This window comes from Panthera tigris, chromosome D3 (assembly GCF_018350195.1).
Source record: "Panthera tigris isolate Pti1 chromosome D3, P.tigris_Pti1_mat1.1, whole genome shotgun sequence".
In the NCBI taxonomy this organism is placed as follows: domain Eukaryota; kingdom Metazoa; phylum Chordata; class Mammalia; order Carnivora; family Felidae; genus Panthera; species Panthera tigris.
The window spans coordinates 45,391,515-45,513,410 of NC_056671.1; the positions used below are offsets into that span (position 1 = coordinate 45,391,515).

The window sequence follows — 121,896 nt, forward strand, 5'->3', positions numbered from 1 at the left end:
TATCCTTGGGGATTATTTAACTCTGACTTCTCTTTTCTCCGTCTGTAAGTTAGGAAGTAATACCATTCTCTCAGTTGTTGGGAGAATTAAATGAGATATTGTACGTAAAACACCTAGCATAGTCCCTAGAACACAGCAGATGCAACAAATGTCAATACCCTTCCTACCTCTTTAATAAAATATATAATAAATTTCAACAAACAGCTTATGTAAAAGAAGTGAAAGCTTAGCTTGGAATATACAATTTATTTTTGTCAGAGACACAAAAACTAAATTAGCAACTGTGGAAAGTGTCAGGGAGGAAGACCTTCCTCTGCCCTATGCTCCTTCTAGCTGGACTTAGAATCAATTGACATAAGACAGATCAACAGGAGAAAGTAAAATTTAATAGGCATTTGAGAAATCCACACAGACTTGAAGTTCTGAGGGAAATTAGTCAACAAAAAGCTTATAAGAGCAACAAGATGAGTAGGGTTTGAGGATACAAAGGGGAGGAAGGCCAAAAACAAGAAGTTAAGGAGCTGTTTAGAAAAATAAAGGTTGCCTTATTATGTAGATAGGTCCCTTAGGTAAAGGAGAGTCTCAGTTAAGAGATCAAAAGTTGCATGCTCTACGGACTGAGCCAGCTAGGCAGCCCTAAAATTTCAAATTTTGATCATCTATACCAAAGGAAGGAACTGTGGCAGGGATAGTACAAACTATACCTTACTTGTGCCTCATATCTAGGTTTTTCAAAGACATTTCATATCTATTTATATCTATTATTTTATATCACATCAAATTAGTTGGTCAAAGATTTCTATATGCTCTAGGACTGTGTTGTTTCTATACCAATTAAATTATTTCTTCAGGGCTATAGAATATGTTTGTTCTTCCAAAAGAGTCTCTTCCAAATTGAATTTATTGTAAGTCAATATTAAATTACATTTCATTCTCTTGATAGTAAATAATGATACAGAGATTGAGTGCAAAATGTGTTGGGTATAAGATATAAGAAGGAATAGGATTTAACATTTTCTAAAAGTAATATTAAATTAATGACAAATTGATTAGAAGGTGAAGCCAATGAGCAAAGTTCACACATGAGATATTTCTGAAGTCAATATCATGGGTCAGAAGGGAGTTCAGAATAGTGTGACAAAACATTGTAAGAGCTGGCCTAACTAAAGTTGGGTGGATTGACACATATTCCAGTGTGTAAATAAAGAGCAGGAAATAGGTTATGACTTGATCTTAGAACCAACAAATAGATCCACTTATAACACAAACTGATCTTAGTAAGCTCTTACAATCAATTTTAATTTCCTGAAAGATGTTTAATTGCTATACAAATAAGCTTTAATAAGCTGTACATAATTTGAATTTATATCCATGGTAAATGATTTTTTTCTCTTAAAATGAAAAGCTTGTATGTAGATGGTATACCTAAAGACAAAAATATCACTTCACCAATTTAACCCACTAAGTATATAATATTCTTATTAAAACTATTTTATTAGATTTAAAAAATTAGCTTTATTTGACTACTCATTAAATTATTGTTTAATTTGCATATTTATTTTCATGTACTGAGAGTGGACTGTAAACAACTGAAAAGAAGGCAGGGAGTACTATAAATCTAAAATATATTTTAGGGGCACCTGGGTGGCTCAGCCGGTTGAGCACTGGATTCTTGATCTTAGGTCAGGTCATGATCTCATGGTTCATGGGACTGAGACCCTCATCAGACTGCACTGACAGCGGGGAGCCTGCTTGGGATTCTCTCTCTCCCTCTCTATATGCCCCTCCCTCACATGCATACACACTTTTTCTCTCTCAAAATAAATACAGGTGATCTATATGGGATCGCCTGGCTGATTCATTTGGTAGAGCATGCAACTCTTGATCTTGGGGTCATGAGTTCAAGCCCCACAATGGACATAGAGCTTACTTAAAAACAAAAAAAAGAATTATTTTGTGGGGGGCACCTGGGTATCTCAGTCAGTTAAGTGTCCAACTTCAGCTCAGGTCATGATCTTGCAGCTTGTGGGTTTGAGCTCCACATCAGGCTCTGGACTGACAACTCAGAGCCAGGAGCCTGCTTCAGATTCTGTGTCTCCCTCTCTCTCTGCCCCTACCCTGCTCACATCCTGTCTCCTCTCTCAAAATAAAAAAAATTAAAAAATTAAATTAAAAAAATTTCTGTATAAAATAGCCAATTTGGATAAATTAGCACTAACAACCAAACTTGCTATACATCAAAGACTAACTGGGAAACAGAAAATGTTATAGCCCATCGTTAAAGACATACAGGCTTCTGCACTGACAGCATGGAGCCTGCTTTGGATTCTCTCTCTCTCTCTCTCTCTCTCTCTCTCTCTCTCTCTCTCTTTTGCCCTCCCCTGCTTGTGTGCGCATCCTTGCTCGCTCTCTCTCTCTCTCTCTCTCTCTCTTTCTCTCTCTCTCTCAAAATAAACAAATAAACTTAAAACAAAAAGACATACAGCCTTAAAAGTAATCAGAAAACTACTGCCTTAGAAATTCTGTATTACTGACAAAGTGAAAATATAACTTGCGTGGCAAATTTTTAGTTTCAAAGTTCTATCTTAAGCCTATTCTCCCGAAGGTGCTTTGCTAAATCATTACTACAATGATTTAGATTAGGATTAAGAAACACTTCCCTCTTGAAACATTAAGATATTTGATGTAATCAGTAATTTTATGTAGCTCACAGTATATTAATGAACAAGGAACAGTATTATAGAATTCTGTGATAAAGTTCTTTATAAAAAATTTACATTTAACATATACAGGTCTAAATTTGGAGGGTAGGGTCTCCTCACTGAAAGTAGATGGTAGAATCAGTCACATTTCTAAAAATATTAGTATCATAACCAATTTTCAATATGTGATAATTACCGAATGGTAAATACCATCTACATAGCATTTTAGAGAGTGGTTAAATTCTTTTCTAGTCACTTTCCAAGGAATTGTTTGACAAAATTTAAAACAAACATATGTTGCTCAGGAATAAGTATATGATTTTTTAACAATAATATCAGACTAACCACTGGAACCTGGCCACAGGCCACTGGAACCTGGCTACAGGCCATTTAGCAACAAAGGTTGTTTAGTCCATTCCAGCGCAATATCAGCCTCTTTTCCCACAGCTTGACTTGTTAAGATGTGAGCGTTTATACTTTGAAATGAGTGACATGTTGTTCTAGTTCCACCAGTAAGTGTAAATTAAACACATCTAGCATAAAGGAAATTCTCAGCAGTTCATTGGTACCATAACAAACCACATGTTTGTACTAATGTTAAAGCCAATCAAGTAATATCAAGTCAAATTTTTACAGAGGACCCTGAAATTAAAATTAGGTTCTTTTTAATCTGACTGCCCAGTGTGTAGTTTATTAGCTCAGTTTATTAGAACATGTGATTAATGATATCATGATACTAATTCAGTCCCTGTGGAGTAAATTGCTTTTCATTTATTTCTTGGTCACAGATTATCCTCAGCAGTATTATTACTGTAATAATGTATCAATGCTTCTCAAAGTGTAGTCTGTAGACCATCTGACTCACCTGGAGGATGCCTATTAAAAATGCAGATTGCTAAACTCCATTCTAGACATATCACATTAGAATCTCTAGTGGGTAGATCCCATGAATCTACATATTTACTGATTTTCCAGATTATTCTAACGTCCAATAAAGTTTGAAAAGTGGCAAGAAAATATTCTCTTGCCTATAATAGACTGAGCAAGGCTGTATAATTTCCTTTAAATCAAATCGTTATTACTATCAGAAAAATAGCCTTGACTGTACAAGTTCCACCAGTCTTGGGTCAATATTAACATCCTCTCAAATTACTACATACAATTAATCTGACTGTCCCATCCACACATGCAAACTTTCAAAAGTTAATTTTTTTTAAGTTTTTTAATGTTTATTTATTTTTGAGAGAGACAGATGCAAACTTTCAAAAGTTAATTTTTTTTTAAGTTTTTTAATGTTTATTTAAATTTTTTTTTTTTTAACGTTTATTTATTTTTGAGACAGAGAGAGACAGAGCATGAACGGGGGCGGGTCAGAGAGAGGGAGACACAGAATCTGAAACAGGCTCCAGGCTCTGAGCTGTCAGCACAGAGCCCGACGCGGGGCTCGAACTCACGGACCGCGAGATCATGACCTGAGCCGAAGTCGGCCGCTTAACCGACTGAGCCACCCAGGCGCCCCTAATGTTTATTTATTTTTGAGAGAGACAGAGACAGATGCGAGTGGGTTAGGGACAAAGAGCGAAGGAGACACAGAATCCGAAGCAGGCTCCAGGCTCCGAGCTGTCAGCACAGAGGCCGACGCAGGGCTCGAACTTACGGACCATGAGATCATGACCCGAGCCGAAGTTGGACACTCAACCGACTGAGCCACCCAGGCGCCCCAATTTTTTTTTTTTTAAGTAGTCTCTACACCCAACACGGGGCTTGAACTCACAACCCTGAGATCGAGAGTAACATGTTTTACTGACTCAGCCAGGCAGGCACCCTGGAAATGGAAATCATATGTTTAACCTTTATCTCTTAGTTTGGGTTCTCCATGGAAAACAGAGCCTGAATCTTCCAGATTATGTGCAAATTGTCTATGTGAGAAGCCATCCCAGGGAATAAGAACTGGGGATTAGAAGAAAATGGGGAGAGAGCATCTTAGAGTGCTTCCTTCAGTACAGGCAAAATGGGACTCAATCCCAGTCCCTTGTTAGGAGCCATGAAGTCTTAGAAGACTGGAGAGAAGCATTTATCCTGCCAGAAGACTGGAGAGAAGCATCTATCCACCAGTTCTGATTTAGGTTAGTTACGGGTTGCCTCATAGGTTGTTAATTTCTTCACACTTTCATTTCAGGCTATGCTTCTATTTCCGAAGGCTTCAGAGAAGCCCCCCAAGCAGAAAGTCAGGTGAAGGGCTGTCAGGTTTCACCTTTATGAATCTGATTGCCATTGGAATGTTATTGGACTGGCTAAAGCAAGCAGGGTCCAAGAGGAGTCCGGCACATCACTATTAGAGGACAAATATGACCAAACTGATTTTTCCTTAATTTACCAATACAATTTTAACTAATATACTATGCAAGTAAAATAGATTTGCTGAAAAATGAGTATAGCAATTTCAAATGGCAAGTGAGGAACTTTAGCCCATTTTTGTCTGATGTATTTGATCCATTCCCACAAAACCTGAGATACATTGAAACTTGATCTTTTGTGAGAAAGGTATTTTCTAATAAACTACATTTCATTTCCTGAATTTGGCCGCCAATTTTTAAAGGGCCAAACAGCACCAAATGAACAATTAATAGGTACTCTGTAAATACTTTTACGTCCAGTATTGATCCAAAGGCTTTATCATTTAGTTTACATTGGTAAAATTATAGTAAAAACAGATTGACTACATTGGACTCTCAAGTAACACTTCTCATTACAGTGAAACACAGAAGTTTGAATAGTACAAGTTTGTGTTGGACTATGTCCAAGAGGGTCTGGTTACAAGAACTAATTCATTATAACCTTTATGTGATCCTGGAGCATGGGTCTGAAGAATACATTAGAGGAAAGCTGTAGTCAAGTAGATTAAAAACAGGAAACTGAAGTAGCCAGTTATGTGCTTTAATTGTGTAAATATATTAATTGTTGCATAATTATAAAAACTTAGTTTAGTGAAAATGAGGAAGAAATAGGTTTAAATTAAAAATAAATCTGATTAAAAACATATCATCTTTTCATTTAGCTTCAATTATGTTCAAATGGAGTGTCTGAGTTTTTAAAAATAACTCTCTTAGATTGTGGTTAAATTAGCTAATGAATTGATATGGGTAAAATACAGAAATTAGACTGAAGGGAATAGAAATAAAAGTGAGGACACACACTACTGAACAAAGGCCATTAAGAAGAAATAACTATTGTCAGAAGGAGTTGTCAAATACACTCAGATCTTCACTAAATTAGCTCAGATCACAATCAACTTGATACCAACTCCCCCTTTCTTGCACCTGAAGTTCAGTAGATCATAAATTTCTATTAAGTAAATAATTTCTTACAACCACAAATTTCTGAAATACATGAATAAATTAGTTTCTCCTTTCTATACGATTTTGCAGTTGGGCTAGATGATTTTTAAAGTCCCTTGGAATATAATGGAAATAACAACAATATAATAACTCTACCTGACTTATTTAAACTTAATTATGTGAATCAAATAAGATATGTGAAAGCACTTCAGTTGTAATATAATCCTTTCTATAATTATAAATCTGTCACAATTTGCATAGCAATTCAACAGTTTCACTACAATTACATAACTCAGCAATTGAAGAGATCTCTCTGATTAGCCGTAGTTCTTAAATCTATCTAGTACTAACAACAGTTTCTTACACTGTTTGGATACATTTATAATCATTTAATCCTGTTAACAATCCTGTATGTAAAATACCCAAGGTATATATTATCTTCGGATCGCTGATAAACAACTGAGGCACGGAGATGTTAAATTACTTGCTCAGTAGGATTATTAAAAATTAGAATTCATTCAACAAATTAGGTGGAGCTGCTGCTCATTTCCCACTGTCAACCTATACAAATACATTACTATATACTTACAGTTTCCAGAATTCACAATGATTTCCCATAGCAGAAACTTTGCACATGCCTTCGGCCTAGAAAGCCTTCTACCACTCTGCTCCCAATAGGCAAGTTGCTTCAAACTTCTAGAAGTCTTCCTTAAGAAATTACAGATATATTATTTCATTCCTATAATAATCCCTTCGGACACAGGTAAGTATGAGTATTCTCATTTTTTGGTTGGGGAAGTAAGACTAGTCTAGGCAACATGCAGATTATCAGAGATAGGGCTAGAGTTTAAATCTTAACTCCTAGGTCCTATCTCTAGCTCAGGACTTGCATAGTCCCATAGGCCAGGAATATGGCTATAAGTCGTCATTGATTATAGAACCTGGTGAGTTTTTTGGAGCATTTTCTGCTCTGCTCCCTTTGGAGATAATAACATAATTCAAGGTCCTTCAATCTATTTAGCTTTAAGCTTACTACATGGGAGAATCTAAAACTCAGGGCTGGGAAAGCTAAGAATGAACACTTGCTAACTCCATTAGAAGTCAATTTATATTCACCTCTCAAATGTCCACTATTTTTAAAAACTGTTTATTCATTTTTGAGAATGAGATAGCGTGCAAGTAGGGAGGGGCAGAGAGAGAGAGAGGGAGAAAGAGAATCCCAAGCAGGCTCCGTGCTTGTCAGCATAGAGCCCAATGCAAAGCTTGAATCCACGAACCATGAGATCATGACCTGAGCCAAAATCAAGAGCCAGACATTTAACTGACTGAGCCACTAAGGTGCCCCTCAAATGTTCACTATTATAAGCCATGTAAAGGAACATGTATGCCATGATTTCTAGTAAGTACAATTATTAATGCAAAAAAGTCTAAAAAATGAACTGAGATTGGTCCATATAATAGGTGCTTCACTCCAACTCTGACTGAGAGAGCCCAATTTATTTTCCTTTTCTAAATTATGAGACTCAAATTGCTATCATATTTTAAAGCCCTTTCAGTAACCTTGTAAAAGTTTTCTGAAATAAACAGAAAAATGTACTGGGACTGCAAATTAGCCTTTAGGTAATAATTATCAAAATTCAGAAACTTTATTTGGTTATTTTCTCAAAAGTAGTTTCTAAATTAAAAAAAATAGAAAAGCACAGAATAAACTTTAAATAGATTTTATTATTCAAAAATAGCATGGTGTGGCCCCTGGGCAGCTCAGTCATTTAAGTGTTCAACTCTTGATTTCAGTTTACATCATGATCTCATGGTCATGAGATCGAGCCCTGCTTTGGGCACTGCACAGTGTGGAGCCTCCTTGGGGTTCTGTCTCTCTGCCCCCATCCCACTCATTCTCTCTCTCTCAAAATAAATAAATATTTTATTTATTTTTTTATAAGAAGTTTTCTTTTTTTTTTAAATATGTATTTATTTTTGAGAGAGAGAGACAGAGAGTGAGCAGGGGAAGGGCAGAGAGACAGGGAGACACAGAATCCAAAGCAGGCTCCAGGCTCCAAGCTGTCAGCACAGAGCCTGACATGGGGCTTGAACTCATGAACTGCAAGATTATGACCTGAGCTGAAGTTGCATGCTTAACCAACTGAGCCACCCAGATGCCCATAAATAAATACTTAAAAAAAATAATTCAGTTAGGTCTGTACATAGTTGCAAAGGAAATATTCTTGACTATAAAGGGTAATTTAAATTTTCCCTTTTTCTTTTTTTTTCTTTCTTTTTTAAAAATTTTTTGAGAGACCACCCATGAGTATGAGCTGGGAAGGCACAGAAAGAGAGGGAGGGAGAGAGAATCTTAAGCAGGCTCCTCACTCAGCTTGAAGCCTGAGGTGGGGCTTGATTCCAGGACCCTGGGATCATGACCTGAGCTGAAATCAAGAGTAGGATGCTTAATGAAGAATAGGATGCTTAACCAGGCACTCCTAAGTCTTCCCTTTTTTTATTAGTTTATATTTCAAATACCTTAAAGCTCTGACCATATGATTTATCACCCAACCCAGGACATTTTTGAGAGTAGACAGGAGCCTTGTTAGTAATTAAACCAGAACAATAGACATTAACCAGAACTATTGCTGGTAAGCCTAGGGATATGGTCACTTTAGATAAGAAGCACATTAGATTTGTCTTAGTATCTTAAATAATCCTCAAAAAGAGTCACCAAAGGTGTGAGGTAAATTCAAACATAATTTAATTTCACTAAACGTTTCTAATACTTCTGATTATAAGAAGTAAAATTGAAAAAGTATTGGCTAAAACTGAAGGTCTCCTTTAAGAACTAAATTCTGAATGTAAAACATTTTTGGAAAGGTAACTATCAAAGCTTCCTTAACCTCAGACTGACATATGGATTAGGAAAAGCGAAAAGCCGATATTTTAAACAGTCTATTTTTCTCATAGAATAGAAAAAATTGGGGCAAAAAAGGTCTGCCATTGTGTTTGAAGACATGTAATTTGTGAGGCATGAGTGCATTAAAGATCACAACTATTTGTCAGTATTGAATAAATTCATCAAAAATGGAAAAAATACCATGTAAGAGGTGAATCATTAAATTTTTTAAGTGGACAAAGCAATGAATATTAAACATGTTTGCTCCTGTGAGCCTATTAAAGAATGCTTTAACTAATAGAGTCCAACTGCCAGGGACTTATTCCTACAGTTACCCCTTTATATTTTTTTAAAATTTTTAATTAATTATTTACTTATTTCAAGAGGGGGGAGGGGGGCAGAGGAAGAGAGAGAGAGAATCTTTTTTTTAAATTCATTTATTTATTTTCAGAGAGAGAGGGAGAGACAGTGTACAGGAGGGCAGAGAGAAAGGGAGAGAGAATTCCAAGCAGGCTCTGCACTGTCAGTGCACAGTCCAGGGTGGGACTCAAACTCACAAACCATGAGATCATGACCTGAGCTGAAACTAAGAGTCAGACACTCAACCAACGGAGCCACCCAGGCACCCAAGAAAGAAAGAGAAAGAGAGAGAGAAAGAGAGAGAGAGAGAGAGAGAAAGAGAAAGAAAATCTTAAGCAGGCTCCATGCTCAGCACAGAACCTGACCCGTATCTGCATCCCATGATATGATCCTGGGATCACAACCTGAGCCAAAAGCAAGAGTTGGGGGGCTTAGTAGGTTGGGCATCTGACTTCAGCTTAGGTCATGATCTCACAGCTTGCGAGCTCGAGCCCCACGTCAGACTCTGTGCTGAGAGCTCAGAGCCTGGAACCTACTTCCGATTCTGTGTCTCCCTCTCTCTCTCTCTCTCTCTCTCAAAAATAAGTAATAAAACATTTAAAAAATTAAAAAAAAAAAAGATTTGGACACTCAATTGACTGAGCCACCCTGGCACCCCCATAATATTTTCCATTTACATTACTGTAAATAAATACTGTTCCCACAGCTTCCATCATGGTAGCATTATACATATGTATACAGAATACAAGTATAAAACTGTATTTACTGGATAAAAAGGTATATATTAGTTTCACAAGATTCTCAAAATAAAATCTACTTTTCTATTCTACTTTCTTAGTGATCAATCTTAAATTCTTTTATCATCTCCACAGCAGATAAATGTCAGTGTTAAGAGACAAGACCTAAGGGCTAAATAACAAAATTCCTGGGCTCTATAAACCCATATGCATAGGTATGAAATACTGCCAAGCAGCCACTGTATTATAAAATGGCTGACCTGTAAGAAAAAGAAACTCCTTTCCATTCATAATGAATGATTTTGCAGTAATAGATAGATCATTAACATTCTTGATCAGCCTGGCATTATTTAAACTAGGCAACTAAGCAAGTATACGGTTTATCATATAGTGTATCGGAATCTTTATTAAGTATAAAGGGTTCCTAAATTGGGCAAATTATATATCTAATAAAACTTTGCCCATTACTGATGTGAAATGAAGTAGCTAAGTGAATATTTAAGAACACAAATATTTTATAAACTATCAACTAGTTTATAAAAAGAAATGAAGAAGGTATATATAGCCATAGTAAAAGTCAAAATAAAGTTTCTTATATCTAAGTTAGAAGTTGGCCAGACTACATAAGGCTAATTTTTCTAATTGGAAAGCAATGTATAATTTTTAATGTTTGTTATAAGCACATTAATAACCACTTAAGACTGTTAAAATAAAAACTGTAATATTGACATCTTCTGAGAGGGTTAGATATATCTTTTAAAACAATTATAAAACTGTTCAACCCAACTGGAATCTTGCCACCCTCAATTCAAATCATAAACAAAACATTTTGTCACTTAGGGCAAGATCATCAACTGACATAAACTCTTATCCCTAAACAACACTTAGTAATTACTGTAAACAACTTAACAATTAAATCAAGTGTTCAAATTGACACAAATGCTGACAGTGAACATAATTTTCTTTTGTCTCAAAAGTTCCTTTCCCACTTCTCTCTCAAACAGCCTTTTGTCTTGTTTCTAATAATTCTAAATAGTTCTTACTAATTCTAAACAGTTTTAAAATAATTCTGGCTGTAGGTAGACAGCTCACCCTAGTTTATTAAGTATTGTGTGTCCATATTAGAGATGCTGACAGTATTATGTAAATAATCATAATGGGTTTAATCACGTTTAAATTTTTTGCTTGGGGATATAGGCCCTCAATGTTGGGTCGGGGGAGGGGAATGGGGTGATGTGGGGAGTGGGAAAGAGATGAGAAATGCCCAGCACAAACAGCAGAAATAGCCTAAGACTAGGAATCAGTTATCTGTGCCTTAGTCCTTGCTCCAGCCTGGTTCTTCAGGTAAACCATGTAACCTCACTTGTTCATTATACATCTAGGCCTGTGCTGTCCAATATAGTAGCCACTAGCCACATGTGGTTTTGAGCACTGAAATGCAGCTATCCAAATCCAGTTGTGCTATAAAGTCTCATTAATAAATTTTTGTATTGATCATATTTAAGCAATGGAGAGCCACTTAAGGATTTTAAGCAAGGAAATGCCAGGATCAGAAATAATGGTTTAGATCTCTGGCAGCTGTGTGGACACTGTATTAAGGTGAGGAAGACTGGAAGCAAGGAGACTGTACAGTCTAGGTAAGAAATAACACAGCCTAAACAAGGGTAAAAGGGAATGGAAAGGAAAGCACTAATTCAAAACTATTATTTAGGAATAACACCAATGTAATATTGTGATTCACTTGTCCTGACTCCATGGAAAAGGGTTTGATTTTATTCTAAGGTGATGGGAAGACCCTGGAATGTTTTTAGCAGGACAGCATTTTGTTCTGATTAAATCCGTTATCTGTTTAAAGGACTACTCTGAGTGCTGTACACCACAGTAAGGGGGAAACAGAAGTAGAAAGATAGTTGATCTAAAAAAAAAAAAGGAGTCCATTGCTGCAGAAGAGGTTTAAGATGCTGATGACTCCACCCCAAGGTGGATGCAGAAGAGGTGGGGAGAAGCAAGTGGATTTGAGTTACTTTGTGACTGCAAAACGGTATTGCCTAATTCACAGGGTTGAGAAAGGAAAAGTGAAGTTCAAGGAGACCACACCTTTTGACCCCAATTGTTCTGATTAACCTGGAGACTAGGGTGTCTGCTGAGAGTGAGAATACTGTACAGAGGCTTGAGGAAAATAGTGAAGGTTTGGAAGACAGCAAAGGAAACAAGAGCAGCTGAACAAAGTCTGTTTTAAGAATTAATGCCCTATATGAGGTTTGAAACCACATAATTTTAGTGATATCAGTGTAACCTGTTGTGTGATTTTTCCTTTGCAACCCTCAGCCATTCAACTATAGGAGTTAAGCAGACTGTAGTACCAACAAAAGGTTTCAGGTTTAAAATGATTTGAGTTAGATGATTTTAAAATCTACATATTTCCAAAATTCTACAGTTCTAAGAATCCTAGAGTTTTTATTGCTACCACACATTTTTTTTTCTTATTGTTGTTAAATGTACAGATGTACATATTATAAAATTTACCATTTGAATCATTTCATCACACAATTTTTAAATCGAGCATCCTAATCAGGGGCCTCCAAGGGATTATAGGTGTGCTAGGACATTAAAATCCCAGCCCTCAAGGGAGCATCACTGGCCCTGGTGGCTGAAGTTCCAACTTCTGCTGCCTCTGGATGGAAGCAGCCTCATCTTTTTATCACAATATGTAATACAATTATTGCTTTTCTAAGCATTAAAAATGTTTGGGAACCACTGTTCAAAGCCATAAAGTTTTCCCACATATCTTTAGAACCTCATAATTTATTCCACCACGTGGGGTTTAAAGCTCCTATTGGGAGAGACTATGAGTATGCCCACTATTTCCACTGTTAAAGTGATCGCCATAAAATCTCACATGGATAATCTAAGAATTTTGAATGGATTCAAAGATTTTCTCTACTTACATAAAAAATAGTTAATCCCTTAAACTTTATTCGTTTATCCACACAGTACTGACTTTATGGCAGGTACTGGGTTAGTTTCTGGAGGTAACAAGGTGAACAAGACATGGTTTTGACCTCAAGAAATTTAGTCTAGTGGGAAAAGAAAATTATTCAAATATTTAAAACTGTAATAAGTGTAAGATGGGAACATACACAGTACTATAAGAGGATTTAATAGAAAAGACTATTAAAACAAGATAAAACGATTAGTAAATAGCTAGGCAAAGGGCAGGGGTAGGTTTGGTTGATAATTCCAGAGGCAACAGCACGCAAAGACCTAGGAGACACTAAAAGGTCAAGGCCAGATGGCAGAAAATGATTGGAAATGAACCTGCAGAGGTAGTAGAGGCAGTTCAAAGTGGCTTTCTTCGAGGAGTAACAGTAGGCCACTGAACGGTTTAAGCAGCCATTTTCAGATTTATTTTTCAGGAAGATCATAGTAGCTACAATGTAAAGAAGTAGTCTCAAAGTGGGTAAAATTTAAGGTGGGAGGAGGAAAACATAGATTTCTATTTTTTTCTCACCCTTTTAAAAAATGTCTTTAAAAATATGTTTGATAGTCATAAGATAACTCAGAAGTACCAATAAGGGCTAGCTTTTTCCCAAGTACATACTGTGTCTATGAACACTGTACTAAGCAATTTACATGTACTAATTCATTTACTCTTCATAATCCTATATGGTTGGTACTATTATTATCCTCGGTTTACAGGTAAGAAAAATGAGACAGAGGTTAAGAAATCCATCCAAGGTCACTTGGTAAGGAAGTATTACAGCAGTATTCGAACCCAGAAGTCTGTCTCCAGAGGCTGTGACTTACCCATTAGACTATTACCATTTTTCAGCAATACATATATACAATTTATCTTTTTTTAAAAAAGTAAGCTCTACACCCAGCATGGGGCTTCAACTCACACCTTGAGATCAAGAGTCGCTTGCTCTACGACTGAGCTAGCCAGGTGCCCCTATTTTTTTGTTGTTGTTCTTTTACATGCATGCAATTTAAAATTTAAATATATACATGAATTGAGAACAGATACTCTTTTTTTTTTTTTTCCTGAACACCAGTGAAGAGAAAGGTTTAGATGGGGTTGTTGGTTGGATGGATATGGAAAGCAGACTAGCAGACTAGGTTAAGACACAATGGTATTTTTGGAATATTGTGGAAGTGATGAAAAGAAGGGGATTGATTTGGGATATATTTGGTAAGTAAAACTGACAGAATTTGGTGGTAGTTTGGATAAGCGGGTTAAAGGGGGGAAAGGTGTCAAGGATGATTATTTGGATTCTGACTTATATAAATGCATTGGGTAGTGAAGCCATTGGCAGAGGCCAGAGGAACAAGTTACATCATTTTGTTCTGATGGTTTTTCTTCAGACCACAAGTACACTATTCTTTCAGTGTACGGTTAAATGACAAACTGACTACAGGTTCTTCCCATTTATAACAAAACTTTCCATTATAAACATTTATACAAACAACTATGCCTCCTGTGTTGTATTAGAAATGGCAGTCAATTTTTCACCCATTTTCTTTAAAAGTGTTATGAAGTCTTGTAAACTTTGGAAGCAAATGATAGTTACTCTGACAGGGTAATGAAGATTTAGCAACCCTCTTCCCTAAAAACACCAACGTTCCTATAGCATTGCTCCAATGGTACAGAAACATCCTATTGGGTGAAATCCCAAGGAGTAAGCTCTGATATTCATCCCTTAACATGAGGAGTGAGTGGGAAAAATTAACTTTATAGCTTGTATTTATGATTTCCTAAACACTACTTAAGTTTTAAAGTTTATAATACTATACTTTATCTCCCTCCCAGGTCTCATAAGTATTAAAGAACAGTATTGGACTGGTTTAAAAGATACTGTGATTGTAGCCTATTGTTTATTTTCAACTTCATTTGTAGGACTGCTAATGCTAAAATGCTTCTTTTAGAAATCAAGTAGGAAAACAGACTAACAGGTTGACCATTACAAACACACAGCCACAGAAAGTGTTGATTAAAAAAAAAATTAAATTACCTAACAGCTTGTTGTCCCAACAAATAATGCTGGGCACTTCTCATTCCGTCTCATTTCAGGGTCCTCAGGAACTTTCCACTTACACATCGCTTTGCTCAATGGCCTCACCACCCAGTCCTGTCAGGTCACATCACTAATCTGCAGGTAATAGATAGCTACAAGGCAGAACGCTACCTTAGACTGATCCGTGTCCATTCCTTTATCAGTTAGTGTTAACTGTCCCTGTGGTAGTGGCCACTTACACAGGCTTTCCTGAAATATGCTAACGTCAGACACACTGGTAACACCACGGGCTTGAATTTCCCAGACGGAAATGCCTGAGTTTTCTCCAGCGCATCTCAAAAACGCTGTGGCGGCCGCCAGCTCCCGGAGCCGCCCCGTACACAGCAGGGGCTGGCGCTCGACTCTCCAGTCACCACGCTTAATTTTGGAACACACGGGCCACCCAGCTCTTCCGCCAGAGGCGAGCGGTGCACCGCCTAGCTCGGCGGCCGGAGGAGGGGCGTGACGTGAAGGGAACTCCTCCGTGACGTCGAGCGGGCTCCGATGGGGGCGGGCCCGGGCGCCTACAAGCCCGGCCGGCGGCCCTCGGGCCCTTCCCCACCCCCGGAAAGCGCGGGCCGCCCTGAGGGGCCGGCTTTCCCAGAGGGGGGTTGGCGGATTAGTGAGGGAAAGAGAAGAAAAGCGAGTGGCCATTCCTTCACAGCCCCGGAGTCGTGTCTGCTTCCGTGCTGGGGCTTTCGAGAACCTTGAGGAAGACTTGTAAGCCGTGAATAAAAAGGTATCTCCTTCCCCAGACCCGGAGTGCTGGGTCTTAGCGGCTACTTCCGGTCAGGAGCTACCGGCCGAACGTAGGCGTTTGGCCCCTGGGGTGGGGGTGGCGGTACGGCTTCGGGGCTGCCTGAGGAAGGAGGCTGGAGCCCGGATAAACTCCGCTGGAGGTGGGCGGGAAAGGAGGACGAGCCCGCGCTCCCTGCGGTTCTTTGGTCTCCCGCGCTGGCTGAGGATTCGCTTACTCACTACGAGCCCGCCCCCGCGCATGCGCCGCCCGCGGGGGGTGGGGTGGGGTGCGCGGTGCTCGCTTCCCGCGTCAGTCGCGCTGCGGGTTTTTGGAGCGTTTGGGTGGCCGCGGTGCGGAGGTAGAGGTTGGTGGCTACGGGTGCTGGGATGGGCATGGGAGCCTCTGGACCTCTGCTTTGCCCGTAAGAGGACCTGTCCAGTCCCTATGCGTTTGTCTCGGGCACCTGTGTGACTCCAGGCGCGGCTCTTGCCCTACCCGTGTGAGAATACGTGCGGTGGGTGCTACTGGAAAGAGTTTACTGAGCACCTTCACTGTGGTTGGTGGTTTACAGTGCTACAGGATGCATAGAAATGTATTCAATTATTACAGACTTTTGAGCCCGGAATGCACTTTGAGGCACAAGGTGCACATTTCTGCGAAATTAAGGCGCATCCTCGTGTAACCATAACGGTTCAAACCAAAAGAAATTCTGACAAAAGTGCTGGCCGTGCAGGATAGGTTTGAGATGGTTTTTCGAGCCAGAATTTTTAAGTTCAGTGTGGGTAAACTTTTTATGTGGTGAAAAAACGCTTTTTTTTTTTTTTTTGCTACCTCTCAGGGTACGTTAAAGAATGCTTACTTTATTTACACTGTTTTAAGCAATTGAATACTATGCAATTTTAAAATATTCATTGAAGTCATTAAAATTTTGTTTTAAACTATTACTTAATAGAACTAATTACTGTTGGGGAGGGGCTCCTTTATTTTATAAAATATTTATTTATTTTTGGGAGAGCACAAGCGGGGATGGGGGCGGTCAGAGAGAGGGGGCAGAGGATGGGAAGCTGCTCTTGGCTGACAACAGTGAGCTCAGTGCTGGGCTTGAATTCGTAAACCATACATGTGATCATGACCTGAGCCGAAGTCTGACCCTCAGTTGACTGAGACACCCAGGTGCCCCATCTTAGGCTACTGGAAAGTATTTTGCAGTTGATTAACATCACTAGAGTATGAGGGCCACCCCCACCCCCATTTAGCTGTGTTGGACCTAACAGAATGACCTTGGGAAAGTCACTTTATTTCTTAAACCTGTTTTTCCAACTCTAAAGTGATAGTAGTAACAGTAGCTGTTTTATAGAGTTCTCAAGATTAAGTTTAAAAATGACTATAAAGCAGCACGGTATCTGGCATATAGTAAACAAATGGTGGCTTTTACTGACAGTAGTGTAAGCCTATTTATCTTTTAAGGTTAAGAAATAGAATTCAGGTCTCTTTGGAAATGAAGCTGTGTTAATTCACCCAATCCCTCTTTTAAAAACTCTGTTGTGGAAATAATATACACAAGAGAGAGAGACCCATCCATTACAGTTTCAATAACTGTGAAAGCAGGCCTACTGGTTTCATCTCCCTACCCGGCATTCATGTTTTGTTTTAGCTGGAGCATTTGAAAGCAAATCCAGAACAGGTGAGTGTTTACCTGTAAACGTATCAGTATATATCTCTTTAACAGCTAAGGACTTTTTTTTAAATATGAGCGAATTATACCCAAGACAATTAAAAATAATGCGCTAATATTATCTAAAATCCAGTACATGTTCAGTTTTCACTGTCTCAACAAAGCCTAATCACAGTTGTTTTTTGTTTTTAAATTAAGTAGGCTTCATGCCAAACGTGGGTCTTGAACTCATGACCCTGAGATCAATAGCTCTACACAGTGAACCAGCTGGGTGCCCCCAATCACAACGTTTATAAAACTTAAGAGTGTATTTTTCCAGTCTTCTCCTTTAGAAGTGTCATTGCTTATTTTAGTTTCTTCATTAGAGACCTTGAGAAATGATTAGTAAGAAACACTTAAATCAGTTTGAGCATGGTAAGTCATTGGCTAAGGAGCCATATGTGAGGTTTAGTAAACTTACTAATCGTTTTATTTTTTTAGTGGTAGCTAGTTAATGGTTTCAACTTAAGGACACATTAAAATATTTATGAAGCCACTTGAACTTCTCAGTATCCTGTTGCTTCCTTCAGGGGCTACACAAGTAATTATCATTCACCTCTACCCTAAGAGGGACACAAAATAGCCTTACCCTTTTTGTCTTGTTACTAGACGTTTCTGTATTCATAGTTCTTTGCTGTGCCTGTATCTTGCTCACTGATTTCTCTTGTAATAAGAAAGGTATTCAGATGTTCGTGTGTATTAATCACAAACATCTTTCTTGCTCTTTTATAAGGCATGTGCTTCTATGTATATGTAGATGTATATATGTGAATACTGTTTAAGTCAAGGATATTCAGAATGTTTTCCAGTTATTGGTTCAGTATATTGTTGCACTTCATATCAACTGAAAAGTTTAACAAAAAATAAATTCTTTTTAGAACGTTGAATTATTCAATGCTGATCATGAATGACTATAAACCTCTCAATATCAGAAACATCTCAATTTGAGTAATTATTCCTTTCTAGGAGGAATAAGAGAAAGTTTGCCTTAAAATTTAGCTTAACTAAAGACCAAATAACTGAAATCAGGGTTCTCAGCATAATTGTCTTTACTTCCCATTCCCCAGATTCTCAAAATGATTGAGTGTAGGTAAATAAGGAAAACTTGAGAATAGCTGGCTAAGCTTGAAGATATTCTAACTTAAAATTACATACAGATAAATGTAAAATTCATTTGTGTTGCAATCTGTTGTTTCAGGTATTTCAACTGCCCAAGACAACTTCATACCTATATAATGTAACAGAAAAAGTCAGAAAACATTAGGCAAATAGAAGTGTGGAGCATATTAAGAAAGATGAACATCTCTGGAAGCAATTGTGGAAGCCCTAGTTCTATAGATATATCTAATGACTTCAAGGAACTTTGGACAAAACTAAAAGAGTATCATGATAAAGAAGTACAAGGTAAGAGTCTTTTTTTTTTTTAATAGTACACCAGTATTCTATTGAGACTAAATAGTTATAACTTTGTGTGACAGTTCAGAGATCTCATTTTTAAGGGACCTAATAAAGGTAATTTTTTGTGAGTCATTTATGATTGAGTTGTTGCTCTATAACTATAGACACCTACTATGGGATGTAGTTTTTGCACATCTTATAGTTATTTACTATGGTAATATGTGTGGTGTGGTGGAAACGGCATAGAAATTGTTGATTGAAGACCTGGATGTGAATTCCGAATTCATTTATCTACTTGATCTGTGATCTCAGCCGAGATATATAATCTCTAAACTTACTTTTTTTTCCTATAAAATTATGTGCAGGATTCTTTACAGCCATTAAAATACTAAAGTTATTCTTCAAGCTTTTGGGAATCTATTTGCTACCAAGCACTGAGATATGAAAGTGAATGGCAGTTTGCTTTCAAAGAGCCTGGAGTCTAATAGAGATAGAGCCATGTAAACAGATAATTACAGTATAATGAAATAAATGCTAAAAGGTTTATGTGAAGTGCAATGAGTGTGAGAAGAATTGAGCAATTGTGGTTGAGATGAATATATAATTATTATTTGTGATTGTGTTAAAACGTACTCCAGATAAAAGAATTTTCTCTTAAAGGTAGACTCAATGTTTGGTATTAACATCTGTCTAATTCTGTTACTTTAACATAATACGTTTTTCCCATGGGCGGAAATTGCTTGGTATTATGTTTGTTTCTTGCTGCAACCATAGGTTTAATACTATAGTGCTTGACAGCCTTCACATTACACTGGAATGCCATTAAAATATGATCCACCTAATCTTACTTACATTTTCAGAGAAAAAAATATTTCATCTGAAAGAAAATATGAAGAATAAAAAAAAAAACCCCAAACCTCTAAATTAGACTATATTCTCTATCTTTTGAATGTCTAGATCAATCAAAAACTTTTCAGGTATTCTCTTTATATTTTAACCAAATCAGATTGGTTCAAAAGAATGCATCATTCATCAGAGATGAGCACTAATGGATCCTGGGGTCATGAGTGTTCCTAATGCTGAGAATGTTTTTTTTTTTTTGTCCATGTGTTGCTTTTTTGTACTTAGTTATAATTACCTTTGCCCCAGTTTTCTGGAATGGGCAGACAAAGACTGTATATGGTCAATTTGAGAAAATATATAAATGGCAGTCAAATTTGTTTCTTCCTGTTGGGTAAAACCAAAGCAATAAATGACAATTTTCTCATTAAAAAAAAAAAAAAAAACAAAAAAAAACAACCATGATCCACCTAGTATGTGGGTCTGTTAGAACTTTTCTGTGGTAAATGTAGTTCTTGGCAGAACCTCATGATAATGGACTCATCATGAATTAATGAAGCATGGACCCCAGAAGTATTCTTGCATACCCCAGTGTACTGGCAGACTCTTGTTCAAGAAAAGTTTTGGGGTACACTTACCATATGCCATACCTTATGAATAAGAATGAGTCATATATAGTTATCTGGGAACATAAAGGAAGAACCGGGTGTGTGTGTGCGCGTGCCCTTGAGAGAGATTGATTGATTGATTGATTGATTTACTGTCAAATCAGGCTTTACCATTGAAATGAGTCTAATTAGCCAGACGAAGATTGTAGGAGGGGAACGTTTTAAGAGAATAGCTTAAGCACAAGTTTGGCAGTAACAGCTTGATTTTAATCAAAGAACTGTACATAAGTTGGTATAGCTCACAGAGAAAATGAGGTAAGTGATGGGAATTTATTGGTCAGGTGGAAAGAGGATGATGCTAGAAAGGTAGATAGGTTCAAATTATGTAAAACATTATGTACTATGCTAAAGAGATTGTTACCATGCTTTATCTTTAGGATTAAGTCTAAAATTTTCATTTTCAGTGCTTACTTCTATTACTTGTATAGGTAGTGCTGTGTTGAGAAAGAGGCTATGTGATGTACTTGTTAGTTAAATCTGAGTTCTGGATCTAGGCTGCCAATATTTGAAAGCCATCTCACCCTTGAAGGTGGTGACCTTGTGCAAGCTATTTAACTTTATGGTGCACCAGATTCCTTATCTATAAAATAAAGATACTAATAATAGTTACTTCACATTATATTAAATATTTTAATATATGTAAAACATTTTGAAGAGTTTATGGCACATAGTAAGCAATATATGTACTAGCTATATGTGTTTAGATATTAGAATGCTGTCCTTTCTGAAGCAGCACCGTTATAATTATCTGTGCCCGGTGTGGACTATCCCAGCCAGATACAGTGAGATACTATAAAAAAGTTATAACAGCGATTTCACATACTGATTACTTTTACGTTCCTCTTTATGATTTTTGAAACTGTTTCTAGAAAGAAACAGAAAAAGAATGGCCAAAAAAATAAACATGAGAAAATTTAAATGGTTAAGAAATCTTGGAAAATTCTTACTTTTATCTCTTCTTGGCGAGGGGGAGAAGTGGGGATACTTACTTTTTAAAAATTTCCATGAAATATACATAAAATTTTTCATCTTAACTGTTTTTAAGTGTACACTTCAGTGGCATTAAATACATTCATGATGTTGTGCGACTATCACCACCATCCATCTCCAGAGCTCTTCATCTTGTAAAACTGAAATTTTATACCTATTAAACAATAACTCCCCATTTATCCCTGCCTCCAGCCCCTGGCAGCCACTATTCCACTTTCTATCTCTGTGATTGTGACCATTCTAAATATCTCATAACAGTCTTTTTGTGACTGGCTCATTTCACTTAGCATAAGGTCTTCAAGTTTCATCCATATTGTAGCATATTACAGAATTTTTTCTCTTTTAAGGTATATACAATATTCCATTGTATATACCACATTTTGCTTATCCATTCATTCATCCATTGTTGGACATTTGAGTTGCTTACATCTTTTGGCTGTTGAGAATAATGCTGCTCTGAACAGGAGTGTACAAGTAATCTTTAAGACCCTACTTTCAACTCCTTTGGAAGTGTATCTAGAAGTGGGATTGCTGAATTATATGATAATTATATTTTTAATTTTTTGAGGAATTACCATACTCTTTTCCATTTTTACATTCCCACCAGCAATGCACAAGTGTTAAGTTTCTCCACATTCTTACCAACACTTGGTATCTTCTGTTTTCTTTTTTTTCCTTTTGATAGTCGTAGCCATCCTAGTGGATGTAAGGTGATACTGTGATTTTGATTTGCATTTACCTAAAGATTAGTGATGTTGAACATTTTTTCATGTACTTACTGGCCATTTGTGTATCATTGGAGAAATGTTTATTCAAGTCCTTTGTCTATTTTTTTTTTAACGTTTATTATTGAGAGACACAGAGTGTGAGCAGGGGAGGGGCAGAAAGAGGAGGGGGAGACACAGAATCTGAAGCAGGCTCCAGGTTCTGAGCTGTCAGCACAGAGCCTGACGTGGGGCTTGAACTCACAAACCGCAAGATCATGACCTGAGCTGAAGTTGGATGCTTGACCACCTGAGCCACCCAGGCGCCCCTCCTTTGTCCAATTTTTAATCAGCTTTGGTTTTTTCTTGTTGAGTTGTAGAAGTTCTTTATATATTCTGGATATTACTCTTTTATCAGATACATAATTTGCAAATATTTTCTCCCATTCTCTGGGTTGCTTTTTCATTCTGTTCATTGACATACAGAAGTTTTAAATTTTGATATAATCCACTTTATATTTTTCTTTTGTTGCCTGTGCTTTTGGTGTCTTACCTGAGAAATCATTGCCAGATCTAATATTATTTAGCTTTTACCCTGTTTTATAGTTTTAGCTCTTATGTTTGGATCATTCATCCACTTTGAGTTACATTTTGTATATGATACAAGGGCCAAATTTCATTCTTTTGTGTGTGGATATCTAATATTCCCAGCACCATTTGTTGAAAAGACTGTTTCCCCATAGAGTTTCTGGGCACCATTGCCAAAAACCATTTGATTGTATATACAAATATGAGTATACTTCTGGACTTCCTCTTCTGTTGGTCTACACATCTGTCTGTCAGTACTATACTGTTTTGGTTATTGTAACTTTTAGTAAGTTTTGAAATCAGGAAGTGGGATCTCTAGTTTTGTTCTTCTTCAGGTTTGTTTTGTCTATGTGGAGTCCCATGAGATTCCATATGAATTTAGGACAGCTTTTTCTATTTCTGCAAAAATCATCATTGGACTTTTGATACAGATTGCATTCAATCTGTAGATTTCTTTGAGTAGTATTGACATCTTAACCATGTTAAGCTTTCCAGTCCACGAATATACCAAGTCTTTCTATTTATTTATGTAGTTTTTAATTTCTTTAAGGAATGAATACTTGGTAATTTTCAGTGTACAAATCCTTCATCTCTTTGGGTAAGCTTATTCCTAAGTATTCTTTTTCTTTTTTTTTTAAACGTTTATTCATTTTTGAGAGACAGAGACGGAGTGCAAGCAGGGTTGGGGCAGAGAGAGAGGGAGACACAGAATTTGAAGCAGGCTCCAGGCTCTGAGCTGGCAGTACAGAGCCCTATGCGGGGCTCCAACCCACAAACCATGAGATCATGACCTGAGCCGAAGTCGAACACTTAATCGACTGAGCCACCCAGGTGCCCCCTAAGTATTCTTTTTGATGCTATAAATAGAATTGTTTTCATTTCCTTTTTTTTTTCTTGAGGTTTATTTTTTTTTTTTAGTAATCTATACACCCAGTGTCAGCTTGAACTCAAGACCCTGACATCAAGAGTTGCATGCTCTTCCGACTGAGCCAGCCAGGCATCCCTCATTTCCTTTTCTGATTATTTGTTGTTAGCGTGCAGAAACAAAATTGGTTTCTGTGTATTGATTTTGTATCCTGCAACTTTCCTAGAAGTCTTTACTTATTGTGGGTTGTTTTTTTTTTTTTTTTTTTTTAATTTTTGAGACAGAGAGAGACAGAGCATGAATGGGGGAGAGTCAGAGAGAGAGGGAGACACAGAATCAGAAGCACGTTCCAGGCTCTGAGTTGTCAGCACAGAGCCCGACGCAGGGCTCGAACTCACGGGCCGTGAGATCATGACCTGAGCCGAAGTCGGACGCTTAACCGACTGAGCCACCCAGGTGCCCCTAATTGTGGTTTTTTAAAATTCCTAGCTGAAGTAAACATTAGAAACTCTTTACTTTTTTTCATTATGAAAAGTTGGAGTTCAGCTACCTCTACTATACGTGCATCCTTTATGCTCTGTTGTGCTCATTCGTTGACCAATCATTCTGTTTCATGTTTTCATTAAAGCCCTCTTTCAGCGTATAGGATTGCTGATGTAATTGAGGTACAGTTGTGTTCATTTAGAAATCAAGGTATCTATTATTGTTTAATCTATTTTTTTAACTTAAGCTTTTTTCTAAATTGTCAAAACACAAAGTAAAAAAAAGTTTCCCACCCCCCCAACACAAACTGGTAACCACTTTTATAATCTTTTGTGTTTATATTCAGTGTTCATTTCTAATTTAAAGTTTAAGTGTTTTTTTTCATTTTTTTTTTTAAGAATTATTACATATATACAAAAGTAAAGAAAATCATAAAATGAACTCCTATATAGTCATCACTCAGCTTGAACTATCATCAATAAATGGCCAGTCTTATTTTACTTGTATTCCATGTACTTCTCTATCCCTCTTTCACTCAGTTATTTTGGAGTCTCTGACATAATTTATCTATAAATATTTAGTATGTGTTTGTAGTAGGCTTTTTAACTAGAAAGAACCATTATCACGCTAACAAAACAAATAATTAACATCTAGTACCTATTAGATGATAGTGTTCAATTTTCCGCAATTGTCAAAAATATCTTTATAGTTCAAATGTGTATCTAAAAGACATCTCTGTGATGTGTGATTACTATGTTAATTTTTTCAATGTAATTTTTGTATTTTTCTTATGAAATTAAGTATCTTTGCTAATGTTTAAGAGTGATTTATATTTTTTATGAACTGTTACATACTTTATTGCTTCCTTTCTTTTCTTTTCTTTTCTTTTCTTTTCTTTTCTTTTCTTTTCTTTTCTTTTTTAAGTTTATTTATTTTGAGAGAGAATGAGCAGGGAGGGACAGAAAGTGAGGGGAGAGAGAGAATCCCAAGCAGGCTCCACACTGTCAACGTGGAACCTGACACCGGGCTTGAACTCACAAACACTGAGTTCGTGACCAGAGCTGAAGTCAAGAGTCAGATGCTCAACTGATTGAAACACCCAGGTGCCCCATTGTTGCTTATTTTCTAGGATTGTTGGCCTTTCTCCTCTAAATTTCTAGGACCTGTTTAGTTCAAATATTTGAAAAATTGGGAATTCAAATTTGTTGTTAGTGATAAAGATCTTATTTTAAAGTAAACTATGCTCATGGTCATATGTCTAAGGATAAATATGAATATTTTACATTAATTCTGCTCATTGACTATACTGTTTTCCCCAGAAAATCTATCGTAAAACTTTGAGGAACAATTCTGAGTTTTAGTACTGACTTGCTATTCATTCAGTGAGGGTCATTAGATTATATGCTAAGAATGATAGCAGTTGCTGAGGATACAACAGTGAAGAAGACACAGTGAGTTTTGGGGGCTTTGAATTCATTTTTTTAGGAAAATATATAATATAATTGTACAGTGAAATGGTAGCAAAAATAAGCCACATACGAGAGAGTCTTCTGCCTTGGTAACCCAATAACAACATTGTAATCAGCTACATGCACTACTTATAAAACTGGAAAGGAATAAACAGTCTGACAATTTATGTTGAAGAGCAGCAGCATCTTCTTTTTGGGTTCTCATGCTGTGACTGTATCACATAGGTTTACCAATAAGAACAGCTTCAAGTTTAAACTGTTATGGGAGTGTCACTGCTACATATTATAAAACTTATCCTAGGTGATCTGGAAGTGAAGCAAATATAATATCTTGAAATATTTTTAAATAGAACCAGACATACTTGAGTTGTTAATAAACATTTGATAGGAAACTAGTATTCTGCCATCTTCAAGCATAAGGTTAGGTTCTTCTTCAAATGATTATTTCTGTTGTTTTATAACTGGTTTTAAGAAGATCATTAAGTTTTTATTAGGCAGAGTCCCTATCTTACTCATCTTTACATCCCTGTAGGTAAAAGTACTTGGCACATACTAAAAAATTAATAAGTGCTATATGAATGAATTGCATAGTTTATAGCTTGGTCAATGTGATATTTTCTTGAACATCAGTATTTTAAATCCCATTATATATGAAAGTATCAACTTTAAAAATTTTTAACATTTATCTGTTGTTGAAAGACAGAAAGAGAGCACTAGTGGAGGAGGGGCAGAGTGACGGAGACACAGACTCTGAAGCAGGGTCCAGGTTCTGGGTTGCCTGCACAGAACCCAATGCGGGGCTTGAACCCACAAATTGTGAGATCATGATCTGAGCTGAAGTCGGACACTTAACAGACTGAGCCACCCAGGCGCCCTGAAAATATCAATATTTTGTATCTGTTTAAAATCTTGAAATATTTTACTACCCATTTACTTTAAAATTTCTGTTTTTAGAAAATACTATAGAAAGCTGGGAAAGGAAAAATAAGTCCCCATTCTACAAGAATGGCATCTGTGCTTTTTTGTTTATTCTTTCCTACTTTTAAAAGAAATGTGTGTAGCTTTATGCATTGTTGTGATCAATATTCATAGTGTTTTACACGTGGCTTTTTTTTTTTAATGTTTATTTTTGAGAGCGAGAGAGAGACAGCACAGGTTGAGGGAGCAACAGAGAGAGGGAGACACAGAATCTGAAGCAGGCTCCAGTCTCTGAGCTGTTAGCACAGAGTCCGACACGGGGCCGCAACTCGTGGACCGCGAGATCATGATCTCAGCCCAAGTCAGAAGCTCAACTGACTGAGCGCCCCATATATGGCTTATTTTTAAGTATTATTTCATTATTTAAATGGTGCTTGCTTTTCCATGTTGTACATAATCATTTTAGAATTTTTATATATGCCCATTTAAAATTGGGTCAGGGGTGCCAGGGTGGCTCAGTTGGTTGAGCATTGGACTTCAACTGGGATCATGATCTCATGGTTTGTGGATTTGAGCCCTGTGTCAGGCTTACTGCTTGCTGTCCACGCAAAGCCTGCCTCAGATCCTCTGGTCCCCCTCGGTCTCTTCTCTTCCCCTGCTTGTGTGGTCTCTCACTCAAAGAAACATTTAAAAATAAATAAATAAATAAAATTGGGTCAGTTTTATTTTTAGGCTCTTAATTTAACAGGGATAAAATATTTGGCAGTTTTCTTCATGTTCCTTAGTGTTTCAGGGTCTTCAGGAAACCCCTACTTTATGATGAGGAAGAGTCAAGAAAATAATATACTTTTTTTTTAATGTTTATTTATTTTGAGAGAGAGAGTGTGAGCACATGTGTGCATGAGTGGAAGTAGGAGCAGAGAGAGAGGAGAGAATCCCAAGAAGGCTCCATGCTGCCAGTGCTAAGCCTGATGTGGGGCTTGACTCCCCCAAACCATGAGATCATGACTTGACCCAGAATCAACAGTCGGATGCTTAACTAACCGAGCCACCCAGGTGCCCTAATACACACTTTTTAATAAGAAACAACATGCCAAATTCGTCACATTATACAACATATCAAACTCACAAATATTACATGGTGGATAATTCTTCTAACTTGTGGACTCCTCATAGCTATTCTCTAGTACTCATCACACTCTCAGGAGAGTTAGTTTATATACACTGAAAATGTTAAAAGAGGAACACAGCAGGTTTCAGTATATTTAGCTAATACCCAAGTGCTTTATGAATGGTAGGTATTGGATATACGTGTGAACTGATGAGAGAAGATAATTTCTGGTTCATTATAATACGAGATTGACCAGAGTTCTTTTTCCAATTTCAAAATCCCTTGTGGATTCTTAAAGGTATTAAATGAGCACTATTGTTTTTAAAAAAATAATGTTATTTAAAAACATTTGGGTTCAGATGAGGCAAATTTGCTGAAAGCAGACTTTTTATGTATTCTACACAGTTCCATATAACATTAGATCTTCCAACTGTGTGATAACATCAAAGACATGCCTGAAGGGTACTTAATTTTTTTGAAAGTGGGGGATCCACTTGGAGAAACCCGTATAAGAGGCTATTTGAAAGACATCAAACATGGACTTGTCTGGACTTTGCAGGTTTTGAAGTATATATAGAAATCAAAATTGACTCATTACTTTTAAACCTTTATGTCAGTTTAAAAAAGAGAGAAGAAATGTTTTGAATGGTAGTACTTGAAATATATAATTTTTACTTAGATGTCCAAGAAACTCTTCCCATATACATGGGAATTTATATACATCTGAATACACTCACTGTATCATGAGATTTTTTTTTTTGCTTCATTTGACCAAAACATAATAAAATGATAGATAAACATGTCCTATGCAAGACAGTTTGTACACTGATCACAAGAATATATTAAGCTATATGCATTCTTTTAAAGCTGGGGGGGAAAGAATAGATAAAGTCTCCCAACTTCTATTGAACAGCAGTGTGCAAAGACCATTTTTGTTGGAAAAGTCTGGAGACATTTGTGACGGAGTTTTTATATTTTTTATCTTTAGTAAAATTGTATCCCTTCATGATTGTTCACTTTAGTGTCTTATGTTCCTTTTGTGACAAATGCTGCTAGTATCAGGGTCAAAAACAAATTGTTTTGATAAATGTTACTGATAACTTATTAGAGCATGTTTTATGTTTTAATAGAATTTAATAGAAATTTCAGAGTTCTTTAAATTTCAGATGTTTGAACAATTCAAAGTATTCATTGGGTACAATATTTTTTTGCCTTTTTAAATCTCTGTCAGTATCAGGTTTATTACTTAAAAGCACTAATAACTAGAATAATAAAATAGAATTTAGAATGTTTATTTTTCAAAACACCATTTTATTTTTTAAAGACTTTTATTTTTAAGTAATCTCTGTGCCCAATGTGAGGCTTGAACTCACAACCCCAAGATCAAGAGTCATACCCTGTACCAACTGAGCCAGCTAGGCTCCCCAGAATGCCACCATTTTAATAAATGGTCTCTTGTTCATGCTAGGTTCTATTATCAGCATCTCATCTAATAATGTTTTCTGTATCTGGTAAATACAGTAATCAGTTCTTTTAGAAAACTAGGCAGATTTTTCTAGGCAAAATTAGAACCCCTTTGAAGACACACAAAACTATAGAGGTTCTAATACAACAGGATAAATACTTCTTGATTTGGTTTAGGGATGTTTCATTTATTTTCTCAGATGTTTCATCAAAATTCCTAAAAGATGACATTCATATTAAGGCTACATAAATTAACAGTGAAAGGAATTGCGTGTAATTTTGGTCCATAACATCAGTGTCATACTCATTGTTAATACTATAAGTAATTCTCCCATCTAATATTTTTCCATTTGTATTAACATCTATAAGTTCAATTGAGTCCATAAAAATTAATTTACCTATTTTGAGATAATTAAAATTTAAGACTTAAACTAAGCATCTTATAAAGACGAGTTTTCACTTTGGAATTAAAATAATTTATTAGGCCCTTGCAGAAAAACTAGTGGTAATATTTTGGTAGAGGTTAAATTACTTGAGTTGTATACATAAAGCCACTATTTGTCAACAAAGTTATTAGGCTTATTCAAAACCATAGATAACTTGTTTTAAAGTGACAGTACATACACTGCATATATGGTCTGTTCTGGGTAGAGAGCTAAAGTAAAAGTTAACATAGTGATTTTTATTTTGCTTATAACAAATTCTTGTCTCATTTCTGAATTCTTATTTAAACTTGTTTCTTGTTGTGGCCCTTGGGTGGTTCAGTCAATCGAGCATCCGACTTATGGCTCAGGTCATGATCTTTGGTTCGTGAGTTCGAGCCCTGCGTCAGGCTCTGGGCTCTGTGCTGACAGCTCAGAGCCTGGAGCCTTCTTCAGATTCTGTGTCTCCCTCTCTCTCCCTTTTCTGCTAGTACTCTGTCTGTCTCTCGCAAAAATAAAAGACATTAAGAAATAAATTAATATTAAAAAAATAAAATAAACTTTTTTCCTGTGTTATAACTACACATATGGGCCCTTAATTTTTTCATTTCCTCCAATATCCATATGTTAGCCAGAGTAGGGTTAATTTGTAGTACAGCACTTGGTCTTGTGAATGCTGTTTCCTCAATAGGTATCTCAGGTTGCCAGTGTTACAATCCCAAATACTTTGTTGAACAGACTACCTGTTCATACAGGAGCTACATTGTATAGCCTCATTCCTTCCGATGGGTGTGGAACAGGATTAAAGCACACTTTATAGGGGTTCTAATTGTAGATGCCTAATTGACTTGATGAATAGCAAATGCTAAAATTTAAACACACACACATAGACACACACATAAACCTGTTTCAGGGCTGATCTGCATGACAGAACAAATGCCTCACAGGTGTTGAATGCTTACAAGATAAAAGAGTACTCTTTCCATATTTCCCAAGAATTTTCTTTTGATGTTTATATGGATTTTCTATCTCATTGTTTCTTTTCTTAAAATGGTCATGGCAATAATCCTTTTCATCTTTTGCTGCACTGAGTTTTAGAAGTTGGGTAAAATTAAAAATAAAATCTATCAATAAGTAAATTTTCGGGGCACCTAGGTGGCTCAGTCAGTTAAGCATCCGACTTCGGCTCAGGTCATGATCTCACGGTTCATGGCTTTGAGCCCCACATCGGGCTCTGTGCTGACAGCTCAGAGCCTGGAGCCTGTTTCAGATTCTGTCTCTCCCTCTTTCTCTGCCCCTCCCTCACTTGCATTGTGTCTCAAAAATAAACATTAAAAAAATTTTTTAATAAAAAAAAAAAAGTAAATTTCATACACTTTGGAAAGAAGAGAGTGAAAAACTGCTGACTCTAGTCTTTGGCCTAGTCAGGTCATAAGTTTTTTTCTTAATTCTTTAAGAATGATTTGATGCTTTACTAAGTAAGTACTTTCAAGTTTTCATGAGTATGTCATTATCTGAAAAAGAAGGAAGCTTCTCAGCCTGGGAATTTGACAGATGGAAAAGATTTTTTTTAAACAGCATACCAGTTTTTATTCTTAATATTAAAAGAAATATTTTCCTTTATTATGTTTTATATTTTAACGATTTTCCAACTATTAGGGCAGATCTTTTTCCATAATTTTTTTTAAGTTTTTATTTTGAGCTTATTGTAAATTGACATGAAATTTTAAGAAATAATACAAAGAACTGTCCTATACTCTTCAGCCAATTTCCCACAATGGGAGCATCTTTTACAATTATAGTACAACAGCAGGACCAGGAAATTGGCATTGATACAATTTACCAACCTTATTCAGATACCCCCAATTTTATATGCACTCACTTCCACCGTGTTGATTTTAGATGCCTGTGACTACCACCAGAGATCCCTCACGCCACTTATTTAAGCCCTCAGCCCCCTTTTTCCCATCCCAACCCCTCCAGTTTGTGGCTACCAATAATATGTTTTTTATAATTTTTTCCTTTCAAGAGTGTTAGTTATGTAAGTAGAATCACATCAGATGTACCCTTTGAGATTGGCTTTTTTTTCAGTCGTAATTTCCTTGGGAACCATCCAAGTTGTTACATGTATCAACATTTCATTCCTTTTTATTGCTGAAGAGTACATGTGGTACAAGTATGTACCAGTTTTTTTTTGTTTGTTTTGTTTTTTAACAGTTCACTTGTTAAAGGACATTTGGGTTGTTTCTAGTTTGGGGCTGTTATGAATAAAGCTGCTGTGAATATTTGTTTATTCATAACTTTTTTCTCACAATTCATATTTGTTTATTCACATTTTAGGCTGTAGAAATAAGGGTAAAGTGTATCCTATCAGTTGGACATTTCCTAGAGGTGAAATTTGAGAAACAGGGCAAAAGTCTAACACAAAACAGTTGTCCAGGGCCTGCCTTTTTCTATATTCCTGGCAGCAAATCCTTACTACTTGGGATGATAAGAAGAGGTGGCTTTCCCATCAGTATTTATACCATCGTATCAACTTTATCCCTAGTCAGCATCATGGAGGGGGATTGGTGGAGAAATGTATAATTTTTTTAAAAATCTTATTTGTCTAAATTCTGTTTTTGAATGCTTGTCCTAAATTATACCGATAGCAAAAAGTCCTGTTCTTAGAAATAACAAATTTATTAATGTTTCTATGTACAGTATATGGAAAGTTTTTCTAAATGTATAACTTATTAGAATCCATAGATAAACTATCAAAGGCAAATAGTAAATCTTTGATTTTTCAATAGTCAACTAATACCTATTTATTGGGGACTAATCCTACCCCAAATGAAAGAAATTCTTGAGTGGATACAGAACTTCTAAATTTGCTAAGCATTATTTTAAAAAGTAAATAAAATATCCACAATTAGAAAAAGTGTAGAATAGTAAAAAGATTGATTTAGGACTCAGAAAAATCAAACAGAGAAACTTTTTCCTCCTTTTATGATAATCATACTGTAGAAAATAGAGGTCATAGAGAAAATAGAAAACCAAATAGTTTAGCGTTGCTAAATAGACAGTTTTTTTCACTTATTTTAATAACTATTATCCCATCAAGTAATTATATCATATTTTACTTAAACATCCCTATTTTAAGCAGTTTATATTGCTATAAATTGTTCAGTGTCCTTTGTGACTATGAGTTTCTCTATAGTTTGGATTATATTCCTGGGTTAGAATCCAGGAAATGAGATACTGATGAAGGAGTCCTATTACGTATTGCTAAATTGCTTTCCAAAAGAATTCTATCCATTTATAATATCTCCAGCAAGTATGGGAGTATAGTTTTACAGCACTTTTATCAACATATTGGGTATTACAGTCTTTATAATTTTGCTAAGTAATTGTTTTGGTTTGAATTTATATTTAGTTGCTAGTAATGTTGGATAGATTTTTGTATTTGTTTAATGACCGTTTTTCTCCTTTTGTTAATTATCATTTACAAAAATTAGAAATGTCACTCTCTTTTGTCCATATCCTTCCTTGCAGTTTCAGTGCCCTTCAGCCTGCTTTCTTCATGATAACTGCTTGAGTCCCGTAGGCAGGAGTCTTCTCTTATGTGTTGTGTCAGACTCAATTAAAATAAGAAATATATGTAACAGCTATCTTGAGTGTTCTTCGTTAAGTATTTTAGCGTAAGCAATTTTGCTCCTCATCCAGGACTTCCTGCAGTAATCTATTTTAATCCCAGAAGACCTGAGCCTACATAAGCATGGTTGCTGTTAGCAAATACATAGGCTATGTCAGAACATAGACCTTCATTTATAGTGAGCCTCTAATTATATGCTTGCCCCTGCTATTATGAAGGAAGTAACTCACTTTAGGTGGAGAAAATTTCACTCTACTTAGCTGTCATATAATAGACTAAAGGCAGTAATGTTGCAGATATACTTTTGTGACCTTGGGGTACAAATAAGGGAAATACACTCTCCAAGCTAATGGGACCTGGCTTATTATTCAGAGCCGAGAGTCGAGTAACTTAATAGTGTAGCATTAGACTCATAAAGAAACTCAGATCAACTGCTTTAGAAATGGTAAATGTATAAATAAAATACTGTGGGTTTTTTTTTTCTTTTTCAGGTTTACAAGTAAAAGTAACAAAACTGAAAAAGGAACGAATTTTGTAAGTACCAGTATATAATACTGAGTTCTTATTTTTAAATTAATTGATACTGACGTCCTATTTGACCTCAATGGCTTATTTATGAGAAAGTTAGTTTACAGCATGGACCTTGGATAGTTGACCATGAGTTTTTCAAAATTCTAAGGTAAAAAGAATAACTTAATTTTGAGTATATTCTTAGTTAATATTTGCATATATTTATACATTAATGTAATTTTTATATATACATACATACATATGGGTATGTATACATATAATCTTTTTCCATAAAGTATTTATTAAGAAAATAACTGTTCTATAAATTCATTTTGATCTGTCAATGTTATTCTTTTCTCATCTGTGATTAACACCTGGAATTTAAGATACTGCAAGAAGGGAGCAAAATGGGATTTCTGAACTGATACAAGAAATGAGACAAGGGGTTCCTGGCAGGCTCATTCGGTGGACCTGTGACTCTTGATCTAGGGGTTGTAAGTTCAAGCCCCACATTGGGTGTAGAGATTACTTTAAAAAAAAAAATCCTTAAAAAAAAAAAAAGGAATAGGAGCAAATGAGACCCCTTTTAACTAGTTTGAAATTACCAAAAGTTCCCCTGAATTGTTTTGGTTATTTTTTTTTAATATGAAATTTATTGTCAAATTGGTTTCCATGCAACACCCAGTGCTCATCCCAACAGGTGCCCTCCTCAATGCCCATCACCCACTTTCCCCTCCCTGTTTTAGTTATTAAGCCTAGAATCAGATCTGATTTTCTAAGTCCGAAGCAAATTTTACTCATGGTTCTTTAGGGCTTCCACATTCAGGAATCTGAAACAGATGCATCATAGAATATTATTGCTTATAACAAAAATTAATACCATTGTTTTTTTTTTAATATTTATTTATTTTGAAAGTGAGAGTGTGTGTAGTTATACAAATAGGGGCAGGGCAGAAAGAAAGGGAGGGAGAGAATCCTAAGCAAGCTCCATGCTCAGCTAGGAGCCTGACATGGGGCTCATTCCCACAACTGTGATCATGATCTGAGCGAAAATCAAGAGTCGGATGCTTAACTGACTGAGCCACTCAGGCCACCCCTATGTCATTGTGACTAATACTGCATTTACTTTATGATATATACCAATGGGCCTCAGTTACATCATATTCCTCAAGCTTCCAAGGCTCTAACCAAAAGCTGGAGTTAACAGTCACCCATCAAAACACACCCATTTGTTTTCTCCAATATGATATGAAAATAAAAATTGGAAAGTTCCTTTTACACCTAGAAAATCATGTTTGGGAGATGACTTTGATTCAGAAATATAAAACCATAAGTTTATAAACAGGTTTTTTTTTTTAAGAATGATTTTATGATCCTATTTAATTAGTGATACACAATGCTTTGCATTATTGAGAATGTACATATTCCTGCCTTACAGATGTCATTTTAAGTATCTCAGGCGTAGAATAATTCATTTCTCTGTTTCTTATGATTAGTTCCCACGATTGCGAGATGTTCCTCTAGAGGAAATTAAATAAGCCTTTTCTGAGTAGTAAATTTAGGGTATATATCTTGTTAGTTAGGATTTTGCAAAGTACTCAAAGTATTTCCCCGCAAGATACTTATTAATTACATAGGGCAAAATTATAATATTATAGCGGAGAAACCGGACAGAATTCATCTCAAACTATCAAAGTTAATATCACTAGAAATCAGATATGTCAGCCCCATGTACCTCTTGATTTGATGCACTAAGAAGAGCACAATGTTATTCCTGTAGTATTCTTACCAAAAATGCATAGCCCAGATTTTATCATGGGGAAACATCAGAAAAACCCACATTGAAGAACCATCAAAATAACTGGCCAGTACTTTTCAAAGGTCAAGATTGTGAAAGACAAAAATGATGGAGAAACTGTTCCAGATTGAAGGAGACATGACATTAAGTGCAGTGTAGGATCCAGGATTGGATCCTGGACCAGAAAAATAATGTTAGAGGAACAGTTGGCAAAATTTGCATAAGGTCTATAGATTAGTTAATAGTATTGTATCAATTTCTTGATGTTCATAAATGTATTCTGGTCACACAAGATGTTAATATTTTGAGAAGTTGAGTAACAGATACACAGGTACTCTGTTGTGTATTTATAATTTATTTATAATAGACCTGAAGTTATTTTAAGATGAAACCAAAAAATGAAAAAACGGGGCAGCTGGCTGGCTCAGTTGGTAGAGCATGTGACCTTTGATCTCAGGATCTTGAGCCCCACGTTGGGTATAGAGATTACCTAAAATATTTTTTTTAATGAAAAAAATTAACATTCATTCCTTGAGTCTGAAGAGATCAACTTTTCTTCATCTGTTGGATATTGAAAAAATTCAGTATTCTTTTAGCAAGGAATAGGAAGGAAATGGCTGTTGGATAGGCAACCAAAAATGTCACTACAGTTAGACTAATCCTACCCCTGCGGTTCAGAGAGTAGCAGCCAGTGCAGCTCTTGGGGCATGATCTCCTTTCATGGCACAAATGACCTTTTTTGTTTTTTTCTTTTTAATTTTTTTTTTTAATGTTTGTTTATTTTTGAGAGAGAGACAGCATGAGCCGGGGGGGGGGGGGGGGCGGCGGGTGGCAAAGAGAGAGGGAGACAGAATCTAAAGCAGGCTTCAGGCTCTGAGCTGTCAGCACAGAGCCTGAAGTAGGGCTCGAACTCATGAACCGTGAGATCATGACCTGAGCCAAAGTCGGGCGCTCAACTGACTGACCCACCCAGGTGCCCCACCTTTTATTTCTGTAGCCAGTAGGTATTTCACAAACTCTCTAGCCTTTTAATGCATTTTAAATAGTGTTGGTGGTATTACCTTATGTTTATGTATGTCCGAATTATCTGAATACTTGCCGAAGAACACTTTATATGTAAATTCTTCCCATAATGAGTTATTACAAAAATATATTGAAATTGTGTTAGTTGGATAAAACAGGATCATTTTCTTGGTTAATACGTAAAATTTATCTTTTATCCACTTGAAATCAAAAGGGAAACATCTTTGTTTTACTTAGGAATAAATACTCTTTTCTTCAGTGGTGAAAATATTTTGAGTCCTTTGAGATTTCAAATTATGAAGTGTAGGGCACCTGGGTGGCTCAGTCAGTTAAGCGTCTGACTTCAGCTCAGGTCATGATCTCACGGTTTGTGAGTTCAAGCCCCGTGTTGGGCTCTGTGTTGCCCGCTCAGAGCCTAGAGCCTGCTTTGGATTTGTGTCTCCCTCTCTCTCTGCTCCTCCCCCACTTGTGCTCCGTCTGTCTCTCTGTCTCTCAAAAATAAATAAATGTAAAAAAATAAAATAAAATAAAATCACGAAGTGTACTTATTCTGTTGTTTTCATCTTCATTTTTATATATAGCCCAGCTAGTGTTGGTTGCTACAGACATTGCCAATCAGAAGATAAGCTACATACCAAACTTCAATAGTTAATTACTGATCACTGAAGTTATTCTACAAGTGTCCTCTTCTTTTTTTTTTTTTTTTTTAAGTTTTCAAGAGAGAAAGTGCGCGAGTCAGAGAGGGGTAGAGAGAGGGGGAGGGAGAGAGAATCCCACCCAGGTTCCTCACTGTTAGCACAGAGTCCGACACAGGGCTCAAACTCATGAACTGTGAGATCATAATGTGACCTGAAGTCAGACACTTAACCAACTGAGCCACCCAGGTGCCCCTACAAGTATCCTCTTTTATGTACAGTAACACTATATAGGAATTCTTGTTACCTCTGGCCTTTTCTAAAACCAAAAATGCAATGTTTTAGAGTCGATTATTAGTTAGACAAGGAGCTTTTATATTGTACCTTGGTTTGGTGTTGGTTAATGGTCATGTTAATGCTGTATTAACAACCTTTGATTAGAATGACATCCTTTAATCAAAATGTTGATCACTTTTTTTTTTTTTTTGAGAGAGCACAAGCAAGGGAGGGGCAGGGGGGTGGGGACAGAGGATCTGAAGAGGGCTCTGAGCTGTCAGCACAGAGCCCCATGTGGGTCTTGAACTCACCACCTATGATGAGATCATGACCTGAGCCGAAGTCAGATGCTCAACCAGCTGAGCCACCCACGTGCCCCAAAATGTTGGTCAGTTGCAGTATTGAAACTCAGAAAGTATTGTCTGGTATTTGATTATACATTTTAAGCTACATTCACTAAATGTTGTTACAGGATTTTGTTTTATTTAAATGTATTCTTCATGTAGCCTTAGTAATTTTATTTTCTAAAATATTGCTATTTTAAATGAGTTACAGCTACAAAGCAGTATTTCCTCTTAGCTTGAATCAGAATCATCAAATGAATGATGACACATAATTAGAAGTGATCTAGATTTGCTTATGACCAATGCACTTTATTACTGACTTTCTACACAAAATGCATTTCTCCACACCTGTAACCAATCAGCCACATGAAAAGCTTCTTAAATTTGTAAATGACTGCTGAATTTTACTTTCTCAAAAATCATCTATAACACTTTTGAATTTTAAAGAATGGAAAACATTTTAAAAGCAGCTGGTTTTTCAGTAGCTAGTAATAATGCCTTACTTCACCTGTAGTTTAGAGTCATTTGATCCTCTTAGCAACCTTCTAATATATATTGTAACTACTTTGTACCTGTGTACCTCAGGTGATTTGGGGTTGTACATTTTGGAAGCACAAGTAAGTAAATTCCGTGAGTAATCAGAGAATTAAAGGGATGCTTTATTTTATAGTAAGTTAGATATTTGCACTGTGGGACCAGGAACTTGGGCTTTCTTATATTAACATAATCCCTATATCTCAGTATATTTTACAGTATACAGTTAGGATGCAGGAATAACCAGGATGTCTTAGCTCCATATTGTTAGGATAGCTATATTAATAAGGTAGAGCGCCCCAACCCTTAGGGATTCCCACCTGGAAGAAGAAGAAGAGAAATCAATAATTTTACCATATTTTGTCTATCACTTGATTGTTTGAGATCTGTGTTTTGATGATAGTTGTCTCTGCACATGGTTAATGCTTTTCTCTTACACAAATTCGTTTATCAAATTAAACATGTAAAAATGTTGACAGGTGAATATTACGGGATTTTTTGAAAAGTTCTACTTAAAGAACTTAAGAACTTTTGAAAAGTTCCACCTGATTCTTTTAACCTACTTGTGGACATGGACTACATCTGTTTTTGCCAGTGTGTATCCATTACTTACTAACTGATGGACTGTATTAATGGTCAGTTAGTGAATCTTGTCATCATCCTATTTATTTGCCATTCTTTATTTTTTTTTTAGAATTGTTTGGGTTTCTTTTTTAAATTTTATTTAAAGATAACATTTGCCATATTCAGCCATCCAACTTTATGGCAATCAAGATATTTAAATTCACAAATTTAAAAAATTACAAAGGAAAAAAAGTCCTGCAGTTGTGCAGGACTGTTGTCATACTTTTAATTTCTTATAACAAAGGTTATAGAGAATATAACTTGAACACATATAGTTTCCCCATTTTCTGTATTCACAGTAGTACCAATTTTGATCCCTATAGTGCTTCTCTACCCCTCCAGTATATGATATTGATTTTAAACTAATGAGAAGACTGGTGTAGGTAGTATATGGGAGGGTTTGTTATCTGTCATTTTATAGTCACATTTTCATATACAAGATTTATCCACTTTTACACACGAGTTATATTTACATGCCATTTATCTAAAATGTTCATTTGTCTCAGAAGGACAGAATGCCATCTACCAAGAAAATGATACTGAGTATCCAGTAAGATGCTGCCTATGGGATAGATACGTTGAGCTTACCTTAGATGAGTGAGGTTGGTTATTTGTATCCTAATAACTAACTTCCTTTAGATGAGGTCCAAGGTAGATGTAGCTTGCAATGCATTTCACTCCTAATTTTTTTTGAAATTGCATGACTCTTTTTTGTACCATTTAGAACTCATCAATTTGCTTTTGTAAGGAATTTGTTAAATTGTTCCTGCAATTCATAGAACCCTGTTATGTTTACCACTGAGTTGACATGAATATTTTATTAAGTAATTGAGGTTAGTTTTAATTTTAACATAGGTCATCAGTCTATTTGGTTTTAAAACAAATGCTACTATGTTCTGAATCATTCTAAATAGACAGGAATAGAATATGTGGATGTAGGAAAATCAGACATTACATTACTGTTACAAATTTTCTCTTTTGGGGAGCCTGGGAGGCTCAGTCAGTTAAGCATATGACTTCGTCTCGGGTCATGATCTCATGGTTCGTGAGTTTGAGCCCCGCATTGGGCTGTGTGGACAGCTCAGAGCCTGGAGCCTATTTTGGATTCTGCATCTCCCTCTTTCTCTGCCTTCCCCTGCTAGTGCTCTGTCTCTCTCTCAAAAAAAAATTGAATTAAAAAAAAATTTTTTTAATAAAAACATCTTTTCTGTTGTTCATAATTTAAGAAAAAAACTTTTCCTATGAACTTTTCATTCCGTGTGTGTGTGTGTGTGTGTGTAATTCTTCAATATGTGAATCTGGAATATAATATTTGGTTATATTTTTATGATCTAGATTATTTAGATTAAATGCTAAAGTTAAATAGATATTGGCAGCTTATCTGTTAACTTAGAAAATGTCTTTAATTGTTCCCCCAAACTTTGAAAAGTTTTTAATTTGGTTATATTTGTTGAATATTTTAAAAGCAGGATTAATGAAAGGTTGGTACTGCTTCTGAATTAAATATATTTTCTAGAAATATTAGAAAATCATTTTTTTAATTAAGCAACAGCCAAATTAATGAGTTTCAGCTATCACTGTTATTATTTCCAAAATTTCAGATGGCTACAAATGCTACCAGAACTATATGCAGTAGTCTATTACTTTTTGGTGTATTGATTTTTCATTTTTTATTCAATATCAATTACTCAACCAGTATATACGAAGTACCCCCTATATTGGGTATCTGACATTTTTACTTAGTTGTCTCACTTATCTGTTTTGCTGCCAGTGATACTACATTCTAGCCATTTTGGTAGTCGTTTTGACATCTACTTTTTGTAGTCGACTGGTTTGTCATAATTTGATATTTTAAACCCTTGAGGGGACTGGGGAAGATGTTTCAACCACAGTATTTTTTTCAGCTTCAAGACCATACAGAAAATCCCAATCAGATTTCTAATGGGTTTTCTTAGAATTAATTTATATGCATAATTTATATAATAATGTGATTTTTAAAAATATGATAATGGAAGGGTAGAATATGACACTATCTTGGAAGGTAATCAGGTAATCTACTAGAAGAAAATTTTAGGGGCGCCTGAGCGGCTCAGTCGGTTGAGTGTCCCAACTCTTGATTTTGGCTCAGGTCATGATCCCAGGGTGGGGAGTCCCCATGTTGGACTCCACGCTCAGCATGAAGCCTGTTTGAGATTCTTTCTCTCTCCCTCCCTCTGTCCCTCTCCCCCACAAACTCATTCTCTCTCTCTCTAAAATACGTTTAAAATAAAATAATTTTAAAATTTTTTGTTTTTTCCTACTATAAAATCACAATGGTAAACACTTAAATAGAACCTGGTATGTGATTGTGCTTTTCTGGGTGCTACACATATATTAATGCTTACTTAGTCCTTGCGAGTGCCTTATTGGATATATACTAATTTATCATTTTTACTTGCACTTGGTCACACAGCTGATAAATGAGACCTGAGATTCAAACCTAGGCTTTAGGATCTAGGGTTTGCATGCTTCCACTCTACTCTAAGCCCTGACTTAAAAGTAATACCAAGTAAGAAGTTTAGGCAACACAGAAATTAATAAGAAAGTATAAATCTCCCATAATTGGAATAGAGATGAGTGGAGATATCTGTTACTTACATTAACAAATACAGACAAAATAAAAAAAACAGTAAGTGTACATTTTAATAGCATTTTTGACAACATTGAGTCAACGATGACATCAGAATCCACTCCTTCCTCTGTGTTCCAACACTGTATAATGAATGTCTGGTACTTAAGACAATACTTTTATAGTACACAAAAATACTACAGAGCACATTCTAGTATAATGTGAAGTCTGATTAATAAGATTTTTTTTTTTTTGAGAAAGAGCACACATGGGTTGGGGAGGGGAGCAGGCAAAGGTAGAGAGCATCTTAAGCAGGCTCCACGCCCAGCATGGAGCCTGACACAAGGCTCAGTCTCACAACTGTGAGATCATGATCTGAGCCAAAATCAGGATTGGACGCTTAACCTACTGAGCCACTCAGGCACCCCAACAAGATATTTAAACTTTGCCCTTGAAGTTTATTTTGATATAAGAAATACATGTTATGTAAGTGTGAGACCATACTTTGGAATTGTTACGATAGAATTATCCCATTAGGATAATTCTCCTGTTAGGATTTTCTTTTTAAAAATGTATTTCTTGACTTTTAGAGATGCACAGAGACTAGAAGAATTCTTCACCAAAAATCAACAGCTGAGAGAACAACAAAAAGTCCTTCATGAAACCATTAAAGTTTTAGAAGATCGGTGAGTCGGGTTCTTGGGTATTCTTGAGTAAGTGGTGATTTCCTCCTTTAATAGAACATTGGTTTTAATTTATAAAACAGTTCTGGGACTGATGTGCTCTTTTCCCAAACTGATGTCAACTTTGGATAAATATATACTCTTACAGATTTGTTTTTTTCTTTTTATTAATTACAGGAATCTCATCAATTTACCTTTTAATATTTCTTTTTTTTTTTTTTTTTTTTAATGTTTATTTGTGAGAGAGAGTGAGCATGAGCAGGGGAGGTGTAGAGAGAGAGGGAGACAGAGGATCCGAAGTGGGCTGTGCGCTGACAGCAGAGAGCCTGATGTGGGGCTCAAACTCACGAACCATGAGATCATGACCTGAGCTGTAGTCGGATGCTTAACCGAGTAAGCCACCCAGGTTCCCCTAAATAATATTTATCTGGTGTTGGTATAAGATGAGCTTAAGAGTAGTAATGTTCTGGGGTGCCTGGGTGGTTCAGTTAGTTAGATATCTGATTCTTGATTTCAGCTTAGGTCATGATCTCTCAGTTCAAGAGATCAACCCCACATCAGGCTCCGTGCTGTCAGTGCAGAGCCTGCTTGGGATTCTTTCTCCTCTCTCTCTGCCCGTTTCCCACGTGTGCTCACACCCATTCTCTCTCTAAAATAAATAAATAAACATTAAAAAAAGAAAGAGTAGTAATGTGTTAATTCATTTGATGCTTTAATTCCATTTTTATGTCTAAGTAGGTGGAAACTGCTTCACAATTCTGATTGTCTTCGTGTTTCTGCCATTCTCTTTTTTTCTCCTACATATTTCTGTAGGCAGTCTAGGATTCTTCTTTCTGAATATTTCCAAGATAATGCCTGTCACTTAATTTTCACATACATCTTTATTTCTCACTCCTATGAGATTACCACCCTAGGTTAGAAGAGACTTCCAGATTTTGCTGTATTCCTTTGTCTGAACTGCAGTTGCTATGTAAGACCTTGAACTACCTGTAACAAACAATGTTTCTTACATTTATAGTTAATAATTTCCCTTTGTTATTATTGTGTATATGTCACAGGAGGGCTGGTGGCTTGAGTTTGCCACTGTACCTTTAGTGGTGGAATAATTTAACACTCCATCTGTGCAAACCGCAGTTGTACACTTTTCTTCTACAACTGCTGTCCCAGAGAAGTGCACATTTACTGGAATAGGCAGCCTATTGTGGAATGAAGTTACACGCGCGCTGGAATCATAGATGCAAATTTGAATTTTACGTTTATACTGTGCCCTTAATTCAGATTCATAAATAAATATTGAGTCCTTGCTATGATCTAGGTATAGCTGTAGGTGCTAGGGATAACACTATCCCTAGTGTCATGGAGCTTATATTTAATTTTTAAAGGTTTGGAGTGAGTCATACAAGTAAGAGGCTTTCAGATTATAAGTGCTGTGAAGGAATAAAATTGAGTGGTGTAATTAAGTGACCACAGACATTGGAAAGTGAAGGGATAGGTGTCAGGAATGACCTCTCTGAGGAGGTACCATTTTAACCGAGACGTAAATAATATAGATAAGAGCTACTCGAAGAACTGAAGATAAAAAGAGAACAGACAAATACAAAAGCTTTAGGCGGAAATAAGTTTTGAAATATTTGAAGAATAGAAAGTCTGCAGTGGTTCTAACTTGACTAGGAGGATGAATGATAGGAGATAGGATTGGAAAGGTGGGAGTAACTACATTATGTAGGATCATGGGCAAAAAGTTTGGATTTTGTTGTAATCAGAAGTAATTGGAGGTTTTAAGCAGGGAAATCACAAAGGAATAGGAGCAGGTATTGACAGTATCTGTTATATCCAAACAGACATGTCAGGTAGATAATTGTATATGTGAATTTGAAACTAACTACAGAGATTAGAGCTAGAGAAAAGAATTTGAAAGTCATCACCTGCATATAAATGGCATTTAAAACTTAGACTGGATAAGAGATCTAGGGACATCTTAAAGAGTGTGGGAAGAGAATAGAAGAGGCATCGAGCTCGGACATACTGATTAAGGTTTAATGAAGAATAAGGACCCAGCCAACAAACAAAAATGAGAAAGAAAAATTATCAGAGTAGAAGAAAAGCCAAGAACATATGGCATGACACCAACCACACTTTCTCCACAGGGCTATTTTAAAGATTAAATGAGATTAATGCAAGTTAAGTACATAATAGAAATTTTTAAAAACTTACAGTGTCCCTTCTAATTGGTGACGATTTCAGCCTTTAGCACTCTAGTCAGATCCAGTCTCTAGAAAGCCATTTGACCCCTTTTTTTTCCCAGTCCAGGATCAAAAAGGAAATCATCAGCTACTTTTCTGTTAGTGTGGTGAGGCATTTCCTTGTTTTCTCTGGGTAATGTAGTAAAGCGTTTGGGAGGAATGGTGGGGGGGGTCATATTTTTCTCAGGCTTTAACTCCTCAGTGATTGATATGTATTAAGGGCTTACTTTGTACCTGTACCCGGGCATCTAGTACTTAATCTTCACATTAATGCTGGTATGGTAAATCCATTTTACATAGGAGGAAACTGAACTGGCAAAGAGGTAAGAAGCCATACCAAGATCACAGTTAATGGATAATTAGGTTAAATTTGACCCTACAAACCCCCCAGTTTCTGTTTTCCTGAAGCCTTGTCTGTATGTTGTCTTAATTTTATAAATGTTGTATAAATGAATTATACCTTAACTGATCATCCAGAGTATTTGTGCTTGACCTAAAGTTAACAAAACAGGTACTTTGCAATGTTAATTCCCCAATATTGTCTATTTTCTAGTCTGGTTTTTTGGAAGTTTTTTTTTCGGTTGTTTTTGTTTTTAATTGCTATTAACTATTATACTACCTTTAAATGTCTAGGTAACATTTGGTAAAGTTCTGCTTTATTTAAAATTTCATTTTAAGTTTTATGTCATGTAAGAAACCCAGAGCAAGCTTTAAAAATCTATAAAAATTAACGTTTTGCTAAGACCTTTAAAAAGCAAAATGTGTTTTGTTAAAAATTTCTTTTTTTTTTTTTTTTTTTTTAAGTAGGCTTCACACCCAGAGCAGAGCCCAATGCGGGGCTTGAACTCACGACCATGAGATCAAGACCTGGGCTCAGGCCAAGAGTCGAACACTTAACCAACTGAGCCACCCAGGCACCCTGTGTTTCATTAAAATTTCTAAACAGTAATTCTGAAACTTGCTACTTACTCTTTATAGGATGAAGCAATTTTTATTTTTTATGCTAATGTTGTGAAAACATTGTGAGATGTTTAGATGAAAAGAATTACCTGGTAAAGGTAAATTTGATAATAAAAAGTTCTAATTTTAGGTGGCTTATGTTTTACTACACTAGTATTATAAGAGACTTTCCTTGAAGGAAACAAAGTATTTCACTAAATGTAAGGAATAGTCACTGTGATGTGGATAGAATGCATTAAAAAAAATCTGAACAAAGCAGTTAAAACATGGTTGTCTAGTAGATTTTAATATTTTTAAAAGCATTTTTGGCAGTTGTAGGAAACTCATATTTCATCTGTCATTGAAAGGGAAAATTTGTGTTCATAATCAGGGGATTTGTGGTTGTGCAACTATTTTTCAAATACTAGACCAAATGTCCTCTTTTTGTGTTACTCATAGGTTTTAATTTAAATATTTTTCAGGAGATCTCTGACTTTCTAGACTAGGTTTAGTTTTGCTGTGTGCTTTAATAGTACCCTGTATTTCCGCTGTCATGATGTGAATCATGCTTTGCCTTAATTACTCTTTTACTACCTGTCTTTTTTTAGTACACTCTAAACTCTTTAAAAGAAATTACATTATCTTGGCCACTGTTGTATTTCAGCACCTACAGTACTCATTGTAGGTGATCATGAATATGATCACCTTTTGAATGAAAATGAATAATTTTTTTGAAGTTTATTTACTGTTTATTTAGAGAGAGAAAGAAAGAGAATGAGCTGGGGAGGGGCAGGAGAGAGAGCGCGAGAATCCCAAGTAGTCTCCAAGCTGTCACATGGAGCTCAATGCGGGACTTGATCTCACGAATCATGAGATCATGACCTGAGCTAAAATCAAGAGTCGGACACGGACTGAGCCACCCAGGCGCCCTGAAAATGAATAAATTTGAGGAAATCTTTTTGGGGTATAACAAACAATTGAGCATACTTGTTAATCTGGTAAGTTTTAATTGCAAAATGAAAGCTTTTATTTCTTCATCTCTATGAAGAAACTGGAATATAACTCAGAAAGCATGCTGCTTTCTGCTCTTACTAGTGGAATTATTCTTCTTTCCCTGTTACCTGTATATAGCTACTAAAATTGCATTCATTCTCCTGTGAAATTGAGGGTTTTTCTTTCTCTGATAGCAGCAGTGGAACCTTGATGGAAATAGGAACCTAGTATATTTTCTCCTATCAGTTTAAATTTAAACTAGGGTCAGTGAGCAATCAAGAGTTGACTCTTTTTTTTCACAAATACTGTTATCAAGAGTGGCAGTTGACTGGAGAAAACTGGAAGTAATAAACAAGCTAGAAAATGTTTGATTTTATAACTGTCTACGTCAGTGGCATTTTTAAAGTTGGAAACTAGGTGTTCCAAGGGGTTGTTTTCAATCATATGTCATGACATTTTAACATACCAGATTTTATTTCTTAGAAACAATAAAGTGTTCAATTTTTACTGAAAAACTGACTAGCAGAAGACCTCTAACTAATCCATTAGAATTGTTCCATGCCATTTACCTCTTTCAGGGTTTTCCAGTGACTTTTCTTTTTCTTTTTTTTATTTTAATATTTATTTATTTATTTTTAATGTAAGATCGATGCCCAAAGTGGGGCTTGAACTCACAACACTGAGATCAAGAGTCACATGTCCTACCAACTAAGCCAGCCAGGCGCCCCTTCGATGACTTTTCTATGTCATGTGCTCTTTGGCCTCTGTAGCTTAATAATTCTGTGTATAAATTTACCACAATCAGGTCAGCTGTTTGAGTGTTTACTGCATGGACCCTAAGCTATTAATTTGAACAAATCTTAGAACTGTAAATATGAAATGTCAGGTACTTTAAGCAAATAGTTAAAATTGAGTTTTCTCTTATAACAGTTTAATAGTCTCTTGGTTTTGGAATAGTTGGGGTTTTTTTGGTTTTGTTTTTTTAAATTTATTTAGTATTTGAGAGAGAGAGCACACGCATGAGCAGGGGAGGAGCAGAGAGAGAGAAGATTCTCCTAAGCAGGCTCCACACTGCCAGTGTGGAACCTACTGCACAGCTGGATCTCATGAACCATAAGATCATGACCTGAGCTGAAATCAAGAGTCAGATGCTTAGCCAACTGAGCCACCCAGGCGCCCCTTGGAATAGTTTACAGAGATTCATTTCTTTTGGAATTTTAAAGGCATAAATAGACCTTACTATTAGCTTTAGAAATGCTTGAGAATCCAAAAACATTATGTTATAGCAGAAAGACAAGAAGGTGTATGTCCTTTCTAGTACCTTAAATTTTCAAAAAGATGTTACACAAAGTTTATTAGAATATAATATTACAAAATTAAATACTTGTTAGCTTATTTTATCATTTTTCCTTTTCAACTTTTATTAAAAGTAATGCATATGCATTATAAAGTGTATAGTTACTATATATTCCTTTTTTCCACCCCTACCAGTCCCAGTTTTTAGTGCTCCAGATTCTAAATGATACATTTTCACTTTAACCCTTGATTTATCAATTTGAGACCATCTTATTTCTTACTATGAAAATGAGGATACCATTTTCCTTTGCATATTTTTGTTTTTATTTTTTATTTTATTTTATTTTATTTTTTACTGTAGAGGGAGCACAAACAGGGGAGAGGGCCTCCACACTGAGCGTGGAGCCTTGACAGTGCTCAATCCCATGATCATGACCTAAGCCAAAATCAAGAGTCAGCCGCTCAACCAACTGAGCCACCCAGGCTCTTCTCCCTCACATATTTTTGAATAGTTATATTTTAGTTCTTCTATTTTATCTTAAACCTTAATACATACATTTTTATAAAAATATGTCTTTACAGGAATATATTTTAGAAAAATGTCTGAACAGTCTCCCTGAGCTCACCACTGTATTGCTGGAGGATAGTAAACTATTTATTTATTGACTCTAAGTATTCTCTGCTAAGGCAAGATAGCATTTCCTTCTCTGCAGATCTGATGTCATGACCTCTGTGCCACTCCAGGAGACTTTTTTTTTTTAAGTTTATTTATTTATTTTGAGAGAGAGCGAGGGAGGGGCAAAGAGAGAGGGAGAGAGAATCCCAAGCAGGCATTCCGCTGTCAGCATGGAGCCCAACACAGGGCGCGAACCCAGGAACTATAAGATCATGACCTGAGCCAAAGTCAAGAGTTGGGGACTTAACCGATTGAACCACCAGGTGCCCCAGTAGACTGTTTCTCCTGTCCAGGCCACATAGATTCTTTCTACTCTGTTTCAAATCAGTTGGTCAAATCAGCCCATAATTATATTATGACAAGGACATACTCCTATGTGTTTGCTGGTTTTTCCCAAAAGTTCTAACTACTTTTTTTCATACTGAGATAAGAGACATGTTTTCCTTACTATGCCATTAATACTATGTAATGTGTCATTCTATTTATTGACTATCATCTTCTTTTTTCTTATTCTTGGAGGTATATTTCTTGGGCTAAAAACCTTCCTGTACCAATTTGGACCATTTACTTTCTAGGTTTTTCTATAGCTGCCATTCTGGAATTTCTCCTCACTGGATCTCCCTACATTAATTCCATTATTTCTTTCAACTCATGTTAGTCCACAAATGCACAGGAAGTAAATTTTCAAAGAGTCCTTGCATGTCTAAAAATGTCATTTTACTGTTGATTTAGATGATATTTTGAATGGATATAAAATTCTAGGTTCGAAATAGTTTTTGCTTCAAATTTTAAAGACATTTTCTCAGGGGCGCCTGGGTGGCTCAGTCGGTTAAGCGGCCGACTTCGGCTCAGGTCATGATCTCGTGGTCCGTGGGTTCGAGCCCCGCGTCAGGCTCTGTGCTGACAGCTCAGAGCCTGGAGCCTGTTTCAGATTCTGTGTCTCCCTCTTTCTCTGACCCTCCCGTGTTCATGCTCTCTCTCTGTCTGTCTCAAAAATAAATAGATGTTAAAAAAAAAAAAATTAAAAAAAAAAAGACATTTTCTCATTATCTGTTAGCATCCGATGTTGATAAGACTGATACCATTCTAATGTTATTCCTTTATAGGTAATAGATATTTTTTCCTTCCTGGAATTTAAGATCTTTTTATTGTTGTTCTGAAATTTTGTGATGGGTGTGTGTGTGTTTGTGTGTGTGTATGTGTTTCTTTAACCTGTTGGACACTCAGTCTAAAGACTAGTATCTCTTAAGGTCTGGCAATTCTTTTCTGTTATTTCCTCTCCATTTTTATATGTTCTCTATTTCTGGAGTACTTCTTGGTCATAAACTGATTCTTTATAATCTTTTCTCTGATTTCTGTTACATATTTTTTTTCCTTGTGTTCTGGAGGATTTCTTCTATTTTATTCTCTAGCCCTACTACTGAGGTTATTTTGATAATCACTGTTTAGTATTCAGTAACTTTTTATTTATTGAACATTGCTTTTTTTTTTTTTTAATTTTTTTTTTTTAACATTTATTTATTTTTGAGACAGAGACACAGCATGAGCAGGGGAGGGTCAGAGAGAGAGGGAGACACAGAATCCGAAGCAGGCTCCAGGCTCCGAGCTGTCAGCCCAGAGCCGGATGCGGGGCTCGAACTCACAGACCGCGAGATCATGACCTGAGCCGAAGTTGGACGCCCAACCGACTGAGCCACCCAGGCGCCCCTGAACATTGCTTTTATATACATGTGTGCTATGGCCCATTTTATAATTTCCCTTGTGATTCTTCTTGAACTCGTTCTTTATTTAGGAGTTCATTGCTTAAGATTCACAGATTTTCCAAATTTCCTTCTGTTTTTGATTTCTAATTTGATTCCATTGTGGTGAGAGAACATGCTTTTTATGATTTCAGTGCTTTTAAACATACTGAGACTTGTTTTGTGACCTAGGAAGAGGTCTGTCCTGGCAAATGTTCCAACTGTGCATTCTGCAGTTGTTGGTGGTGTGTTATGCAGAGGTCAGTCAGGTCTGGGTGGTTGTTGGTTTGTTCAGGCCTGCTGTATCGATGCTGATTTCTTGTCTCACTTCATCTATCCGTTATTGAGAGTGGACGTCTATAGCTGTTACTGTTGAATTTGTTTTTCCCTTCAGTTCTCAGTTTTTGCTCTCTGTATTTTGGGTCACTAGTGTTAGATGCATATATGTGTATAATTGTTTTATTTTTGTAGTGAATTGATCCTTTTATTATAAAATTCACTGTACTAGTAACACTTCCTGTCTTACAGTCTATTTTATAGTCTGATATTATCATAGATGCTCCAGCTTTATTTTGGTTTTTGTTTGCATGGTCTCTCTTTTTCCATTCTTTGCCTTCAGCCTATACGTATCTTGGAATCTAAAATTTGTCTATTGTAGGTAGCATATTGAATCTTAATTTTTTTGTCCTGACAGTTAGATCTGCCTTTAGATCAGAGTTAGTTATAAGATGTCTCTCTAGATCAGAGTGTTTTATCAATTAACAATGTAATTATTGATATAGTTGGATTTAGGCCATTTTGCTTTCTGTAGGTCTCATGTCTTTTTTGTTCCTCCTTTTCTGCCCCTTGCTGCCACCCCAAAACTTGCTTTTTCTAGAACTCTTATTATTGAAAGGATAAACCTTTTAAAATAATTCTCTAGTTTTTTAATCTTTTCTATTTGCTCTTTGCTTTTTGAGGAGATTTTCTCAACTCTGTTTTCTTACCTTCTATTGAGGCTTGGGTTTTTTCCTGCTGGCTTTTTTTTTTTTTTTTTTTTTTAAGATTTTATTTTTGAGTAATCTCTATACCCAACGTGGGGCTTGAACTCAAAACCCCGAGATCAAGAGTTGTGTGCTCCACTGCCTCAGCCACCTGGGGCTTCCCTGCCCTGCTGTTATATTTTTAATTAACAAGATTTTTGTTGTTGTTGTTCTCAGAATATTTCTTTTTATGGCAATCCTGTTTTCATTTCATGGTTTGGTATCTTTATTTCTCCTGAGACTATTCTTTACAGTTTCGTGATGGTAGTGTTTTTTTCTTCTCCCTACTTTATTTATTTATTTATTTATTTATTTATTTAGACGTATATGTATATATATGTGTATATATATTTTTTTTTAGTGTCTTGCTCTAGTCTCTTTCACTTTATAAGCTTTTCTGAGATGTCTATTGATATATTTAAGAGAAATGGATAAAAGTTGAGTAGAAGCTGTGAGTGGAATTGTAGTCTCTGAGCTTCACTGCAGGTTGATCTGCCTGGTCTTTTTCACTGATAATCCCCAAATGGCGGTATCTTTAGGTCTGATTTCCTAGAGGAGGCTCCTTTATTCTGCTTTCTGGAATGTGTAATAGGGCTGGCTACTAAAGTCCTGGAAGCCAAGTAGATGATGAGGGCCTAGGCTAAAGTCTAAGAATTTGGCATGAATATACATTTATTTCACTATTGTACTCCTACCCTTACTTACATCTTGTGTTTCCCAAACCTGTATCTGTGTCTGTTTTAGACCCTCTAGAGGGTAAATCTCCAATATTCTCCTAGGAATGGAAGGGGGGATCACTTGAGTACTCAGAATACAGAAGAGAATATGTTGATATGATGATTTCTTGAAATACTTAATATTTTTTAAGTTTATTTATTTTGAGATAGAGTGTGAGTTGGGGAGGGACACAGAGAGGGAAAGAGGAACCTAAGCAGACTCTGCACTGTCAGCACAGAATCCAATGCAGGGCTTAAACCCACGAACCGTGAGATCGTGACCTGAGCCAAAATCAAGAGTTGGATGCTTAACTGACTGAGCCACCCAAGCACCATGATTTCTTGAAATACTTTAAATTACTTATTCTGGGTACCCTTTTTTTTTTTTAAAAGCTTCTGGGAATTCTGTAGTGTATATCAAGTTGGTTCTAGGTCAGTGCTGTCTACTAGACTTTTCTGTGATTAGGACACCCTCTCTTCAGCACTGACAAATAGTGAAAACTTTTTTTAAAACCTTTTTTTGCATAATAGTAAATTGTGAGTTTTTCTGACGTTGGGTTTTTTTAATGCTGACAAGAGCAAAGTATGGAGTACCTTTTTTTAACTTTGTACTCTTTGACCTTTAGTATTCATTCAACTAAAAAAGTTGTTGATCACTCATGTGTCATATCCTATGCCGAGCAATACAGAGGCAAGCTTGCTTAAGATATAATTCAGCCCCTTGGTACTGGACTAAAGTTCATATTCTGACTATATTAAAACAAGGTCGGATTCTTCAATAAATAAGTTCCTTTGGATAGAGTTTAAAATTGGCAGAATTTACAGAATTCCACTCGGAATTGCAGTCTTGTAGAAAGTGATGTTGTGGCATGATTTCAACCTATTTGAGAACGTGTTAAAGGTATAATACATCATTGAACTATTAATTTTCTCAATATTCGCCAAGTCAGTTATTTACATCTTATAAAGTATAAAAGTCTTGGAGTTCAAATATAAGGAAATATATTTTAGTATTTGAAAAAAATTGAATTTCAGCTTTATGGAGATACAATTGACAAAATTGTAAAATAAAGTGTACATAATGGTAATTGGTAAACATATACATCGTGAAAGAATTCCCATCATCCGGTTAATTAACATAGCCATCATCTTACATATATTTTGGTGAGAACATTTAAGTTCTACTCTAAAAATATTTTGTTTTTGTTTCCTAGATTAAGAGCAGGATTATGTGATCGCTGTGCAGTAACTGAAGAGCATATGCGGAAAAAACAGCAAGAGTTTGAAAATATCCGGCAGCAGAATCTTAAACTTATCACAGAGCTTAGTGAGTTTCCTTTCTTCATTAAGTATTTAAAGCATAATGTACTGTTGTTAAAACCTATTATTAAATTGTTTGCAATCAAATGGATGGTTTACATACATTTTTCCTCGTGTAGGCAAAAGTTCAAATGTCCTTTATTCCCTTTCTGTAGATTTAATTTCATGCTTTACTTTAGTAAGAAATAGAGTACAAAAAGTAGTATAAATACTGTGCACTTTGGCCCTCAAGTCTCACCAACAATAAGATAAGAAATTTCCTTTGCTTGTGTCTACATTTGCTTCTTTAGTTTTATCTTTATTTCATGTCATTTGGCTATTTAGTAAAGTCAAATACAAAAATACAATTTAGTGTTCTGCAAAAGTGTACACTTTCTGTGGTTTTCATGACATATTAGTACAAATATATCATTTTCAGTTTAGTCTCCTTACACATTTAATGTGGGGTTTCCTTACATTTTTAGCCTTCTCTTAAATGTCTTCTCTTCCATTATCTCTTAACCTTATTCACTTCTAACTATTCATATACTCTCTTAGTGACCTTTACCTTGATTCTCTGTAAACAGCTCACAATGAACAGCTCACAATGAGCACAAAATCTAATTAATTTATCTTCTTTTCTATCTTCTGACTATTTTCTTTCTATTAATTATATTGCTATCCTCTGGTTACTCAAGCAAGAATAAATGAATATTTCCTCATGGTTTCAAAAAGAGAAAGAACATAGTTTTATTCTGTTCCTGGGGGTAACTATTATTAACAATCTGATAATGTATTTTTCCAGATCCAGGTTTATCTTTCTGTGTGTCTCTTCCCCTGTTTTGTCCCCTCCTCTCTTTTTTATTTTTTTATTTCTATTTCTATTTATTTTATTTTTAAGTGCTGTCTGTGCCCAGCGTGGGGCTCAAGCTTAGAACCCCAAGAGAAAGACATTTGCTCTACTGACTGAGTCAACCAGGCAACCCACAACCTTGAAAGTTTACCATGCATTCCTAAAATGTAAAGTTAATGTCTTGACCATCTTCTGAACAATGTACAGACCTTAAAACACCTTAACTCTGCTCACCTCCTTTTCCACTTACATGCTGCTTATGCCTAGCATTCATTTTCTTTTTTTTAGCCTATAAGTTAGAAACTTTTTTTTTTAATGTTTGTTTATTTTTGAGAGAGACAGAGCGTGAGTGGGGGAGGGACAGAGAGGGAGACACAGAATCTGAAACGGGCTGCAGGCTCTGAGCTGTCAGCACAGAGCCCGACGTGGGGCTCGAACCCATGAACTGTGAGGTCATGACCTGAGCTGAGGCTGGATGCTTAACTGACTGAGCCACCCAGGTGCCCCAGTTAGAAACTTTTCTAAAAATTACTAAGAGTTTTAAAAGACTCAACTACCTGTTTATCAGTTTCTTTGCTTATTATTGCTTTTTGCACCTCCATTTCCTTCTGGGATTATTATCCTATCTGAGATACATCCTTTTGAGGGTATTGGCTGGTTCTAAATTCTCAGTTTTTATCCAAAAATGTTTTTATTTTACATTTACTTTTGTAAGCCTATTTTGCAGGGTAACAATCATTTTTCTCTGGCTGCTGCTATGATTTTTTTTCCTTCTTTTTTGGTGTTCTATAATATTAGTATAATTTTAACCAGGTTTTTTTTTTTTTTTTCAAAAAAATTCTGTTTAGTATATATTATAAAATCTGTGGAACCACATTTTTTTTTTTTTTTTTGAGATTTTATTTGAAGTAATCTCTACCATCCATTGTGCAGCTCGAACTCATGACCCAAGATCAAGAGTTGCATGTTCTACCAAATGAGCCAGCCAGGTGCCTTTTTGGAACCACATCTTTAATTATACCTGGAAATAGCTTTTCAAATATTGTGTCTTCTCCAGTCTCTGTTTGGGTATTCTGATGAGACCTCATCATTCTGTCCTTTGTATCGCTTGATATCCCTTTCCTGTTTTTCATCTTGTTTCTCTCTGCTACATTCTGAGTGATTTCTTCAGCTCTCTTGTTCATTATACTAAGGACTTCAGTAGTTCTCTTGTGTTGAGTTGTTTTATTTCAGTAACCAAATTTTTCATTCCTAAAAATTCTATTTAATGGTTCTTTTTCTTTTTTCTTTTTTTAATTTTTTTTTTAAATTTTTTCAATATATGAAGTTTATTGTCAAATTGGTTTCCATACAACACCCATTGCTCATCCCAAAAGGTGCCCTCCTCAATACCCATCACCCACCCTCCCCTCCCTCCCACCCCCCATCAACCCTCAGTTTGTTCTCAGTTTTTAACAGTCTCTTATGCTTTGGCTCTCTTCCACTCTAACCTCTTTTTTTTTTTCTTCCCCTCCCCCATGGGTTTCTGTTAAGTTTCTCAGGATCCACATAAGAGTGAAACCATATGGTATCTGTCTTTCTCTGTATGGCTTATTTCACTTAGCATAACACTCTCCAGTTCCATCCATGTTGCTACAAAGAGCCATATTTCATTCTTTCTCATTGCCACGTAGTACTCCATTGTGTATATAAACCACAATTTCTTTATCCTTAATGGTTCTTTTTCAAGTCTACCTAGTTGTCTTTTTTTCTTTAAGTAGGCTCTGTGTCCAATGTGGTGCTCAAACTCATGACCACAAGATCAGGAGTTGCATGTTCTACCAACTGAGCCAGCCAGGTACCCCTTCTTTTTTTTTTTTTTTTTTTTAATTTTTTTTTTTAACATTTATTTATTTTTTGAGAGACAGAGACAGAGTGTGAGCAGGGGAGGGATAGAGAGAGAGGAAGTCACAGAATCCAAACTAGGCTCCTGGGTCTGAGCTGTCAGCACAGAGCCTGATGTGGGGCTCAAACTCACGAACTGCAAGATCATGACCTGAGCTAAACTCGGACACCTAACCCAATGAGCCACCCAGGCACCGCCCTCACTTTTTTTTTTTTTTAAGTGAAATGTTTTAAAAAATGCAGAAAGGTAGGGAAAATACTAAAGAACCCTCATACACATTCCATTTAATCTGGAATAGCTCCCTTTCCTATTTTTTTCTTTTATGACATTAGCTTCTTGAAGTCATTCAAGGGTCATTTTCTTAAAATTTTGTCACCTTTTGGATTTTTTTAAAACATTTTGTCTTTTCCTTTATTTCCTATAAAGTAGATACTGGATCTGAAGCCTTGATTAGGTTTATATTAAGCATTTTTGACAGCAGTACTTCATAGCTAAAACTGTCTACTTCATATTTATTGCATCTTATCAGGAGTAAGATATTGCCAGGTTATTCCACTCTTAGGGATTCTAAGATTGGTCACTGGGTTAAGGTGATGACTACATTTCTTTATTATAGAGTTATATTTTCTCCTTGTACCACCAAATAATCTGAATAGGGGGGTGGATGTTTGATACTATGAAGTCTTGCAAAAATACAACTCTTCCTCAGTCTTTCTTGAATGGTTTTAGCATCCATTGGTGAGCCTTGCCTGAATTAGTTATTTAATTAGAGATTATAAAATGCCAAATTTTCATTTCTGTTATTCTTTCTACATTCATTAGCTGGCATTTTTCTGTAAATAAGATTTAACCCTTATCAGTTGGGACTGCTGATTAGCTTGGAATGTAATATAGTTCCTACTAGAAAGGCATGGTCTTAATTTTAATTTTATTAATTTAATTTTTTCCCTTTAATTTTTTCCCTTTAATTTTTTCCCTTTATTGCCAGTTTTCAGAGTAAGATCTTATGTAATAGTTACCAGCAATGGTGACAAATAGGGTGTGTGTTTATGTATGTGTGATGTTTCATTTTATTTTTGATGAGAGTGGGGGGTTTCTTTTTGTTTTTTGGGTTTTTTTTTTTTGAGTAAAATAAATACATAGGATTTTATATATTCAGTGTGTGTCATTCAGTTTATTCTTTTATTCTCATTGATGATCAAATTATTTCAGTCTTGTCTGCCTACTCATTTTTTGTTATCACTTCTAGTGTGTTAGTTTTAGGCATTCCATTTAAATCTTTTAACATTTCATTACTATGTAAGATAATTCTATTATCTGAAATACTTGGGAATCCATATGAGTTACTTTCTGCTGACTGTAGTGGTAAGTAAATGAGGGCTACTTTGGCTCCATGCTAGGAAAGGAGTTTGGGCTTAAACTGGAAATCTCAGTTTCAGTCCACCTACCAGTGCTGGTACCAACATCTGCTTACCTATACTGCTTGTGTTTTAGCTCACAGTTTTGTTTTGTTTTGTTTTGTTTGTTGATGATTAAGGAGGTAATATGGGAGTCCCTTGGATTTCTCTTCCTGTGAGTTCAGCAGTTTAATAAAAATTACGTTTTTGTGCAGGATCTAGTTGTTTGTTTTTTTAATGTTTATTCATTTTTGAGAGAGAGACAGAGAGCATGAGTGGGTGAGGGGCAGAGATAGAGAGGGAGACACAGAACTCGAAGCAGGCTCCAGGCTCTGAGCTGTCAGCACAGAGCCCGACTCGGGACTTGAACCCGCAAACCGCAAGATCATGACCTGAAGCCGAAGTCGGATGTTCAACGGACTGAGCCAACCAGGCACCCCGATCTATTTGTTTTTGTAATAAGATCACTAACAGTATATCTAATTCGCTTACCCACCCTAAAGTGTTCACTTAGCCCAAGAAGTTTTTTTTTCTGTTTTGTTTGTTCGTTTATTTCTAATGTTTGTTCCTTTCCATTCTGTTTCTTCTTCTGGAACTCAGATTAGCAAGATGCTGGGGTCTTCCCATGCTGTCTAATTTTTCTTAATATTTTGTAATTTTATTCTCTTGTGCTGAATTCTGGGAGAATCATTTAGATGGATATTAATTCTGTCTTCGGTCACATTTTTTCTACTTTCATCCCATTTATTTTGCTTTTAACTTTTATGACCTTTGTTTCTTTCATGGCAGCCTGTTGCTTGTTTTTAATGAACCTATAAATCACCCTTTGAAATCTGAAGATGTTATCAGATATCTTTTGTTTCTTATATTAAAACTACTTATCCAGAATTTTTATTACTGTTTTTTTGTTTTGTTTTGTTTTGTTTTGCTTTGTTTTGTTTTGTTTTGTTTTGTTTTGTTTTGTTTTAGAGCATGAGCAGGAAAGGGGCAAAGAGAAAGGGGGATAGTGGGGGACAGAGGATCCAAAGTGTGTTCCACACTGACAGCAGCAAGCCTGATGCAGGGCTAGAACTCACACACCATCAGATCACAATCTTAGCTAAAGTTGGACGCTCAACCTACTTAGCCATCCCAGTGCCCCATGACTGGTTTTTAATTCTTTTAAAATTTTGGATTTTTTGTTTTGTTTTGTGTTAGTTTTTTTATGTGTTTGTTTACTCTTGATTGTCTATAGATGTCTCTAAATTGGTGATTTTGTTAAATGCAGTCTCATTTCCTTGGCTTGAGGAAGAATCCCTACTTTGCTAACAGTAAATGCAGATTCTGATTTACAGGAGCCCTACTCCAATGGCAGAGGGTGGGAGAGAAGGAAACATGACTGGAGAGGTTTTCTGTGGGGTATGCGAATAGTTGGTCTTCTAGGTATGGGAGTACTTCTCTCTCCTGATTACCAAAAGTTAATTGAGAGCATTGCCCTGATCTCCTTGTCTTAGGAGACAATGGACTCTCCAGTGTTAAAACTTGTGGAAATCTATCCCCCTTTAGCCTAAGGGCAACTATCAGTTACTCTTTATTTGCTCATTCAGCAACTTCTGGGCCTTGCTGCCTAGACTGGAATAAACATGAGGTTCTACTGAAAAAGCTCACTTTTTTTTTTTTAAGTCCCTTTCTTTGGTTGGATTTCACCATCAGTCTGAGGCTATCTATTTTTAAATCATTCATGAATTTTTTCAAAGTTCTGATCTGCTAGTGACACCCATTCTGGCTTTTCAGTATTGGAGTTGACTTATTTTTAGAGTTGTTTTGTCATTTCATTGGGATTTGGAGAGGGAGAGTCAGGTAAACCATCTTAATTAGAAATTTAAGGCCATCTTTGTCTACTCTCACCATACAGAGGATGAGTTGACAAATAACTACTGATTCTGCCTCTGTAAAATCTCTTCTACCTGTCCTCACTTCCTGTTTCTAGTCCAGATACTCATTTCTTACTTCATTTTTTTCCTTGCTTTGGTATGTGCTGTATATACTGACAAATCAGTCTTCCCATCATTCATGTATGAAAAATGACACCTGGTAATCTTTTAAAATGAAGTTCAGGGGCGCCTGGGTGACCCAGTTGTTTAAGTGTCCAACTCTTGGTTTCAGCTCAGGTCATGATCTCATGGTTTTACGAGTTCAAGCCCCGCATCAGACTGTGCGCTGACAGTGCAGAGACTGCTTGGAATTCTCTGTCTCCCTCTCTCTCTGCCCCTCCCCACTCACACTGTCTCTGTCTCTCTCAAAATAAATAAATAAACTCAAAAAAATATTAAATGAAGTTCGGATTTCTTAACCTGTTTTTGAAGGTTTCCTACCATTTATTATACCCATTCTTTCTGTCTAACTTTGTTCCATTAATTCTTTGCATAGAACACTCTGTCCAGCTCAGTTGTCCTCTACTTGATGAATCCCTTCCTCATCTACTCAAGAGCCCAAAGTAACCTTTTTCTCCTTGGAATTTCTTTTAGTGCTTTATCTGTACTTCTGTAATGCCCTTCTCAATTTTCAGTTGTATAGAACGTGTTTATGTAATATCCGGTCTCTCATCGGACTGCACTTAATGTTTAGATTACTGTTCGTATCTCCAAATTTTTGGAATATGATTAGCTTTGTTTTGTAGAGATTAGTTCTATTTACTGTGATCTTTTAGATATTCCTCCTAGTGCAGTACACGCTTAAGCAGTGACATCACACAAGGGTTTATAAAAAATTTTGTGCTGACTACAATAGAAATTATAGTCTAAAATTGAATTTCTGCTTTCTAAATTCAATAAACATGGACAAGAAAATTTAGGGTAGATTGAAACAAATACTATTTCAATGGATATATTTAAATTACTGATACCATAATTAACTAAGGAAGAAAATTTGCTTATGCTATAAAATTACACTGCTATTCAGTGTTGGTTTACTTTTGTTATCAGATTTATTTCAAGATAAATGTCCTTTACTAAAATGGTGTTTGAAATTAGTAAGACTGAGTAATAGATGGAATGCTCTCTTGACCTTAGTATGAATAATTAACCTATATTCCCCAGTACATGAAGTACTTTTTCTTTTCTGCCCACAAGCATAAAATAAAATTATCAGTTAATCAGTTACACATGGAACTGGCACAATATGAGATGTAGTAATCACTGCCTAGTAACAATAATCTTGCACAATAATGTTAACTCTAGCATTATGACTTGGAATTAGAAATCCTAATTCTCCATAATTACTGGTACTGTTAAAAAAGCCTGACATACATGTTAATATAGCTATAATGTGTGCTTCTTTTTCATGTTATGTTTAAGTGAATGAAAAGAATACTCTCCAGGAAGAAAATAAAAAGCTTTCTGAACAGCTGCAACAGAAAATCGAGTAAGTATTTTTCCTTAATTGCAGCAGCAAATTGAATATTTTCCCTCAACTTTTCTTCCTTTATTATACCTAGCTATAGACACTGTAAAGGCATTAAGAGTTGCGGATTTCATTTTAAAAAGTTATAAAGTTTTCTGCAATAATAAGAAGAAAATCACTTTTCATTTGTGTTTTGGGAGTATATATGAAGAGTGTATGCATCTCTTAGGTTAGTGTATATATAAAGAAAGTACCAGAATGTTTTAATTTAAAGCATTTTAATTTTTATAATTATTTGAAATATTTATATTTTAAATAAATATTTGTTTCCTTTTCAAAGCCCTGACCCAAAAGCTTCATAAAAGCAATCTGAATAAATTAATTTCCTCTTACACATTTCTCAGGCCTGAGAACTTCTTCCTTTTTCTGCTCCTCTCCCCCCATTTCTCTTAAAGAATAAAAATAATTTTTATTCTGTGTTTCATGTTTTTTATATCTAATAATCCTCACTATGATTCTTTAAGGTAGTTTTATTATCTCTGCTTTATAGAGAGGGAAACTGAAGTTCACAAAAGTCAAATAACGTGCTATGGTCTCACTAAGTCTATCACTCAGACTCCTATCTTTTGACTTAAAGGCCACTCACTGTTCTTTCCATTATTCAACAGTATCTTTACAAAGAATCTTTTTCTGAGTATGGTCTGACTGTCACAGGGTTGAGATATGGCCAGTTCTTAGTTCCCATCTATATAAAACTTGTGAAATATTTTAAGAGTTAGGATTCAGGATAGTCTTAATGGTTTTTATAGGGCTCTTAGATCTTCTATTGTATTTGAGTGGGCATCTCTATAAACTTTGGTAAACTATGCAGGTATAACATATTAATTTGCTTAGAATAGTTATTGTCTTATGTATAAACACATCTCACAGGTGGAATTAACATTCTTATCCGTATACTTTTAAGTAATGGATATTCAGTAGGATTTTGATATTCCGCCAATGTTAATCAGTTCACAAATATTGGTAGCAAAGGGAATTTTGAGGGGAGATAATAGATGAGGAAAGAAGGCTATAGGATTAGACTGAGATTATTAAACATGTATGTATGAAAATGTCAACACTTTCCAGTTTTACTCATGCATGTTGAGGCTAGAACACACATCCACAATCTTTTATACATGATTCTAAAACTCAAATTCTAAAATTCAAAAGTTTTTTTTTGGATGTTATTCACAATTTAACCTCACCTTAATTCACAGAATGCTATTTATAGTCCTTATTTATCCCACTTCATTTGAACATCCCTATGCTTTGCTATGAAAATATCAGTGTGTTTGACTACAGAATGATGCCTCAGGTGCCACTGGAGGTATTACATAATAAGCTGTATATGCTCTGTATTACCCTTCATGATAAAAAAAATCTGAATTCCAAATCACATCTGGTTCCAAAGATTTCAGATAAGTGATGGTTGACTTAAATTAATTAATGTTCTGTGAAGTGATTTACAGGTAGCTTATGGTATTTTGAACACCTCAGCCTTGATATTTATGAATACCAAAGATAAACAAGACAATGAACATATAGAGGTTAATACAGAATTAAAGAGTGAATGCCTCCAAAACCAAGGTGTATAAAGTGAATTGAAATTAGATAATGTCATTTACCTCGTGAAATACAAATTCAGATTCACTCAGAATTATTTTTAGTATTCTGAAAGTCACAAATTTGTCTGTTGAAGCTCATTGGCATCTTAGAAAAATAAAAGCTAAAGTTTGAAATTATAGTAAAGGTTAAGGATAGAGATGAACTTCAAGGTATGCATGTTTTATTTCGGACATGGCTTAATCAGATCAGTGAAGGGGGTTGTTATCTAGTATGTCTTTCAGTTCTGAAATTTAAGATAGTTGTTCTCATTAGTCACCTTATTTTCAAAGTAGCTTGCTGTCCTTAAAAAAATTTACTTTTGCTTGACAGTTTAAAAAAATAGCAAGTATTTTCTTTGACTACCTAAACCACTGTAACCTTATGCTGTTAGTGCCTGAAATACATCTGAACTTTAGAAAAAATGTTTGACTTATATTCTGCTTGTTAAATGAAGTAAAACCTGACTCACCTAAGCTGGTTTTGATGTTACAGATATCTTATATGGTAGGACAGTTATTTAGTGACACTGTAGTAAGAAATTAGTCAGGAAAAATTTGCTGTTATAAAGTTAATTGTGTGTGTGTGTGTGTGTGTGTGTGTGTATATATATATGCATATAGTCAACACTACCAGTCACCAACAACAAATACTTAAACTAAATGTTGAGGTCATGGTTCTTTTTGTTTTGAGAAATGGATATGCTGAATCAGTGAAGGTCAAAGGAGTCTATACACTTAAAGAACTGTAGGATTCATTTCATTCAACACTTTTCTAAATTGAATTCCTTATGTAACTTCTTTAACAAATAGCCATTGTTTGAACACCTCTACCATAAGCTTAATCTCTCAAGCCTGTTTAATTTTAGTGAGGTTTTAGGAAGTTCTTTCTAAGTTTGTGTAGAAATAAATCTACTTACAGGTTATTTGTTGATTCTAATTTTGCCTTCTGGGAGCATCTGGAACAACTTTTACCCCCTTTTCTATTTTGCATTCATGAAGAGAACTGTCAGGGCCCTCCTGAGTCTTTTCTTTAGGTAAATATCCTCTGTTCATTAACTCAGGCGTCATTACTTCACAACTTCAAAGTACCATTTCTTTTTAATGTTTTAGTTTGTCAATATCTTAATTAAGAATTCAGTATTCTAGGTGTTGTATGACCAATAGGGCAATACTGCCCTCACCATTTTTCTGTGTCTTTTTAGTTACATTAATTAATGTGGTCAAAACACGTGAATAGTCCTGGATGTTCTTTATTGGGTTTACTGCCAACTAGAACCATTAAGTCAAAGTCTTCCCTATCTAATTGTAGACATGTTGTTGTTGTTGTTGTTTTAATTTTTTTAACGTTTATTTATTTTTGATACAGAGAGAGACAGAGCATGAACAGGGGAGGGGCAGAGAGAGAGGGAGACGCAGAATCCGAAGCAGTTCCAGGCTCTGAGCTGTCAGCACAGAGCCCGACGCGGGGTTCAAACTCACAGACCGTGAGATCATGACCTGAGCCGAAGTCGGACGCTCAACCGACTGAGCCACCCAGGCACCCCTAGACGTGTTGTTTTTGATAAACATACAGGACTTCAGAGTCATGGCTTCATATTAGGTTGAGAAGGAGACACAGAGTCTGAAGCAGGCTCCAGGCTCTAAGCTGTCAGCACAGAGCCCGATGCAGGGCTTGAACCCACAAATTGTGAGATCATGACCTGAGCTGAAATCGTATGCTTAACCGACTGAGCCACCCAGGTGCCCCTATTTTTTAATTTTTTAAATCTTTCCTTTTTTTTTTTTTTTTAAGTTTATTTATTGATTTTGAGAGAGAGAGAGAGTGTATGTGCACATGTGAGTGGGGGAGGAGCAGAGAGGGAAAGAGAGAGAGAATCTCAAGCAGGCTCTGCACTGTCAATGCAGAATCCATTGTAGGGCTCAAACCCACAAACCTCGAAATCATGATCTAACCAAAATCAAGAGTTGGATGCTTAACCGACTTTTGGTTTCAGCTTAGGTCATGATCTCATGGTTTATGAGTTCAAGCCCTGCATTGGGCTCTGTGCTGACCGCACGGGGCCTGCTTGGGATCCTCTTTCTCCCAATCTCTCTGCTTCTCCTCTGCTCATGCTTGCTCTCTCTCTCTCTCTCTCTCTCTGTCACATAAATAAACTTAGTTTTATTTTATTTTTATTTTTTAATTTTATTTCAATCCAGGTTAGTTAACACATAGTGTAATAATGGTTTTAGGAATAGAATTTGGTGATTCATCACTTACGTACAACACCAGTGCTCATCCCAGCAAGTGCCCTCCTTAATGCCCATTACCCATTTAGTCCATTCCCCACCCAACACCCCTCTAGCAACCCTCAATTGCTCTCTGCATTTAAGAGTCTCTTATGACTTGCCTCTCTGTTTTTATCTTATTTTCCCTTCCCTCCCCTATGTTTGTCTATTATGTTTCTTAAATTCCACATATGAGTGAAATCATATGATACTTATCTTTCTCTGACTTACTTTGGTTAGCATAATACGTTCCAGTTTCATCGACGTTGTTGCAAGTGGCAAGATTTCATTCTTTTTGATTGCCAAGTAATATTCCATTGTGTGTGTATGTGCGCGCACACACACACACACACACACACACACATACACATACACACACACCACATCTTCCTTATCCATTTGTCAGTTGATGGACATTTGGGCTCTTTCCATAATTGGGCTATTGTTGATAATGCATATGTAAACATTGGGGGCATATGCCCTTTCAATTCAGCATTTTTATATCCTTTGAATAAATACCTGGTAGTGTAATTGCTGGGTCATAGGATACTCCATTGTATATATATACACCACATCTTCTTTATCCATTCATCCATCGATGGACGTTTGGGCTCTTTCCATACTTTGACTATCGTTGATAGCGCTGCTATAAACATTGGGGTGCATGTGCCCCTTCAAAACATCATACCTGTATGCCTTGGATAAATACCTAGTGGTGCAATTGCTGGGTCGTAGCGAAGTTCTGTTTTTAATTTTTTGAGGAACCTCCATACTGTTTTCGAGTGGCTGCACCAGTCTGCATTCCCAGCAGCAGTGCAAAAGAGATCCTCTCTCTCTGCATCCTCGCCAACATCTGTTGTTGCCTGAGTTGTTGCTGTTAGCCATTCTGACAGGTGTGAGGTGGTATCTCACTATGGTTTTGATTTGTATTCCCTGATGACGAGTGATGGTGAGCATCTTTTCATGTGTCAGTTGGCCATCCGGATGTCTTCTTTGGAAAAGTGTCTGTTCACATCTTCTGCCCATTTCCTCACTGGATTATTTGTTTTTTGGTGTTGAGTTTGATAAGGTTTTTATAGATTTTGGATACTAACCCTTTATCTGATATGTCATTTGCAAATACCTTCTCCCATTCCGTCAGTTGCCTTTTAGTTTTATTGTTTCCTTCACTGTGCAGAAGTTTATTATCTTGATGAGGTCACAGCAGTTCATTTTTTTGCTTTTGTTTCCCTTGCCTCCAGATATGCCTCCAGACATGTTTCCCTTGCCTCCCTTCCCTTCCCTTTCTCAGACATGTCCAGTGAGAAGTTGCTGAAGCTGAGGTCAAAGAGGTTGTTGCCTGTTTTCTCCTCTAGGATTTTTATGGTTCTCTGTCTTATATGTAGGTCTTTCATCCGTTTTGAGTTTATTTTTGTGTATGGTGTAAGAAAGTGGTCCAGGTTCATTCTTTTGCATGTCACTGTCCAGTTTTCCCAACACCATTTGCTAAACTGTCTTTTTTCCATTGGATATTCGTTCCTGCTTTGCTGAAGATTAGTTGGCCATATATTTATGGGTCCATTTCTGGGTTCTCTATTCTGTTGCATTGATCTTTGTGTCTGTTTCTTGCCAGTACCATACTGTCTTGATGATTACAGCCTTGTAAAATAGCTTGAAGCCCAGAATTGTGATGCTTCCAGCTTTGGATTTCTTTTTCAAGACTGCTTTGGCTATTTGGAGTCTTCTCTGGTTCCATACAAGTGTTAGAATTGTTTGTTCTGGCTCTGTGAAGAATGCTGGTGATTTTTTTTTATTATTTTTAAAATTTTACTTATTTTGAGAGAGAGAGAGAACAAGTGGGGAAGGGGCAGAGCAAGAAGGAGAGAGAACAAGAATCCCAAGCAGGCTCCACACCAGCAGTTGTAGAGCCTGATGAGGAGCTGGAACTTATGAACTGTGAGATTATGACCTGAGCTGAAGTCGGGTGCCCAAATGACTGAGCCACCCAGGTGCCCCTGCTTGTGTTACTTTGATAGAGATTACATTGAATGTATAGATTGCTTTGGGTAGTATCATCATTTTAACAATATTTATTCTTCCAATCCATGAGCATGGAATGTTTTTCCATTTCTTTGTGTCTTCTTCAGTTTCTTTCATAACCTTTCTATAGTTTTCAGTGTACAGATCTTTTACCTCTTTGGTTAGGTTTATTCCTAGATATTTTATGGGTTTTGGTGCAATTTTAAATGGGATAGATTCCTTGATTTCTCTTTCGGCTGCTTCATTATTAGTGTATAGAAATGCATTTGATTTCTGTCATTAGTTTTATGACATTGGTTTTTATACTTTGCTGAATTCATGTATCAGTTCTAGCAGTTTTTTGATGGAGTGTTTCAGGTATTCCACATAGAGTATCATGTCATCTGCAAAGAGTAAAAGTTTTACTTCTTCCTTGCCAATTTGGATGCCTTTTATTTCTTTTTCTTGTCTGATTGCTTCGGCTAGGACACCCAACACTATGTTCAACAACAGTGTTGAGAGTGGACATCCCTGTTGTGTTCCTGATCTCAGGGGGAAAGGCTCCAAGTTTTTCCCCATTGAGGATGATATTAGCTGTGGGTCTTTCGTATATGGCTTTTATGACATTAAGGTATGTTCTTTCTATCCCTACCTTCTTGAGGGTTTTTATCAAGAAAGGATGCTATGTTTTGTCAAATGCTTTTTCTGCATCTATTGAGAAGATCATGTGGTTCTTATCCTTTCTTTTATTAATGTGATGTATCACATTGATAGATTTGCAGATATTGAACCAGCCCTGCAGCCCAGGAAAAAATCCCACTTGATTGTGGTGAATAATTCTTTTAATGTATTGTTGGATCCAGTTTGCTAGTATCTTGTTGAGAATTTTTGCATCCATGTTCATCACGGAAATTGGTCTGTATTTCTTTTTAGTGGGGTCTTTGTCTGGTTTTGGAATCAAGGTAATGCTGGCCTCATAGAATGAGTTTAGAAGTTTTCCTTCCATTTCTATTTTTTTTGCAAAAGCTTCAAAAGAATAGGTATTATCTCTTCTTTAAATGTTTGGTAGAATTCCCCTGGGAAGCCATCCAGCCCTGGACTCTTTGTTGGGAGATTTTTGATAAACTGATTCAGTTTCTTTACTGGTTATGGGTCTGTTCAAATTTCCTATTTCTTCCTGTTTCAGTTTTGTTAGTTTATATGTTTCTAGGAATTTATCCCATTTTTTACAGATTGCCCAATTTGTTGGCATATAATGCACAAATAAACTTTTTTTTTGAATCTTTAAAAAATAAATAGAAGAGCACTATTGATTAAATACTATTATTTGGGCATTGGATTATGACTTTACATATATTGCTTCCTTTTCACAGCCTTCCTACAAAAAGGAAGCAGGAGAGTACAGTACCATACTTTATAGATAAGGTACTAAGGCTCAGAAAGGTTAACTGATTTACCCAGTGTGAGTTGTGTCAGACCTAGCATTTGAACCCAGGTGTACCTCACTTCAGAGACTGTATACTCTTTCTATAATTTTGTGCTAAAACAGCCTCAGAAGGTTATCTACCTGTGTAGGTGGCAGAGCCTGGATTCTCTCTCTTCTGATTCAGTTCATTGAAGTTTATAATCTCACATTTCTCCTGCTCTATTTTATTTTGTTAGATTTGGCCCATTATTCCAACCTTTGGGGGTTTTTCATGTGTTGATTTTTTTCCTGCCATCTGTTAGGTTAGCTTTCATTCTCTGCTTTATGTCTTCTACAAATGTGAATATTCCATTAAGTATCGTTTAAAAAATGTTAAATAAAATTTGCCTGAGGATGGGGCCCTGAGGCGTTTCCTTCATTATCACTCTTCATGAGATGGTATCAAGAGAGTCACTGTCACATGCCTTCCTGAGGAAGCTAGATGTTCAATTAAGCAGGTCCTAAGTACAACTGGTTTAATAGCTCTACTTTTGAAAATTAGTCTTTCAATTTTTTAATGTTTATTCTTGAGAGAGAGAATGAGTGGGGAAGGGGCAGAGTGACAGGGAAACAGAATCCAAAGCAGGCTCTAGGCTCTGAGCTGTCTGCACACAGCCCAACACGGGGCTCAAACTCACAAGCCGTGAGATCATGACCTGAGCCGAAGTCGGATGCTCAACCGACTAAGCCACCCAGGCGCCCCTAAAATTAGTCTTACTTGAATTATTCATATTATAAACTTATACTATTTCCAAAAGATCCAGATATTGGACTCAATAGTTTATAGCGTACAGACCTTTTTCCTTTTTTTGAAAACCAAAATGTTTAGGTGAACTTAATGGCTATAACTATTCCATTAAGTTTAAATTATATTTTAACTCACTGTAAGTTCTTCAGAGGAAAAAAGCTGAATGTTAAAAACTTGTGTAGACTCTTTACAGAGGGAGACTCTGTACTTTTATAGGTCTTTAGAAAAAAAGAACAACTAAAGTTGTTGTGACAGGAATTTAAGGGAGGGAGGGAGGCCAACAAATAAAACAGACAATCAAAAATTTACTCTTGGGCTGTTAGAAAAGTGAAAGAAGAAAGATGACCAGTGTATATAATTAACTAAAGCTGTGGCATGAACTTTTTAACATTTCTCAGAAAATCTGAGTGAGATATAATGCTTTAAAGAAGAAACTTTGTTAATACATGGAAGTTATTTGGGTTTTTTTCCCCCCTTTTATGGCAAAAGAGGATAAAGCCAGCACTTGTTTACTTAGTTTGCACCTCTAATTAGATCTAGGTTTTTTGGAGTTTTGTTTTTGTTTTCCTTTTGTGATCCCAGCTACTTATAGATTGACTGTTCCAGGAAATCAGTTTCTTGTGACTCATTCATGTTCCAGGTTGAATTTTCATGACTAATAGGTGGATAGCCTCTGACGTGATTAGTTAAAGCAAGGTTGGGTAGGTTTCACACTCCATTAATTTATAAGTCTTTCTCATATGACCTTAATTTACTCTGTTTTTCCAGAATAAGACAGTTAAAAATTAGATATTAGCTCTAAAGATTTTCCTCAGTATAGAATATAGGATTACAGACCACAAGTAATACTGGTGTTACCCAGGAAATTAAGATACAAATCTGTGTTAAGAGTAATTAATCTTGTAATTTTTTTTTTAATCTCTGTTGGTCATAGTTATAAGATGTTCATTACTTTTTGTTTGGAAATAGTACTACAAATTGATAATGAGTATAATAGACAGACTGGTTTTGTCACATAAAGCCTAAATGCCTGACTAACTGGTAAGAATTGGTCAATAAAGTCAGTAATGGGAAACTCAATTGAGTAAAAATTAATTATTTACTCAATAACCACAATTCAGTCCAAACCCAGTCTTTAGGTACCATTGGTCCTGAATTGAGTTGGGCAAAAACATATGCCTGAATCAACACAAATTTATTTTTCTAATGAAATCTGGGGATCTCTCATATTCCTTCATTCATCAGATATTTACTGAGCACATACCAAGTGCCTACTCATGTTCACTTGATGTAACAATGAACCAAAGATTCTTTATCCTCTTAGAGCTTACATTCTGGCAGGTGAGCAATAGACAAGTCAATTATATACTATATTCAAAAGCCATAAATACCATGGAGAAAGCAAATAGCAAAATAACAAGCAACAGGAGTACCTAAGGTATGGGAAGGAGGTTACAATTTTTTTTAAGACCCCCCCCACTTTTTTTTTTGAGAGAGACACAGAGAGAAAGATAGCATGAGTGGGGGAGGGGGAGAGAGGATTCCCAAGCAGGCTCTGCACTGAGCCCAATGCAGGGCTCGTTCTGAAGAACTGTGAGATCATGAACTCCTCCTGAGCTGAAACCAAGAGTCGGAAAATTAACTGACTGAGCCACTCAGGAGTCCCAAGAGGGTACAGTTTTAAATAGCATGTTTAAGATAGGCACTGATGAGAAAGTAAAACTTCAGCAAAGACTTGAAGGAAATGAGATCACTAAGTAAGTGATGTCTAGGGATGAGCATTCCAAGCAGAAGGAAGAGCTAGAGAAAGAACTCAAGTTGGGTATGTTTAGGAACCTTGAGGAAGTGAGAGTGATTGGAGTATAGTATAAAGAGATCCCAGGTAGTAGGGGAGGGAGACAATGAGATCATGTAGGACCTTGTGAATCATTTATAGGGCTTTGGCTTGTGTTTCCAGTGAAATGGGGAGATATGGCAGGTTTTAATCAGGAGTGACATGATATGACTAAGTATTAATATGACTTTTCTGACTGATGTGTTGAGAGTAGACTCTAAGGGGGCCTGGACAGAAGTAGCAGTAGAAACTCAAAGTTTGAATCCTACTTGTGATCAGTCATTCATCTCATAGTCTGTACTAAGGATAACATATTGAATGTTTATCCGTACTGTCCTGGGAATCTGGCTGCTGGGATTTAGATCCTGCTTCTGCTCCTTACTATTTTAGTAAGTGATTTAACTTTCTCGTTTGTAAAATGAGAGTACTATTAATAGCTCCTACAATTGTGATAATTAAACTGATGCACATAGCACTTTGAACAGTACCCAACAGTATAAACCTCCAACAATAATATTATCAGTGTTAGTATTATTCATCCCTTATTTGTCACTTGCCAAGTCATGTTAATTCTGCCAGTGTTTAATACTGGTCCCTTCCTTTCCATAGCTATTCTCAACATTCTAGTTCAAACCCACAGAAACTCTTGCCTGGACCATTATAGCCACTGCCTAATTGATTCCTTGCCTTCTTTCTTTCTGTTCCAGTCAGTGTTGCAGTCTTGCTGCTACATTGTCACGTTACTTCCATGCTGTGAAACCTTCATCAGTTCTTTTCCTCTTGCTTTCTAAATTATGCACGCACTTAATCAAGGCTCTTTTTCATGTAGTTTCAGCTTGCCCTCCTCTAACACCAAGTACACAGTATTGCGTGCCTTTACTCAGATGTGTGGATCCTCTGCTCATTTTCTCTGCCATTTGAGATTCTTTTAATTTTACCTCAAGGTACCACCAACTACACTTTGTACTTCACTTCTCACAATAATATTCCCCAATTGGTACTCTAATCATTTGAGTACTTCTCTAATCCTTATATTTAGATTTGGAACATTAAATGCAAGGAATTGCGTCTCTCATAGCTTTATACCTATGTTCTTTTGTAGCTCCATACTAGGTAGAGATGTTTTAGTAAATATTTGTTGAATTAATTTTTTTTTTTCCATTTGCCATTATTTTCCTCTAGGAATGATCAACAGCATCAAGCAGCTGATCTTGAATCTGAGGAAAATGTTATTCCAGATTCACCAATAACAGCCTTTTCCTTTTCTGGCATTAACCGGCTACGAAGAAAGGAGAACCTCCATGTCCGATACATAGAACACGCACACACTGAGCTGGAGCAGTCTGTGTGTACAAATGGTAAGGACTGGAGTTTCATTTTAGTTATCTGGTTTCATATGAAAAAGTATTCTTTTGTATGGTGCGTTTTTCTGTTATTCCATCTAGTGGAAGGAAGATAGTCATCAGTCAGGGAGCTTCTATTACAACTGTAAGTTTAACTTCCGTTAGTGAAGTGACTGGGAAGGCATTTTCTGTCTAGATTATGTACAGGCCTTCATTGCTTATCTGAATATGTAAACATCCAGCATTTTATAAATGTGGTACATGGTTTTTTTTTCTTTTTTCCTTTTATTTAAAAAATATTCCTGGGTATATATATCTGAGTGGGATTAGAAGGAAAGGGGAAAGGAATTTAACATTAATTTTCACCTGTGTGCCAGGTAATAATACACTGAGCGATTTGAATGCATTATTACTAGATTTTAATTCTTATGACAAGCTTGGAAGGGAGCTGTCAACATCTTCATTTTATAATGAGGAAAGGTACACTCTTTGGAGGGGTTAAATAATTCACTCAGGGTCACCTGTCAAGTAAGTAGATGAATCAGAATTCAAATAAAGATCCTCTTGGCTATAAACTTTTGTACTTCCCATGCATTAAGTATAGCTACTCCCACCAGTAGTTTTAACTGGCTATTTTTGTTATAATTTGTAGCGATTGATGGTGACCAAGAAATGGCTCTATAAAGTATAAACTTTATGGCTTATCAGTGGCATATTTCTAATTCCAGGCCCATTTACCATTTCTGTTAAATACTTGGGAACTACCTTTGCGTGTAGCCCTGAAATTTATCATGTGATACGATGCAGTGATTATTTCTTTTAATGTTGATCTGGAGTAAATGGCAAAGACTTTTCTTTTTAACCCTAATTGTTTATAACAAGGAAAGCATTTGGAGGGAAGTGGTGTACATACTTCTGGAGATGTTTTCATAATTCAAAATAAACTGTTTACAGTACCTATGCCTTTAAAATAATAAGTAGATCTTATTCTTTGATATTGGAAAATTGACACCTTTTTTTCCCCATTTTATATGAGCTTTCATCACCATCTAGTGGAAGACAAAAGAACTGTTAAAAATCTTACATGTAATTAGGAACTAAAGTAAAAAATAAGGTCTTGGATCTAAAATGAACATTCAGGGGTGCCTGGGTGACTGAGTTGGTTAAGTGTCTAACTCTGGATTTCGGCTCAGGTCATGATTTCATGGTTCATGAGATCAAGACCCACGTCAGGTTCTGCACTGACTGCATGGAGCTTGCTTGAGATTCACTCTGTCTGCCCCTCCGCTCATGCTCCCGCGCTCTCTCTCTCTCTCTCTCTCTCTCTCTCAAAATAAACATTTAAGTAAATGAACATTCAGTCGCCTTTTAGTCTATCAGACAGAATCACTGTAGGTAAGCATTTATAATTTAGATCATGTTTAAATCCATCTGTAAGAATACCTAGAAAAATCATCATAATTTTCTTTATTAGGAAAGTCTTGTTTTATATCTTGTATGATTGCTTCTGGTTTATTTCTTTGTCATATGAGAACAACCTGTAACTATTTTAAAACTTAATTTGTCTTTTTTAATCTTGCTCTAATCATTTTTACTTGGGATCTGAAATTTTGGTTTTAAAATATAAGATCAGGGTGCCTGGGTGGCTCATTCAGTTGAGAATCCAGCTCTTGATTTCGGCGTGGGTAGTAATCTCACACTGAGCATGGAGCTTGCTTGAGATTCTCTGTCTCTCTCTGTCTCTCCCTCTCCCTGGCTTCTGCACTCTCCCTCTCTCTTTAAATTAAAAAAAAATTGTTTTATTTAAAATTTAATTTTAAACTTATTTATTTAAATAAAGTGACATCAGTCAGTAAAATTAAAATATATGTGTGTGTATATATATGTATAAATATAACCATTTTGAGCCATGCAAATTATTTTAAAACTGATTTAATGACTAGTTGGCACCCTTGCTTATTTTTTTTTAATTTTATATTTTATTTTTTAAAATTTATATCCAAATTAGTTAGCATATAGTGAAACAATGATTTCAGGAGTAGATTCCTTAGTGCCCCTTACCCATTTAGCCCATCCTCCCTCCCACAACCCCTCCAGTAACCCTCTGTTTGTTGTCCATATTTGTCTGTTTTGTCCCCCTCCCTGTTTTTTATTATTTTTGTTTCCCTTCCCTTATGTTCATCTGTTTTATCTCTTAAAGTCCTCATATGAGTGAATTCATACGATTTTTGTCTTTCTCTGACTAATTTCACATAGCATAATACCCTCCAGTTCCATTCACGTAGTTGTAAATGGCAAGATTTCATTCTTTTTGATTGCCGAGTAATACTCCGTTGTGTGTGTGTGTGTATACACACACCACATCTTCTGTATCCATTCATCCATCGATGGACATTTAGGCTCTTTGCATACTTTGGCTATTGTTGATAGTGCTGCTATAAACATGAGGGTGCATGTGTCCCTTTGAAACAGCACACCTGTATCCTGTGGATAAATGCCTAGTAGTGCAATTGCTGGGTCGTAGGGTAGTTCTATTTTTAGTTTTTTGAGGAACCTCCATACTGTTTTCCAGAGTGGCTGCACCAGCTTGCATTCCCACACCCTTGCTTTTTTTTTTTTTTTTCAAGTTTATTTATTTATTTTGAGAGAGAGAGTGGAGGAGGGACAGAGTGAGAGGGAGAGAGAAAGAGAATCTCAAGCAGACTCTGCACTGTGGGTGCAGAGCCCAATACCAGGCTTATAGTCACAAACCATGAGATCATGACCTTAATGGAAATCAAGAGTCAGACGTTTAACCAACTGAGCCACACAGGTGGCCCCTCATCCTTGCTTATTTTAAAGTTTATAGTGTGTTATAATATTATTTTCTAGTTATAATTAATAAGTCTATTTCCCTTTACTTTGTGCTTCTTTTGGTTTTCTTTGAATTAAATCCTTAAATATTGGAATGCTTTCTAAAAAAGCATGTTTCAGGATTTCCTTCCAGAAAATAAAAGCTCTAAAAAAGATTGCAGAGGTATATGATGCAGTATTCATTTTAAATGAATGACTGATTTGCAACAAATACATAAGGAAAAGATGCATTAAAACATTACAACTCTAGGAAACTTAGGTCAGAAGAAGCTTATCTGTTCTCATCCCTCTCTCTGTCCTAACTTCCAGCTTTGTTTCTTAGTGATACCAAAGGAATGAACTTTTTATTAGAATCAATAAAATAAGACTTCTAATGCACTTAAGGACAGGTTTGTATTGGCTTATCAAAATAATATTTTGTATCATAATTGTTTGTTTATATGTAATTTCTTTTTTTCCCCTTAGAACTCAGAAAACTTCCAAAGTCTTCAATTCATCCACAGAATAAACCTAATGAAAGTGAAATTCTGGTGGCTGACACTTGTGATCAGAGTCAATCCCCAGTGTCTAGTAAGCATATTGAGATTTGCTTCGTAAGTTTATAATTTGTGGTTACTGGTAAGGAAGAGTGGCCAGAAGTCTGAATTACACAATATTTTCCATATGATTTTGTTTGTATTGTTGGTTGTGTAGTAATCTTTTTCATATTGGAAAATAATGTCCCATTATTCATATTAATATCTGTAGTCATATTAATATCCCTAGCCATGTTAATACAAATTGCTAATAATTTTAAGTAAACAGGCTTTACTGTGGTTTATTCATTCATTCAACAAATACTTGAGTACCTACTGTATACCAGGTACTGAAGAAAACAAAGCCCTTAACTTCGTAGAGGTTGTAATCTAGTTGAGGGAGAAAGAAAATGAATACATATTAGGTAGAAGCAAGTGTTCTGAAGCTGGGTCAGAAAAGAGACTAGAAAGCCTTACTTTAAAAATTGACGCTTGAGAAGAGATTTACGGAAGCAAAGAAGTCATATGGACATAGGGGGAAAGAGCATCCCAGGTAGAGAAGTCAGAGCTCGTAGGCCTTCAGATGAGCATGCTATTTGGTTCTTTATGAAGAATGGTAAGGAAGCCTTCATGACTAGGGCAGAACAGTGTGAGTGAAGGGGAGATTGGTTTGGGCAACTCTGTTCTTTAGAGCTGCTGTTTATTAAGAGGAAAGAGACTAGGAGTATCAGGTTCAAGAATAGAGGTGGAGAGGGGTGCCTGGGTGGCTCAGTTGGTTGAGCATCCAACTTCGGCTCAAGTCATGATCTCACTGTCCATGAGTTCAATCCCTCATCGGGCTCTGTGCTGACAGCTCGGAACCTTGAGCCTGTTTTGGATTCTGTGTCTCCCTCTCTCTCTGCCCCTCCCCCACTTGTGCTCTGTCTCTCACTCTGTCAAAAAAAAATATATTTAAAAATTAAAAAAAAGAAGAATAAAGGTGGGGATAGGGGTGGTTAGAAATCAGAAGTTTGGTTTTGAGAATATTCTGAGATACTGGAGAGTCATTCAGGTAAGACTTTGGATGAGTAGTTAGATCTGAGTTTAGAAAGGTCTAAGATGGAGATATGAAAGGAAATTGTTAGCATGTAGGTGGATGAGATTACCAAGCAAGTGAATGTAGATAGGGAAGAGAAGAAGTTCAAGTACTAAGCTCTGGGGTGCTTCATTATGTAAGGTAGTGGTTCTCAGGGGCACCTAGGTGACTTATTCAGTTACGTGTCCAATTCTTGATCTCAGCTCAGGTCTTGATCTCAGGGTCATGAGTTTGAACCCTATGTTGGGCTCCATGCTGGGTGTGGAGCCTAGATAGAAAAAATAAAATAAGGGGTGCCTGGATGGCTCAGTAGGTTAGGCGTCCAACTCTTGATTTTGCCTCAGGTCATGATCTTGCGGTTGGTGAGATCAAGCCCTGTGTCGAGCTCTACACTGACGGCGTGGAACTTGCTTGGGATTCTCACTCTTCCTCTCTCTCTCTCTCTCTCTCTCTCTCTCTCTCTCTCTCTCTCTGCCCCTACTCTGCACTCACTCACACTGTGTCTCTCTCTCTCAAATAAACATTTTTTAAAAATTTAAGTAGTGATTCTGAACTGTTTTTCCCACCCCCACACTAAACTTTTAAGATGTTTTTTCCGCTAATTATTTTTCCATGAAATTTCAGTACTGCAGATACACTGTATGAGTGTATGTATGTAAGTGCTTTATGTATAAAAAGATTATTTTGCCTTCAAATAACCATTTTTCACCTCTTTAGAGGCAATATTACAACTGTCTAGGTGGTGATTTAGAGGTTGTGAAAATGAGGAGGAACCAACAAAGTAAGTAACCAGAGAAGGAGCTGCCAGGGAGATAGAAGAACTGAGATAAAGTAGTGTCCTTTGAGCCAAGTGGAGAGAGAAAGGAGTGGTCAATTGGCAGACTGTGCTAATAGGTCAGGCAAGATGAAGACTGAAAATTCACTATTGGATTTGGTCACATGCAGATCTTCTGAGTGTTAACGTGAACTGTTAAAGTGTAATGGTATTCCTCTAGACTGTTGCATGCTCAAGAGAAGCGAGCAGAGAAAGCAGAGAGCACTTGTAAACAAGTCCTTCAAGATGTTTTGTGGTAAAGGGGAGGGGAAAATGGGACAGTAGCTAGAGAGAAAATGGGCCAAGCTAGGATGTTAGAAGATGGGATAGTACAGCATATGCAGCATATTTTTATGCTGATGGAAAGATCAAGTAAAGAGAAAGAAATGAGTCATTCTAAGGAAAGAGGAAACTGTTACTACATCTGTGAAAAGGTAAGGGGAGATGGGATCCAGATGCCAGTTGGAAGGGTTGGTCAAGGTTAATCACTTACTCATTTAGTATGAGTACAAAACTTATACTCTAAAAGCTAAGAAATCATTTCATATTAGTGTGTGTGTGAGAGGAGGACAGACTGTCTAGCAAAGGGTCCTGAGGATGTAACACTGAGTGGTAGATCCTTGCTTGTCTGCACTCTGGGGCACATTCTCCTCTGCTGCTGCCAGGATTTTGCTCCCTCCGTTGCCCTCTTAAATCTTCAGCTTCTCTGCAAGTTCGTTCTTTTCAAAATATGCACATGTTATCTTCCATCTTTTAAAAATAACCCCTGTTGGGGCGGCTGGGTGGCTCAGTCAGTTAAGCATCCAACCTTGGTTTTGGCTCAGGTCATGATCTCATGGTTTTGTGAGTTTGGGCCCTGCCTTGGGCTCCGTGCTGACTGTGCAGATCCAGCTTGGGATTCTCTCTGTCCCTCTATCTCTCTCTCTCTCCCTCTACCTCTTCCCCTCCCCCATTCACACTATCTCTTTCTCTGCCAAGTAAATAAATAAACTTAATTTTTTTTAATAAATGACTAAATATGAATAAAAATAACACCTCTCTTAATTGTCTCCATTCTTAGCTACAGCTTCTCTTCAAAGCTGAAAAAGTAGTCTGTGTTCAGTAGCTCTTCTGTATTATCTCCCATTCCCTCTAGTTGAATCCAATAAAGTATAGATTCCACTCTTCACCTCTCCACACCCCTGTGGGAGAGAGAGAAATCCCTCACTGACCTGTCTGGGCTCATATCCTACTACTGTTATAGCTTTTGCATTTTGATTCCCAGCAATTAAAACACCTATAGTTCCCTAAACATGCAATTTTGTTTGACATATCTGAGCCCTTACACGTACCTAGAATCCTTCTTTCTGTCCCCAGCCCCTTTGACCTATCAAGTTCCTCTTTCTTTCCAGGGTCAGGTTAGGCATCGCTTAGTGTATCTTTCCTTGATATTCCCAAGGCAGATTTAGGAATCCTTTCTTTATGTTTAAATCACCACTTATATGCACCTTTAGTGTTCCTTTAATGTGTATCACATTTTATTGCGATTCTATTTTTTACTTTCTGTTTCACCCGTATAAGCCCTGAAGCTCCTTGAGGACAAGAACCTTTTTTCCTTTGATCAAGTGCCTAACACATGCCTAGAACATAGTATGTGCTCCATAAATACTTGTTGACTGGTTGAAACTCTGCATATATAAAGCTTTGTAAAATACTTGAACACAGGTGATTTCTGTATTTAGCTTAAATCTTGAAAATAATGCAGTTGAAAATCTCTTCTACAAAGTATATTGTCATAAAAGGCACTATAAATATGGTTTTATATTCATGCTGTAACTTAGGGCACAAGAAATCCAGCACAATTATATATGATTTTTTGGGTTTTTTTTTTTTTTTTCTGAGTGACAATGAGAAAAATAATCTGCCCATTGCATTCAGTCCATTTAGGAAAAGTAGGAAATCTTAGCTGAAAAAGTTTGGCAGATGTAGATGTTAGATACCTGCAATTTATTGCCATTTGTAATAGATATTTTGAACTTTTTGGCACAGATGTTTTGCACAGAATTTTAAAATTATTCAGTGCTATCTTGTAAAGTGGTTCTTTGAGCCTCTTACTTTCCTTTTTTGTATTTTTCAATACATGTCATTTCTACAGTTGTATAATTGGTTTGTTTTGTTTTTTTTTTCCTAACTTAGAAACACATGGAACAAACCGTTGTCCTACTGATAAGTCATCTTTTAATTTGGCTACAGTTGTTGCTGAAACACTTGGACTTAGTGTTCAAGAAGAATCTGTAAGTAATTGTTTAGTTTGGTGAAAATATGAATTAATTGGTGTCCTTTAGTGTTGGTGTTTAGAGTATTAAGCAAAAGAAAAATTATTTTATCCCAGGGTCATCAGATAAAGACCTAGAACAAAATTGATGTGGTTAGAAAGGCCTATTTATAGTCTCTACTCCAGCAGTCCCAGAAATCTGGGGTCTTTAGAATTCTTGGCATATAGGTTGTGGGTTGAGCCAAAATTTTAGGGAAGTGATGATGGCATAGAGGGTTTGGCCAACCCTTTCCTGTTTACTCTATCCTACCTACCCCTATCCTGTTCCATCTAACTGAAGACTTAAACCTTAAGGTTGGTTTCAGAATTTATTGGGATTTTTCAATATCCTTTAAATTAGGGTTTGATTTGGAAAACAGGCTGAATTCTTCGGGTTCATCTGATTCTGTGCCATCTGATTCTTAGGGATTGGGTCAGAAATTTATCCCATGAATTAATTTTTGTTGTTTTAGTACTTCTTTATATCAGACACATTCACTTTGTTTCTTAATTGGTACCTAAAAATAGAAAACTTAAAATTGCAGAATTTTAAGTTTTATTTATTTAAGTTTTATTTTGATACCACTTTAAAATAGTATTCCTTTGCTTTAGTCAGTAAATGTATATGTGCTCCTACAAAATTGTCTTGCTGTTAAAGTTTTAAAAATTGAATTGAGGGGCACCTGGGTGGTTCAGTCAGTTGAGCATCTGACTTCAGCTCAGGTCATGATTTCACAGTTCGTGAGTTCAAGCCCCACGTTAGACTCTGGGCTGACAGCTCAGAGCCTGGAGCCTGCTTTAGATTCTGTGTCTTCCTCCCTCTCTGCCTCTCCCTGCTGGCACTCTTTCTCTCTTAAAAATAAATAAACATTAAAAAATAAAATAAATAAAAATTGAGTTGATTTTTCATTATGTTTAGATTTTTTTCTTTCTAAGTTTTAAATCCCTCTTCAAGTGGTAATGGGTAATTTTTAACCTTTGAACTTTAAATGTGTTTTAATGGTTTCTAATTCTTCCTACCCATAAATCTGACAAATAAGTAGTTTAAGCACCAGATAAATTAAGGGAGCTGATCTCTAAAGACATGTTTCTTGAGGTATGATCCACAGGCCAATAGCATCTGTATCACCTTAAAGTTTTATTAGATATAGAGAATCTCAGACCCCACCCAAGACCTAACTGCAAGCGAACTTGTGTTTTAACAAGATCCCGAGTTGACTTGAATGCATGTTAAAGTTTGAGAAACACTGCTCTCTGAAGGAGTCTTTTAAATTCATCTTCTGTCAGTGTAAATAATTATCTTTATTCCTTTCCCCCCATCTAAATAACGTTTTTTGGAATTGGAGTTTATGGAGTTTTGCATATGAGTAATAGAATGTGCTTATGTAAAATATTGGGGCTTTTCTCTCTCTAAACTTAAAAGTGCTTCATATTTTTTTTATTGTGAAATGTGCATAACAATTCAGTGGCATTTAGTACTACACAGTATTACACAGTATTACTACACACTACCACATCTCTGGTTCCAAAAAATTCTCATCTTCCCCCAAATAAACCCTTTACCTGTTAAACATTCAGTCCTCATTCCCGACTACCCACAACCCCTGGCAACCACCAGGCTGCTTTTTGTCCTTATGGATTTAGCTATTCTGGATAATTCATGTGAATGGAATTTTGCATGATGTGGGTTTTGAGTCTGGCTTCTTTCACTTAGCCTGTTTTTGAAGTTCATCCAAATGGCAGAATGTATCAACATTTCATTCCTTTTTAAGAATGAATAATCTTCCATTGTATTTATATACTTTATATTTTACTTTTGAAGGAATCTCAGGGTCCCATGAGCCCTCTTGGTGATGAACTCTATCATTGTCTAGAAGATCACAAGAAACAATCTTTTGAGGAATCTGTAAGAAACAATGAAGATACTTTAAGGTAATTTGGGGCACTTTAATAATAACTTGCAGACTATTGGTGAGATCTCATTACAGTTGAGTTCCATATAATATAATGATTTCTCTCTGTCAGCATATTGTATTAATTTTTATTTTAAAAATATTTTTCCCCAGTTCATGGTCAATTGAGGGCTTTTTGCATTACTGTAGAGAGAGGAATATTATTTTGGGGGTCTTTTTATACTTCTATCAAGCAGTAGTTCAGAGTCCAGCCTTGTTACTCTGCCTCTATAAAGATCCAGTCATCCCTTCTGTGTCTGTATTTCCAAAAAAATGTTATATATGGATGTTATATAAAATGCATTTATAAACTTAGGTGAATTTTCAAGATTGTGTTGTGTCTCATATTTACTAATTTCAGAACATCCACTAACTAATCTTATCTATATTTGTGTAGTATTTTGCTTTTTTAAAAGTGCTTTCAGCAGTGGGGCACAGGGGCTGCATAGGTCAGTTGGTTGAGCATCGGACTCTTGATTTAGGCTCAGGTCATGATCTCATGGTTCGTGAGTTCAAGCTCCTCATCTGGCTCCACGCTCACAGTGTGGAGCCTGCTTGAGATCCTCTCTCTCCCCCACTCTCTCTCTGCCCCTTCCTCTCATTCTCTCTCTCTCTCATTTATTTATTTTTGAGAGAGTGAGGAAGAGAGAGCAAGCAGGTAAAGAGAGAGGGAGAGAGAAAGAATCCTAAGCAGGCTCCACACTATCAGCACCAAGCCTGATGGAGGGCTTGAACCCCCAAACCACAAGGTAATGAGCTGAAATCGAGTTGGATGTTTAACTGACTAAGCCACCCAGGCACCCCTAAATAAATAAAGAGAGAGAGATAAAGAAGAAAGAAAGAAAGACAACTTTAAAAAAAGGTGCTTTCGGTTTTAGATACATATATCACATTTAATTTGTCATCAAAGTAACTCATGAAAGTAGGTTTTTGATTACTCCCATTTTTAGTCAACAAAAACACAGCTCCCCAGAGGTTAAATGTCTTATTTAATACTACATAGCTGTTAATAACTAGAGCCAGAGCTCTTACCCATGCCACATCTTCTAACTGAAACCTAATACTCTTTCTACTACCATAACTGTCTCCTCTGCTAGAAGCAGGCTAGGTCTTAAGTTATGTTCAATTCTGTAGTATAAGATTTTTATTTTTTGAAGTTACTTATTATAAGATTTCATAACAACAAAAGAATTTAGGTCCCCAGTGAATTTATTAAGCTATGATTTTCGTATATAGTGAAATTGCTTAAATTACTAGGAAAAATATTTATGGAGAGGAATATCAAGGTAGTGAGATAAATTTACTGTATCATTTTCCTCAGCTTTTTGTCAGCCAAATGAAGAGAAGCTGACAACTCTACCCTATTTCAAATGTTGGTTAATTATTTGAGTCTAATACATGGCTAAGACCTCACTACTTATATTCTATATTAGTGTAAGTTTTCTCATATGCTTGTCTTTTAACTTTTACCCTATTTCTTTTTACCACTCTTTATTTTTTCAGGTTTTCAGATTCTAATTCAAAGACTCCTCAGGAAGAGTTAACTACTCGGGTATCATCTCCTGTATTTGGAGCTACCTCTAATGTGAAACGCAGTTTAGGTTTGAATACAAGTTTGTCCCCTTCTCTCTTAGAGACTGGGAAAAAAAACCTTTTGAAAACAGCACCCTTCAACAACACTTCTAATTCTAGACTAGGAAAAACAACTTCAAAATCTGAAGATAATGCCCTTTTCACACAGCATAATCTTGGGTCTGAAGTGAACAAGATCATTAGCCTGTCATCTTCAAATAAACAGATGCTTATAAATAAAAATATAAATGAACCCAAAAGTGAACAGGATAGTTTTGATCACATTAAAGATGCTGTCACTGATAAACATGCAGTGCCACTGAAATCACTGGGAGGCAGAACATCCAAAAGGAAGAAAATTGAGGAAGAAAGTGAAGATGAAGGAAGCTACCCTCAGGCCTCTTTTGATAAAGAAAATGCTTTTCCTTTTTTACTGGATAGTCATTCTTCTGTGAATGGAGACTATGTGATGGATAAACCTCTGGATCTGTCTGATCGATTTTCAGCTATTCAGCGTCAAGAGAAAAGCCAAGGAAGTGAGACCTCTAAAGTCAGATTTAGGCAAGTGACTCTCTATGAGGCCCTGAAGCCCATTCCCAAGGGCTCTTCCTCAAGCCGAAAGACCTTAAGTGGGAGCTGTATATTAACCAGAGATTCCCCAGAGGAGCCCTGTTTACAGGCGTGCGTCCTCCAGTCTTTGGGTAAATCATCTCCAGATAATAAAACACCATTACAAATCAAGGAAGAAAATCCCATCTTTAAAATCCCTCTACGTCCGCGTGAAAGTTTAGAGACAGACAATCTTTTTGATGATGTGAAGGTTAGTGTCAAATGTTCAAGTATTTTTATTAAAAGAGTTGTTTGTGATTTTATCTAGATGCTAATAATTCTTCCTGTTTTAGGGAGCTGATTCTCATGAGCCAGTAAAAATAGGCAGGTCAGTCCATGGAGCATGTGAACTTACATCTGTTCTTCAGTTAAATCCATGTAGAGTTGCTAAAACAAAGTCTGTACAAAACAGTCAAGGTATGTATACTATAAATAGTATTTTCAAAAAAAAAGTATTGGGGCATCTGGGTGGCTCAGTCGGTTAAGTGTCCGACTTTGGCTCAGGTCATGATCTCGCAGTTTGTGAGTTTGAGCCCCGCATCGGGCTCTGTGCTGACAGCTCGGAGCCTGGAGCCTGCTTCAGATTCTGTGTCTCCCTCTCTCTGTGCCCCTCCCCTGCTCCTGCTCTGTGTCTCTCTCTCAAAAATAAATTAAAAAACACTAAAAAAAAATTAAAAAGTATTTCCATTCTTTTGTAATGACTTTGAGTGTTATAGTATATACATTCTTTGGATATATTGAATTGTTTAGGAGAAAATGTTATTTCTTCCTGCATATTTGTGTTTATGGGATGATTCTCATTGGTTTCATTTTACATATGATTTTCCTGCTCTCATGCTTTTTGAAAAAATGAATTGAGTAATTGTCTTTAATACCTACTTTTATATGCGATTTCGTGGATTTACCTCTTCCATGTTATTTATTTTCTTTACAAAAGCTTTAAGAATTTTAAACTATATGGAATTTTAAAATACATAAAGTAGAATTTTCATCATCCAAACTTTGTTCCTCACTCCATAGGTAGCCTGTCCATATGTATATATCTATTAATGTGGGGTTTTTTAAGCTTCTTGTTAGAAAATCTTTTCTTTGCTTTTAATTAATATGTATGTTAATTTTTTCATAATTTTGCTGTGTTTTTAAGGGAGTCTTTTTTTGTTTTTTGGCTACGAAATTTTTCTGTACTTCATATGCAGTATTTTTTCTTTTATTCTTCTTTGCAAAGTGTTTCCTTCATTCTGGGTTTATTTTCTTTTTTTCTTGAAGCACATTCTTTAGTTGTTCTTCCAACTAAAACGCTTTGTTTTTTCAGAAAGTTTCAGTTTCTGTATGAAAAACCTTTTTTCACTCTCACTTCTGATTTTCTTTTACATTTTTGATTTTGGGTTTTTGTTCATGGTTGCTCTAGGGATTATAGTATACCTGCATAATCTTTCTCAATCTACGTAAAGTTAATTTTGCCACTTTGTGTTCTGTGGCTGTGCTTTATGTAGTTATCATGTATGCCCACATGCATTGAAAACTACACAGTGTTACAGTTTTAACTTTTAAAACAATTTTTGATACAAAAATCACTCATTCAAGTGTACAGTTCATTTACGTATATCCTCACAGAGTTGTGCAGCTGTCATTGTAGTCTAAGTTTAGAACATTTTCATCACCTCAGAAAGAACACTACCCATTAAGTTAATATGCAAAATGTGTGAAGAACTCACACAGCTCAACACCAAAAAAAGCAAATAATTCAGTTTAAAAATGGGCAGAGAGGGGTGCCAGGGTGGCTCACTCGGTTGAGCATCCAACTCTTGATTTCAGCTCAGGTCATGATCACAGGGTCGGGGGATCGAGCCCCACATCAGGCTCTGCACCAAGTGTGGAGCCTGCTTGAGATTGTCTCTCTCTCTCTAAAATAAAAGGTGAGGGACAGAGGACCTGAGTAGACAGCTTTTTCAAGAAGGCATATGGATCACCAACAGACGCATGAAAAGATGTTCAGTATCACTAACCATCAGGGAAATGCAAATTAAAACCACAATGAGATATCACTTTATACCTGTTAGAATGGCTAAAATAAAAAACATAACAAGTACTGGCAAAGACATAGAGCAAAAGGAACCCTCATGCACTATTGGTAGGAATGCAAATTGGTACAGCTACTTTGTTTCTTTTTTTGTTTTTTTTTTTTTTTTAATTAGCACATCTTTTATTTGTAAAATAAAATGGAAAGGGCCTTTCACAAAAATTAACTACACATACTTTTCAGAAGGAAAACAAGAGCTCAAGGTAAAAGATTACTTTTTCTAACGAATTTCTTTATATATATATACATATATATGTGTGTGTGTGTATGTGTGTGTGTATATATATATACGTATACATGTATACATGTATATGTATATATATATATATACGTATACACGTATACATGTATATATATACACGTATACGTATATATATATACATGTGTACATGTATATATATACATGTACACGTGTATATGTATATATATATACACACATACACACACACACACACACACACACACACACACACAATTTATTGTCAAATTGGTTTCCATACCATACCCAGTGCTCATCCCAACAGGTGCCCTCCTCAATGCCCATCACCCACTTTCCCCTCTCCCCCACCCCCCATCAACCCTCAGTTTGTTCTCAGTATTTAAGAGTCTCTTATGGTTTGCCTCCCTCCCTCTCTGTATCCTTTTTTCCACCCTTCCCCTCCCCCATGGTCTTCTGTTAAGTTTCTCAGGATCCACATATGAGTGAAAACGTATGGTATCTGTCTTTTTCTGCCTGACTTATTTCACTTAGCATAACACTCTCCAGTTCCATCCACATTGCTACAAAAGACCATATTTCATTCTTTCTCATTGCCAAGTACTATTCCATTGTATATATAAACCACATCTTCTTTATCCATTCGTCAATTGATGGACATTTAGGCTCTTTCCATAATTTGGCTATTGTTGAAAGTGCTGCTATAAACATTGGGGTACAAGTGCCCCTATGCATTAGCACTCCTGTATCCCTTGGGTAAATTCCCAGCAGTGCTATTGCTGGGTCATAGAGTAGATCTATTTTTAATTTTTTGAGGAACCTCCAAGCTGTTTTCCAGAGCGGCTTCACCAGTTTGCATTCCCGCCAACAGTGCAAGAGGGTTCCCTTTTCTCCACAGGTACAGCTACTTTGGAAAATGGTATGGAGGTTCCTCAAAAAATTAAAAACAGAATTACCATATGATCCAATATTTCCACTACTGGGTATTTATTTACTTAAAAGAAATAAAAATACTAATTCTAAAAGATCTATGCACCCCTATGTTTATTATATTATTATTTACCATGGCCGATATGAAAGCAATCCAAGTATCCATAGATAATGGATAAAAAAAAGATGTGGTTATGTATGTACAGTAGAATATTCAGCCATAAAAAAGAATGAGATCTTGCCATTTGCAACAACATGGATGGACTTGGTATAATGTTAAGTGAAATAAGTCAGAGAAAGACAAATACCATATGATTTCTCTTATATGTAGAATTTAAGAAGTAAAACAAACAGAAGAGGCAAAACCAAAAGACTCTTAAACACAGAGATCAAACTGATGGTAGCCAGAGGAGAGGAGAGGGGTGGGGAATGAGTGAAATAGATGAAAGGGATTAAGAGTATGCTTATCTTATGAGCACTGAGAAGTGTATAGAATTGCGGAATCATATTGCACAGCTGAAACTAATGTAACAGTGTATGTTAATTATACTTAAGTTAAAAATTTTTTCTAAATAAAGAGCAATACCCATTACCAATCATTCTGCATTCCTCCCCTCTTCCCCAATCCTAGGCAACCACTAATCTACCCTCTGTCTCTATAGATTTGCCTACTCTGGAGTTTTCATATAAATGGAATCATATAATATATGCTCTTTTGTGACTTAATTTTACTTTCATTTTTTTCATTATTACAAATAATGCTGCTATGAGCATAGCTGTTGACTTACAATTTTATGTAGATGTATCTTTTCATTTTTCTTGAGTTACATAGGAGAAGAATTGTTGGGCCATATGCTAACTCTGTTTAACCTTTTGAGGAACCGTCTGCTTTCCAAAGTGGCTACTAGCACATGAGGATCCCACTCTCCACATTCTCACCAATGCTTGTTATTATCTGTTTTTTTTACTCTAGCCATCCTACTGCATGTGAAGTAGTATATCATAGTGGTTATGATTTGCCTTTCCCTGCTGGCTAATGCTGTAGAACATCTTATCGTTTGCTTTTTGGCCATTTGTGTATCTTCTTTGAAGGGATTGTCTGTTCAGATCCTTTGCTCATTTTCAATTGGAGTATTTTTCTTATTATTGAGTTGTAAGACTTCTTTATATTCTCTATGTCCTAGATAGTCTCTTTAGCAGATACATGATTTTCAAATCCTTTCTCCCATTTGTGGATCCCATAATGGTTTAAGAATTTTTAAAATCCATTTTTAATTCTATTTTTTTCTCCTTATTGAAGATGTATCCTTTGAAAATAACCAGTGGAGCATAGATCCAGGAGCAGACCTTTCTCAATATAAAATGGATATTACTGTAATAGATACAAAGGTAAGTTAGAAAATAAAACCAAAGCACATGTGGTTATTCTAGTAAGTTGTTAGTTACCTTCCTCTCCTAACTCACTCTGTGACCGTAACATAATCGATTACATACTGCTTAAAACCTGCATTTACTCATTCAGAAAACTAAGAAAGAAAAATGCTTTTTCTTCTAACTTTATGATGTTTTTGGTAATAACTCTTTTGCCTTGTATTTAGGTTCTGTGTAGTTTAAGAAATTCTTTTTCACTTGGTACCATATTCCTGAAGTATTTCACTGCTGCTGCAGTATAAATTGTTCTTTGTGTACGCTGATGTTCGTTACTGTGAGGCAGGCTGGAGAGGAAGGGAGGAGAGGCTCAGGGAGTTCAATGGAGCGTACCTCTCCCTTCCCTTGGCAGCAGGCTTTCTTTTCATAGGCTTGAGAGAAGATGCTTGTACGTTGAAGCTAAAATACTTCACAGGCATATATGTATAAATCTATGTATATTCCTAAAGGGTAAAAATAAATATAACTTAATGCTGAAGTATACACTTAAAATATGGTTAAAATGGTCAATTTCATGGTGTGTATATTATACCAAAATTTTAAAAACATAAATATAAGGTCATGCAGGATAATTGTTAAAATTTTTGAATTTTTAAATATTTAGGATGGCAGTCAGTCACGATTAGCAGGAGGAGAGACAGTGGACACGGACTGCACATTGGTTAGTGAAACGGTGCTTCTAAAAATGAAGAAGCAAGAACAAAAGGGAGAGAAAAGTCCAAGTAAGATTTGATTTTTTTTTTAATTTAATAAAAATGTGGAGGGAAGTTTATAGTCATACCATTACATTGATGACCACAAGTGACCTCTTCACCGTAAACCAGGATTTTCATCTTTTAATAATATTAGATTTTTCTTAGTAAAGCTCACTTTCATTATTTCAAGGGAAAAAAATCTTTAGCCAAAATATTTTTTTTCCCAGAAAAAATTTAAATTGTTTCCAAGGTTCAGCAGTCAGCTGCCTGTTTTGTAAATAAAGTTTTATTGGAACACAGCCTCAGTTATTTGTTTATGTATTGCCTATGGCTGCTTGCATGGTACCATAGCAGAGTTGAGTAGTAGCTGCAGACCTTATTGGGCCCTCAGGCCTAAAATATTTCCTCTCTGACCCTTTAAGAAAAAATTTGCTGATCTCTGGTAATTATCTCTAGATCTATTTTGTAAAAGGAAATCTTGAGAGTCCTGTTTCAGAAATATGAATTTCCAGAGTAATTTATAGGGTAAAAAGGGGAGAGTCTACCGAGAAGTATTTGTATAGATTTGCAAATTAGCAGTTAACCAAGAATAATGGTGTATATACTGAGCTACTCTGCCATATTTTGCTTCTACAGGAAAGGGGATTTGGCCAAATTAGGGGTCTACAGCCTTTTGTAAGAACTTAAGTCTTCATCTAGAGCCTTGATTTTCCAAAAGAGGTGGGAACAATGGAAGGATTTTGGTTGGCACCACCTTAGCAACACTCCTAACTACAGATGTGTATGGCGTGAGAGCAACTAGACAGGAATAGTGTCACTTACACCCTTATGTATTAAGGGGTTAAGACCTGCCACGGGGGATGCAGTGCAAAAAGCAAGGACACTCTCCAGTGATCAGCTGTTAGAAACTGAGGACATTCAGACTATATGTACATTCCCTATCTTCTTCTGAATATTCTTTAGTCTACCTGCCCAGGGCTGAAGCCAGTCTTGTCCTTGCTTTTTTTTTTTTTTGAAACACTTTATCTCTTGCTGCCCTAACTGCAGTAAGTGAGAAAAAATTGTAGTAGTCTGTGCCTTAATTCTTTGTTCTTTCGGAATGAGTAACTGCATGACCAAATAGCTAGCTGCTTACATTGAGAGGACAGTACCTATAAACAGAAAAAAACCTTTAACAGTGATTTATTGTCCTTTTATAGTGAACAACACTAAGGTAACTTTCTTCTTCAGAAGGTACTTTGCTTTTAAGATTACTTTGTTCTGGTACCAGCTCCTAATATTATTGAAAAAAAAAGAAAAAAGGCAAAACTAAAATATGACTACTGTGGCTTCAGTATATGTGCTGCCAAAGCGAGCACTGACTACTGTGGCTTCAAATGTATCAGGTCACTTCAAAGAATATGATAGTTTCCCAAATATGTTTGAAGCAAGAATCATGTGGAAGTAAGGTTAGAATTTGAACTAATGAGTGGAAATAGTTTTGGCTACATAGATATTGTGCATACTATTGCTATATAATAAATCACTCTGATAACTTAGGGATTAAAACACAACAGTCATATTCTTAGCTTTCGTAGTTTCTGTGGTCCAGGAAAATTAATGAGGATATAATCTATAATCTATGTTTTCAAGTATTTCAAGTCAGAAATCAGACCAACAGGTATGGTTCAGTCAGTAGAGCATGCGACTTTCACTCTTAGGGTTGTGAGTTCAAGGCCCATGTTGTGCATGGAGCCCTACTTTAAAAAAAAAAAAAAAAAAAAAAAAAGTCAGACCACCAACATAAACTAGGGGGGTGCCTGGCTGGATCAGTCGGTAGAGCATGTGACTTTTAATCTCAGGGTTGTGAGTTTCAGCCACACGATGGATGTGGAGATTACTTACCAAGATTTTTGAACATTAAAAAAAACCCATGAAGTAGTGACTTAACATTGTGATTTACTAGCAGTATATACAGAGTACTTGGGATACCTAGCACACTGCCTGGCACGTAGAAGTTGCATATTACTTACAAATTTGATCCTCAATGTAAAAAAAAAAATTGTTTAATCATTCAGTAAATACAGAGCTGCAGTTCTATAAAGGGAAGTGTTTCAGAAACTGGAAATAATAAACAGAACAAAGGTACCTACTTCATGGAAATGCTTTCTAATTTAAGGGGAAACAAATGTGGAGTATGATAGATGATAAGTTGTGGAGAAAGATAAAACAGGGTAAGGGTGCTGCAGCACCATGGATTAGGGAAGTTGTAGTTATTTTATAGAGAGTAATCTTGGCAGGCTTCTGCTCTATCATGTTTGTTGGCCAACTGGATCTATTTCTGTTTTTTAGTAAACTGCTATTTTTCAAAATGTGATTATATAGTGAGAAATGTAGTTAGTACTCTGAAGATGAATTTAGCACTTAGCATATCAAATAAGGAATTTGTTCCTTTTATTAATACTAAATTACCAAGTGTTAATGGTGGCATAAAATTAAGCAGATGAGCAAGGTTGTATAGATTTGAATGTCCACTATTTATACATATCTTATTTATTAAGCTTCATATTTTTCATCATTCTGATGCATTTTCTGTTCCTCACAGTTTTTTGATAGGACTCATTTTAGTGCAGTATGAATTATACATGGACTAATAGAAAAAGTTTTTTAATGTTTGTAATGACAACAACAAAAAGCATTCTCTGCGTATGAGTAAAGGACATTTAAAGCCCTAACATAAAGTCTTTGTAAATACAGTAACTACCTAGGCTTGGGGATTTACTGTTGCCTCGTGTACATCGGAGACCAGTTTATCTTGTGGCAGTTACTATAAGTTTCATATTGGTCTATGTAGAAAGCAAAAAGCTTGCTTGTTGCCCTAAGCCAAAGCTCTTTTACATAGATGGAGAAAGAAAAATGAATGATAGCTTGGAAGATATGTTTGATCGGACAACACATGAAGAATATGAATCCTGTTTGGCAGATAGCTTTCCCCAGGCAGCAGCTGAAGAAGAGGAATTGTCGACTACCACAAAGAAACCAAACAGTAAGGCTATTTTCTTTCTAATTATGGCTTCTCAATTATACTAAGTTCAGTAAATTAAATCACCAAGCTTGATGAGGTAGGTAGGTAGGTAGGTAGGTAGGTAGGTAGGTAGGTATGTATGAGGTATGTATTAACAATTAAAATTAACAATTAAATTAACAATTAAAATTTCATATTTCTTTTTTTTAATGTTTATTTATTTTCTGAGAGAGAGAGAGAAAGAACACAAGAAGGGGAGGGGCAGAGAGAGAGGGAGACACAGAATCTGAAGCAGGCTCCAGGTTCTGAGCTGTTAACACAAAGCCCGATGTGGGGCTCAAACCACGAGATCATGATCTAAGCTGAAGTTGGACGCTTAACTGATTGAGCCATCCAGGTGGCCCTAAAATTTCCTATTTCTTGTATAAGTTTCTTTTAGATAGTTTTCTTTTGAGATAGTTGCAGACCAATAAAAGTGTTACAAAAAATACTTCAGATGATTCCCTGTACCTTTCATTCAGTTTCCCCTTATGTTAACATATGACCATAAAGTATTCATCAAAACTAAGAAATTGATTGAATACTATGAATTTGTTTATATAACTTACACATAATGTTTGTAAAAGTTTTGAAAAGGTTCTTTATTAAGTAATAAGTTAATCATTGTAATAGAATGGGAGGAGAAAGTTTTGCAGAAAATTCAGACTAACTTTGTTTGAATGCTTTACCTTCCCAGACAAAATAATGTAGCTACATGTATCAGTGTCTTTTTAGAATTCTTTTTTTTTTTTAATGTTTATTTATTTTTGAGAGAGAGAGAGACAGAGCATGAGTGGGGGAGGGGCAGAGAGAGAGAGAGAGAGAGAGAGACAGACACAATCTGAAGCAGGCTCCAGGCTCTGAGCTGTCAGCACAGAGCCTTACACGGGGCTCAAACTCACAGCCCACGAGATCATGACCTGAGCTGAAGTCAGATGCTTAACTGACTGAGCCATCCAGGTGCCCCTTAAAACTCTTTTTATTAGGGATGCCTGGGTGGCTTAGTCGGTTGAGTATCTGATTCCTGAATTCAGCTCAGGTCATGATTTCAGGTCATGATTTCAGGTCATGATTTCAGGTCATGATTTCAGGTCATGAGATCGAGCCCCGCGTTGGGCTCCATGCTAATAAGCATGGCCCCTGCTTAAGATTCTCTCTCCCTCTGCCCCTGCCCCATTCATGCTCTCACTCTCTCTCTTAAAAAAATTAAAGAAATTCTTTTCATCAGAAACAGTAGTTTATAATGTAGGATAGTAATCAAAAGAAGAATAAGTGAAACTCTTAAGCAGATAATCTGAATTGAAAGTTAGTTAAAATTCTTCCTAAATGTCTCATTTTCTTGTTGTAAGTAAAAAAGAACTTTTAGTCTAGTGCAAAGGTTATAAATGAGAACACCTTCTGCTATGGTAGTCTGTCTTGATGATGTTTTCTTTGTGCTTCCATCAGTTTTAAAAAAATACAGCCTAGGGGCGCCTGGGTGGCTCAGTCCCTTAAGCATCCCTTTGGCTCAGGTCATGATCTCATGGTTCATGTGAATTTGAGCCCTGCATCAGGCTGTCTGCTGTCAGCTGCTCAGAGCCCACTTCAGATCCTCTGTACAGGCACCACCACCAACCCACGTCTCATTCACTCTCTCAAAAATAAGCAAACATTTTAGAAAAAAGAAGAAAAAAAGAAGCATATCAAGCTCTGACCTCTGGGGTTCGCACCCTTAAAAGGTCTTTCTTTCACAGATTGAAAGTTCATTTGTTTTACAAAACACAAAGTGACCGCCACAGGATCACTTGAAATGAGAGGAATCAGAATCTTTGGATCACTGCAGAATGCCCCACAGGAAGCCCATAGCATCTCTGTATCATAAAGAATTCAGAGTTGACAAAACTCTATTTTAAATGTAAATTGGATTGCATTATCTTCTCACTTTTAAAAACCTTCACTGAAAGGTATTTGGATGTCCAGTAAGCACATGTAAATGTCCTCAACATTATTGGACATGAGGGACTGAGATACCACTGCACATCCGCTGAACTGGTTTTAAAGTCTGATAATATCCAGCATTAGCAGAGGTGAAGAACAATTGGAACTCTCATACTTTGCTGGTGGGGATATAAAATCGTACTGTGGAAAAGAGTTCAGCAAGATTTTTTTTAACAGCTTTATTGAGGTTTGTCAGTTTTGTATAAAGTTATGTATACACTCGCCCTATGACCCAGCAATTCCACTGCCAGGTATATAGACAAGAAAAATGAAAACACATTCACAAAAGATTGTGTTCAGAAATGTTCATAGCATTGCTATTTGTAGTAGCTCAAAACTGGAGACAACCCAGATGTCCATCAACAGATGATTATGAATTGTGGTAAACTCATATAATGGAATACTATCTGTCAACAAAAAGGAGGGTCCTAGACTCAACAATGAATTGCCCAAACCTGTTGAGCTAAAAAAGTCCAAAAGATGGACAAGAATACATACTATGTAAATCCATTAATACAGAGTTCTAAAACAGGTATAACTAAGCTGTGGTGGTAGAAATCATCCCTCCATAGTGGGGGAGGAGAAACATCAGAGAACATTCTTGTGCTTGAGAAGCAAAGGAATAGGAGGAAACTTCCAGGGGGGATGGAAGTTCTATGTACCCCTTGATTTAGGTGGTAGTTGCACTGGAGTGTACATTTGTCAGAATTAATCCTAGTATACTTAAAATCAGTGTGTTGCCTGTAATAAAGTAGATTCTTTTCAGAAGTCTTCAGTGCACTCTATTGCATTCACAACAAAATTCAAACTCCTTTTGGCCTCCAGGGCCCATCATGATCTGGTACTTGCCCACCTCTTCAATCTCATCTTTCCTAACACTTACCTTTCTTTGCTAAATCTCAACCACACTGGCCTTTTATTAGTTCTTATAACATCCCATACTTTTTCCCATCTCAAGACCTTTACCTAGAATATTCTCCACTCCTGCTTCTTGTGGCTGCTTCTTTTTATTCATCAGTTACTACTTTCTATGTCCTTCCTCAGATAAGCCTTAACTGTCTACTTAATGTCTGTTTCCCTCTCTGTGGTATAAACTCCATGAGGGCAAGAGACCTGGTTTCTCTTGTTGGACATTGCATGTCCAGAACTTAGAACAATGCTTGGTAAATTTGGACTATTTGAATAGACAATAGCAGTTGGCTGTTTGGGTCCATACAACTTGAGATTCAGGTCCATGAACTTTAGTTCTTATCTCTAATTTTCTGATAAAATTCTTTAACCTCTGTCTCCTACTTAATCTACCTCAAAGACACATTATAAAAATCAAGACTAGGGCGTCTGATTGGCTCAGTTGGTGGAACATGCAGCTTTTGATCTCAGGGTCATGAGTTTGAGCACCGTGTTGGGCAAAGAGCTTACTAAAAAAAAAAATCAGCTGCACTAATAAGTGAAACATATGAAAAGCTGCCTTGTTATTGTGTTTGGTACCAAATGAAAATGAGCATCGAAGTAGATCTTTTGAAGTCTAAAATACTTTTATATATAATCTACACGTGTGTACAGGTACTTGTATATATAGTTTTTAAGTCTAAGTTTTATAGGTGCGTGTTTTTATCTGTAGTAATTCTGAGGTAAACAAGATAATCAGCACCTCATCATTATGCAGATGAAAAAGAAACAAAAAATTAGTTACAGAAATTTAAACAAATTGCCCAGGAGCCTAGAGAAGGAAATTCAATTAGAATGGAAGTTTTGATATAGGTTAATTTTGTTCCAAAAAAGCTATTTCTCAGTTCTGCATTCAGTTTGTGTTATAATTAAATGCTTGATTCTTTTCCTTTATGTGTGTTTGTTTACAGCTCATGGTGATAAACAAGATAAAGTCAAACAGAAAGCATTTGTGGAGCCATATTTTAAAGGTGATGAAAGGTAAGTTGGTCCTGATTAATACCAGCAATGTGACGGGAAGTACAACAGTGCTCCTCTGACTGAGCCAGCCAGGCGCCCCTGTATTTTGATTTCTGTTGAGAATTTTAGAGATCTGACAGGCTAAGATACGTTTTTATTGATACCTGTAAGACTCTAACAGATAAGAGCTGTCGTTTTATTGCTAAATGCTGAATTCTTTTCCTTTATTTACCAGTTCTCCAAAGAAATAGTACCCTAGCATCCCAAATATGACTAGGGAGTTTTTATTTGTGGTGTCATTATGAACTCATGGATTTAAATATTTCATGTGTTTCAGTCTCTTACAATTATTTATACTCAGATTGTATTGCCACATCTTGGCCCCAGTCTCTTTGAATGAGCACTACCCCAGTCTTTCCTAGCTTGCTTGCTTCTGGTATATCATGTTCTAGGCTCTCTTCCTAGAGAACCCTGGAATCTGCCATTTTTTCAGGAGCCCTGGTTTCTTTTAGTGAAAAACAAATTTAGTCTAACCACTAGTGTTGCTCATTGCTACAGTTAGTCATTGTAGATCTTTTAGGTGGTGGACAGAATTAGGAATAAGGTTTTTGTTTCATTTTGTTTTTTAAGATAACTATACTTTTTCACACCAATAGCTCCATTTCAGGTTCAGAACTACAGGATTTTTATGTAACCTCTTCTTACATCTGTATCTACTTTCCCTTTCCTGAAAATTTCACTTTTCAGTGCTACCAACAAAATTTCTCCTTTAACTTTATTCTTTAATATTTAGAGCAGTCTCAGAATAATATAAATTATCATCAATAATATGGTTTATGAAAATGGCTTAACATGTCTTTGTGGGTTTTTTTGTTCTTAAGCTGTGTCGTGTTATCTGCCATCTTTTCATACAATATAAATTCTAAAAATGAAAAAAATATGTCTATTATAAATGTCCAGTCACCATATTTTAAAGCCATTTGGAATAATTATTTTTTGTGTAGGTATACCACCAACTCATTGTCTAGGTTTGTTTTATTTTGCTTTTGAATTTTTTAGGAATTATTTTTTCTTTTTCTTTTTAATTCTTTTTTTAAGTTATGTAAATTGTGTACGCAGTATCAGACAAGGTATATTCAGATAAGTCTAGCTTCTAACATTGTCCCCTTTACCTGTTAGCTCCCTATCCCATTTGTTAAAAATTATGGTTTTCAATCCATTTTAAAAAATAAAAGTAAATATCTATACAGAAATATATTATCATTCTCTTTCCCCTTAGACAAATGGTAGAATGCTATATGTACTTTTCTCTATTCTGCTTTTGCTTTTTTCATTTAAGTTTGTATCCTAGAAATCACTCATAATAGCATATAGTGGAGGCACCTGGGTGGCTCAGTCGGTTAAGCGCCCAACTTCGGCTCAGGTCATGATCTCATGGTTCTTGAATTCAAGCCCCACATCAGGATCTGTGCTGACATCTCGGAACCTGGAGCCTGCTTCGGATTCTGTGTCTCCCTCCCTCTGCCCCTTCCTGCTGACGCTCTGTCTCTCAAAAATAAAATATTAAAATGAATAAATAAAAATAGCATATAGTGATATTCTTCATTTCTTTTTTTAGTTACTTTTTTTAGTATAATAGTACTTTATTGATGATACCATAGTTGATTCCTTAGTAATGGGTATTTGGGGTGTTTACAGTTATGCTAACAGAATGCTGCATTGAATAACATTGTACATTCTCTTTTCATAATTTTGTGTGTCTTTGGGATAGACTCCTTGAACTAGGATTGCAAAGGAAGAACTGTCATTTCAAATAAATATGAGTAGTTTTATTTATGCTGAAACCATTAGATAGCTGGAAATGCAGGAGGTGGGTGTGATGCATGGGTATGGTGAAAGTCTCAGAGTCAGCATTGTTTCTTTCCTCACAGACAATACTAGCAAACCCTGGGAAGATGGGTTGTGTTGCATGAGGGACAAGAAGCTTAGTAATCTTTTAGGTGATGCTTTGAGGTCTGCTACAGATGCCAGTCTACTAGTAGATTCCCTGCAACATTATAACACACTATAGAAGCAGAATAGACAATACTCAGAGGAGAGGATCTGATATGGCCAGAAAGTACTCTACATAAGCTTTTAAAATTCCATAAGCTGTTTGAAAGAAAGCAATTTTTATCTGTCCTTTTCATTTACAGATTGCTCTAAGGTTGAGAGTTCTTGGGTTTAAGGACCCAAAGGACCGATAGCCTCATACTTTGACATAGAGGGATTAAAGCTTTCTTTTGACGGAAAGTGCTTGCCAAGTAGAGGGGCTTAGGATCAAAATACCTCAAAGTGGGTACGTTACCAACAAGTCATTTTAGAAATTAGTTTTTGTGAGTCAGACTGTTTAAGCTCACTGGGGATGCCTTTAATATAAACAAATACATGTACCATCACTTGAGGCATCATTTACCTATTTTAGAAGTTTGGACTTTTCTATATTGGGCTTTAAAACTTAAAGCAGGATACAAGTATATTAAAAAGTTCTGTGCTAAAAAAAATGTGCTTTTTCTTCCCAGAGCACTCCATACCTCATTAATACCTCAGTGGCTTTGACCTTTCCTAGGTTTCCAGTAGTTCTCAATAGGATCTGATCCATTTAAGGACAAGGGCAAATAATTGTTCCTAACATTTTGAAGAATCCAGGGTGAATGTAGGCAGCAAAATAAATTTTTGGAGAGAATGACAGATGACATGTAAACAGATGAATCTTTTTTTTTGAGGGGAGTAGGTTAGCCCAGAAATATAGGTTCTTTAAGAAAACTGAGTTAACAGAGGTAGTTATTCTTTCTTGGTTATGTTATAGAATACCAGTTCCTGACTTTAATAATACAATATTCCTTTTTAAATTAAGTTATTTTATGTATTATTTTCAGCCAATCAGACAGATTTTCAGGCAAAAATAGGAAGTAATAGTTCTATTTTTTCAGTTAGAGAAACATATACATAAAAATACCTGACAAGTAGTAGGCACCTAATAAGTATTTAATGAAGAATGCATGAAAAAATCATTTTCTAACATACTGAATAAGCATTTCAAATAAAATGAGTGAATGTTTTGGGATTATTTCTCCTCTGGGCCTTCACCTTTGTTAATTAAGAATCTAAACCAAAGATCTTTGTAGTAACAAATGGATTAATTTTTAAATTTAATTCATTTTTCTCCCAGAGAGACTAGCTTACAAAATTTTCCTCATATTGAGGTAGTTCGGAAAAAAGAAGAGAGAAGAAAATTGCTTGGACACACATGTAAGGAATGCGAAATTGTAAGTACTAATGTAAAGACTGTCTGGCGGGTTTTTTTTTTTTCTTTAATATGGCTTTAAGATTATAAATGAATGATTTAAAAATCATAGATAAAAATCTAGAAACCTAGTTTGAGCCAGGAATAGCAAGATAAATAATTAAAGAGCATACTCGTTGTGACCTGAAAGATATAAATAGATGAAAATGAAAGCCCTCAACTTCTCTAAAATTTTCATCAAGTAAGTCTGGAGCCTAAGCCCTAGTTCTTTTTACCAGCTTAAGACATTTGTGCCATTTTTCTTTCCTGTGTTTATCTGTATTTTAATTTTTTCTCCTGGTGTTATGTTACAGCAAAGGCTCTTACATATAAACTATTTGGGGATATTTCTGATATTTTATTTAAAAAAAAAATGTTTTTACATTTATTTATATTTGAGAAACAGAGCACTAGTGGGGGAGGGGCAGAGAGAGAGAGGGAGACACAGAATCTGAAGCAGGCTCCAGCTGTCAGCACAGATCCCGACACAGGAGTCAAACTCACGAACCATGAGATCATGACCTGAGCCAAAGTCAGATGCCCAACTGACTGAGCCACTCAGGCACCCCTTGGTATTTTAGCAGGAAACTTTAACGTTTATTACTTACCCCAGCACTCTCAGGAAATGAGATATATTCATGTTTTTTTCTCAATAAGTGGTATGGCCATAAGCTCTTAACTTTTTCCCCAAATATTCCTTCTTAAATAAATTGTGATGAACAGGCTCTATTTCATCCTTATAGCACAAGTATGTTTTCCTCTTATACGTTGTCTGTCTTGGACTATTGAAGTAGGTGGTACTAATCCTCCTGTCACCAGATATCTCTCAGGCAGGTTCTGTGTTTTCTTGAAACATGCTTCTTTAATTTCTTCCCTTGCTATCTGTTAGGTATTAGATGCCTGCCTCTAGCGATTTAGTTCCCCCTTTAAATTTTCTTTTTAACAGCTGTGGGCTAGAAAATTTGATAACCAAGCAGATTAAAGTTATATATGGATAGCTTGTAGTGCAGGTAAGGATTTGGTGAGAAATAGGCTCTAACTACCAGTGGAAGTGTAAATTGAGATCGCTATTTTGGAAGGCAGTTTGGCAATGCAAGCAAAATCTATATCATGGGTTTTCATAACACAAATTGAACATATCATGATTTCTTAACTAAAGAACATGGTCTGTACTATGCAAATCCCCAATTTTTAGTTATAACCATGACTCTTACACTGCCAGTTAGAAAAAAAGCTCTTGTGTTAGAAACACTTAATTTGCTTTCCTTCTTTCAGGAATCATTGCTTGTGCTGTTATTCAGTCTCTAAAAACTATTGTCTCATACATTTAATTCCAATTTTTTTCTTGTTTAAGATAGGAGATAAGTCTGTTCCCTGTTACTCTCTCATGACCAGGAGTCAAATTACCAGTCCTGTGTATTTAAATACTATCTGTATGCATACGGTTCCTAAATGTGTCCCAGTGTCTCTTCCACCTGTGGAATATGTAATACACATGTGGAGGTATTATAATCATGTCAAGTTTCAGCCTGCCGAAAGCAAACAGTTTCCACCTCTGATTCCCAAACCTCACTTGAGTCTCTTGTATGTCCATTCTTCTAGCTGCTTAAACCAAAGCTCTTATAGTTACCCTCTGTTCTTTTCTTGCATTTCTCAGTAACAGATCTATCAGCAAATCCCATCAATTCTACCTTCAAAGTGTATTCCATTTCCACCCACTTACTGTCACCCCCACTAACCCCATGGACGAAGGCACCATTTCATCTTGCCTGGACTATTGAAATAACTTCTAAGTGCTTTTTCCTTGTGTTGTTTTGTTTTAACTAGTCAACAGTCTTTAGAAGCAGTGTTAGATTCACAGCAAACTTGAGCAGAAAGTACAGAGAATTCCCATATACTTCTGTCCCCATTTTTCTTTTTTATTCTTGTCTCTTCACAATGTTTCTTTCTTTTAAAGCAAGGTATTTTTGAGATGTTAATGATTTTATTGCCCCCAGTGGGGAAATTGCCTGGGATTAAAGGTCTTTTTTATGTCAGCACTAGGTGCTTCAGTTCCTGGCCTGTGTGCCAGAGGGGAGAGAGAATCAGGAATGTGGGGTGTCGGGGCAGGACAGGGCTGGGCCTGAGAGCATCAGCACAGGGTGGCTTGGATAGGACAGGCATCTCCTTAATTTCTGTCTTCCCAGTGTACTTTTAACACAACATTGAATGGTCTTTTTTTTTTTTTTTCCCCTAGTGATCTTTTTAGAATAAAAATTAAATCTTGTCATTTCTCTACCTGAAATGCTTAAATGTCTTCCCACCTCACAAAGAACTAGATAGGATCCAGCATTCTTATCAAGGACAGCAAACTCTGGCACCCCACTTCCTCTCTGATTTTGGTCACCACCCTCCCAGTTGCTTGCTGTGTTATAGCTACACCAGCCTACTGGTGCTTTTGTGTATGTTTGTAATTTGGTGGCAATGTTTCTGTAAGTTGATTGATGACCATGATTCTCTAAGGTCATCCCACCCCAGTGTCCAAGCTCAGGTAACAAAGGTTTGTCAGGGAGAAAGATGAAAAAGATAGTCCCCAAAATAGTTGTTTCAGAAGTACTCAGAAGCCTTTAATTTGTGTAAAAGAAAAATGTATTTACAATCTTTACTTCAGTCTTAAGTTCTAGTCCTGAGTCTGCCACTTTCAACAGATGATATCACCAGTAGAATTACCAATTTGGTTTTCAGTTTCTCAAGTATAAAGTGGGATTGGCTGGATTGTGTGATCCTGTCGTGTGTTCTATTACACTTTACACTACTGCTTTGTTTTTGAAAGACCTGTACATTTTTTACATACAAGTTTTAACCTTGTTTTCATGAAGTTCAAGTTGTTTGGGTTGCAGTTGCAAGAAATAATTATGTCTTTGATCCTAATTGAAAAATATAGTTTAAGCGGGGAAGTCCTGAAGACTGCAACATTCAAAGCTGAACTTGTATTTGTAAAAACCTAAATAAGAAAATTACTTCAAAACATACATGTTATATCCGAATAACAACTGAGAAAAGTGCCAAAATGCAGTTTTGTTGCTGGCCTAACAAAGTTGACGTTGCACCGTATAGATCGGCTACGCCACGAAGCACACTGTAAAGTTAAGCTGGCGGGTTTTGTTTTTGGTTTTGTATTATAAGACTTTATTGATGAAAAAAGCATCATATTGGTTCACATTGTGATACAAGCTCCAAGCTCCTTTTCTCATTTGTGGAACGAACATTTCACAGACCAGCATTAGTGCTATTAGTATTAATTACTAATACTGTCTTCAGGGGGTGTTGTTACCTAGCATGCTGAATACTTTGACAGCTTTCTTAGCTTCTAGTTTATAATCAATAAGCATAATAGTCCATGTATTATTTCTAAGTGAAAAACTTACCAGTTTTTATTATCAGTATTATGCAGATATTCCAGCAGAAGAAAGAGAAAAGAAGCTGGCTTCCTGCTCAAGACACCGATTCCGCTACATTCCACCCAACACACCAGAGAATTTCTGGGAAGTTGGTTTTCCTTCCACTCAGACGTGTATGGAAAGAGGTGAGAATACAGGTTATAATATTTTGGAATTAGTTTTTTTGAAATAGTGTATATACCCAAGTCTAAACATTAGACTTTTTTCCCATGGTTTTCTTTACCTTCTGCTCAGGGGCTAGTTCTGTAACATAAAAACAAATTCCTAAGATAAAAGGCTTAACTTTAACTCTGAGTAAATGCCACTGGAATCAGCGATTGTGTATAATCACTTTAATATAGTTGTATATTCTTTATCCTGGTTTATCATTCAAATTTCAGAAAGCAAATTTCTCTTTTATCCTATCATCAAAATGACTTTTAATAAAATAATAACATTATAAAAGTTGCCAGCAAAGTATTGTTAAAAAGAGAATCTTGGGGCGCCTGGGTGGCTCAGTCGGTTAAGCGTCCGACTTTAGCTCAGGTCACAATATCGCGCTCTGTGAGTTCAAGCCCCATGTTGGACTCTGTGCTGATAGCTTGGAGCCTGGAGCCTGCTTCAGATTCTGTGTCTCCCTCTCTCTATCCTTCCCCTACTCATGCCCTGTCTCTCAAAACTGAATAAACATTAAAAAAAATTTTTTTTTAAATCAGGCAACTTGAATTGTCCGAAGTTATTTTTAAAAATTACCTATAAAAAAAGAGAATCTTTTTAAAGTGACTAGTCTTGGGGCGCCTGGGTGGCTCAGTCGGTTAAGTGGCTGACTTCAGCTCAGGTCATGATCTCACGGTCTGTGAGTTCGAGCCCTGCGTCGGGCTCTGTGCTGACAGCTCAGAGCCTGGAGCCTGTTTCGGATTCTGTGTCTCCCTCTCTCTGACCCTCCCCCGTTCATGCTCTGTCTCTCTCTGTCTCAAAAATAAATAAACGTTAAAAAAAAAAAAAAATTAAAAAAAATAAAATAAAGTGACTAGTCTGGATTTTAGATTTTAAAACCTCACTTATCTAGAATGCTGGGTCTTTATAAACCACATCTGAGTGAAAAGGACCTTTGTTTGGAAGCTGTTGGAACTAATTCCTTCAAGTGTAGCATTTACATTTAATATGATTTGAGAATGTATACAGCTTTGAAGCCCCAGATATTTAGTGGTAAGATAGTTTTTCCATAAGATGCCAAGTCTCCTGTAGCTATTACCATATTTTCACTTTCCCCATTAATAAGCCAAATTAAGTTCCTTTTGACGGATGCCACTGCCTGGTCTTCACATAAAATTAAACAATCTGGATAGAGCCTGTTATTGTGTGCCTACCATGGCCTAAGGGGGTATAGCAGAGCGCATACCGCATGACTCAAGACACTAGGAGAATTAGGTAGTTCAAGAGTACTGGGGCACAGGCACATCATCTAAAGAAGTAGCTGCTGCAGAAAGTCTTTTTGATAAGCACCTGCAATTATCATAATAGCAGACTGTTCTTGTTTAGCTATTTGTTCCCATTTGCAACCTGTAGGAGGCAGACTAGGAAAGTACTTCAGAACTCTGGTTCTGGGGGTTAGACCAATCTTGGGCAAGGTCCCAGCTCTTCCCCGTCATAGCTTTGTGAACTTGAGCAAGTTCTTTAACTTCCTTGGGTCTCCATTACCTCATCTGTGAAGTAGGTATAGTGGAAGCTACTTCAAAGGGATGTGAGCATTAGCTGAGGTAATGTATATAATACGTTTGATAAATGTTTGCGGTTATTGTTAGTATCAAAGAGGAGACTGATGCTGAGTAGTGAAATCATGCATTAACATCACACAGCTAATAATCACAGGCTCATGTAAACTTAGAAGGCATTAAATAAGACAGTTTTAGTGAGTACATGCTGAAAGAGAAGCATGGTGCAAATACAGTCTTCTAAATTTGTCGTTTGTTTTTAAGGTTACATTAAGGAAGATCTTGATCCTTGTCCTCGTCCCAAAAGACGGCAGCCTTACAATGCAATGTTTTCTCCAAAAGGCAAGGAGCAGAAGACATAGATGTTGAAGCAAAAACAGGATGGAGGACAATGTTTCTTTTTAGTTATTTATAGTTAAAGTTGGGATTAAACATTGATTTTTTTTTGATCTTCTGTAAACTGACTTATAAATCGTTTTTCTATTGAAAGTGTTTTTAAATGGCATTTACCCACCACACAAACAACTATTTAAAATGTGGATACGCTTATGTTATATTTTCTTGCTTTTGCATCTTTAAAACAATAAGGTGTTTTCATTTTGCACTCTAACTTAAGAGTTATTTACTTTATTTGGTAATACCTAATTACAGTTTTGAAAATATGATAGTTGTAGTCTCTGATTTGTTGCCTTTTAGGTCTTTTCACTCAACCTTCCCTTGATACTTACATTCAACAGTGGCTTTGTGCTAATCATTACAAATTTTCCTTCCCTTCATCAGTTGCTCCTCTGTAGGTCATTCCAGTATCTGACATTTAAGTATTTAAAAAAAAAAAAAAAAGGCTAAATTTTAGTAGTCCTTTTAACTTTCCAGCTTCTTTCTTTTTTTGACTTAAAAATGAGCTCCTACTCCATAGTGAATTCTTTTAGAGACTCAACCACAAGTATCAACCTTTTTTCCTTTTTCATATATTATAAATTAACACAGTCCTCTGATCTGATCATCCTATTCCAGGTCTTCACAGTCTCTTCATCATACTTTTCTAAAGTTTTCAAGCTGAATGTGTCAGGTTCTCTGCGCATGTGTTCTAGTTCAGTTGTATTTTTTTCTCTGGGTTGACTAATATTATTAACTTCCAATTTGGCAATAAAACAGATCTCTCGATTCAGCAAATTTCTGTTCCTCTAGGACCTAGTGTCTGAGTCATCAAAATGACAGACCACATCTGTGTCATCCACTGTTACTGGTGGCATTTTATCAGTGTCTTTTTTTAGTGTCTCTCTAATCCATATCTTGACAGTACTGCTCAAGCAGGAGTACATGAGACACTGAATGGAATGCCTCAATAAAATCTAACTGTGTAGATAAAACTCAGAGTTCCTAAACATCTCTGCTTAATCTCATCTTCTTCATGTGTCAAGGTTCTCATGTGAACAAGTGACATCAATTTGTGTTCTCAGAGAGAGGATCACCAGAGAAATCACATATACTGAGTACCTACTATACGTCAGACCCCTTATGTGCATGGTTTGGCTCTGAATGTGATGTGAATTTTTTTACAACCCTGTCCTAGCTTCTATTCAGCACTTGTCTTCCCTTCCCAAATGGTTTATCCTATGTTTGATTTTTGTTCTCTGCTGGCAGTGAACCAATCTCTCCAAAATAATAGCAACCATTCATTGGTAACTTGCTATATGCCAGAAGCTGTGTTATGCTCTTCACATAGATTTTTCTCTTTTAATCCTCAAATAATCTTGTGAATTTATGTGTCGGCTTAACGTTAAGCTGCAAAAAAATGGACCCAAAAAACAAATTAAACAACAAGTGACTGGTTTTATTTTTCTCGCATTAAAAAGTCTGGAGGTCAGCAGTCCAAGGCTGGTAATGCAGCCCCATGATGCCCTCACGGATCCGGATTCTTGTGGCTTTCATACTTTGTAAGTGACCTTCATCCTTGTCACTATAAAATAGTTATGCCACCTCTAGCATCACGTCCGTGTTCTAGACAGAAGGAAGGGAAAAGAAAGCATATGTCATTTGTTTTTGTCCCTCTTTAAAACGTTTTCCACTTAAATAAATAAACTTGAAAATAAAAGGGGACACCTGAGTGGCTCAGTCAGTTGAGTGCCCAACTCTTGGTTTCAGCTCGGGTTGTGATCTCATGGTTTGTGAGTTTGAGCCCCACGTCAGGCTCAGCACTGACAGTGCAGAGCCTGCCTGGGATCCTCTCTCTCTCCCTCTCAAAATAAATAAACTTAAATAAAAATAAGAGCATGCAACTCTTGATCTCGAGGTTGTGGGTGTAGAGATCATTCAATAAACAAACAAAGAAACAAACAAACAAAAGGGTTTCCAGAAGTCCCTACCCAGTTACTTTCCCTATTTCTCAATGGCCAGAATTGTCACTTGGTTACCTCCAATAACTAAGAAATGAAATTAAAGCCCAAGATTGCCTAATTCCAGAATCAGAGTTTGTATCCACTATAGTGTAGTGCTTCTAAAGGCCAGGAGTCTGAGAGACACCTGGATTTGAACAGGGTACCGTAGGATGTGCAGTTAGAGCTCTATACCTCCAGTGGATTTTCCTTTTTATTTATTGTTTAAATATTTATTTTTATTTTGAGAGAGAGGAAGAGCGAAGGGGGGAGGGGCAGAGAGTGAGGGAGAGAGAATCCCAAGTAGGCTCCACACTGCCAGCACAGAACCCAACGCTAGGCTCAATCCCATGGATCATGAGATCATGACCTGAGCCGAAATCAAAATCAGATGCTCGACCGACTGAGCCATTTAGGACCCCTGGATTTTCCCTTTTAAAAGGCAGTTTAAGCAGAGACAGGAAGCAAGAGATTGTCTACCTGATAGTTTACAGTAATCCAACCATGTATAACCAGCATATTTCATTTCAGTCAACCTGTGAGGTTGAGTAAACTGAGTTCCCTATCCCATTTTATCTGTTATTGACCAGCTCTATCTGCTATTGACCAGTAATAAAACAGACACTTTTTAAAAACACTTGAGTTAGCATATGTGGAACTTGAGAAACTTAACAGAAGACCATGAGGCAAGGGAAGGGGAAAAAATGGTTTCAAACAGGGAGGCAAACCTACAAGAGACTCTTAAATACAGAGAACAAACTGAGGGTTAAGGGGCGGGGGAGGGGAAAATGGGTGATGGGCATTGAGGAGGGCATTTCTTGGGTTGAGCACTGGGTGTTGTATGTAAGGGATGAATCACGGAAATCTACCCCTGAAACCAAGAGCACTGTGTACACTGTATGTGAGCTAACTTGACAATAAGTTATATTTTAAAAATAAAAATTTTAAAAATTAAAAAATAAATAACACTTGAGTTAGAAGGATGTATTTAAATGCAAAACTATTTCATGACACATAGTACATTCTCAGACTTAAAAAGATAACATAGGGGTGCCTGGCTGGCTCTGTCAGTGGAGCATGAGACTCATGATATCGGAGTTGTGAGTTTGAGCCTCACGTTGGGTGTAGAGAGTACTTAAAAATAATTTTTAAAAAACCTTTAAAAAGATGCTATGTATTTAAGAGGGCATTATTCATTTGTAAAGCAGTATACATGTTAGATAATATTTTAATAACAAATCTGCGTCAATCACTATATATAGTTTCAGGTTGGCTGTAAGCTTTTGTAAAAGATTTTATTTTGGGGGCACCTGGGTGGCTTAGTTGGTTAAGTGTCTGACTCTTGATTTCAGCTCAGGTCATGATCTCACAGTTAGTGAAATTGAGCCCTGTGTCGGGCTCCGTGCTGACAGTGCAGAGCCTGCTTGGGATTCTCTCTCCCTCTCTCTCTGCCCCTCCCATGCTCGTGTTCATTCTCTCTCAAAATAAATAAACATTTTTTTAAATAAAAGATTTTTTTAAGTAATCTTCACACTCAACATGGGGCTCAAGCTCATGACCCTGACATCAAAAGTCAGATGTTCCACCAACTGAGCCAGCCAAGCACCCCAAAGACCTCTGATTTTAAACTTTGAAAACATGCAAAACCTGTGTGTCAGCACTTAACGTAGGAGTAACACCTTTCCTGCCTTTGATAAGCGGGTATCCTGATGAAACCATGTGAAACCAAAGATTGTCAAAGGCAGTAGTTTGAATGAGTTAATCATGGGTACCCAAACATACATAGAAGGCCTATTGTCTTGGAGGAGCACAAAATGAAAAACATTTTCTAATGCCTTTCATTATCGTGAAAATTTTTCCCAAAGTCCAACAAGAAAGGCTGCTATTGGTAGGCTCAGAGTGTATTAGAAACTCAAGACAAACTGCGTCTAGCATCTGTGTTTAAAAATGCCTGGTGGGGTGTGCCTGGGTGGCCCAGTTGGTTAAGCGTCTGACTTGATTTTGGCTCAGGTTATGATCTCACTGTTGGTGAGATCGAGCCCTACATCGGGCTCTACACTGGGTGTGGAGCCTGCTTAGATTCTCTCTCTCCCTCTCCCTCAGCCCCTCCTGTACTTGCTGTCTCTATCCAAAAAAAAAAAAAAAAAAAATGCATAAAGGGGGTACCTCGCTGACTGAGTCAATAGAGCAGGCAATTCTTGATTTGGGGTTCAAGCCCTACATTGGGAGTAGAGTTTACTTCTTTTAAAAAAATTGTTTTTAGGGGCGCCTGGGTGGCTCAGTCAGTTGGGCGTCCGACTTCGGCTCAGGTCATGATCTCAGGGCCTGTGAGTTCGAGTCCCGCGTCGGGCTCTGTGCTGACAGCTCAGAGCCTGGAGCCTGTTTCAGATTCTGTGTCTCCCTTTCTCTCTGACCTTCCCCCGTTCATGCTCTGTCTCTCTCTGTCTCAAAAATGAATAAATGTTAAAAAAAAAATTTTTTTTTAATTGTTTTTAAATAAAAATGCATAGAGCACACTCTTGGGCCCTCTAAAAGGAATAACTGAAAAACTGCGAAGATTCCTCCTCAGATTGTCTTCAATTCTTAATTAGTTACAAAGAGAATAGTCTTACATAAGCCAAATAACACTAATACATTTACTTAACAAATTTATCTTTACCATGCACAATACTAAGTACAGTATCAGAATCTGGCAAAATTTTACAAATTTCCTCCAAAGGAGCCAACTTTTAAAGAAACACCAAAGAAACTTACTCTGTTAATCCTGACATATTAACATAACTGCGTGGGATTTTTTTGAAAAATACTACTTCAGAAATAAGCATTTGGAATACATCTCAGGAGCACCTGGGTGGCTCAGTCAGTTAAGTGTCCAACTTCAGCTCCAGTAATGATCTCGTTCGTGGTCTGGGGGTTTGAGCCCCACATTGGGCTCTGTGCTGACAGCTCAGAGCCTGGAGCCTGCTTCAGATTCTACCTCCCTCTCTGTCTGCCCCTCCCATGCTCCCGCTCTTTCTCTCTCAAAAATAAACATTTAAAAAAATTGAAATGCATCTCAAATTTTACCAGCTGTCTGTTCTCAGCAAGCCTAGCAGTTTAAGAGACATTTCAAAATCTTTCTCTGCTGAGTCGATGCTGTTAGAAAGGTTCCTTAGGAAACTCCAGTGTCCTTACACTTGAGTTCTTGAGCACAAAGAATTAATGAAACAATTGTTTATCACACCAGCAGAGGCCAGAAGAGAGCTGTTTTTGGAGAATAATCACTGGAAAGTAGGGTATGAACAGGAAGGACTATGATAAGAGAAAATTTCTAGGATGAATAGGATATGAATTGGGAAACTTTAGTACATAAAGTTGTAGGCTCATTGGGCAAAAATGAACTTTCAACGTAGCTATTGTTGGCATAAAACCAATTGGCAGAGGCAGTATATCATGGTCTTAAAAACATTACAAATATGTATTTGCCATATGCTAGGCATTTGGGGATATGAGGAGATATGTGAGATCTTGTTATTACCCAGTAGGACACCAGACATAAATGTGGAAAGATGCCTGAGAGATTGAAGAACCTTAGACTGAGTGCCAAAAAAGAAAAAAAGAAAAAAAAAAAGGATCATTAGAACTCAGACTGCCTAAGGATAAATTAACCTAGAGAAGCAGCAAGGAAAAGATAATGCAATATAAGTTGGGAAATTCACCTGAATGTGTAAATACTAATATACTGAGTCAAAAGGGGCCTTGGAGAGAATTGGATTGTATCCCCTCCCTTTATAATGGGGAAATAGAAGCCCAAAGAGAATTAGTGACTTGCCAAGATCTCAGTGGGCTTGAAGTAGAATGTAGTTTGGGACTTCAGTATGGTGCTTTCCCCTTCCTAAGTGCTAGAGGCATACTTTCTAGATAAGTGTTATAGCTAGGGTGTAGAGCTATGCAGTATTACTAAAAGAGGCAGTACACTTTTTTTTTTTTTTTTAAGATTTTATCCTTATGCAATCTCCACACCCAACGTCTGGGCTCGAACCCACAACCCAAGATCAAGAGTTGCACACTCTACCAACTGAGCCAGTCAGCCACCCTGGCAGTACACTATGTCTTAAAGGCAAGACTAAAGAGTTTAGACTTGAGTCTGCAGTCCTATGGTTTTCAAACCATTAGTAACATCCCTTTATTAAATCTCATATGTGGGGCTGGGTGGTTCAGTTGGATGACTGTCTGACTCTTGATTTCTGCTCAGGTCATGATTCCAGGGTCGTAGGATCAAGCCCCATATTGCACTCCAACGCTGAGTGTGGACCCTGCTTAAGATTCTCTCTCCCACTGTCCCTCCCCAACCCTCAAATTAAAAAAAAAATTTCTTTTGAACTAAATCTTACACAGATCCCTGATAAACAATGATATTTTAAAGGCCTAAGTTTATTTCAAGCATTCAAATTTAATAAACCTTTACTTATAAATTCAATCAGCAAGACTAGATAAATACAAAATTGTGAAATGAATTATGGATGACAGGGGACATCAGCCTCCATATCCATGATATTCCAGTCAAATGTTGGCCATATGCCAGACCAATTAAACTAAAGTATCCGGGAGTAAGGTCTAGGCATCAGGATTTTTTTTAAAGCTCCTTAGGTGCAGCCAGATTTGAGAACTACTGCCTTTAAGTCACTGTTAGAGGCTAGTTCAATGTTATTCAAACTTTAGTATACATCAAAATCACCCGGAAGGCTATTAAGCCACAACTATCTGGGCCCCTCACCTCAAAAAAAATTTACATCTTTTACATGTTCTTAGGTGATGCTAATGCTGCTGGTCCAAGGATCACAAGCACCTAATCATAAAAGTCACCCAGATGCTCGATAAATAGAGATTCTCAGGCTCCTCCTGTGGGGATTTTGATTCAGGTGTAGCCTGAGCATTTATAGGTTTAAAAAGTTCCAGACCATTAGGATGAGGCAAATCTAAGAAATTTTGCTCAGAACAACAGAGAAAACTAAGTAGCAAAATTTTAAATTTCTAGCATCCCCCGACTAAAAATACTTTGGGCTGGATAGTAATGCATTAATTTAGGTAGAATTATTAGGTTAGCAATAGATGTGAAATGAAATTTGGGGAGGGGGGTAGGCGGGGGTATTGAGGCATCAAGTGTGCAAGAAAAAAATTTAGTAATCTGTTAAAATATTCCAAGCACAAAGAGCACTTAGGTCAAGATGATGGCAGTAGGAATGGGGAAAAAATTTTAAGCAACCCCTTCATGGTTGTTGCATACCAAAACTGTGGTAGTTCTGAGAATCCAAAGATGAATATGACACCCTATCACCAACTCAGTGGTTACAAGGGACATTATGAAGTAAGAATCAGACGAGGTCTCCCACTGGAAATGAGGAGAGACCCTTGTTCCACACAGTATTTATAATTGTACAACTTTAAAAAACAGGGGGCGCCTGGGTGGCTTGGTCGGTTAAGCGTCCGACTTCGGCTCAGGTCATGATCTCACGGTCCGTGAGTTCGAGCCCCGCATCAGGCTCTGTGCTGACAGCTCAGAGCCTGGAGCCTGCTTCCGATTCTGTGTCTCCCTCTCTCTCTGACCCTCCCCCATTCATGCTCTGTCTCTCTCTGTCTTAAAAATAAATAAATAAACGTTAAAAAAAATTTAAAAAAAAAAACAGGAATGAATTCATTCATAATTCTAAAGTGAGTTTTCTTTTTTTTACACATTGAAGAATTCAGCAACAATGGCATAGTAGATATTTACCCAAAAGTAATTTATTAAATCATAGACAGGAGTATTTTATAGGGCTGCAATAGTTGGCTTGGAATGTCCTTTCTAATGCATTTCCCCACTATGTGTTACTGTCCACTGAAGCTCAGGAGCCCACATTATCATCCAGTTGGAGATTTGTCTAAGAGATCTGCCTTTTGTTTTCTTTTCTTTTATCCTTTATTCACTTAGTCGCTCAGATAATCATCATTTGTGCTTACTGACTCTGGGCCCTTTCAGTGTCCATTAAGATTTCCACCAAAGACTGGCAGAACAAATAAAAGATGAAATTCAGACCAACCATAGACCATCAGTCTATCTTGGTAAGATATTTAGGAGAAAAAGCACACTCAAAATATGAAGGATAATATGGATTTCCAGTGATCCAGGCAATGGCCTACCAACTTAAGTCAATAGTTCTTGGGAAAATAAAGATAGAGGCAAGCTAGAAAAAGCTCCTAAAATTAAAGTTATTCAGGTTTCCAGGTAGGATCCATGCAATAAAAATCATTATTTAAATGCAGTTGAGATCTGTTGGAGCAACACCAGACAGGGATTCTTTTTCTCTTCTTTTCTTTTTTTTTTAAGAGAGAGCACAAGCTGGGAAGAGGGGCAGAGGGAGAGACTGAGAGAGAGAAAGAGAAAGAGAGAGAGAGAGAGAGAGAGAATGTTAAGCAGACTCCATGCCAAACATGGAGCCCAACTCAGGGCTCAACCTCACAACCATGAGAACACGACCTGAGCCAAAATCAAGAGTCAGGTGCTTAACCAACTGAGCTACCCAGGTGCCCCCAAATAGAGATTCTAAGGCTAGAGGGAGGGGAGAAGGCTTGATGAGGCAAGCTGAATTCTGCTGACAGTATTTTCATGGGGCAGGAGGCTGAGCGGTCAAGGCTTCACCTACCAGTGTTGCTACTGGGAATCCGAGAACCCAGCTGAACTGCTAGTCGTCTCACAAGGCTGCAGTGACAACACCAGAAACTTGGGCCTCGTTACAACTTTGCCCTTAAGATGTTTGTCAAATGTTGAAGTAAAACCTCTTCCGGGGAAAATGGTTAAAATGGTGTATTTTATTTATATTTTACCACAGTGAAAAAATTTAAGAGACAGTTTTCAACAGATTCACTGTGCTAAGGAAACCAACAATAAAGTTCAAGACCTACCATGAGAAGATGCCCAATTAATGCCCCAGACTCTTCGTTGAAAGACCAGGATGGCTGTGATGTCAGAATGGGCTTAACAAGGGCAGGCTTTGCCTCGCCAGCCCACTTGCCCCCCACCCAGTCCTTGGTTGGGTGGTCAGTCCCCACCCTGCCTATCAGAGGAAAGTGTGACTCCTCTCTGAAGGAATATAACCTCGTATCTGGAGCCTCACAGTGTTCAACATTCAATTTAAAAAATTCTAGAGAAGCCAAAAGACAGTTTCAGTTATATATTCCATACATATGGAGGAGGGAGGAAAACAGACTCACAAGTGATCCAGATACTAGAGTTAATACACAAACACTTAAAGATCACTGATTACTATGCTTAAGAAAAGAAAATTTGAGAAAATTGATTTTTAGAGACTTTCACCAGAAAATTATAATATTTTAAAAATCCAAAGGAAATTCTAGAACTGAAACTTAGAATATCTGAAATTGATAACTCAATTGACGGCTTTAGATACAGCAGAAGACAAAATCAGTAAACTGGAATAGGGGTTAATAGAAAATATCCAAACTGAAGCAAAGAGATTAAAAAACAAGGAAGATAAAGCAAGGAGACTGAGAGACATGGGACACATTGAAGAATTCGAACGTACGTGTAATTGGACTCTCAGAGAATGGGCAGAAGCCATGGTACGACTCTGTTGAGCCTTTTTCAAAACAAACAAAAGACATCAACCCAAATTCAAGAGGCTCTTCAAACCCCAAGCAGCAGACACACAAATCAAACCACATCTGACCACATAATGGTGAGATGCTAGAAGTCATGCGAAAAATCTTAAAAGCACACAGAAAAGGGAAAAATTCATTAACTTCAAATAACAATAAGATGGCTGATTTCTTAAACTGGGAGCCAGGTGACAGTGGGATGACAACTTTAAATTGCTGAAAAAAATAATTGATAACCTAGAATTCTGTGCTCAAAGTCTCTTTCAAAAGTGAAAGAAAAATATATTTTCAAAGAAAAGCTGAGAAAATTCATCACCAGCAGACTTGCAGTAAAATACTATCTTAAGTCCTTGAGGTCAAAGGAAACTAACTGCAAGCAAAAACATGGAAGTATAGGGAGGAATGAAGAACACTGGAAATAGTAAATATGGATGTAATATACTGATTGTCATATATTTTATCAAGTGGATTTGATAGGAAGTTAGCATCAAGCTCAAGAAAATCACAGATACGGGCACCTGGCTGGCTTGGTCGGAAGTGTGCACAACTTTTGGTCTTGAGGTTGTGAGTTCAAGCCCCATGTGAGGTGGAGAGATTACTTAAATAAAACTTTTTTTAAAAAAGAAATCAAAGGTAAAACAACAACAACAACAACAACAACAACAACAACAACAACAACAAAATGTCCTGCTGAGCATGCATTTGGTGGAGAGTTTCAAAGTATCACAGGGTAAAAAGTGAATGCTAGAAATGATCTAATCCAACCTTTCATCATAAATACATTTGGGGTATATGATTGTCTTTCTTTTCTACAGATGAAGAGGTAAACTTGAAATTTGGAGTGATAAATGACAGCTGCAATGTTATGCCAACTTGATTTAGCATAAAAGTTATTTCTGTATTTTGATTGCTCAGCATCAAGATCATCTGGATCCACATAGGTAAGTTGTTGTCAATGGAAAACATTTTTAGCCTCCGTCTTGTATCATAGGACACTATTCTATTAAGACTAATACAGAGTCTTGAAGAAGAGTGATAAAGCAATTTCAAGACAAAGGTGAATCATTTACAATACCTAACAAGGGCTTATATTTCTTTTCATAAATATAACAAGCCACATAAGTAGCCAAAACTGTGTGCATTAATACTCACTTGTCTGGGCGCCTGGGTGGCTCAGTTCATGATCTCATGCTGACAGCATGGAGCTTGTTTGGGGTTCTCTCTCTCTGCGCCTCCCCTGTGCTTGCTCTCTCACTCTCTTTCTCTCTCAAAATTAAACATTTATAAAAAATACTCACTTGTCTGATGGATTATATTGATGACAGCAAATGCACCTGAGTCTCGCTTGCTATGTTTCTTTCTTTTTTTAAAAAAAATATTTATTTTTGGGAGATCGCAAGCAGGTGAGGGGCAGAGACATGGGGACTTAGGATCAGAAGCATGCTCTGCGCTGACAGGCTGACAGGATCGAGCCCAATGTGGGGTTCAAACTCACGGTGAGATCATGACCTGAGTTAAAGTTGGACGCTCAACCGACTGAACCACTCAGGTGTCCCAACTATGTTACAATATATATAGTACAGCTGTGATGTGTAGTGTGTTAGCTGCACAGTTTTCTGTGAGCAGACATAACCAGGCCAAATTTTTTTAAAGGCTTGTGTAAACTTTCTAATTGATGCCACATTTGTTTTTAAAGAACATCTAATATATGCCCAGAGATAGTGGGGAAAGTTGTATTCTGAGTTGCCACAAAATTTGAGTTAATCTAGCAGTACAAGTTAACTCCATGTTCTTCACTTTATTACACATTTATGTATAACATGGCATATTTTTTTAAATTATAGGCTTTTAATAATTTAATTTTTTTTTTTTTTTTAGCGTTTATTTGAGACAGAGAGAGAGACAAAGCATGAACGGGGGAGGGTCAGAGAGAGGGAGACACAGAATCTGAAACAGGCTCCAAGCTCTGAGCTGTCAGCACAGAGCCCGACGCGGGGCTCGAACTCACAGACCGCGAGATCATGACCTGGGCCGAAGTCAGCCGCTTAATCGACTGAGCCACCCAGGCGCCCCGAGGCTTTTAATAATTTTAAAGGTGTTTTTAAAAATAAAATCAGAATTAAACACTTAGGAGCCTGAAATACCTGTGTTCTTTTTGAAAACCATTTCCACTTTAATAACACCTTTTAAAATATTAATTAATGAGGAACGCCTGGCTATCTCAGTCGGTAGAGCATGCAACTCTTGACCTTGGGGTTGTGCGTGGAAGCCCCACACTGAGCATGGAGCCTACTTTTTAAAAATAATTAATTAATTAATTAATTATTAATTACTTAGTGGTATCTGGCTGGCTGGGTCACTGGAGTGTGCAACTCTTGATCTCAGAGTTGTAAGTTTGAGCCCCACATTGGATGTAGAGATTACTTAAAATCTCTTTAAAAAATTAGTTAATTTAATAAAATGTTAATTAATTTAATCAACTAAAATAAGAATATCTGAAAGCAGAAATTCACACTGAAGAACTTATTACCAAGATGGTAAGGAAAATCACAATGCCTCCCCACTTTTTCTCAGAAGTCTAGACTTCATTTCACATTTGCTTGTACTCTGAAGAGACATTCATTCATTCATTCATTCATTCATTTTCTCATCCGTTTGACAAATATTTACGAAGTGTCCATGTCCTTGTCACTGTTGTAGGTGCTGGTGATTCAGCAGAGAGCAAGAGAGGACAAGTCCCTGCTCTCCGAGTTATATTCTATAAGGCGGCAGGGACTATTTTGATAGGAGCCTTCAGAGAAGCCCTCACAGTAAGGCGATCAGAATTAAGTAAGGAACTGAACCACAGGAATATCTGGGGGAAGAGTTTTCCAAATGGAACAGCAACAGAAGGGCTTTAAGGTAGGAGCCTGTAGTGTGCTGAGTCCTCACTACCTGGAGCAAAGCACATGGGGGTATCTGGTGGGAAATGTGGTCACAAAGGAAGGCAAGGACAAGATGCTACAGTGCTTTGTGCCCAGAAAGGACTGGATTTTCGTCTAAGTGAGATGACAAACCACTAGGGGAGGGGATGTGCTTTGCCCTGGCCTGTTTAAAAGGATTATTCAAGCTGATGTGAGAAGAGGATGAGATCATAGGCGGCAAAAGTAGGAGTGGGGAGTCTTAGATTTTTGCACCGGGTGGTGAGAGGTGGTGGTTTATGAGGCCTCGCAATGGAGTTGACCTAGGTGTCACCTGGTAACTTAAAAGGATGGAAGGGAAATGAGTCAAGGATAGCTCCAAAGTTTCTAATTTGTGCATCTGGGTGAAAAAGGAGAAGAAGCAGATATGGGATGGCGTGACAGGAAATTTGTCTTGCACAGGTTAACACTGAGATGCCCATCAGGCTTCCAAATAGAAGCATTAGGTAGCCAACCGAACATATGGCTCTGAACTTCAGACAAGAGTCTAAGTCAGGAGATAACAGTTTGGGGGGCTTCTACCTCCAGGAGCTATTTAAAGCAATTGGCTTGCATGGAGTCACCAAGGTTTGGCTGTAGACAGAAGAGAAGAGTCTGGGAAGCTTATGTTAGATTGGGAGTGTACCCTCAGAAGAGTCTGGGTGGGGAACATTACCTGCAGAGGATTACCAGAGGCTTCTTCTAGTAACAGAGGTACTAGATTACAGGGCATGATGACAGGATGATCCCTTAGGGCAGGTGGATAATTGGTTATAATTATAGCCTCCTTGTCCCTACTTCTCAGGAAGTTTGTATTAGCTGGGGGCTAAGGAGGAGTGGGGGTGTGGGGGAGGAGGTGTTGGTAGTGGAGGGTGGTCTACCTGGGGCAGACTGAGATTCCCAACCATGAAGCATAAAAGCCTCACCAATAAAGGCTCAGAGTCCCTCCCCTAAAGACTAATGTCTGGTCTTTCTAGATCCCCATAGGCTGCACCAGAATGTAATGGACAGCAGGGGACCTGTACCTCAGCTACTGCTTCTGTGCCTGTGAGTCCCCACTGGAAACACTTGCAAAAGGCCTATTTGCATGCGATCGGGTCAGTCACCCTTGCTTGAGTGGCATGTGGTAAGTTGCAGTCAAGTACTGCTGATCTGGTAACCCTCTTTCTCCATTACATCAATGTGCATGTCTATCTTTATCCTGATCTAGTATGTGCTGACATTACTGTTTGACATTGCAGTTTGATGGCATTTTCTTTCCTTCCAATTTCCCAAACCTCATCGTGGGCCCCAAGTCCTGTCAGCTCACATGAGAGGGTTTGTTGACAAACAAAGGATCCCCCCTCCACCCCCCAGGGATCCTCAGACAAACCTGATGAAAAACAAAACAAAACAAAACCAATAATACGGCCAAGTAGCGGGGTCAGGATGGGAGACACTTCAGGCAAGCCCGGTGACTTTTTTTTTACACCCACACACAATAGCAGAAGAGGGATAAAGTCTTCCGGAATTGGATTAGACTTTGTTGGCAAAACTTGGAGTCATGCTTCCTGTTTTCTAATGCTTGCTCTTGAAACAGTTGCTTGAACAGCATTCAATTCTCTTTCTAAACAGGGCCTTTCTGCACTCCACGTGTCCCTGTAAGCAAGCACCCTCCCCTCCAGTCTCCAACACACCCTCTCTACAGAACCGCAGCTGCTCTGAGTGTGGGTCCAACCAATGACAATGGCACTGTGTTGAGGCCATCGGTGGTGCATCGCACTTCTGCACAAAGCCGCAGTAAGAGGAGGCAAGGGTTTACTCTTTCTGATCCCATTTTAAAACAACTTTGTGTGTGGATTCATTAAACTCACAAATGGTACAGCAGGAAAAATACTCAAAGCCCAACACAGTGCCTTAAACAGAGAAGGCTTTCATATATGTTTCTTGAATGAATAAGTGATGAAGGAGTCTGAGAACCAGAAAAACTGGTGCTTGTCCAGGCTCTGCCAACACTTGGCTGTGTTACCTCCGTGGTCTCTTTTTCTCTTTGGGCTTTAGGTTCCTCATCTCTAAAGTGAGGATTGGACAATATGACCTTTGAAGTGCCACCTAGCTCCATCAGCTTCTCACAATTAGATAATTAGCACCTTTCAGGAGGCCAGACTGGAAGGGGTTAAAAGTATGGCCTTCAGGGGTGCCTGGGTGGCTCAGTGGGTTAAGCATCCGACTTCGGCTCAGGTTATGATCCTTGCAGTCCGCGTGTTTGAGCCCCAGGTCGGGCTCTGTGCTGACAGCTCAGAGCCTGGAACCTGCTTTGGACTGTGTCTCCCTCTCTCTCTGCGCCTCCCCCACTGGCTCGCGCGTGCACACTCTCTCTCTCAAAAATAAATAAACATTAAAAAAATTTAAAAAAAAAAAACAAAGAAAAAAGCATGGCCTTCAGGGCCAGGCAAACCGGGACAGGATCCCTAGCTCCACCATTTAGAGTGTGACATGGCCAATGCACTCAAATTCTCCAAACTTTCTGCACTCTCGAGTAACAAAGTTATTATGAGCATCCAATGAGATGCTGCAGGAGTTTACTCTAGGGCCTGGTACACAGTGACTATTTGATCATTGAGAACTGTTACCATTATTGTCCGTGTCGAAGACACAGTGGTGATGAATCAGAAAGAAAGCTTCTTGGAGCGCCTGGGTGGCTTAGTCGGTTAAGCATCCCACTCTTGGTTTCCACTCAGATCGTGATCTCACGGTTTGTGAGTTCAAGCCCCACATTGTGCTTCACACTGACAGTGTGGAGCCTGCTCAGGATTCTCTCTCTCTCTCTGCCCCTCCCACTCTCACTCTGTCTTTCTCTCAAAATAAATAAATAAAAACTTAAAAAATATTTAAAAATAATAATGAAAGAAAACTTCTTGCACAAGTCCGAATTTGAGTTGGGCCTTGAAGAGTAGTTAAGATATAGACAGACTGGGGGAGCAAGGTGGGAGAGGGAGGTGCACGAAGGAAAAGGGGTCATATGAGCAGAGGCCCGGAAGCAGTAAAGCAGGAGAGGTGTTGCAGGCTGTGGCCGGGGCTGCACCAGGCAGGAGCATCCAGTAGGGACGTCACAGCCCATGGGCACTCGTTAAGTCAGGACCTCTATGTCAAATCCCACAAATGACACAAAAGCTCTAAGCCCCTGAAGCCTCCCTACTTTCTGAATGCTCAAACTCTGGAGGAGGGATACAAAGCAAGTATCACTTGGCCATTGAGTCATTTCAAACACTGCCATTTTTTAAAAGTGAGTTTATTTCATGGATATTAATTGGCCATTACTTATTTGCTCACAGTGAAGTCAGCAGAGACTACAGGTAGATGTGGAGCAGGCTTCCCACACCCGGATGAAAACTGAAAGACCAAATCAGTACTTCCAGAACACTCACAAAGGCATTTTCCAAAACGTGCGCAACCTGGTTTCAGATCTCAGGACTTGAAAGAGAGGTCAGTTTGACCCTCTATCAGATGCAGCACACAGAAGGCCGATAGCTCAGCTGGTGGGTATGCATTTCAGGTACAAGGTATCTGCTCAGCGGTGCTACCTATCCTCCCAACTCGCCTTCCTGGACACCCCATTTGTTCCAGACAAGAGAGGGAAGCCAGGTGAACCTGACACAGCTGCTGAATTATCCAGAGATGTTCCCCGGCATACCCCTTCTTCACTCTCCACATAGCAAACACGTGAAAGCCTCCTTAAACAGGAGAACAGGGCAGTGGGGAGTCATGGTGAGACTTTCCCCCCAAAATACTAAAACAAAAGACTAAAACATGACCACTTAGCAATATCCTAACATCAAGGGGGAACAATGTGGAAATGTGAGAAATATGATTGTTCACGAATTCAGCTGTGTAAACTAAGATGTATATCGTGGTTCTATTTGTCCTCTAACAATGTAAACATTGCATATTTTTTATTCATTAGAAACTGAAATGAAAAACCATAGCCTTCAGGGTGCTTGGGTGGTTCGGTTGGGTGTCTGACTTTTGGTTTTGGCTCAGGTCATGGTCTCACAGCTTAGGGGTTCAAGCCCCCTGTCAGGCTCCTCATTGACAGTGCAGAGCCTGCTTGGGATTCTCTCTCTCTGCCCCTCCCCCGCTCATGAGCATGCTTTCTCTCTCAAAATAAATTTAAAAAGTTAAAAAAAAAACTATAGCCTTCATCTCTCAAAGAGATAAACCACTACTGTGTGGGTTTTGTCTCCCTCCTCTGTTTAATCATCCAATTCCTTTGACTTTGTCTCAGCTGAGTAGAGCCTGATGTAACTTCAGGGGCTCCAGAATCACCCATTTGCCTGTGACCTAACCTGAAATGCTCCTCATCACAGAATTATTTCTTTACGTTAACGCATTCTACAGAACTTCAGGACTCTCCTATTAAAATGTGAGCGTGCCTACCTACCACACCCAACACTTTAATGGTCATTCTCACTTGGGCACAGGTTCATTTCTCAGGTAATCGGTTGTGGTGTTGTTAAGAACAGGGTCTTGGGGAAGGGTTTCCTGAAAAGTGAAATGTTGAAGAAAGGAGAGAATAGTCCAAGGCACCAAGTACTTCCCATGGAGCAGATAGACCATGTGTTGACCAGGAAAGGCAACAGAGTGGAGTTTAGAGCACCCGAGAGTTTGTTCCTTTGCGTTCCTAAGTACC

At 36.9% G+C, this 121,896-nt stretch overlaps 1 protein-coding gene and 2 long non-coding RNA genes across 6 annotated transcripts; 2 read left to right on the forward strand and 1 right to left on the reverse strand.

Annotated features, from left to right (window-relative positions):
• Window positions 1-15,589: 15,589 nt before the first annotated feature.
• RBBP8 (RB binding protein 8, endonuclease) lies at window positions 15,590-105,442 on the forward strand. 3 transcript variants are annotated; one of them, XM_042962181.1, is made up of 19 exons: window positions 15,590-15,814; window positions 18,727-18,932; window positions 33,574-33,616; window positions 42,025-42,120; window positions 52,956-53,068; window positions 60,511-60,577; window positions 71,698-71,873; window positions 75,177-75,281; window positions 79,291-79,388; window positions 81,231-81,340; window positions 82,864-83,752; window positions 83,835-83,958; window positions 88,069-88,157; window positions 88,801-88,918; window positions 91,773-91,916; window positions 95,771-95,840; window positions 99,031-99,127; window positions 102,568-102,709; window positions 104,543-105,442. In XM_042962181.1, exons 2-19 carry the CDS (start codon window positions 18,824-18,826, stop codon window positions 104,638-104,640), a joined length of 2,688 nt encoding a protein of 895 aa, XP_042818115.1. In that variant the 5' UTR covers window positions 15,590-15,814; window positions 18,727-18,823; the 3' UTR covers window positions 104,641-105,442. The 3 variants fall into 3 exon arrangements, with proteins under 3 accessions (XP_042818115.1, XP_042818116.1, XP_042818117.1); XM_042962182.1 differs by lacking the exon at window positions 15,590-15,814 and adding an exon at window positions 16,873-17,498; XM_042962183.1 differs by lacking the exons at window positions 15,590-15,814; window positions 18,727-18,932; window positions 33,574-33,616; window positions 42,025-42,120; window positions 52,956-53,068 and adding an exon at window positions 55,700-55,730.
• Window positions 105,443-106,091: 649 nt separating this feature from the next.
• LOC122232553 lies at window positions 106,092-113,562 on the reverse strand. The gene is made up of 2 exons (XR_006209910.1): window positions 113,316-113,562; window positions 106,092-106,279 (listed from the first exon to the last, which is right to left on the reverse strand). It is a non-coding gene; the product is annotated as an uncharacterized LOC122232553 (long non-coding RNA).
• Window positions 113,563-116,996: 3,434 nt separating this feature from the next.
• Window positions 116,997-121,041, forward strand: LOC122232551. 2 transcript variants are annotated; one of them, XR_006209906.1, is made up of 4 exons: window positions 116,997-117,189; window positions 118,205-118,353; window positions 118,842-119,006; window positions 120,542-121,041. It is a non-coding gene; the product is annotated as an uncharacterized LOC122232551 (long non-coding RNA). The 2 variants fall into 2 exon arrangements; XR_006209905.1 differs by lacking the exon at window positions 116,997-117,189 and adding an exon at window positions 117,343-117,434.
• Window positions 121,042-121,896: the final 855 nt, after the last annotated feature.

What these genes read in the sequence shown, in the direction of transcription:
- RBBP8 (XM_042962181.1), top strand. Translation starts at nt 18,824, where the DNA reads ATGAACATCTCTGGAAGCAATTGTGGAAGCCCTAGTTCTATAGATATA. An exon ending in GAGTCAATCCCCAGTGTCTA is followed by an intron (nt 75,282 to 79,290) that starts GTAAGCATATTG and finishes TTCCTAACTTAG; the next exon opens with AAACACATGGAACAAACCGT. An exon ending in GTCTGTACAAAACAGTCAAG is followed by an intron (nt 83,959 to 88,068) that starts GTATGTATACTA and finishes TCCTTATTGAAG; the next exon opens with ATGTATCCTTTGAAAATAAC.